The following is a 144,179-nucleotide window of genomic DNA, read 5'->3' as shown; positions in this document are numbered from 1 at the left end:
AGTCTTTGAGGCTTAAGGTAAATCCGAAGGAAACTGGAAAACAAGGCTTGAATCTGAGAAGTAAGGTCCGTGGTTTAAAACGCAAGGCAAGGCAAGACTTGAAACTTGGCAAGATCAAAGTTAAAACAAGGCAAACATGAATCAAGAACTGAGTCCATAGAAGTCCGTGGTACAAGGCTGGGCTGGAAACTTGGTCCGGGGATCTGGGAACTGTAGTACGAAGTCTACACACGATCTCACTCCTCAAGCCGACGAATTGACTCCGCAAGGATTTCTTTGCGGGCAAACACCTATATAGGATCTTGTTTTCCCGCCAAGGAACACTTTCTCTGGGGAACAAGAACCGAAACCTATACTGTGTCCAGATGCATGACTCCTTAAAGTTTCCCAAGGGAAACAGACTTAATCAGCTAATTGTCTGGCAGCTATCCTGGCGCTCCGGCAAGTCGCCTCCCGAGCGCCTCTATCTTGATTATAATAATCCCGGCGAGAAAATGGGGGAGATTTCTGCTCAAGGCTTGTTTGGCTGACTTCTGGTGGGCAAACATCTTGCAGGTGCAAGGGCTCCACTTCTGGCTGAAACGGTGGGAAACCCAAGTTTTCCTCTTCATCTGCCTCAATAGTACCAGGAACGGGACTACATGGCCCATGAGTCATCACACCATGGTTCTCACTCTTTTGTTGTATTTTATTTTTATGTATATCAATGAAAATTTAATTTTAAAAAAAAGAAAAGAAAGAAGGAAGAATGACAGAAAATGCCTTGCACTGATTTGGAACATTGAGCTTTTCAGTCAAGTATTGGGTGATGTCTCTCTCCCTTAAAGGAAGGAAAAAGCAACTCACTCTGAATAAATCCTGCCATGAAAACTGCAATAGGTTTATCTTAGGGCGTTTATAACTGGTTCCCGGGCTCGCACCACAAAACTGGTTCCCGGGCTCGCACCACAAAATCCACAGCAGCATATTGATACTGCAAACATAATACCTGAAGCAGAGCCATCAATAAAGAAATTATAAAACATTTGCCGCTTACCAGAAGAAGGGTTACCAAAACTGGGATAAAACCCGGGAGCCAGTTGTAAATGGCGTAAACAGATATATAACCAGCTACTCAGGATCTACATCAGCATTGATTCTGTCTCCTTGGCTTTACTATTGATTCTAAACCTGTGGAGTCCTGAGGAATCCTTCCAGAACTGCAGAGACTCTGAATCGGTTTGCCTTTAAGCCAATCAAATCCTTTTAGGACTGCAGAGACTTATATCATCTTGTTTGATTTATAATACTGAGTTTGATACTTTTGGGTTATATACCATAGGACTGAGCATTGATTCTGTGAATGTAATATGTATATGATGCTCTAATATACATATTGTGTACTACTTATGTTTTGAACCATTGTTGTGTTTTATATAGCTCATTACATTGTTTAGAATAGACATCTGTGTTTATCCAATCATCATTCTTATGTGCCAGGAGAGTTCCGACAGCAGTCTAATGGCAGCCAAGTAAGTTATTTTACTTTAAAGGCTTTTCTGGGAGGTGGGAGGGGGACTGTCTTTTGGGCCCCAGTATCCAAAGAAATCTGAGACAGATGTGTAGATGGGCACTGGAAGTCACACAGTACAATCACAGCTCCCATTTACACAGCCCCCCCTCCCCCCCCCCACACACACACACCTGTAAAGACATGGGTTTTTGAAAGAACCAGGTCTTTCCAGCAGACAAATTACCTCTGCACAAAGCAGGATTTTCCTCCTTTGTGCCGAATACAATCACTTTTACATGGGGTGTCATTGGGATGCTGCATATAAAGAAGTGAGAGCTCACACTTTAAGGGGCCGTCTGGATGGGCCCTTGGGATTCCTATCAGTTGGAAATGACATGAAGGCACACAACAACCACTATTATTGACATAGGCTGGCAGTGGTGCCCAGTGTAAAAATGTGGCTCCTTTGGGTTTTGAAAATCCAGTAGAGTCTCACTTATCCAACACTTGCTTATCCAACGTTCTGGATTATCCAGCACATTTTTGTAGTCAATGTTTTCAATACATCGTGATATTTTGGTGCTAAATTCATAAATACAATAATTACTACATAGCATTACTGCATATTGAACTATTTTTTCTGTCAAATTTGTTGTATAACATGTTTTGGTGCTTAATTTGTAAAATAATAACCTAATTTGATGTTTAATAGGCTTTTCCTTAATCCCTCCTTATTATCCAACATATTCGCTTATCCAACGTTCTGCTGGATATCTGTTGGATAAGTGAGACTCTACTGTATAAGAATAAAGAGAAAAAGGCCAGCCAGTGTGAGATGAGACACATCAACCACTTTCTCCAAATTATAGTGTCACAGAGTCATTTACTGTAGATATATTTCAAGGGGATGAAAAAGAAAATTGCAAACGCAATTTTCCTGTTGAGGCGCATTTTTTAGCATTGTTAAACAGAATGCTTTGCCTATGGAACATTTACTCTTCATTGCTCTGAAGCTAATAAGGAAACAAGCTTGATGTTCATGATAATAAATTGAAATCCTTATTCCCCCAGTGTGTCTTTAATAGTGTTTTGGAAACCTATCTGGTTTTTAATTAGAGTCTGAGGAATTTATAATTGCTTTGCTGTCTACGAAGCCAAGAGGCGATCACTTTCTAGAGAGAAAGAAAAGCTCCAGAGTCAAGCAGCTTAAGATCCATCCTACAAATCAAAACAAAAATATAGGAAATATCATAGCTTAACATTTCCATGGGATTGTAATTCTATAGACTTGTCAAAAATCAAGTTTATATATATATATAAACAGCAATGGTTTCAAAGCAATGAGAAGAATTATAAGATTCCTGGGCCTCATGGGCTTTCAGCATTATTACACGACTTCCATAACAGAGAGAAAGCTAAAATTTCATGGACATGTACTTTAACATAGACAAACTTTCTGTCTTGTGAATCTCACATCTAGAGTTTAAGTTGTAAAGGTTCATGTTTCAGCCATGAGTAAACCATGAAGGGATGTTGAGATTTAATTCTTCACAGTTGAATGAGCCTTATATATCCTCTGAGTGTCTTGCTTTAACAGTGACAGTTGCAATTAATTTCATGTCATCCTACTTTTCAGATGGTTTTAAAATGCCCAGATTTGTCTCTCCTGTTCTCCTTTTTGTCTTCAGCTCATTTCAATTGCTGCAAACTAATACCAAAGTACAAAAAAGTAGCTTGCAGTGAATTAAGGTCGCTTCCACGCAGCCATATAACCCAGAATAGCAAGGCAGATAATAAGGCATGGGACATAGGCTTTTTTTTTGGTAAAATGTTAAAAAAAACTGTGAGTGATCTAAAGCAGGTTGCGAAGATGCATGTTACACCCCGAAGAAGAGGGAGATTAGTCAGTATGGAGGGTGGGTCAGAGGAGAAGGTGCAGCCCAATGAGCTTCTCTAAGGAGATGAACTCCTCACATCTGAAAGTTATCCACAAGGGATGTGCGCTCCATAAAACAATGGTTCAAAAGTCATTACAAAACTGGGAGGTGCTGGGATTTCATTTCTAAAGTGTTTCTAAAGTATAGTTTGTGAAAAATGCATCACTATAACAAGAGTGGCGAAATTTCTTTATTATTTTGTTGCAGTAACTGCATGCACATAATTAAATTACTTTCCTCAATTAAAGTTCAGGGGCTCCTATCTCCCTCATTTTTAAAGCTATTGGGGTGAAGCTTGCTACAATGGTAGAGCACATTTATCACTGTTAGCTCCCCAAATTTCAGAATATTTCACTTATCCATGGATTTTGGGGGAATTTTCAAACTTTTTATAAACAGCATTATTTAAAAAAGTACAAGAGCTATCTACTTGAATTTTATATACAATGCACAAGATAAGCAGGGCATCAATCCCCAGTAGCTTCAGAAAGATTCACACATCTACAGATTTTTGAAGATTTTAAAATTTAGACAAAAACAATTTAACTTCAGCTTATTTATTATTTATTTATTTACAGTATTTATATCCCGCCCTTCTCACCCCAAAGGGGACTTAGGGTGGATCACATTACACATATAAGGCAAACATTCAATGCCTTAACATAGTACAAAGACAGAGACAAATGCAGGCTCCAAGCTGGCCTCGAACTCTTGACCTCTTGGTCAGAGTGATTTGTTGCAGCTGGCTGCAGCTGGCTGCTCACCAGCTTGCACCACAGCCCAGGCCACATATTTATACTGTTACTTACTTACTTTAGTCCTCTTTGCAGATTCAATAATTTTATTTATTATTATTAGATTGACTCTAAATGCCTGGTGCCATTGGGGTTTTCAGATGTTGAGCATTGCATTTTGGGAAATGTAGTTTAGGACAGGGCCTTGGGAGGCATTCAAATGTTATAGAGTCTTAACAATAATGATAAGTGAGTGTTTCGATTCTTAAATTCTCCCACTGCCACCTTTCCTGCATGTTTCCAATATCAATTCGTATGCACTAATTTAACAAATTTGATACAAAATACGAATTAAAAATGAAATTATGCACACCCTTATTATTCACTCATGATGTAGTGGTTAGTCCCTCCTGGCCTTACTGTTGCACCACATTTTAAAGTGCTTGATTGGATGTCATTAATGAGTGGAAAGCTCAACTTTGAGCAAAATTCCCTTACTAGGATGTTACAAACTCCTCCTCTTCTTTTTCTTGCACATACATCCCCACAAAATTTCTTCATGCATTCCCATTGATGTAGGACTTTAATGCATGAACCCACTATTTCACTATAGAGGTGTTATCATTGATAGAGGATCCATACTGCATTGATTTGAGAGGAGACAATTTTAGCTCAACTTCAACTATTCATCATCATATGGAATGATGAAATAGTCAAGGGATTCCATGCCAATTCATTTCTATTACTGCTTCACCATAATTCTTTCTCTGCATTAGCTCTTCAGTTCCCTTGATCCCCCCATTGACAGATGTGGGAATTCTCCTCTTGATATGTCTGTGTAAGAAAGTAAAGATTTTCAGAGACATCCAAGGATGGAAAAGAACCATGAGAAATGCTGCGGATTAATTATATCAAATATTTGTTCATAGAATCATAGAATCATAGAATAGTAGAGTTGGAAGAGACCTCATGGGCCATCCAGTCCAACCCCCTGCTAAGAAGCAGGAAATCGCATTCAAAGCACCCCAGACAGATGGCCATCCAGCCTCTGTTTAAAAGCCTCCAAAGAAGGAGCCTCCACCACGGCCCGGGGGAGAGAGTTCCACTGTCGAACAGCTCTCACAGTCAGGAAGTTCTTCCTGATGTTCAGGTGGAATCTCCTTTCCTGTAGTTTGAAGCCATTGTTCCGCCTCCTAGTCTGCAGGGCAGCAGAAAACAAGCTTGCTCCCTCCTCCCTATGACTTCCCTTCACATATTTGTAAATGGCTATCATGTCTCCTCTCAGCCTTCTCTTCTGCAGGCTAAACATGCCCAGCTCTTTAAGCCTCTCCTCATTTATTTATTAAAGGCTGTATGTGCTTTGAGGTTGAAACACACTGTGATCATATTTTTTTTTAAAAAAAAACAACTGCATCTCATTATCCATATTGAGTTGACTATTTTTTAGACATTAATTCTATAATATGTATTGTCGAAGGTTTTCATGGCTGGAATCACTGGGTTTCTGTGAGTTTTTCATACAGCCCAAAAGACTCACAGCAACCCAGATTCTATAACAGCTTGAGCATTGAAAAAGTGAAATCTGTAGCAATCTGTAGAATAAAATATTTCCTATTGGAAATTGGTGTTACATACTTCTTTTCTTACACTCTTATTCTAGCTTGTCTTAGAATTGTTGTGCGGATAATACATAGGTGAGACTGAAGTGTTTTATAGACATTTTCTAGCACTCCTGTAAGTCCTGTCAAAATGTCTAGTGATGGGAGTTGTAGTCCAAAACACTGAGAGAGCAACAATATCCCTACCGCAGATATACACTACCTTTAAGGGAAGTATGAGTTCAATTATGGCAAACAAACAAACAGACTGTGTTTATATGCACATTCTAACAAACATGCCATACTCTGAAGCCCAAGGTATTGACAATGTGCTTTTTTTAAAATATTCTGAAACATGATTAGTTCTTTATAAGGGGAAAAGAGTTGTTTGGCAAGAAAATGATTCTGTTTTGAAGTCAGTTTGATTGACTGCTTGGTGCTTCATATGTTTTGTAAACATATTTAATGAAAGGATGCAGAGAGGCAGAAAATGTGACTTGCTTAAATTTGATTCTAGTGCTCCCTCTTGTGACAAGGGGAATGCATGTATGAACTGTGAGTAAGATGTGTGCAAAAGCAATGAAAACCTGGAGTGATTTGCATAACTTAAAACTGGATAATGCAGGCAACAAAATAGTCAAAGATTTTCTATACCTTGGCTCAGTCATCAATCGAATGGGAGACTTTGATTAAGAAATCAGAAAAAGATGAAGACTTGCAAGGGCAGTTATGAAGGAACTAGATAAGAACCACAAGGATAAAGATACATCATCAAATATTAAAGTCAGGCTCAAGCATGCCATAGTATTTCCAATTTCTATTTGTGATTGTGAAAGCTGAAAAGTGAAGAAGCCTGAAAATAAGATAATCAACTCATATATATAATTGACGTTAGGATTTTTTTTCATGCCATTGTATTTTCCATTTCTATGTATGGTTGTGAAAGCTGGAGAGTGAAGAAAACTGACAACTGAGTCAACTCATTTGTAGTGCTGGAGGAAAGGTTTATGGATACGATGAACCACTAAAAGGATAAATGGATTCTAGCCCAAATCAAGCTTGAAATGCCAGTATGGCTAAAGTGAGGCCATCATATTTTGGTCATATCATGAAATTACATTACTCATTAGGAAATGAAAGGAAGACCACATTCCAGATGGGGAAAATAGAGCAATCTTTGAGAGGCAAAGGCTATCGGTGTTGATGAAGAATGAGTGGCACCTGGTGCCATTTTTTTATTAATAAATGTTTTCTTTTGTTTGTTTGTTTTTGTTGTTGAAGCAAATTCTAGTAGCAGATGATTACCAGGTAACATTCCAGATATACTTTAGTGCTTTGTTGCTATCTAAAAGCAGTTTGGAGATAAAATTAAATGGAACCACAGCCTTTCAGGATTTCAGTTTGCCGGGTTTATTTACCCAATTGTTCTTGAGCGCCACATTCTGCTAATTTCAGACCTAAATGCTATTGATAGGCACTATCTGGCTACACAATTGACAGATGTACCTTTCAAACATACTGCTATTCTTGTAGTGTTGTGCTGCCACTTGATCTTTAGCTCTTATTTACTGTCACAACAAATGCTACGATAATGTCCTTAGCTAGATAGCATTGAAACTTAGCGAGAAACTGATACTTTATAAGCTTTTTCTTGGCTTGTTGCTGTTAAAAAACATATAATAAGTGTGTATATGTGTCTAGAAGTCACTTGTCAGCTTAAAGGTAAAGATGTGAAAATCCCTCACTTTCTATTTTGTTGAGTTTCTCTATGTATTTTATTTTATCTTATTTATATGCTACCTTTCTCCCAGATCGCTTCCAAATACAAAATCCCATCAGCTTCTCTCCCCCCCCCCCAATTCTTGGATCTGATTAGGTCACAAAACTTTGTGATTTTATGCAAAATTATTTCATGCTTTTCAAGTGCCCTATCCTCATTTTTGCATTCATTTTGACAACTCACTTAACAAACCTATCTTGTTTTGTCGAAGGCTTTCATGGCCGGAATCACTGGGTTGTTGTGAGTTTTCCGAGCTGTATGGCCATGTTTCAGAAGCATTCTCTCCTGACATTTTGCCTACCTAAGTAGGTGAGGTTTAAGGTGAGGTGAAGTGAAGGAGAAGAGTTCTTTCTGTCACCCTGGACATTCCACAGATATATAAACCTCACTTACTTACTCTCCAACAGACCCCTCAACCTCTGTGGATGCCTGCCATAGATATGGGTGAAACGTCAGGAGAGGATGCTTCTGGAACATGGCCATACAGCCTGGAAAACCAACAACAACCCAAACTTGTCTTATTTCTGTTAACTACAACATGTTTTGCATTTTTCTCACATTTTCTCTCAATTTAAAAATATGCACATTGATTTCTGCCACCCTGAGTCCCCTTTGGGGGAGATGGAGGCGGGGTATAAATAAACATTATTATTATTGTATGACACAGCAAACAAGATAGATATGCTGAATTTCGTATCACAAAATCACAAGTCGAACACTTCCCGTGTTTAGGACTGTGTGATGTAGTTTTGGATGATGCATGGAGATCCCAGTAGGGTGGCCTTTTGCAGTTGGCAGATCGTAATTTTGTCAATGTCTATTGTTTCCAAATGCCGGCTGAGATCTTTTGGCATGGCACCCAATGTGCCGATCACATTATTATTATTATTATTATTATTATTATTATTATTATTATTATTATTATTATTCTGCACATTCTTACATCTCAGCTTATGAGCTTTGCAATGTGCAAATGCTCAAACTGTGATGTAAATTTCCCTGCTACAAACTTTTAGAAGTGCAAAAACGGGACTTTTCCTTAAGAGTTGTGTCCATGTAACATTGTTCTATCCGTAAATAAGGATTAAGCTACAGAAGTGCATACTCCTTTTAGAAGGTCATTTGCAAATACCATCGTGCCCACTGTGGTTTTGGCTTTTTGTAAATTTGATTATTCAAGAATTTGATTAAAACTGTTTTCTCTAGGAATCTTCACGTAGGAGGTCTTCCGATATTGGCCCTCCGGTACAGCTGATGGAAGGGTGTGACATCGAGCCAGAGTGAAGGCCCTCCGATTGTTGGGAAACTCTAGATTTGTTAAGTATGCCATAGGGGAGGTGAGATATCTGCTGGTTTTATTGACAGTAAAGGTTGAGGCATGGGCTAGATCCAATTGGCACTCTATATCTGAGATAGGTTGTTTGATATGTGCTTTGGCTTGATTGGGCTCCATACTGAGTAGCAGCCCTAGAGAGAAGCCCAGTGATGCGATTTTTGTTGCTACTGCTTGTTTCCATGTTGACTGGAAGTCATCCTTGATGGTTAGTGGGGCAAGACCAGGGGGATCGTGGGATATTCTGAGCCAGTAGTTGTGTATAACCACCCACACCCTTGCCTTTCATGAAGCCTGTCTCCAATCACAAAATGGCACTGGAGATGCATTTTGGTACTTGCAAGCCCAATTTCAGAAATTTTGGTTGTACAAGCTCTAGGGGAGGCAAAATTGGGGAAGGGGCCTAGCTGGGCTCCATACATGAGTTCTGCCACTGGTTTGACTTCAAATAATTTGAGGGCTCAGGTATGAAGTGGTCCCCTCTTGACTTGAAGTATTTTAGAATGGCAGTTGAGCTCCTTTGTGCAGACTCAGCCTTGCACATCATTTTCTGGCACCATGAAAACACACCAATACAAGCGAAGCTTCCCATGTTGCATAGACAAAAACCAGAGGAAGCCCAACGGCGATGCTTCCTCCCGTGGAATAAGGTGAAGGGTGGATTCACCACGATCCATGGCAAATCCCCCTGCTATCGCCCAGATCACATTGGATGCCAGAAGTAGATCAAGATGCACTGAGCTATACGTTGAAGACAGAATTGCAGCATGTTTAGACAGAACTGCTTAAATAGAACAAGTTGCTTGTAATTTGTTCCTTCTCTTTAAGTTTCTGTAAACACAGGGTTCCATTTGTTTCTTTAGAAAGTAAACTTTCTGTTTCACACACACACATAAATAGTTGGGAAGTGAGGAATTTGAAAAAATACCAACTTCATGACCATTGAGTATAAAGACTTTAGCTTTAAGGAAAACATGAACATTATTTTGAAGTCTAATAAAATAAATCTTGTCTGGTGCAGAAACGAAAATTGATCTTGGTAGCCTTTTGTTTGAGTCTTGAGGGCAATATATTTCCAGTTTGTGCTTAGAAGAATATTAGGTTTATAAAAGAAAAAAAGAAAAACTAAGTAAAGATATGAACAAAACCTCTAAGGAATATTTTATCAGTTGTGCTGCAATGTTTTAGCATTATTTAAACTTGTTGAAATGTTTCACATGTGAAGAAGCAAAACATTCATTCATATTTAACTTTGGATAGAACTTGAGTGGCAATTTTTATGGCCAAGCCTGGGATAAAATAGGAGATTTACTGACTTAGGTAGGTGCACTCAATCTCAAATGACCCAAAGAAGTGCTCAAAGAGCTGATATAGAGGCGAAGATATTCTCTAGTAAGTCTTCCTTTTGATCTGTGAAAAAAAATAGTATAGGCCAGAATTCAATTGAAGCACTATGCTAGTGTCAACACTGTTGCACAAGCAATTTCATTTTCTCAGTGGTTGTGTATGTGTGGTGCATAGTGGACATAATCCTTTTATATGCGCACACACAGAGCTTTGTTTGGACTTTATCACATCAACCGACTGTTCTGCCAGTCATATTAGTGTAGATAATGGATACATACCAAGTCGAGCAGTTTGATATCACAGCTTTCTTCATTTGTGCCAGTCTGTGGTCCCATGATTAGTCTTCTGCATTTCTTTCTGCATTATTCCCTATCCAGCACATATTGTGGTTAATTACATTATTATTATTAGTAGTAATAGTAGTATTAGTATTATTAGTATTAGTATTATTGAAATTGTGCAATACAAGTGTTTTAAAAAAAACAACTTATATCTTGGATTGCGAGTTTTCCAGGCTGTATGGCCATGTTACAGAAGCATTCTTTCCTGACGTTTCACCCAAATCTATGGCAGGCATCCTCAGAGGTTGTGAGGTGTACTGGAAACTAAGTCAGGTTTATATATCTATATATCTTATATTATAATATTATATTATAATAATAAAAGAAAAACAACCACTTTAAGAACAATAAGGGGAAAGGGGAAAAGAAGGAGAATCCTATCTCCTGATGTCATGTTACTTGTGGTATGTCTGTACAGAAGCCGAAGGGACCCATCACATTACAATAGGTAGTATAAACATAGTGGGATGGGGGGCTATTGACAGATTTTACTTATCAATAGTTAGGGAGTGGAGAATGCACATGACACCTTGTGATAGTGTGATGCTGGTTTGCTTGCCTCATGGTAAAAAACTCCAAGGTCTCACTCTCGGCTGAGTGGTTGTGGTTGGACAATTAACTGTTGTTCAAAGTATCAGTGTCCATTGAACAACGGGCTATGCAACTGTAGGTTCCAGAATGCTATTCTGACATGTTTCTGCCACACTAAAATGTTTAGGATCTTGATCATAGTGTTGATGTTCCCTTATAATAGCTCAGAATGAAAATTAAATGAATACACTTCATTTATATTCCACTCTATCTCCCCAGTGGGACTCAGAGCAGATTACAGAACACATATAAGGCAAACATTTAATGCCTTGTTACACGACGATATACAATACACAGAGGTAAAGGTCTTCCAATTTTTTTTTCATCTTCGGTGTCTGGAGGTGATGCTTAACTCCAGCTATGGGAGGTGCTCTTGTTCCATTTTTCCTATGCCAGAGAGCCTGTTATCCATAGATATCTCCGATCATGTTGCCGGCATGTTTTGCATTTCTGTATGGGGCGCCATTTTACTTTCCCGCTGAGATGATACCTATTGATCTACCCACATTGCATTCTTTTGGACTGCTAGGTTGACAGAAGCTAGGACTTATAGTTGAGAGCTCACCTTGACTTGCGGTTTTGAACTGCCAACCCTCCAGTCGACAGATTTCCTGCAGCTAGCAGTTTAACCCACTGTGCAGATATGTCTTGAGTAATAATTGTTTCGCTTCTCCTGGTTGTTCTACAATATCCCCAATCTCCATTATCTCCTTGATAGTACAAAGATAAATAGCTTTAGGAGACTTTTAAAAATTCTGTTCACAGTGGAAATATAAATGCCGATATCTCATCATAAGTATTTTCAGGTTTTGCTTTGCTCATGATTTATACAATTTGTTACATAAAAAGAGCTTCAAACCAGCAGATCTTAGAATTTAATCCTGAAATGTTAATCTCATTGTGATTTTTCTCACTCTTAACAAGGCTGATGCTGTGTGTACAAAAACACAAACATGTTAATTCTAATTTGCTGGGTTTTTTAATCACATCTCATTTCTGTGGACATAGGTCAATTTCTATAATTGGTTAATGACAAATTCTATTGGATTAGGCTTCCTAAGAAATACAAGAGACATGTTGGACAACACTATACTTGGGCATCACATTACTGTAGGTATAAATGGGTTGGCTACCTACAGAGACTCTGCATTCAAAATGAAATCATTACTTCATTAGCCAGGCTTGGAAGAACTGTTGAAAGGTTTCATTTTAAAAAAATACCTGATGGGATTAGCTGTCTTGCATGAAAAACCAAGGAACACCAATTTTGAAGTGCAGAGTTCATTTGATTAATTAAGCAATTATAACATACACTGCATTTCCTGCAGATAAATGGCCAGATGGGAAAACTGATATCTGAAATCTTTGTTTGTTTCATACTATTACATCAAGCTGGCTTCTAGACCATCCTTTGCTGGGACAATTTTTATTGCTGGAGAATCATTTTGTTTAAAACAACCAATGAAGACAAACTATTCCTTTCCACCCCCTCCCTCCAGCCTTTCGTTACAAAGGCAGTGGAGCTCTGTGGACATAACCTTCTTTCTGAAACAAAATACTCAAATCCAATCCACATCTGATGACATTTTCAAAAATAATTTTGTTGACGGTTCTGTAGAAAGCAAAACTTCAACTGAAGAAATGAATGCATGTTTCTCATGAGGGGTACTTTCAGGTTTTGTGATGTGTGTAAGTTGCAACCTGTAAAGCCCTAGAATCATAGAGTCATAGAATCGTAGAGTTGGAAGAGACCTAATGGGCCATCCAGTCCAACCTCTTGCCAAGAAGCAGGAAATCCCATTCAAAGCACCCCCGACAGATGGCCATCCAGCACCTGCTTAAAAGCCTCCAAAGAAGGAGCCTCCACCACACTCCAAGCAGAGAGTACCACATAGAACAGCTCTCACTGTTAGAAAGTTTTTCCTAACATTCAGATGGAATCTCCTTTCCTATAGTTTGAAGCTGTTGCTCCACATCCTAGTCTCCAGGGCAGGAGAAAACAAGCTTGAGCTAGATTTTGATCAGCTCAATACAATGGTCAGATACAGGAGATTTAACAGCATCCCTTATAATGAACGGATTTGTATCTGCGGAACACCTGAAATTGAGACTATAGAACACATATTATTTGATTATAAATTGTACCAGAAGGTGAGAGACTTGTACCTTGTTTCATATATCAAATCAAAATCTTTATTATGGTCATAGAACAGCATAAGTGGGGTACAGTCTCATAGAAGAATGTACATAAAATCTAAAAGGCTAAAAAAAACATAAGGTATGTTGAAGGCTAAAACACAAAACTCTTTAGAGAAGGGATTGGACAAAAAGGGCGGGAGAGGAAGGGAGATTGATGGATGAGTATGAGCATTCAGGGCACAAGTCTAGGAGACTGGGGTGAAAATAACTGATTTACATTTCAGTTAGCTGATAGTTGGATTGTTAGCTGTTGGATCCAGTCATCAATCGGTGGATTTTAAGTGCAGCTACACAAAACTTTGCAGCATCGTAGGTTATAACTGGGTTGGTATTTGATAGCAGCAGGTTGTGTAAAATTGTCCTGAATGACCTGGGTTATTCTATAGCAAAGGCAGGATGAGTCTGGATCAAATGTTCCTATAGAACAGGTACTGGAGGAGCACATGCTCAGTTGTTTCTATTTGACCTGAGTCACAGGGGCAGAGTCTCTCTGGTTAGGAGGTCTTTCGCGATCTGAGAATTAGTTCATTGCATTGTATTGTATTTTTTATCAAACCTTTTGGCTTATCAGGGCCCACAAATACTAAAGGATTTCATTTATTGAACCAACACTATCCTTGTGAAGTAACATGCCTCATACTCCTAGTTAAATGTGTTCCTCCATTTCTGTATTTTAAGAGAAATACATTGATATGTTTCTGGGATTTAACTGGGAGCTTAGTAAATTACTTCTTATTCTTCTTCGAACTATGGCTCCCGACTAGTACATTAATGGAGTGTGCTAATTAGGGTACCCAGGAAGCTGTAGTCCACAACTTAATGTGTATTACTTAAGTAGTACTTTAGAGGACTGTAGCTTTGATCTAACACCTTGTATACTAGTCTGGATTTGTACTTCTAGATTTTGACTGCTTTCTGCACTCAGAGGTTTGATTTATGCAACCCATCTATATCTCCTCCCCTGTCCCAGGAATACAGGGTAAGCATCGTTTATATGGAAATCTGAAATCCAAAATACTCCAAAATCCACAATTATCCACATGAGTGACTAAGATAGTGACCTTTTTGCCTTCTGCTAGTTCCATGTACACAACTTTTGTTTCATGTACAAAACTACCATTTATACTCAAGTATAAGCCGACCCAAATATAAGCCAAGGCACCTAATTTTACCACAGAAAACTGGGAAAACATTGACTCTAGTATAAGCCGAGATACCAACAAAATTACATTAACTTCTGTTTTATCATCTTCTTGTGTTTTAAACTGTGTATATTGTTAATGTATTTGCGCTGTTACTTTTGTAACATTGTGAGCCGCCCTGAGTCACCACAGGGAGATGGTGGCGGGGTATAAATAAATTATTATTATTATTATTATTATTATTATTATTATTATTATTATTATTATTATTATTATTATTAATTGAGCCATCAGTAGTTTAAATGTTTTTGAATCTTTACCTCAAATTTTAATTTGATATGACTGTTCAACTCTGATTAAATCATTATTTTCATCTTCTTCAATGTAAATGTGCTTATGTATCCTTTTAATAATAATAGCGTAAAATAATAAATGTAATAATAATAATAAATGCAGTAAAATAATAAATGTAATAATAGAGTAAAATAATAAATGTATAAGTAACAACAATAATAGAGTAAAATAATAAATGTAATAATAATAATTCATAGAGTAAAATAATAAATGTAACAATACCAATAATAATAGAGAAAAATAATACATATACCATATATACTTGAGTATAAGACGACCTGAATATAAGCCAACTAGGACCCTCACCCGAGTATAAGCCGAGGAGGTTTTTTTCAGTCCTAAAAAAGGGCTGAAAAACTAGGGTTATACTCGAGTATATATAGTATATAAAATATTGTGCATAAAATTACCTTCAGACTATGTGTATATCACATAAGATGTCCCATTATGTATCTCTATATGCAAATACAGGTATTCCAAAACTCTGAAATACACTTCTGGTTTCAAGCATTTTGTTTAAGGCTTACTCAACCTGTAATTACTCCCAATTTCTGGCAGAGAAATGAAACAAGGGTAAGGGTTAACTGCCTGAGCCATGATCCCAATCTACAGTCCTCCTTCCCAACTGCAGACATTTATTTAAACAGAGAACTGGCAGTTCTAAAAGCACAATTTTAAAATGCTATTAACATAATGTGTGCCTTGTCTGTGTCCTTTTTACCTAAGCTAGGAAAGTAATGTCCAGCTAAAATCCAGGACCTGCATCCAGTTTTAGTGACTTAGAACTTGTCAGGTTCAATAAATAGGTGCTCTGGATGAAATGTAGTGTGATAAGTGAGAAGCACTGTTGCAGTGAATTTGGGTGAATAGAATTAGTATGGTCCTGTTGTGGGTGGCACTTTCCTCCACTTCACTTTCCCATTCCAAATTTGGGGACCATTCAACTTCTGTTAGGCAAAAGGAGAAGACTGATGCCTGTATAGCCATAATTTCCCAGTTTTGCCCCATTTGCTTCCTTTACTAATTTCAAGTTACTACAGTTTCTCAGGTTATTCCTGGCACACATATGGATTTCCTTTGTTGCAGTAGCACTTCCTTATTGTTTGCCAGATGTCCTATTTTCTTTTTGCTAATGATCCAGCTTTTGCCATACCTTGCACTTCAAAACAAGGTTTGGCACTGATAAGTACCCACTCTTTGCAGAATACATACATGAGGCAAAAGCTGAGAACTAACTCTAAAGCAAATGCACAAATGTGTAAAGCTACAAGGTTGGATCTGTTTATTAAAGATATTGACCCAAATGGTGTCAAGTACTGTTCTTGATTTCCAAACATTTAGACCAGACAGATGTTTGCTGGGAGGAAATCAAGAGTCAGATCAATGTGTGTAGAGGCGCTTCCAGACTAGACTTAAACCCACTTTGGAATAGGTTAAAGAAACCCACTAAGTCCCCACAGGTGCCTGAAAGAAGTGGGCTTTCCTGGGGGTTGTCCCCATTCCAGCACAATATCTATAGTCAGATGGATGCCTTAAAATGAAATGTTTAAAATGATTCACCAGGAGGGCTTCTGGAGCAGCCTCAAGTTGACTCAGTAAGTTTTAATTTCGTGTTAAGACTTTTTTGGGAGGGGGGTATTGGAGTTGGGGTGGGGATGGGTGCCCTGCTTGGTTCTCCGAGCTTTTGGAAGCCTGAAGAAGCGAGGTGGGCTGTGGGGACTGACCCTATACTCCATTAGACCTGGGCCTTTCAAGAAGGCCCAGGTCTAATGGCATATCAAAGTAATTCTCTGGTAAAAGCACGACAGGTCCTGCATTTTGGGGCCTGTGTGGAAGAGCCCTATGCTTGTCTCCATAGTTTAGTGCTGGGTTCTATAATGGTTGCCTGTTCTCTTGGAGTGCCAGTTTCTTTGGATTTGTCCACATCTGTGATATTAATACAAATCTCAGAGATATGTAGCCTCTAAAAGCCATGACAAATGTGCATACATTTTTCTCCAAGCTGAAGATTAATTAAGATATTCAGCTGCTTGCATAAGAATAAAAAATCATCAGCCTGACTGTACCAATATTGGTTAGGTTACAGGCCTCTGGTGGCGCAGTGTGTTAAAGCGCTGAGCTGCTGAACTTGCAGACCAAAAGGTCCCAGGTTCAAATCCCAGGAGCGGAATGAGCGCCCACTGCTAGCCCCAGCTCCTGCCAACCGAGTGGTTCGAAAACATGCAAATGTGAGTAGATCAATAGGTACTGCTCCAGCGGGAAGGTAACGGCACTCCATGCAGTCATGCTGGCCACATGACCTTGGAGGTGTCTATGGACAACGCTGGCTCTTCAGCTTAGAAATGGGGATGAGCACCAAACCTCCAGAGTTGGTCACAACTGGACTTAACGTCAGGGGAAACCTTTACCTTTACCTTACAGAACATGGTGCCATAATGGTTTCATCAGTCACCATCGTTCCATAGCATTGAGCCATGGCAGTTAAGTGATGTAAATCTGCATTAATTCTACAGTAGATAGAATTCTAGAGTATAGATACACTCTATATCAGTGGGACAGTGAATAAACATCAAGTTTCACCCTGAATTTCAAAAGGATAATAAAGGCTGAAACTTTTGGATAGTTACTTAAAGTTGAGACTTGGGGGCAGCAAACCAGGCGGGGAGACACTTACAACCCATAGGTTGTTCACTCTTCCTTTAGCATATACCGCATATATTCAAGTATAAGCCAACTCGAATATAAGTCAAGGCACCTAATTTTACCATAAAACTGGGGAAAATATTGACTTGAGTATAAGATGAGGGTGGAAAATGCAGCAGCTACTGGTAAATTTCAAAAATAAAAATAGATATCAATAAAATTACATTAATTGAGGCTAAATGTTTTTGAATATTTACATGAAACTGTAATTTAAGATAAGTATGTTAAATGTTTTTGAATATTTACACAGAACTGTAATTTAAGATAAGACTATCCAACTCTGATTACGTATATACTCGAGTATAAGCCAACCTGAATATAAGCTTGCCAGGACCCTCACTCAAGTATAAGCCGGGCTGGGTCTGGCCGTGCCGTGCCGGGGGGTGTCAGCCCTTAAAAAGGGCTGAAAACTCATCTTATTCTCGAGTATATATGATAAAACAACTGAAGTCATTTCTTTGAGTGCAAACAACATAATATATGTGTTTTTCATTTCTTAAAGAGATGCTTTTCCTTACTTAAACATTCAGGGAAGTTACTTGGATCATTCCTCAGAAGACCAGACTAACTTCTCATATGGGTGTACTGTGGTTTTCAGGAAATTACATTCCTTTAGCTGAGCTTGTTCAACATCAGGAACACACATACATCCAAACACAGAAAGATGCAGGGACACAAAGGCACACAAAAATTCAAATTTGGCCACTTAGGGCAAGAGAACTATAGGTGCTCTATTGTGTACCCTTTCCTTAGTTTGATTTCCTCTGACATTGAGCAAAATTTGTTTGAAGACTCTTTTTGCTTTAGAACAAATTTGCAGTCATTTAGAAATGTCAACTATTGATAAGATTTGGGAGCACATCTGGCTTTTAAACCAGCTAATATGATTTTGCTTGTTTTGACACAAGAGTAGTAAGCCTTTTCTTTTCAATCAATAAATTACTCTCATTCTACTCCAATTTTCTAGATGCATGCAAACAATGTCATTACTCTAAATGAACAGGAAATGGCATCTGTGATTTCACTGAACTCATAAAAATTATAATGACACACATCTAAAGATTTATTGATTTTCCAAATGAAGAGAGATTATATATATATACATACACACACACGCACACATACATAGCCAAGGCTGAAGATGTTCAGGACGTTTAATATAATGAGTACCAACTTAGCTACAGAATGTTATATAAAAGTAAGGATTTGCTAATGCCTCCAGAGAACAGTATAGGTTGAAGATTCCTTATCAGAAATGCTTGGAAGCAGAAGTGCGTTTGATTTTGGATTTCTCCCCCCGATTTTGGAATATATACATAATGAGATATCTTGGATATGGAAATCAAATCTAATCACCAAATTCATTTGTACACATCTTATACACATGGCCTGAAAGTAATTTTATGGAATATTTCAAATAATTTTGTGCATGAAACAAAGTTTGTATACACTAAACTATCAGAAAAAATGTGTTACTATCTCAGCCACCTATGTGACAATTTTGGAATCTGAAATTTATAAAGCAAACCTATGCATCTCTATTCACGAGTAAGGCTTATTGAATGCACAGGGGATTACAATTTAAAATAACCATGTCACCTGCTCTTAGAGCTTTAAAATTGCTTTCATTCATGTGCTAAATTGGGAGGAAGATATTTAAGACCTACTTGGCTAGTTTAGTCCAGTTGAAACTCTACCATATTTGTACAACATTAGGGAAAAAGCATGTGTGTGTGTGTGTGTGTGTGTGGTTATGTGTGTTTTAGGACTATTGCAGATGTTGACATCAAAGAATTTTGACAAGAAATGGATCAGGATGCTTTCAATTTTAATACCAAATATTTTGATATTTTATGGCATTAGTGATATAAATGGTTCAATTTTTTAATTTTAATTTTTATATCTTAATGCATTTACATTATTTTAATTTGCATTGTTTTATATTAATTGCTAGCTGCCTTGAGTCCCTACATCAGGTGAAAGGTGGGATAAAAATAAAGTAAGCAAATAAATAATAATGTGAGCTCAACTCCTTCCCTCTGCTAACTAACACTTCGGCTGATGAAGTTTCTGCTACCTTTTTCATGGAAGTGAATGTGAACAATCAGGATAATTAGCTGACTTTAGGGGAATATTTATTGAAGAAGCTTTGTGACTCCAAAGGGCATTAATAATCTAGCCCACGCCATGTCAAGAGGAAAGAATTTAACACAGAGAACTTGAAAAGCAGGCTATTGCTAATAAAGGATGTGGCACAGCACCATCTTGTGGATTCTGCAGATTTGTCTTATGCAGAAAATGGAAGCAAGTAGGATTTCTCAAAGGTTTGCCATTTCCACTTTCTTATTTTATTGTTTTGCCTTGCAGCTGATCCTCATATTGAGTACTGAATATTATGCAGTGGCAGCTAATGTTTTTTTTTTGTGTGTCACTGAAGTGGTGAATCTGATCAGTTTTAATTCTAATTTGCTAGGAGCTTTTCACTAAAATAGATTCAGGACCTTGGACAGCTCCTTTAGGTTTTAGGGTGCATTTACACCAGTGGTTCTCAACCTGTGGACGCAACCTAGCAGTAGGCCACGAAAACAAAAAATCCGGTCCATGAACCTCCTTTCTCTTTATTATTTTATTTTATTTTATTTCCACTCCTTTCCACAGAGCTGACCATTGCATTGGATAGACCACATCAGCTCCAGATAATTAAATATGGTTTTCTGTGAGCGAGCAGATGACGACTACTGGATGGCATGTTCTGTATCAGAAACTAGAGCTGATGTGGCCTACTCAATGCAATTTTCTGCATCAGCATCCCAGATTACCAGACTGAATCTAAAGTTGACCAAAAACTGATTCGTGACCCTTTTGATAGTAATGTTGAAAAATGGGCCCTGGTCAAGTGGGCTCTGGTAAAAGTGGTCCCTAATCAAGTGGGCCCTGGTAAAAAAAAATTGGGAACCACTGATCTTCACTGTAGAATCAGTGCAATTTGAGAACACTTTAACTGCCATAACTCAGTACCATGGAATCACGAGAGTTGTAGTTTTATGTGGGTTTTAGTTTTCTCTGCCAAAGAATACTGGTGTCCCACAAAACACAAATACCAGAAATCCATAGCAATGATGTCAGTTAAAGTGGTGCAAAACTGAATTAATTCTACAGTGTAGATAATATAACCTCAGTTTAATGTTTGGAACAAACTCGCCAACTTACTGAAATAGAAGCTGCTTCCCTCCACTAATCAGAAGTTGAAATCAATGGGGTTTGAAAGTGTTTGACCTTGTTGAGAATATGCTTACACTTGTGAAACCAAGGGATCTGAGAATAGCATGGCTGTTGCTCAATGGCAGAAATTACTGTTTTCATACATGGATACAGTCGTTGATCCAGAGGTACTTTCTCTGTGTAGTATTCCAATGAGTGTTCTGATCTTCAGCATGCTTTCCCATTCATTGCAGTACCAGATCAAATGAAATGTGTACAATCATATGGAATTATCTTCCATAGGAGATCCATTTGGACCTCTCTCTGTTTTTTTTTCTTCCAGAAAACAAAAACCTTTTCTTTAAGTGAGGCAGATCTTTGGTGCTTAAATGGTAAGGCAGAAAGAATGTGGTGTGCCATAGCTGTTATCCTTTAACTTTTCAGTTATAGTTTTGATCTGATTTAAATTTAAAACTCCTTTTAATCATCTGTTTTTAATAGAATTTTGTTTAATTGTGTCTTTGACTTTTGTCCAAAAAGATTTTTGCTATTTTCAAAGCTATTTTCAGCCAATTTGGGTTCTATGTGTGTGTGAGTACCAGCCATCAGGTTGCTTGCTTACTTATGGCCTTGTTTTTTCCTTGACAAGGAATACTCAGACAGTTTTGTCAGTTCTTTCTTCTGAAATATAGCCTACAGCACCTAGTCATTGTTGATGGTCTCCCATCTTCCAAGATCAGAACAGATATGGTGCCTTCAAAAAACTAGATTATCAAGTCAACAAGCAAACACCATCCCATGTATGTTGCTATGTTTTAGGACAGTGGTTCCCAACCTTTTTTTTTTTAACCAGGGACTACTTGGTCAGGGACCACGTTGACCAGGGACCACTCTCCAACATTAGTACCAAAAGGGTTACGAATCAGTTTTAAGCCAACTATAGATTCGGTTTAGTTATTTGGGATGCTGATTCAGAAAATTGCATTGGATAGACACATCCGTTCTAGTTTTCTGATATAGAACATATGCCATCCAGTAAGCGCCATCTACTCACCCAAAGAAAACTATAATAATCTAGAGCTGATGTGGTCTATCCAATGCAATTTTCTGAATCAGCACCCCAAATAACCCCAGGAACAGGCCTAAAAATTAAGACACCTAGAATATTTTTGTTGGGCTGTGTTATTATCCATAGTAACGGTGAGGCTAGGGACCATATTTTAGTTCTTGCGGACCACTAGTGGTCCACGGACCACAGATTGGGAACCACTGTTCTAGGAAGTCGCTTTGTATGTGCAGGAGCCCAAACATCTAAAGAACTTTCAGTCTTGTCCTTATCACTCTTTCCATGTGATATATATATTGGGAATTTCCAGTAATGTGCTTTATTGTGGGATAGCCCTAAGGCTGTTCAACAATTTTGGCTGCTTTGAAAGGTATCAGCCTGCTTCTCAATGACACTGTGCACATAGGAAGCACATTGCCTTTTCTTCCCTAAGAGAACTATGCTGGCATTTGATTGCTCCCAGGATATTACTAAAACACTCAAAATGATGGCTGAAGCCTGAAGCAACCTGAATTGAGGATAAAAGGGATTTCCAGTTGTGGCAGCTTTGTTCAAGATTAAACTGGATTCTTAGTAGTGATGCTTGAATTCTTCAACTTCCTCTTCAGGGAAATCCACCAATTTCTTTTATAGACACATTATGCCCCTAACAATTGTATTCTTAAAGGCTTTGAGGAGGGATTTAAAAAAAAATAGAAAAAGCTTGTTCTATAAGGGGAACTAGACTGTGTTCATTTTTTTGACAATATCAAGTTCATTTGTATGGTTTATGTTGGCTGGTTGGTTATTGCTCCTGGTTTTAATTTTGCATAAAATACATCTTTACATTTCTGTTTTTCTTTATATTTTAGCATTACTATATATTTGAGTGCTGTAGACCTCATCAATTGCACAATTGGGGAAAATGGGGTAGAATTCACATTTTAAAAATATATTGAAATAGATACCCTCTCTCCCAAATACACACACACACACACATCTGAGTTATATCACTGAAAATATATTGATTAGAATACTTTCCACAAGAAATGGTCAAATCTATTCCAGCCAACTCAATCTGACTTGCTTCTTATTCATGTGCAAGTAGACATTTCAATTCATGTTTAATCTCTCCCCATTTTTGAGTTGTCATCATTCATTAATCATGAACTGTAGAAAAAACCACATTTGTGAGTTATATTAGAAAATCTGAACATGATATAAGCCAGCAGGTTAATGTATGTTGACCTGCTTGCATCCGTAAACATTGCTTTCAAGACAATTGTGATTTTCAATGAAGGCACTCATTTGCAAATGTAGTTGTCAGATTAGTGGATACCTGCAGGAATCTGTGACAAGGCTTCTTTCAGAAGGGCTTTCTCTAAGAAGTTGATGAAATAGCAATAGGATCATTACAGTTCAGAAATAAGTATTCTGAATATATTAAGAGCAGGGGGGATATCTCTTATCCAAAATGTTTGGGACCAGATGTTTTGGATTTTGTTTTCTGTTTTTAGATTTTGTAGCATCTATAGGTAGGTATATAGTCTTATTTTTTTTTCTTTGTTGGCACTATATGCATTTGCGCTTTGAGTATTTCACCTTTTAAAAACTCCCATCCATCCTTAACTCCCTTGTCTTTTAATATTGGCATCCATGGAATTCCGCTCAGTATTTCCTTCATTTTTTGGAAGTCACCTCTCTTAAAGTCCAGAATGTGTGTTTGACTTATGTTAGTTTCAGCCTGTCTTTGGATGGTGAACTGCAGGAGCACATGGTCACTTGCCCCTAAGGATCCGACCACTTTGACTGCATTGGTCTTCCACATTTGTTAAGATGAGATCAAGAGTAGCTGATCCCCTTGTTGCCTCTTCTACATTCTAGACCATAAAATTGTCTGCAAGGCAAGAGAGGAATTTGTTGGACTTTGTACTGTTGGCTGAGTTTTTTCCCCAGCAGATATCGGGATAGTTGAAATCACCCATGACTGCTATATCTCTTCTTTGTGCCTGTTTGGTCAACTGTTGACAGAAGGCTTCGTCAAGTCCTTCATCCTGGCTTGGAGGTCTGTAGTAGACACCATGACAAGATCTTTTTGAATCCCGGTTCCCTTGATTCTTATCCAGATGCTTTCAAGCTGGTTTCCCAGATTGCAGTCTTGCATTTCTTCTGCAACGTAACTGCTTTTGACATATAAAGCTACTCCCCCTCCTCTTCCCTTTGTTCTGTTTCTGTGAAAGAGGTTATAGCCCTCAATGGCTACATTCCAGTGATGGGAGTCATCCCACCAGGTTTCAGTGATGCCTATGACATCGTATGTGTGGTGCTGTGCTAAGAGTTGGAGTTCATCTTGCTTACTCCCCATGCTGTGTGTATTAGTGTGGCCCAGATGATGATTACACAAACCATAGAGCACTGATACGCATCAAGGGCTTTCTTTTCGCACACTTTAGTGGGACACTTCAGAATCAACTTTAGATGGTTTCATGCACATAAAGATAGTCTAAAACAGTGAAATTTAGGTATGATGGGAATTGTTTTCTTTTTCTACATTCTTTCTGTTTTGTGACATTTTCCTGTAGGCGATCTTTAAATGCACCCAAAGCTAAAGTTATTGCCATTACTCCAAAAACAGCAAAGTATTAATTACAGCAGAATATATTAATTATATTAAGATTTGTTTTTATTGCTTGCTGACTTCACAATACTGAAATAATGCTACTTTGCTAATATGGGGATTAAGAAGTAATGCTACTTTGCTGCATAGGAAAGGAATTGAGAACTTCTCTTAAGATGTGAAGGAAGACAAACTGGGAGGAGCTCTCCCATGTGATGGCAAAAAATGGATAATTTCTGTATAAATGGGAGAAGGAAAATTCATGTGATGGAGGTAAGTTCTCTGGATTCTTTGGAAACAAAGCGAAGAAGACAATTTACCCTGACTCCGCCCCACTCCCCATGAGATGAAGTCCTAAATGACTGTGGATAAAAGTTTCAGCCTGTGAAAGTAGTGTTTGCTGAAAGCATAGACATTGAAAGTTTCCTTTGATGCCTAACTATTGATCTGCTCACTGTGGCCTTACTAAGAGATCAGAGACTTTGCAAGCTTCATCCAGGCCTTTGTAAAGATCGGCATCATTTCTTGGTACAGAAGGCCAGCACTTCTCTATTTCAGGGCAAGTAAGCAAGAGTAGTTTTTCATTTTATTCTTTCCTTCTCAGCTTCATTGGCTGCCTGTAGCTTCAGTGGTGTAATAGAGCCAGTGATCACAGAGTCAAACCTCAGGCATCTTTGATAAAAAGAGACTTTGGATTCATCTACACCAGGCATTGGAAAACTCTTTTGCCTTGGGGCTGCATTGTGGGCCTAGCTGAAAGAGCAAGGCTGGGAGGGAGAGGAGCCGTTCATGCTGGGCTCTGCTTCATGCCTTCCTCCCCTGTCTTTTTGGCATAAGTACATGACAGACCACAATGTCCTTATGCTAAGAAGACAGGGAAAATGAGGAGGGCTTGAGGTAAGCACCCAGGAGGCCACATCTGAGCCCCAGGCCTTAGTTTGCCCATGTCTGATCTACATTGTAGAATCAATGCAGTTTAATACCACTAATTGCCATGGGGAAATGCTAAGGAATCCTAGGAATTGTAGTTTACTAGTCACCAGCACTCGCTGGCAGAAACTACAACTTATAGGATTCTATAGCATTGAGCCATGGCAGTTAAATGGTGTCAAACTTCATTAAATCTACAGTGTAGATGCTCCTCAAGAAAGGAAAATAATGGTTGGGAAGAAGAAAAAACAGCACCAGAATGAGTGTGGGGACAAATGATTTTCTAACCCAGATAATGGGTTAAATGAATTCCAGAAGAGAGAGAGAGAGAGAGAGAGAGAGAGAGAGAGAGAGAGAGAGAGAGAGAGAGAGCGAGGACCATGAAAGGGAAAGAGAGTATTCAGTCAGGATTGGTCTAATGTGTTTTAAACCAAAGGAAATTGATTGATTGATTGATTATATAGAATCGATCACTTCCATATAGGAAATGATTTATTTATCAGTTCATAGGAATATTGTAAAATGTTTTTATAGAAGTGGTTTTGTTTATCTCACTACTTGAATACAAAAGGCTTTTATTGATTTTTTTTCTTTCTTTCATAAAATTAAGATGATACAAAGGCTTTTGGTGGATTGGCCCTTAACCATGAAGGCTACAATACTATATGTAAACTTCTTTGAAATCAGTTGGATTTACATTTGACTACACATATCTTTTTTTTTTTTTTTCGTGTCAGGAGCAACCAGAGTTGTTTCTGGAGTGAGAGAATTGGCCGTCTGCAAGGACGTTGCCCAGGGGACGCCCGGATGTTTTTTGATGTTTTACCATCCTTATGGGAGGCTTCTCTCATGTCCCCACATGGAGCTGAAGCTGAAAGAGGGAGCTCATCCGCGCTCTCACCGGGTGGGATTTGAACCTGGCAGCTTTCAGGTCAGCAACCCAGCCTTCAAGTCACGAGGCTTTTATCCCCTAGGCCACCGGAGGCTCCTATATCTAAGGTCACAGTATTAGCCTCCTTATACTTACTTCGTGATTTATACTTCTTTTTTTATGGCAGCTGTGTTATTTAACAATGTCTTCCTGCCAATTATTCTGCACACAGTGAAAAATAGCCCCAGAAAAGTCATTTAGATTGGGGTGGATGGTATTAAAGAGGAGGGGGTGTTGCCAGTGACATTTAAAGTGTTTTTTGTTTTAAAATGGCAATATCTAGAGCACAAGTGAGCCACCGGCTATGATAAATGCATTTAATTATGAAAAGTACAAATTGCATTTCAGCAGAGTGTGACATGTTGAGATGAGAGGCAATGAAAATATTGCCAGCAGCCTGTTTTAAACATCTCAGACTGGATATAAACTACTCTAAGGGTCCTTTCACACAGCTCTATATCCTAGAATATCAAGGCAGAAAATTCCACAATATCTGCTTTGAACTGGGTTATTTGAGTCCACGCTCAGATAATGTGGGATTTTCTGCCTTGATATTCTGGGATATAGAGCTGTGTGGAAGGGCCCTATATTCCAGGATTTGATCCCAGATTATCTTCTTATTGTAGATTATCTGACAGTGTAGGGCCCTTCCACACAGCCATATAACCCAGAATATCAAGACAGAATAAACCACAATATCTGCTTTGAACTGGGTTATCTGAGTCCACACTGTCATATATCCCAGTACAAAGCAGATAATGTAGGATTTTATTCAGCTGTGTGGAAGGCAACTGGACTCATATATTCCAGTTCAAAGCAGATAATCTGGGATCAGATCCTGGGATTTAGGGAAATGTAGTTCCAGCCTTAGTTCAATGCCTTTTGTCTGGGAAATTGTAATACAGCTGCCGTTTTGGACATGCTTTGAGTAAGTCTCATTGCTGAACAAAGTGAGACATGTTTCCAAGGATTGGGCTGCATAACACTTCATAGCACCTATCCTCTGTTTGCATGCATGCATCGGTATGGCATGTTTCTTCTCCGGGTTAATCTTTTTGTCTTTCCCAATAAATGACCTCCAAACAATAAAAAATATAAAACTTTTATCTGTAATGAATATTAACTCATATACCCTCCTCCTACACACATGTGGTATGTGTATTTTAAATTGGTGATTTACCTTAAAGGGGGCGGGTTTAGTTAAACCTTGGATAAAAGAAGGAAACAGTGGGTGTGCCCATCATGAATGGGGATTGAAATATCACTATATAATTGATAGGGTTGTCTAGCATAGCGGTGAAAAAATTGAGCTGTGAATCGAGAAAAGCCTATTTTGAATTCTTCAGGTAGCATTTAGAAAACTACTCTTTTTCTACTTCATTCTCCTTTTCTCCCTGCAGCTTACCCACAAAACAAAAATAAGAATCCTGGACTATTTTGCTGCAACAGTATAATATTTTTTCCCTACATTTTACACATTAAGTGCTGTTGCTGTATATTTTTAATAGCAGGGATGTGATACACTCAACATGATAGTTTCATTATATTTATCATACCATAAAGAGATGTAGGTGATCATTATTCTTGTTCGCTTATACTTCCAGGAAGTTGTGAATAACAGATCCAGTGCCCACCATACTTAGCAAGTTTACTGAAAGCAATGACATTTATTATTTGACTGGATATAAGGGGAATATGTAGAATAGTTTGAGCATTAGACTATGATTCTGGAGAGCAGGATTCAAATTACACTCCACTATGGGAACCTAATTGGTGTCCCGAAGCACATCATATCTTTAGTCTCAGAGGAAGGTAGAGACAAAACTGTGTAAATCCTGTCAAGAAAACCTCATCACGGGGTTGCCTTAGGGTTACCATAATTCAGAAACAACTTGAAGGCACAACATGAGTGGAATATATTTCAGTATTACACCATTTCTTGCTGTATTTCTCAAATTGCACAGATAAATAATTATGCAGCTCATAATTTTTGTACTTCCTAAATACATTTAAGAAGATTTAACTATTGCAATTTTTTAAGTTATACAAATGTATTTGTTAGATTAATATTTCCCCTCTCCTTCAGGGAGTTCAAGCTCCTATTCATGGCTCTGCTATTCATTTTATCCTCACAGTAGTCCTATGCCAACCAGTATCCTACCTATGCTATCAACAAGCTTTATGGCTACATTGGGTTTGAATGCACACCTCCCTATCTCATGGTCATTATCCTGATGCCATCCCGTCTGACATTAACTAATTCACTACCTCTTATGAATATAGGTAGTCCCAAATTATGAACAAGATAGGTTCTGTAGGTTTGTTCTTAAGCTGAATGTGTATGTAAGTTGGAATAGGTACATTTTAAGTGTACTTCCAGCCATATATACCCTGTTTCCCCCAAAATAAGACCTACACCGAAAATAAGACCTATTATGATTTTTCAGCATTTCTGAGGATGCTCGAAATATAAGCCCTATTTCAAAAATAAGCCCTAGATATAGTTCATTTAAAAAGTCAATTTTGAAAAATAAGACTGCCCCTGAAAACAAGGTCTAAAGCATCTTTTGGGGCAAAAATTAATATAAGACCCTGTCTTATTTTGGGAGAAACAGGGTATAGACATAGATATAGATACACACACACACACACACACACACATATACATACATATACACACACACATGCTTTGGATAGCAAAGGGAAAGGTAAACACCCCTGTGGTGTTTGTTTTACTGTCTATGCCCCTGTTCAGATGATTTCATCTCACTTTCTGTCTCTGTGATAATTGGATTTTGAAAAAAAAAATGGCTTGATGTGGAAACAGGATTGGTGAGAAAGCTTTAGTGGAGACACCTTTCCCCATGATAACTCTTTAAGGAGTGAATTTCCCTTTGGAGGAGTAGATTTTTCTCACTTCCTGTTGTCTCATCCCCATTCTTAACTATGAGTCATTTGTAAGTCAGATGTTTGTAATTCGGGAGCTGTCTGTAATTGGTTTTCAGGTTCCACTATGCCTGTGGTTCTCAACCCCTGGGTCCCCAGGTGTTTTGGCCTGCGACTTCCAGAAATCCCAGCCAGTTTACCAGCTGTTAGGATTTCTGGGAGTTGAAGGCCAAAACATCTGAGAACCTCTGCACTATGCTGTCTGAAGGACTATATTGCATTACTCCTAAGCAGAAGAAGGCCATTTTCCTTGGAAGTCAGTTAATCGTGCTCTTTCAAGAGCACCATTAAACTCTGCCCATATTTTCTATTTAAAACTTTGACAATTTAATTGGTGTTTTCCTCTCAAAAAGACAGCAGAAAACAGAAAAAGTGAAATTAATCACACACACATGAAAGGAAGAAATGTGTCCATCAGAAATGCATTTTAATGTCAAAGAGCATCAGAAGATGAGAAAAAGTACATTTGGGTCCAACCAATAATTTGCACGCCAGCAAGGAAATGTTATGCAAATTTTTGCTCAACATTGATTTGGAGTTGTTTTTTAAAGTGTTCCTGTTGTGTACACGGTGTGGTCAGAAAGGATCTATGCACAAAATAATTTATTGGTTCTTTAACGCATTATTAGCAAACAGGCTTTCTAATAGAATCTATATTTTCATGCTGCATATACCATTATCCTTTAACTGGTGTGACTGAAAATTGAATTGAAATGTGCATTTTTAAATTACGTAATATTATTTTGTGCATTGCTGGAGATTTTCTGGGGGAAAGCAGTGATTCAATTAAATAAAGCATGCACAGCAGTAGCAGGGGAGGTGGATGGAATCTGAAATCACCATTGAACAAAGTGAAAGAACTGCCTGAAGCAGCTAACTGGATATGTTGCAAAGAAACAGAAAAAAAAATATTTCTCTGCATGCTTACGGCATAGTTGGCCTGTGGGATTTTTCTCTCAGTAGTTCAAAAATGACTTATAGAATCATAGAGCTGGAAGAGACCATGTGGGCCATCCAGTCCAACCCCCTGCCGAGAAGCAGGAAAATCGATTCAAAGCACTTGCTTTGGGTTTTATACACCTTGATTTGGCTAGCATGGTATGTTCATTTCTTCATAGGACTTCTACATAGCTCCATGTGATGCTTTCTTCTGCAGAACCTTCATAGCCTTGGAATGGTTTGTTGAGAAACAGAGACATCTGCTGCCTTGTAAGTTAGGCAAGTAGGTGAAAGATTGCATAAGCACTGGGCTGTAGATACAGAAAGCATAATGAGACAGAAAAAGAATGGACGTGGGGGAGAGAAATAGCAGAGGAAAAGAGAACAGGGATTGGAAACCAGGGTTTTCTAATACACATTAAGTTCTAGATCAGTATTTCCAAAATTCTGGTCTTCCAGGGTTTAGTTCTTCAGCTCCCAGAATTGCTAATCATTTGTTAAGGCAACTCTGGAAGTTGACGTCTAAAACACCTGGAGAATTAGAGTTTGGGGATCACTGTTCCAGATTGTAAAAAATAAAAAAGTGAGGAACACCACGATAGTTTGAATTTAACATCAGCTCATGGTCCTTGAGCTGAAGACTAGCTGACTTAAGAGCTGTATAAATATGAACTATCTAAATACGTTTCTGCATCCATACAATGAAGGAAGATGCCATCACCATTTTTCATTAATACTAATACCTGAAGCATGTTTCAGAGTCTTATTTCTTTTGGAGAAGTAAGCAGTCTGGAGTACTTTGAGTGGCTAGTTCAGCCCATTCCTCTTCTGGAGCATTGATTTTCAGTGGTTTTTCTTCTACTCCATTAGATAGAAAGCTGCTGGAGATTGGCTCTGGTTTGGGTGGTATGCTATTTGGCCTTTCAGTTGGGACTGGATTCTCTCCGTAAAATGGATCACGCTGTTGATCATCAGATGGAACTTCGGTGTTAGATAAATACTGCTTTAACCAGCTTCCAAAACACGGGATCCTCTTGGCCCCGAGTGCTGCATATTCTTTCCCATCATCTTCACTAACAAGAGCTTCACTTTGGATCCCATGTGGCTGTGGGAATTGTTCAGGAAGAAAGTTTAAAGTTCCTCTTCCAAAGGACTGACCTGTCCCTACAAGATGTGCAAGGGGATTGTGTCTGTCCCCTCGAATGTTGCTTCCATGGCAGGGCATGTTCCTAAATTTGAATAAACCTCTTTGGAGGTTGGCTTCTTGTTTGCTATCTTGACTTAAGTGTGAGTTAGAGCATGGCAGACTCTTTTCTGAGCCTGCATTTTCCACTCTGAATGCACCAAGTTCTTCTTGTTCTCTCCCCCCATTCTTCAGAGGATTATTAGCTTGAATACCAGCTGGGGAATGGGCATGTCGCACATAGTTTGCATGGCTGCCATCTGGATAGGTTGAGCTTTCTTTTGCTTCCCATAGAGCATGCCTGAATTGAGGAGCACTTCTTAGTGGTGCCAGTCTGTTTTCCCTTGGCATTGGAGAGTCATCTGCACAGCACAACTGGTTTGCTGTCGATTGTGAGGTTATCATTCTGCGTTCTTTTGGGTAGTCATCTGAATATCCCATTCTGTCCAGATAATGCCTTCTTCTAGGAGCATTCTCAGTGGAAATGGGTGCATTCATATGTATGATTCTCTCTCTGTCTTCAACATGTGTTGGATTTCCTCTGAAGTCTGTGGAATAGATATTATAGTAGGGTGCAGTTTCTTTCTGAGCAGATGGATCCACTCTTTGGGGGACCCATGTGTTTCTTTCAGCATATTGTGCTTCTTCTTGGAAAGTGTTCCTTTGTTGTGGAGAGCCTGACTCTACGTTCTGGAATTTCCTTTCTCCTTGTTCAAATTTACTGTTGGTACGATATGGCACGTTTTCCATTTGCCTCAAGTGTCCTGCAGTGTGAACTGGAGAATGTTCTTCTTGGGTCCACTGGTTAATTTTCCGATATGGTAAATTACTTATTTCACTAGGTGGATTTTCTGTAGTATATTTTTGATATGTCTGGTGATGAGTTGGATTGTATGGAGAATTACTGTACTGGTTGTCAGGATCATGCAAGTGTTGTTCACGGGTCCATGGATCTTGCCTGGGATATGGTTCATACTCTGGCTGTATTCTTCTGTAGTAGGTGTTCCTTTGTATCTGATCTGAAGGTGAAACTGGAGGATATGGTGGACTTTCCCTTTGGTCTGATGGACTAATTGTGGGAGAGTGTTCTCTGTCCTCCCATGCTCTAGGAGGGAAGGGATGGGTATATTGATTATAGGATTTTTTCCCTGAATATGTGGGCATTTCCCTCTGATTGAAAGAACCAGATGAATACATTGAGCTCTGTCTTGGAGGAGCTTCTTGGAACAACTGTGAAGCCTCCCGATTATTCCATGTAGGGGTCTGTGCAGATAGAAATTGTCCTCTTTTCTGATCAATATGATTAAAGGGTTGCTCTCTCCAATCATACTGATGGGTTTCTATTTCAAATGGAGTTCTTCTTGTGGCTAAATTTACTCCCTGATGAGACAATGCATTTGATTGGTGCATTCCAGAAGGCTGGAATCTTTCAGCATCCTGTCTTGCATTATAGATGTTATCAATTCTCATTGTCTTAAACTGTGGGTCCAGAGGATGGCCTTCAGGTGGAGAATTTTTTGGATCATTGTCTCTGTAGATCGGATCTTTATTCCACTGGCCCACAGGATCTGAGCTAGGGAAAGGCACTCTGTCTATTTGACTGAATTCATTCCTCTCAGGGTAATGAGGTTGTTCTTGTTGCCCATATGGAATATGTCTTGTGTTTGTTGAGGGATTGTTGACATTTGTGTTTTGGATATTACCTCTGTGATTAGAATTCCAACCATTACCCATGGGATATGTTGGGTCTTCGGATTGTATTGAGGGGTTCCCTCTAGAAATCAAATTCTGCTTTATATTTTCCATATGTTCATGTGGTTTATGGATATTATAAACTTGCATAGTGGAGTGCTGTCTACCTGAAGGAAAACTCTGAATGACATCACCATTTGGAAGCTTAGACCTATGCCTTATTTGTTCAAGGACATTCTGTGCCACTCCATTTCCTTCTGACGTCTGAGTAGTAGGCAAAGGTGTTGAGACTGCATTCCCACTAAACATATTGTTTTGAAGGCCTGGAGAATTGGCTCCAGTAGCTTTTTCACTAAGTCCAGACATGGTACCATTCCCTCCTTGGCTGGCTGGATTAGATACGGTTGAGTTTGTGTCAGTTGAATTGGTCACTGGGTCAGTTGCTGGGCTCTCTTTGGGTGCTTCTTTGTCTTCTTGTTCAAACATCTCTTCAGAATAATATGGAGGCCGACCGCCCATCCCTTGGTAGCCAGGTCCAAAATAGGGATTCTATATGTACATAACAGAAAATAAAAAAATTAAAACGATTATAACTCTATTAGCAATCAATCAAACTGTGGCGCAGGCTGTTGAGCAACCAGCTGCAACAAATCACTCTGACCAAGAGGTCATGAGTTTGAGGCCAGCTCGGAGCCCCGTGTGTGTCTTGTCTTTGTTCTATGTTAAGGCATTGAATGTTTGCCTTATATGTGTAATGTGATCCGCCCTGAGTCCCCTTCGGGGTGAGAAGGGCGGAATATAAATACTGTAAATAATAGTTTAATTGTTGTTTGAACTTGATGTAACTTTTACCGCACTCCCGAGTTTAATGAAAAATTGATACCAGAGGATAATATAAAGCAAATTTTGGGAATATTTGGCTCTCTAAATGTTGCTGGATGTCCTGTCAGTCATAGCTTACATAGCCCATTGGAAGGATTATGGGAGTTGCTGTCCTAACACCTAGAATATTCCACATACTTAGCCCTGTTATAAAGTTTTGCCCTAGGTCTCTGTAAATCAAGCAATGCTTTAAAATGTGTAAGCAAGCTGGACAATAATTGTTATCAGCCCACAACAGCCTGGCCAGTGCTGAGACATGTTGGAAGTTTTTCTCATATCTGATGGACTGCAAGTTTCCTAGTACTTGTTATATCAAGTGTGAAAAGATTTCATAAACATCTACACTGGGGTAGAATTTGTGCAGGCTTCCAATAGGGTGTGTAAAGCTTCAGAACTCCGCTCTGTAATTCAGAGATAAATACAAATTTCTGAATTAATAATTTCTGCAAAGCTGGTCTTTCCTCCCTCAGAGTCTTTATGTCTTTGTGATGTTGCACACCCTCAGTTTTTCCTTCATAGTCTAAATGAAGATGATAATGATAGCCCCAAAGTGATCATTGACTTGTCAAAGCAAAATCATGTTGGAGAATTTCAATACTTGCTCTTTATCTGTAAGATTCACCCCACATTGTCCCAAGTACATTTCTTTATATATTTACCCCTTCTTCGCTGTTAGGTGGCCGTCCAAATGGCATACGCTATGAAAATAGAAAATAGAATAAATTTGAAGACACAGGAAAAGAGAAATTATTTAGGTATTAGACAGCTACAAATGGATTGCAAACAAATGCTGCCATGTGGGCTGACCTACTGATCAGGCCTCTAACCATTATTTTTTCATTCCCCTCCAACAGTCTTTCATGCCCATTGAGTATGCTGAGTTACTACCAGTTTAGTCCCTGAGCCTACTGACACCTCTCTTTTGTAATGGATTGTACCACTTTTGTTATGTGAAACTCCTATATGGTGTTCTGCTTCCCTATTGTAGCCTGGATATGATCCTGAGCTCTGAAAAGCAAATTGGTAACTCTGGTACCTGCCATCAAATGGCTAAGGCTTTGAGTAAAAGCCCAGCAGCAAATGGCCTGTCTGAGGGCCCTTCCACACAGCCGTATATCCCAGAATATCAAGGCAGAAAATCCCAAAATATCTGATTTGAACTGGGTTATCTGGGTCTACTCAGATGTGGGATTTTCTGCCTTGATATTCTGAAATATAGGGCTGTGTAGAAGGGCTCTGAAAATCAAGGTTCAGCTCTGTTAAGCACAGACAGATTTGCTACTGCATGTGTTGCCTGTGGGATTCAGGTAATTTTATAGCTAAAAAAGTAACTGTTCTAAGCTATGAACTCAAATCCAAATCCTAGTAACAGATAGATAGATGATAACATCATAAGGCCTGTACTCTATAGTTTCCTTAAAGCATAAGAAACTAAGATATAGTAAGCTGGTCATCTCTAAAGGACATTAAAATTTGCTGAATAGCATACCATAGTCCAGAATGTACAAGTCCTTAATAATTAAATGCATTGTGTGCACACACAAAAGACTGACATATACCAAGAAGCAGCCTTTAGTTTGAGCAAGGATGAATTCACTTCAAAATGATATGGGATGTCCCTTGAACAAGTTGATTATTACTGGACATCCCAAAGAAAGCATCAAACTTCAAAGTCAACAGAGTGATGTGATGCAGCTCTTAGTAGATGCTATTACTCTAGCTAGCAAAGTCTTACATATATGAATGTGCAATAAACCAATGGTATTACATATCAAAAAGCAACTCCTTATTTAAGTGACTAGTTGAGCATTAGAGGGAGGGAATGTTATTCAGTATTATAATGGTGGTTTTATTAACATAGAGTTAACATGGCAGCCTTGCCTATCATTGTGCAATAATTTGGACCTCTTAATTTCACCCCTTTCCCCAGAGGGAAAAAATAACTTTAAATATCTTACTCCTTGATATGGGTTGAACAGTTGTGGCTGGAAGCCTCCATGACCAAAAATCTATAATACAGAAGAACAATATTATGTCATAATACAACATTTTGATTGTGCAATTGAAACATCTGCATGGCACAGTGGCTTGAATGATGAACAATGGTTGGATTTTACACAGGTCTTCAAATCTTTAGACAAGGACAAGGCATGATTCCTCAATGCCACTTCCCCTCCCTGTTGTGATGCTAAGGCACAGTTCTGAGCATGAAGGCATAAAGGAAAATCTAAAAAGTAAAGTAGACTTTGTACTGTGGTTGTACTTAAGACTGATGGGTTAGGCAGAGAGTAGTACAAACTACTCTCCAGTAATTTATATGAGAGCAAGAATAGTATAGTAGTTTGAGCATCAGACTACACTTTCATCTCCACTGTAGAATAAATGCAGTTTGATACAATTTTAACTGCCATGGTTCAATGCTATGGGATCCTAGGAGTTGTAGTTTGGTCAGGAAGCAGCACTCTTTGGCAGAAAAGGCTAAAGACCTTGTAAAGCTGCAACTCCCATGATTCCACATAACCATGGAAGTTAATGTGCTATCAAACTGCATTCATTTTACAGTGTAACAGCGTTCCATGCAATCATGCCGGCTACATGACCTTGGAGATGTCTACAGACAACGCCGGCTCTTCAGCTTAGAAATGGAGATGAGCACCAACCCTCAGAGTCAGACATGACTAGACTTAACGTCAGGGAAAACCTCTACCTTTACCTATGGATGCCATATGTTGGAAATGACCTGAGACAATAATAATATATGTGTGGAACAGGGTTGGAACACAAATATGCATTTGTTTTTGTGTTTCTTGAAAGTATCATTATGTGACCATTGTTTTTTACATACACTGTAAACTTGTAGAATTAGAAATACAGTAATGATGTAAAAAATACACATTGTTTACCGGCCAATATAGACTGTAATCAACCAAAGAGCTAGTATAAATACACATCAAGATCAGAATATATATTTTAGTGTACTTCTTAATAAACTATATATTTCATATTGATTGATTGCCTATTTCTGAAGTATGACTTGACAACTTGTGCTGTGAAAGAAACATGTCCAGGTTTAGACTTTTAGTGAAGTGATAAGACTGCATGAGCATTCCTTACGTTACATATTCTGATGGAATACATAAATGTGAACCCCAGTGTATTAACATAAAGCCTATAACAGATCATACCCTTCACATTAAAGTAAAGGTACAGGTTTCCCCTTGACATTAAATCTAGTCGTCTGACTCTGGGGGTGGTGCTCATCTCCATTTCTAAGCTGAAAAGCCAGCATTGTCTGTAGACATCTCCAAGGTCATGTGGCCGGCATGACTGCATGGAGTGCCATTACCTTCCTGCCAAAGGGGTACCAATTGATCTACTCACATTTGCATGTTGCCGAACTGCTAGGTTGGCAGAAGCTGGGGCTAACAAGGGGAGCTCATCCCCTCCTGCAGATTTTAACTGCTGACCTTCCAGTAAATAAGTTCTGCAGCTTAGTAGTTAAACCCACTGTGCCACTGTGGCCCTCACCCATTGTGAAAGGCGTTCTGTTGTTGTTGTTGTTGTGTTAAGTGACCCTATCACAGGGGTTTCAGGGGCTGAGAATGGATGGCCTGCCCCAGGTCATCCACTGGGTTTCATGACTGAGAGGGGAATCAAACTCAAGTTTCTAGAGTCATAGCTCAACACTCAAACCACAATACCACACAGGCTCTCCATTAGTGGCATACCTATGTATATATTCCCATTATGCTTGTGTGTCTCCTTTCACGGACAATCTAGTGGTTGTTACTCTCCTCCTTTTTACACAGCACCTGTGTAAAAATCTCAGAACAGTCTCAGAGACCTCCCACATGGTCAATCCATGCCTCTCAAAGAGTGGGCTAGGAGAGGACAAGCATCTGGCTATGTCTCCAAATCAAACTTTATTTATACCTCATCCCATCTCCCCTTGGGGACTTGGAGTGGCTCGGGGCAAGTCCAGATGTGGAACTACTACATAACCTAATCACGGGTATTTTTAAATTTATGTCTGTGTATACCTGCATTTCTCTATAAAGTCACCTTTCATCGGGTTTTATTAGGCAAGGAACACTCAGAGACCTCCAGCATCTGGTATTTGTTGGTGATTTCCAGTCAAAGTGCTAATAGGACTAATCCTAACTGGAAATACTATCTCACCTGTGGAAATTGCCAGGGCTGTTGAGGATGTGGAGGGAATGCCTAAAGGAGAAAAAAATAAAATACATCATTGGGATATAATACATTTAAATCCTCTCAAATGTCACTATGCAATGATTATAATAAAAAGGCAAAAATTCAACCTATGTTTGCAGTTATTAGGGTTTTGCTTAAAGTGACTCCAACATATCAGTTCTAAAATTTGCAAAGCTAAACAAAAACCAAACTAATTAATGTTGATGGTTTAGGATGGGACATGTATTTATCTTTTCCTAATGTTCAAAGCAGTGGGTAATGTTCAGAGCATAATGTTCAGTTATTGTTAAACTGCTAATCACAACATGAGCTTTCAAAAGATATTATGGAATCTACAGTGAGCAAGGTATTTGGTTGACAGTGATGATAAGAGTTTGTTATTTTGTTCCTTCAAAATATTCTCATCACTGTTGGAAGTTGTGGTCCAGCAATTTTGGGACAATCACAAGTTCCCTACCTGCCCCAGATCTCCAGTTGGTTAAAGAGACGATATATGGAAGAAATGGACAGGAGGAGATATGGCAATCTTGCTTTTCACATAGCTGACTCAAAAGGCTATGTGTGATATCTGAGTAATAAGAAGGCAAGGAGCTTTCTAAGGTCACTTCTACACTGACCACTTCAGCTTCAAAAACCTCTTCCACACAGCTGAATAAAATACCACTTTTTCTGCTTTGAACTGGGATATATGGCAGTGTGGACTCAGATAACCCAGTTCAAAGCAGATATTGTGGGTTATTCTGCCTTGATATTCTGGGCTATATGGCTGTGTGGAAGGTATTGAGGAAAGTGGTTTCTCTATGCAGATGATTATATAATAAATCCTGGAATCAGATTGAGGCCTGGATAGTGATTACACAGACCACAAAGCACTAATGCACATTAAGGGCTTTTTGCCTGCTTTCATGGGAGCTTGTTGTCTAGCTGCCAATTAATTGAAGTTGGTTTCAAACTGCATTAAATGGTCAGTATAGATGGGGCCAAAGGCTGACATGAAGCAAGACCATGTAAATTCTTAAATTAAGCCCAGAGACTGTAATGAAAAACCATTCAAAGCAACACAGCTGAGAATTGCATATGAATCAATTGGGGTAAACTGTGGAGATGATGCAGATATTTGACCTCAACGGGATCTTGTTAACAGCTTGTTTATTTTAACTTCTTGTTGTAAGTTGTATGTATGTGTTAAATGTTTTGATATGGTTGATGGGCTAATCAATAAAACGTGATTTGATTTGTAATGAAAAACCATGTTTTGACCTGGTACCAAAAGGAAACTAACACTGTTGCCAGTTGTGCTTCCAAACAGGGCATCTCCTATGTCCTCCCAAATTCACATCACCAAAATGAAACTCCAGAACAAGACAAAATAGTATGTCCTTTAAGCAACATATACATCTACAACTGGATTTTTTTTTAATTTCTTTGTTAATTAAAATCATCATTGCCTAAAATAAGGTTGCCACCACTCTTCCTCATGAAAGCTCCTGACCCCCATGTGACAAATAGAAAAATAATACAGCTCCTCTTTCTTTGGCCTGGACTGGAGAAATGCTAGTGAGTGCGTGAGAAATGTAGAGCATGTCATGTGCTGATTCTGTTTAAGAGACACTATATTTGAGCTGCAGGAGACATTGCAACTTAGCATAAGAACTTCAACCTGCTTGTTTACCTGTGGCTGTTGCGGCTTCTCCCCCTTGGGTGGCTGAATGGGTGTTTGTGGCTGAGGCTGGAAAGGATGAGTAGCAACTGGAGGCTGTTTAGCTGGTAGATGTATTTTGGGTTGCGGCTGTTGATATCTTGGTTGTTGTGGTACCAACCGTGGCTTTAGTTGTGGCCTGCTGTTAGGTTTCTTCGGCACTGGAGTTTGGTGAGCCTTCTGTTGGGGCGGCCGAGCAGACTGGTGAACTGGCATCTGTTGTGGCCAGAGATAAAACCTCTGAAGGGGAAATGTAGGCTGCTGAGGGACCATCTGCGGGAAACCTGAGCGATAGCCATACAAGGAAGCTGCCAACTGAGTCAACTGAAATGAAATTTAAAGAAAAAGAACATGGGAAGATTTAATGGCTGAATGGTACATTGTGGTAAGAGAGATATGGAGCTTCCCCTTCATTCTATGATTCTCACTTTGCTGATATCTGAAATGTTGCAAAAGGAAGTTTTTAATTTTCTTTGCAGAAAAAATGAAGTACTGAACATTTAATGTAATATATGCTTTATTCACAAAGTAAAAGAGAATGTCCTCCACAAAGCTATTGGATTAGCACTATTGGTGGTGGCGCAGTGTGTTAAAGCACTGAGCTGCTGAACTTGCAGACCAAAAGGTCCCAGGTTCAAATCCCGGGAGCGGAATGAGCACCCGCTGTTAGCCCCAGCTCCTGCCAACCTAGCAGTTCGAAAACATGTAAATGTGAGTAGATAAATAGGTACCGCTCCGGCAGGAAGGTAATGGCGCTCCATGTAGTCATGCCGGCCACATGACCTTGGAGGTGTCTACGGACAACGCCGGCTCTTCGGCTTAGAAATGGAGATGAGCACCAACCCCCAGAGTTGGTCACGACTGGACTTAACATCAGGGGAAAAACCTTTACCTTTACAACATTGTAGTAACACATGCAAGAACATTATCTCTCCCCATACACACACACACACACACACACACACACACACACACACACTATTTATGTATTATTTACCCCATTTTTACCCTGCCTTTCTCCACCCCAGAGGGGACTCAAGGCGGCACACTATGCTTATATGAACATGTGTATGTAATGTTTAAAAATTGAAAAACAATTCAGAAAACCTTAATGCCATATATGTAGGAGCTATACCACCAATTAGTAAAAAAAACAAATAATGGTCAGTGGTTGGAATGCTAGACAGGGAACTGGAAGATCTGGGTTCAAGTTTACATTCAGCTTTGAAGCCCATTGGAGAACCATAGACCACTTACACTTTTTTTTTTAACTTTGATCTACTTTATAGGAATGCTGTAAGGATAAAGTGGGCGGGGGGTATCAAATTATGCATGATGATTAAAGCTCAATAGAGAGAAGATGGAATATAAATATAACTGAAGTTAACTGATAAAACAACAAACAGCCCATTCCTTTGAAACCAGGATTAGCAATGCAGCGAGACTTTTGGACCCAGTAGGAGAAATGGCAGTTTGTCCCAGTTTCATGTCCAGTGTAATATGAACAATAGTAGAAGCTACTTAAGTGAGAGTAGGAGATTTCACCCCAATTTCTGCAATTTTAACTCAAAATTATTAAACATAGGGATGGAGAGGAAGAGAGGAAGATATAAAAGTATATGTTGCAACAGCCAAGAGAAGAATGGACTTACTTGAGGTGAGTTTAGATAGCCAAATGGACCATACTGCATCATCTGCAAGCAAATATATATCTATTAGGCTGTGTTGAATTTCATCCGAATATTCACCAGACACAAAAGGTAAGTAAGAGACAAATCCTCCCTCCAGTACTGTTTCACCAGCCTCCAGGGCAAAACAGCTTCCCACATCACATGGAGGAGGCTTCACTAAAGTGTTGCTGAAGTGAGCCTTCTCATGTTAGGAAGAAAGTGTCCTACGATGCTTTCACTCCAGTTTGGGGTGGGGTTTCAACAGGAAGTCCAGCAATGTTGTGTGCTTGGCAGTATGCCCATCCATTGCTGAACTGTCCCTTTAGCATCCTAGGATGCTAAAAAAGGTAAGTCTGATGAGGTTCCTCTTAATAAGCTCAGTATATAAATCAGAGGTCCTCAAACTTTTTAAACAGAGGGCCGGTCCACAATCCCTCAGACTGTCAAGGAGCCAAATTATCATATTTTTTTATATACGAATTCCTATGCTCACAGCACATGTCTTCTTTGTAGTGCAAAAAAGAAGAAGAAAGAAACACAACAAAAATGAAAGAACAATACAATATTTAAAAATAAGAACAATTTTAACCAACATAAATCTATCAGGATGTCAATGGGAAGTGTGGACTTGCTTTTGGCCATTGAGATAGTCAAGTTAATTAGGATTGTTGTTGTTGTGTGCCTTCAAGTCATTTCAGACTTTGGCTGAGCCTAAGTCTAAAACTGAGTGCGGGGCCCAGGTAAATGAGCTTGGAGGGCTGCATCCGGCCCACGGGCACCACTGATATAAATCTTCATTTACTGATGGTGATTCAACTACTCTTGACTTTACTAGTAATATGCAGAGTTTCTGGAACTGTTTTTAAAGTGGAGGAGCTCAACACTAGCAGGTAGGTTGTTTTTAATGTCGCTACTTGCAAGCATAATGTGTACTTAAAAGTGTCCAAGTGTGCATAATATAGATTGCAGGCAGCCTTAATTATTAATTGAAAGGCTTACCAACAATATCTGATTTAATATTTCTTGGTCACTTGGTATACTTCTATATATACTACATAGAAGTCTTGTGACCTCATCAGATGGGTCTGTTTTTGGTAGTATATGCCAGTTCCCTTGCAATTTTGCAATGGAGGCCACCAGCTACCATCGCATGATGTAGAATTGCTTCTGGCAGGGCTCCATTACAAAACTGCAGAGGAATTGGTGTATGCCATGCAAGCAGCAATACAGGAGGCTTCTCATGTTGCATTGGGATCAATGAGAAGAAGCTTCTCCTATGTGATGACGTGGGGAAAGGGAAAAGCCAGGCAATACAGGGCATGGGACAACAGGTTCCCCATGTCCCATGGCAGGCACCACGGGATTTGCCATGATCTGTGGCAAATTGGACAGCGGGTATGATGAGGTCATTGGTAGTCCAATTTTGCCAGATCATTTCTGAAAGGAAATGCTCGGCCCCCTCCCCTCCCCCCCGCCCAGCCTAGCTTTCCATTTGGGGGTTCATAGTACTATAACAGTGAGAATAAAATCTGATCCTAGTACTTCAGATATTTTAAATGCTAGATTATCTCTCAAATTCAATGCTGCACCCAGCCCTAACATTAGCTGCAGTGGGATGGTGGTCTTATACAGTAATGGTTAGTTGACAGGAAAGAATGATGAATTATTAAAGAACTATGTGTGCCTTTCAATCTGCCACCTAAACCGAGGGAACACCATCTCTGTCAGGAGATAAAACTGCCCTGCAAACTCCTGAACAGATTGAGATCTTGCAAAGCATCTCCTGATGGAAAACCTTTTGTTTCTAGCTTGTTGTTTTAGGATTCTGCTGTCCGCTGTCACTATGTTGACTTCTCCATCTCTACTTTCCCTGCTTCCAGTGGCATCTTTAAGCTAGTGAATGTTTGCCGATGGGTGCTGTCCCTTTAAAAGTGCTGAAACAAAATTCAAGTCAAGCTAATTGGCTTTTCTAGCTGAAATAGGAAGAGATACCATCTTCACCTTTGCCTTAAGCATCAACATACTTTGGGAGTTTGGGATGTCATGTACTTTGGTTAGCTAGATAATAAATTGTTGACAATCACATCACACATACAGTCAGTCTTAACCACAGATTTGTATCCACATATTTTGTATCCCCAGATTCAGCCATCCATGGTTTGAATTTACACACACACACACACACACACACACCCCTAAAGGCAAGCCTTGATTTTGCCATTTTATATGTGGGATGCCATCTTAATATGCCATTAAGGCAGTGTTTCTCAACCTGTGGTTCCCCAGGTGTTTTGGCCTAAAACTCCCAGAAATACCAGCCAGTTTACCAACTGTTAGGATTTTTGGGAGTTGAAGACCAAAACATCTAGGGACCCACAGGTTGAGAACCACTGCATTAAGAGGATGGACTTTAAAGGGGCATCTCTAGTACAATTAATAGAATCCAGTGCTTCACTTTAATCCTGGTGATGGGGGAAAACAGAAAAGGTACTTACTTCTTCACTCTTACTTCCAAATCCTGCCTTGCGGGGTTTGCGCAACTAAGATTAAAACAAAAAAATAATGAAACATTATTACGCAGTCAGGTTAAAAGGGAAAATAGGAAGGAAAGGAAAGACAGATGTATCTCCCTTAAAATGTCCCTAAAATCTTAGTTTTATCACCTTCATCGATATATCTGGTAAGGACTCAAGACAGAGCTTTCTCATTGTCTGTTTCCAGGCTATGGATCTCTCTGCTAAGGGAGACTTGTTGGCTCCCTCTCTGCTCTCCTTTCATTGAAGAGCAGAGAGAGAAATGTCTCTGTTTAAACATACCTTCCATTTTTAACTGCTTGGGTAGTGCAATGTGTGGGATTTGATGTGCTTTTAATTATCTTAAACACATTTTTCATTTTGTTTTGAGCCACACCATTTTATGTAGGGTGTGCGCTGTTTTGGATCCTCACGGGAGAAAAAGTGGGAAAGAGAGAGAGAGAGAGAGAGAGAGAGAGTAGATAGATGAATGGCTAGATAATTTAGCAAACTGGCTGAACCTGAAATACTTACCCGCACAGCCCAAGATGTGCCTATCAGGCAGAGATATAGGAGGAGTTGCTTCATTCTTTGCATTTTTCAGTTCCTGAATAAACATACACACAAGAATCAGGAACATGGTTGTATTTGATTAGATGATTGTGTTGCATCATACACATATTCCATAAAAATTGTCAGAAACTGAAATGAAATCCGTCACACCTAATGATAATGCTTCTTGTAGAAGAAAGCATACAAAACTTATGACTCAGATTTGGTTATAGTCAGAGGATTTTTAAGGACTCACTTCATATTGAAAACCATATATAAGAATGGAGGGATGGTATAAGTTCTTGTTGGTATCTAAATTTCTACGGCCATGGAACATATTTGACAATAATACATTGAAGCGTATGATCCCCCATCTGCATCGTATGAACTCCTTAGTTACATCCAGATTGGATTACTCTAATGCACTCTGTGTTGGGTTGCCTTTGAAGATGGACCGGAAATTGCAACTGGTACAAAGATCGGCAGCCAGACTTCTAACTGGAGCTAATTATAGAGAGCATACAATGCCCCTATTAAAGCAGCTCCACTGGCTGCCAATAAGTTTCCAGTCCCAATTCAAAGTGCAGGTTATGACCTATACAGCCTTAAACGGTTTGGGTCCTGCTTATTCTCGAGACCACATCTCCCCCTATAAATCAGCGCAGGCTCTAAGATCTGCCAAGGAGGCCCTCCTCTCACTCTCACCTCCATCACAAGCGTAGTTGGTGGGGATGAGAGAGAGGGCCTTCTCGGTGGTAGCTCCCTGGCTTTGGAACTCTCTCCCACTCCCCATCGTTTCCCACCTTTCATAGGGACCTGAAAATTTGGTTGTTTCAGCTTGCTTGTGACAACACCTAGTCTCTAGTCACAAATGTCCAGTCCCTAGATTTGACAAGAATATGCTGCTGTCTTCACTTTATCCAATACCTGGCCCTATTTATGCTGCTTGCACTCTCCCATGCCTGGCCCTTGTATGTCCTGATCATGCCCATTGTACTACGGCAACTGGTTTCACTGAGTATTGTTTACGCAGCTGGTTTATATTTTTATGTTTTTTTAATTTGTGTTTTTAACTGTTTTGTTATTTTTAACTATGTTTTTATTTTAATCTATGTTTTTACTTTGATTGATTATTTGTTATTTGTGTCTATGAGATTTTGTCACATATGTACTGTAAGCCGCCTGAGTCCCTTTTGGGAGATTGTGTCAGGGTATAAGAATAAAGTTGTTGTTGTTGTTTTATTATGACACAGCAAACAAGATAGATATGCTGGATTTTGTATCACAAAATCACAAGTTGAACACTTCCCAAGTGTCTAGGACTGTGTGGTGTATTTTCGGATGATGCTTTCAAATCCCAGTAGGGTGGCCTTTTGCAGTTGGTAGATCATGATTTTGTCAATGTCTATTGTTTCCAAATGCCGGCTGAGATCTTTTGGCACGGCACCCAGTGTGCCGATCACCACTGGGACCACCTGCACTGGTTTCTGCCAGAGTCTTTGAAGTTCAATCTTGAGGTCCTGATAGTGGCTGAGTTTTTCCTGTTGTTTTTCGTCATTAGTATTATTATTATTATTATTATTATTATTTTTATTATTATTAAGTGGGAGTAGCTGAACAAAACCTTCTGCCCATGATCTGCTGTTTGTAGAGACAGGTTCTTCTGACACATAAAACCCAAGGTCATATATCTCTTCAGTGCAGAGTTAACACTTGCCAGAAAAGTTACATTGTGCAATTCTTATACTTGATGCCCATTTAGCCCAATGGATATTGATAGTGGTCAGTGACTGACTGTTATGCAATTGCAATACACCGTGCACAAAGGAAACACACAGAGGCAATGCACATTCACATGCTACTCTGTGTACTTTAATTAGCAAATGAACAACTTCACTTACACTGTCATCAACTGGATATGAATGCTGAACATTGTTTATTAAAATCACTCTGGATATGTAATGTAACATATGCCTACAGGGATGCTAGTCAGTTATTGGAAATAAAGTTCAGATTGCTACATACCTCAGGAAACAAATACAGGCATTCCTGATAGTGGTGACCGTGCACTGCAAAAGTAGTCTTCGCCACCATGGAGCCTTCAGCATCACACTGTACAAGAAGGCATTGCACTACAATCCAGTTGCACCTGCGAGACAAAAGAGTGGCATACAAGTTGACATTATTTAAAGGTGGAAACAGTGTTTTAAAACAATCAACATAACAAACTAAAAACATTTCACACAATTTAACAAGTTGCTTGTGAAGTCCTGCCTGAGTTATGGTGGCCCTAAAGTGAACTGATTGACAAGGCATACTATCTCTTAAGTCTCAACTTTATCCAATAGGTTTCCATATCCAAGCAGGAATTTGAACCCTGGTCTTCAGAGTTATGGTCCAATACTTAAACATCTATCTGTCTGTCTGTCTATCTATCTATCTATCTATCTATCTATCTATCTATCTATCTATCTATCATCTATCTATCTGTGGAGGAAGTATAGGAAATCAATGTGGTCATAGAGGCTGTAGTAAAAAGCCCTATATTAACTTGTCACTGAAATGAAACCGAGAATGATTACTGCATTTGTGTGTGTGCTGTATAGTTACTACAGACAAGAGAATTGAGGATGCTCAAGTAATTTTGCATCCTTGCATGCAAGAACGAATATTATATGTGAAGGTGTTTCATTTCTACAATACCCCATTGGCATTACATTTGCAGAGCACAGAAAATTATTTTTTGAATATAATTCATTCCCATTTGGAAAGTAATTCATTTGTTATTCTGTGTGTCTGTGTACTTGTTAGTTATCCATTACTTCCGAGGCTCAACCCTTATAATCAAATGGCATTCATTCAAAAAATGTGTCTAAAAATCCACCTATAAAGCTGGCTTTGAAGTATCTACAAAGATAACTACCAAGTTTCACTTCATATGCCCACTACATTATATGAATTATGAAAGATAATATTGTTATGTCCTTGATTCCAAGAATAGTAGTTCACTAGGTAAAGGTAAAGGTTTCCCCTGACGTTAAGTCCAGTCGTGACCGACTCTGGGGGGTTGGTGCTCATCTCCATTTCTAAGCCGAAGAGCCGGCGTTGTCCATAGACATCTCCAAGGTCATGTGGCCGGCATGACTGCATGGAGTGCCGTTACCTTCCCGCTGGAGCGGTACCTATTGATCTACTCACATTTGCATGTTTTCGAACTGCTAGGTTGGCAGGAGCTGGGGCCAACAGCGGGCACTCATTCCGTTCCTGAGATTTGAACCTGGGACCTTCTGGTCCGCAAGTTCAGCAGCTCAGCACTTTAACACACTTCACCACCAGATCACTACAGATAACTAAAATACATGTTACTCATAAGATTCAAGCTCATCTGTTTTGTTATTATAGTGCAATCCCTTATCCATGGGTAATACTTTCAAAAAAAAACCCTCTGAAATCATTGATAATAGTAAACCCTTGATTTTGAGTATACTTGTGTCAGTAGCACACCACAGAATCCCACTGGAGGATTTAGAGAGGTTCAGAAATGCTTCCTTGTGTGTGTGATTGTGTGATTTTTTTGGAGCTTGAACAAGTGAAACCGTCAATATAAAATCTGTGGATAAAAGGGCCATAATACACTTTCATAGGAGGAGGACTTTGAGGGTGGTTTTCCAGAGTCTCATTGCTATAGACATTTCTGTTTCTGGGTGCAGTGAACTGGGAAGGTCAACTGATACTCTTTCAGAAGGTTGAATTTCATGGCTTCCGAGTTTTAGTTCCTTAGTTCAGCATTTTTAAAATAATTTCTCAATTTACCATATCTGAAATTGCATTTACAGCCAACAGGCTGCTCCTTCAGGGATTTTCCTAATAACCCAGGTCTAAAATGTATTATGCAAATGTGTCATTTGAGAAATGAGATTTCATTGATTTCATTCTATTAATTTTTCCGGAAGAAACATCTAAGTAAATGTGCTTAGGGTTGTCGCCAAGATATAATTTAAGTTAGCATAATCTTTTTTAAATGTATATGCACAAGAGGAATAGGACGACGTGAACAGTGTCCTCTTTTCCTTCCAAAGTATGAAGTATTCCCATACCTGCAGTAACTAAAGACTCTTAGATCAGAAGCTGCAACAGATTATAGAAAAGCAGAGCACTACAAAATCCACAGATTGTGCCAAAGAGATGAGTATGAGCGTCAGAAGATTTATTGACTGTTTTCCCAAAAGGAACTTCTGAGAAAGATTAACTGTTATGGAGAAGTGAAACTAGGATGACAAACCGACCCATTTGTTTGCTTGTTTCTACAAACCCAAACAACTGTAGCACGAGTGTTAACTGGAGCAGGTTACAGAGACTGTACTATGCCTCTGTTGAAAGAGCTCCATGGGCTGCCAGTTTGTTAATGCCAATTATGACCTATAAATCCCTACATGCCTCAGGTCCAGGCTATATGGCACATTGCATCTCTCTGAGCCTCCGATGGCTCAGTGTGTTAAAGCACTGAGCTGCTGAACTTGCAGCCCAAAAGGTTCCAGGTTCAAATCCGGGGAGCGGAGTGAGCTCCTGCTGTTAGCCCCAGCTTCTGCCAACCTAGCAGTTCGAAAACATGCAAATGTGAGTAGATCAATAGGTACCTCTCCGGCGGGAAGGTAACGGTGCTCCATGCGGTCATGCTGGCCACATGACCTTGGAGGTGTCTACGGACAATGCCGGCTCTTCGGCTTAGAAATAGAGATGAGCACCAATCCCCAGAGTCGGACATGACTGGACTTAACATCAGGGGAAACCTTTACCTTTACTATCTCTCTCTCTGTGAACCAGTCCATGCTCAGAGATGATCAGGAGAGATCCTTCCCTCAATTCTAAGAAATGTGTTCCTCCACTCACTTGGCTTGGGGGAGAGGGAAGGCAGGATGCTGGCAATGGTCACAGAGGACAAGTGGTATTCAGGTCTATGGATAGCTGCCTCTGCCTGCCCTGTAGACCTCCACACTATTTGCCCATCTTTCTCACATTCGCCCAACCAATCCCCTTCTGTTTGAGTATGCAAGGGAACAAACATGTCACACTCCATCCCATCCCATGCCGCCCCCTCCAAGTGAGTGAGCAAGTGAGTACATGAGCAAACACACATACACATATTTCCTCTTCCAACTCTGCATCTCACCCACTGTCCCTGCTTGCTCAAGGGAGTGAGCACATGAGGAAACATACTCACATGCCCACTCTCCCTCCTCATGCTCCCGCATCCCATCCTCACCCCTCTGTGCACACTAGTGAGTGCAAAAGGGAATGTGCACCATTCCTAATGCATAGAACCAAGTGGCATAAGCCGACAGCAAATAATCCAGAAATCATAAAATCCGCAAAAGTTAAACTGCAAGTGTGGAGAGACAGCTGTATTATTCTTTCAAATTATGGCCCCTTTTAGTCTCAATATTTTTGGGGAAAGAGGAATGATAATAAAAATAGTAGTAGTAGTAGTAGTAGTATCATAGAATCATAGCTGAAAGAGACTCCATGGGCCATCCAGTCCAAACCCCTGCCAAGAAGCAGGAAATCGCATTCAAAGCACCCCCAACAGATGGCCAGCCAGCCTCTGTTTAAAAGCCTCCAAAGAAGGAGACTCCACCAGGCCTGTAGCCGGGGGGGGGGGGGGGGGGGTTAAGGGGTTCAACCCCCCCCCCATTTTTCAGGTTAAAAAAAACCCCTGGTTTACTCATGAATTTTCACTGGTTAACCAAATCCCCATGATAAGTCTATGAGACGCAAAAAATTAAGAGTCCCTCCAGGCACTATCTCAAGCAAATATTAACTGGTCTGTAGACGGGGGGGGGGGGGGGGGGTGTTAGGGGTTCAACCCCCCTCCCAAATTTTCAAAACCCTCCCCGAATTTTTTTTTCTGGCTAAGGCCCTGGCCTCCACCATACTCTGGGGCAGAGAGTTCAACTGCTGAACAGCTCTTACAGTCAGGAAGTTCTTCCTAATGTTTGAATAATAATAATAATAATAATAATAATAATAATAATAATAATAATAATATGCAAAGATACTGTGGGACTTCCGAATCCAGACTGACAAAGTTCTGGAACACAACACACCAGACATCACAGTTGTGGAAAAGAAAAAGGTTTGGATCATTGATGTTGCCATCCCAGGTGACAGTCGCATTGACAAAAAACAACAGTAAAAACTCAGCCACTATCAGGACCTCAAGACTGAACTTCAAAGACTCTGGCAGAAACCAGTGCAGGTGGTCCCGGTGGTGATCGGCACATTGGGGGCCGTGCCAAAAGATCTCAGCCGGCATTTGGAAACAATAGACATTGACAAAATCGCGATCTGCCAACTGGGATCTGGGCACATCATCCGAAAATACATCACACAGTCCTAAACACTTGGGAAGTGTTCGACTTGTGATTTTGTGAAATGAAATTCAGCATATCTATCTTGTTTGCTGTGTCATAAAATAAAATAATAATAATAGATGTAATACAACTCCAGTAGTGAGAACCCTTTAAAGCACAAATTGACATCCTCCAATATTCGAATCTGTAGAAATTCATATTAATTTTAATTCATTTTTCCTAATGTATCCTTTTAGTGTATGTATTTGGCATGCATTTTATCTATGCCCAAATGATGCACAGAAATTCATACAAAAATGTATACTTTGGGAGAACTGTGTAATACTTTTGTATGTATTTCCCTCAAATTATGCAATTTTGCCAAAATGTGATTTTTGTATACATCTTTGACTGGAGAATCCTATGACAATATCTACATAACAGAATAAATAGAAGAATGATTATGTTCTAGCCTGTGCTTCAAATCTGGGAAATTGGGATAATATGTGCTACAGCACCAATGAAGGACATTGGGAAAGTCATAAAGATTACATAAAGATTGAGTCTCCTTATGGAGACTAAAAGTGGGATATAAATAAACATCATCATCATCATCATCATCCATCTATCCATACATACATTTTTTCAATATGGTCTGTAAGGATACAATCAGTGTTCTATTTATCATACTTTTAAAATTAATACGATCTAAAAACTGAAAGTTTTTGAATAAAATAACCTCAAAAATCTCAAAACACAGGAACATATAAAAAATTTTTCTCATACACTGGAAATATTAAGTATAAATTATATATTTCCATGAAATATCATGATCTTTGCTCTATAATAATAAGTATAATATTACTATAGCAATAGCTGGCCTTTATTTAGGTGATAAAAGCAGTATGCAAAATTGGAGTTGAATGTATCATTTCAAAATGCGCCATTGTCTTACCAATTTAAGCACCATAATATATCAGTTCATATCTCTCCTCTAGGAACCAATGGGATTTAAAAGATTACAATTCTGGTTGAATTGTGCTGTTAATACATTAACCTGTATTCTGTCTGTCACACTGTATTTCTAACGTCATGCAATATAAAGGGAAGGGTGTTGTTTAATATATAAAACAGGGGTATAGCTGGGTTGGACAAAATGTGGATATTATCCAACAGATAAGAATTCTTCATTTTCAAATGAAATTTTCTCATTAGTTCTCAAATTTCTAGCATTTCAATGGTTAAAAACATAAGAGTTCTGAGTGTGAATGACTTTTAATATCTCATTTTCAATTTTTGAGGGGAAAGAGGAATGATAATAAAAATAGTAGTATTAATTAAAATAATAGTATTTTCAATATCTCTGCGAGAAATGCTAGAACTCTGGTGCTTAAGTGAAAAATTCATTAAGGAATCAGAAGTCTTATTTGATAGGGGCAATGTCCTAATTTTGCCCCCCTGCTCCATTCCTATACCCCTCCATTGTTTGGCAGTGATCGTTTTAAAAAAATAAATACAATTACATTTAAGTTTCAAAAATCAAAAAAGATTGATAACAAAGACTGAGTTATAATTACCTCTTCAATGTGAAAATGTGTTCTTGGGGTCCTGTGATGGCTTAAGGAAAAAAGAACTAAGATAGGAAATCCAAGCAATTTGCTCTTCTTTCTCAAGCCATTGGCAGACCAACATTTAAATGTTATTTTTTTAAAGCTTAGAGCCAATCAATGCACTCTAGACACTTGACGTCATTCTAGGCTACAGCCCGACAGCTGATCTAGTATGTAAGGTTTGGGATATGTTATTATAGGAGCCGACAGATCTCAAAGACTCTTATTATGTTTAATAACAATTCACAAGGAAAGAAAGCTTACAGCACATTCATCTTCCTGTCTCCATATAAGTAAGTTTTAATAAATTCAGTGGGGCTTCCTTAAAGTTTGGTGGATGTAGGATTGCAGCCTTGGAGCAGTACCATTCACTTACCTAAATAATAGTAAAATATGAATCATTGGCTGGACTGAAAACATCGACTTGGGGAGGGAGTTATTTATGAGCTAGGATCAGATGCTGACTATGCTAACTATGTCTGCTGGGAGTTGCAATCCAACAATATCTAGGAGGCTTGTGCGTGGATTTGGAGTGGTCAGTTCCCTTTGGCCAATCTGGTTTGTTTGGCTTGGCCAGATGGCCATAACAGTAAGGATTCAGCCATCACATTTTTTCGTCTATTACAAGACCATGTGGCAGCCAATCATGGCTTCTTCTCCCCTATTCAGGCTGCCACATGCATCTTGCATAGGGTTTCCCTGTGAGTCCTGCCTGTTTGGCCAATCGGAATAGAAGAACGTTGTGATGTGTCTTACGCACGTTGTGTCTAAGGAAAGGGTCCCAGGAAGGATGCTTCCTTTACCCCGAACTTCAATCCTAGACTCCCTTGAAAGGAAGATAGGAAAGGATCCCAGGAACAGATAGGGAAGCTTTGAAAGTTCCCCATTCCCACCAATGGGCCAGATCTTCCCCGATCTTTCAACTGTGAACCAGAAATGACTATTCAGCAACCTGCCCATTTTTGGGAGCTGTGTGAAAAAGGGTCCGCAGGTATCCCAGAATTTGGCCAGCAGAAATGGATCACGGTTCAGCCGAAATGCACAAGGCTAATATCTAGAGGGCTGCAAAATTGTCCTGCTGATATATAGTTGACCCTCCACATTCGCAAGTTTCATACCCACAGTTTTGATTGTTCATGAGCTTGTACCACTGTTTCTGCATCCAGAAGTTGGGGCTGTTATGTGACCATTCACATGCCAGCTTTATCTTCAGGAGGTGGGAAGGGGAAGGGATTAATTAAAAATCTGATGGTTTTTCATTCAACAGTTAACAAAAACACATTTCACTTGATATGATAGACTTCCTTCACAATCTCATATATTTTTGTGTATCTGGCTTCACAGAATCATAGAATCATAGAATAATAGAGTTGGAAGAGACCTCATGGGCCATCTAGTCCAACCCCACGCTAAGAAGCAGGAAATCTTATTCAAAGCACCCCCGACAGATGGCCATCCAGCCTCTGCTTAAAAGCCTCCAAAGAAGGAGCCTCCACCACAGTCCGGGGCAGAGAGTTCAAGTTGAGCTATGGTGACTCCATTAATGTTGAAGGGTTTTCTTAGCCATGGAATAGAGATCATTTTGCCAGGTTCTTCCTTTGAAATGTAGTCTGCAGCACCTGAGATTCATTGGCAGTCTTCCCCAAGTACTAATCAGGGCTGACCACGCTTAGTTTCTGAGATGAGATAGGATCTGGTACCTTTTGGGTATTTAGGCATAACTTTAAAGGCTACTACATAGTAACAATTCGTCTAAAATATGATGACATTCTCCCTCTCAAATCCTTTTATGTGTAATTGCATCTGTTGTTGGAAAATAAAGTATTTGGAAAATAACTATTTGTAACTAATTGTCTCCAAACTTTCTGTGTATTACTGGATGATTGAGCTTTTACAGCAATTAATCATTCTTATTCTTGATAGCCAGCTCAGAGTTTGGGAAATTACGATCAAGAAGAGTGACTATAATGAGATGTTGAAGTCATCTATAATAGAAAAGTGGCAGGTGATTCTCTGGGACCCATTACTCAATTATAGGATGGCTTGAGCATGGCATTGGAGTAATTTTTCTTAAAAGTACTGCACAAAGTTCTGCCAGGGACTTGGGAAAATCTCAAAGGTAAAAAAATGTAGTATATTCAAAATGTGTGAAGGATCTCTGTGATCAATCTGTCAGTAGTAGCACTATATCCAGCTAGCTTTCCACAATTCTGTCAGAAGATACTGAGTAAATGATTACAGGAGAATCCCCAGAGTTACAGTGGAGTGGTTTAGTAGAGATTAGTGTTTCCAGTCTACATGCTTATCTGAAATACTAAACTGAGAGGGATAAATTATTCCAGTGTGAGAGAGAATTATTAGGCATGCAGTTCTATTCCCAGTGCAGAATGTCTGCTTCTGAAATACATCTTTTCTTTGCATTTAAGTTAGCTGCAACTTTTTAATTTTTGTTGGATAATATGCTGAAAATTTCTTGGCCTGCAAAGATAATAAATGGAAATCTGGGCAGAAGGCAAGGGGCAGAAATAGGATGAGTATTGGACGAGCATATGCTGAAGCCTCCTCTTGGATGCCTATCCTGATTTTCTTTCTCTTGGCTGTCTTCTTCAGCTGACAGCTTACTTTTAAAAAACAGAAAATGGGATGCTCACATGTCTAGAGATTATCCTGTTTGATAGTAAGAGATGCCGGTGCCTTTCACATGGACCAAAAAAACAAAAACAAACTAGAACTACCTGCCTCATCTCCACTTGATGTCTGGGGTGAAGACGACAGAAGACAGAGAACTTACTACAAGCTAAACTATGCTTGTAAATTCCACAAGCATTTCTCATAGAATCATAGAATCGTAGAGTTGGAAGAGACCTCATGGGCCATCCAGTCCAACCCCCTGCCAAGAAGCAGGAAAATATCATTCAAAGCACCCCCGACAGATGGCCATACAGCCTCTGCTTGAAAGCCTCCAAAGAAGGTGCCTCCCACTGTCCGGGGGAGAGAGTTCCACTGCCGAACTGCTCCTATAGTGAGGAAGTTCTTACTGGTGTTCAGGTGGAATCTCCTTTCCTGTAGTTTGAAGCCATTGTTCCGCCTCCTAGTCTGCAGGGCAGCAGAAAACAAGCTTGCTACCTCCTCCCTATGACTTCCCTTCACGTATTTGTAAATGGCTATCATGTCTCCTCTCAGCCTTCTCTTCTGCAGGCTAAACATACTCAGCTCTTTAATCCTCATAGGGCTTGTTCTCCAGACCCTTGATCATTTTAGTTGCCCTCTGGACGCTTTCCAGCTTGTCAACATCTCCCTTCATCTGTGGTGCCCAGAATTGGACACAGTATTCCAGGTGTGGTCTGACCAAGGCAGAATAGAGGGGGAGCATGACTTCCCTGGATCTAGACGCTTTACCCCTATTTATGCAAGCCAAAATCCCATTGGCTTTTTTCACTGCCACATCACATTTTTGGCTCTTGTTTAACTTGTTGTCCACGAGGACTCCAAGGTCTTTTTCACACATACTGCTGTCGAGCCAGGCGTCCCCCATTCTGTATCTTTAAATTTCATTTTTTCTGCTGAAGTGAAATATCTTGCATTTGTCCCTGTTGAACTTCATTTTGTTAGTTTCGGCCCATCTCTCTAATCAGTCAAAATCATTTTGAATTCTGCTCCTGTCTTCTGGACTGTTGGCTATCCCTCCCAGTTTGATGTCATCTCCAAACTTGATGATCGTGCCTTCTAACCCTTCATCTAAGTCGTTAATAAAGATGTTGAACAGAACCGGGCCCAGAACGGAGCCTTGCGGCACTCCACTCGTGAATTCTTTCCAAGATGAAGAAGATGTATTGGTGAGCACCCTTTGGGTTCGTTTGCTTAGCCAATTACAGATCCACCCAACTGTAGTTTTGCCTAGCCCACATTTGACTAACTTGTTTGTGTTGGTCAATGCAATATAATAATAACCAACTCTAGACCAAGCCATTTCATGTTCTTTCATAATACCAATAACTGCTGCCTGAGATAGCTACTTCCACGTGCTTAATTTCTAAGCAAGAACCCAACTGGACTTATTTTTTATAGAGGCATATGCAGGACTGTGTTGTTTGGGTCAAACAGTAGCACCCCAGGCACTTGTGTAATATAAACATGACTTGGACCATGCTACCTTTCCAGTTCAAGACCACAACTCACTGTGTAGTATGTATTGCTAGGAAAATTAAGGAAAGAAGGATCCTCTGGGTGATTTTAGGAGAACTACAGAAATTGCCTACTTTGTAGTGAGTAGAAACTGCGTTTTCACAAGGAATGGTTGTTGACTCCATGGCTTGCATGGGGTATCAAACATTTATTTATTATTTATTTACAGTATATAAACCCTGAAGGGGACTCAGAGCAGCTTACAGAACCCACATAAGGAAAACATTCAATGCCTCAATGAACAAGGACAGGCAACACAAACAGAAGTAAAACCATTTTTCCCATTTTATTTCTGGCACCTTGGAAACTGTGCTCAACTCTGACCGGGGGGAAGGGGGGGGGGTCCTGTCACTTCATCTTCCATGCCGAGGAGCTTTCCTCCTGATCGATGTCCTTAAGGGTTATTACTTCCCCTCTAAAAGCAGTACCTATTTGCCTACTTGAATACGATTTTCCTGCTTCTTGGCAGGGAGGTAGAATGAGGTCTCTTTGAACTCTATGATTCTATACTGACATTTCTGCTTTCAACCTGGTAGGTGGGCACGTGAGCTGGGACTTACAATGGGTGGTCACCCTGACCCGGGCTCAAACTGCCAACCTTTCAATAGGCAGGATTTTGCTGCAGCACAGCGGTTTAGCCCACTGTGCTAAGCCGGGCCCCACATAGAATTGGCAGATAAAATATAGCACAATTTTCCTGTTTTTCTAATATATATATATAAAGGGAAATTGCACTAGATGTTGCTTGCATGCTGGACATGTGGACATATATGTTGTGATTACTAGGGTATGAACAGGAATAGCATGAAAATGCCTACAATGGACAGCCCATTTGGCATTACTGGTTGTTTTCTACTGTACAGAGACTCATAAATTCTTAGTAAATAATGGTTTCTGTTCATAATGAGTCAAGATATGGTTGAATTATTTGATTATTTTGTTAGATGAAGAGATTAAAAGATTTCATTCAACTGGAAAGTTTCCCTGATGGACTAACATTTTATATAATTGTTATTATTAATCTAAATCTCCACAGTTTATTTTTAAAAAACATGGAGATAGCAAGCATCATATTAAGGAGAGAATTTCATCTTCTTTTTCACCCAGGATGGAAAACCAATTCTGTGCCTTCTGTGAATGTTTCATGTAAAAAAAAAAAGAAAAAAAAGAGGAAGTGTGATTTTCCTCCTGTTATTTTTATTTGTGAGAGGTTTCATGCCAATTGGATGGCGCAACTAAAAGTCATGAATGTTTGACCAGTTGAAAGCTATCATAGTGTGGTGGAGCAGTACTCTATGTGAAAAAAAAGTGTTTACTTGCTATATAGCTCCTAGAATCCTGCTGGTCTTTTAAACATGTGTAACAGCGCTCCATGCAGTCATGCCGGCCACATGACCTTGGAGGCGTCTATGGACAATACCGGCTCTTCGGCTTAGAAATGGAGATGAGCACCAACCCCCAGAGTCAGACATGACTGGACTTAATGTCAGGGGAAACCTTTACCTTTTTAACTTCTCCTTGGGAAGTGTTTGAACAATTTTTATGTGTTTTTGCAATATCTACCTTCTCTTCAAAGTGAAGGAAAAAGTGTGACATGTGGCACTATTACACATCCAGATGTAAATTCTCAGCTGATGCATAGCCATATGCCCTGCTGAAACTGGTGGTAGCACTTGGATAGTTGCACATAGTTGCAAGAAATTCTGTTGCAAATAGTCAATATAAAGTTTCCATAACACATTTAGTATGGAATGCTGTATTTGGGATGCGTGCTATGAGTCTCCAATATAGGATTTTGGCTCTTAATATTGACAAGAGGTCCTCGACAAGCAAGAGAATTTGGAGGTAATTGAAAGCTATTTTTTTAGTGTCAGGAGCAACCAGAGTTGCTTCTGGAGTGAGAGAATTGGCCGTCTGCAAGGACGTTGCCCAGGGGATGCCCGGATGTTTTGATGTTTTACCATCCTTGTGGGAGTCTTCTCTCATGTCCCCGCACGGAGCTGGAGCTGATAGAGGGAGCTCATCCGCACTCTCCCCGGGTGGGATTCGAACCTGGCAGCCTTCAGGTTAGCAACCCAACCTTCAAGTCACGAGGCTTTTATCCCCTTGGCCACTGGAGGTTCCTGAAAGATATAATGATTCACAGTTACAGCATTGGGGTGTCGCGTGGTTTCCGGGCCGTATGACTGTGTTCTAGCAGCATTTTCTCCTGATGTTTCGACTTCATACTCTGAAGATGCCAGCCACAGATACAGGTGAAACATCAGGAGAAAATGCTGCTAGAACACATCCATACAGCCAAGAAACCACACAACACTACATTGATTCTGGCCATGAAAACCTTCGACAATATATTACAGCATTCTTTAATCAGATTCCTTCCTGATCTGCTGTACCATAATTCAAGCATTTGCAACCAGGATTTAGCCAATATATAAAGTGAGTACACTTTAGTATGAATCATCACTCAGTAACCCTTCCAAGTGGCAAAGACTTACAGATTTATTGTGGGGATGCTTCTTTTGAAACAGTCCTAAAAGGGGTTGAGATCTGCATAACCTTCCAGGTACTTGGATTTACAGTTCCACCATCCCAACACAGTCTGTTTAAATGTACTGGAATTATGACAACTGCATTCCAAGGTTCAAAATCACCCATATTGTTTGTGTGAGAATTTATGCTAGAATAGAACTTTTCATTTTTAAAGGCATTTTTACAGTTTTTGTAGTGGTAGACTAATATGGCTCCTGGCAGCGAAAATGATGAAATGTAAAATGCCACTGCAAGTTAATTTTTAAAATCAGCTGTCAATTGTTACTCATCAAATGTAATAAAAAGGAGATGGCCAGAAAATAAGCAGAGAAGTTGTTATTAACTGCTTTCAAGTCAAATTTTATTTACGATGATCCCTTGAATGAAAGACTTCCAAGTTACCTTCTACTCAACAGCCCTGCCCAGGTCTACCAGACTCAGGGATAGAACTTCCTTGATTACACCCATCTGGAATGTAGTTTTCCACTTTTTGACTGCTTTCTACCTCATCAAGCATTATAAGAAACCATGATGGTACAATGTGCCACCTTGTGCTGCTGAGTTGCTGACTTGGCAGTTCGAATCCTTGAGATGGGGTGAGCTCCCGTCTGTCAGCTCTAGTGCCTGCCAACCAAGTAGTTCAAAACATGCAAATGCGAGTAGAGGAAATAGGTACTACTTTGGTGGGAAAAGGCAAAAAGATGCTCCAAGCAATCTTGCTGGCCACACAACCAGGAGGTGACAATGCAGGCTCTTCGGTTTGAAAATGGGGAAAGCACCTCCCCAGAACCAGAGATGAGCAATGCCTCAGAAGCCGGAAATGAAAAGAGAAGCCTCTACCTTTGTTTGCGTTTGTGTGTCTTCATTGTATATGACTGTAAAGGCATTGAATTTTTGCCTATGTATGTAAAATGCTGTAATCTGCTCTGAATCCTTTAGGGGAGAAGGGCCGAATATAAATAAAGTGTATTATTATTATTATTATTATTATTATTATTATTATTATTATTATTGTCTTTTCTAGTGGGTAATGTATTCTCATGATATGGCTAAAGTATGTTAGTCTCTGATGAGTCTTTTTTGTTTTTAGGAAGAGTTAGACTTGACTGGAGCTCCTGGTGGCATAGTGGGTTAAATGCTGAGCTGCTGAACTTGCTGAACAAAAGGTTGGCAAATTCAAAGAGTGGAGTGAGCTCCCGCTGTTAGCCCCAGCTTCTGCCAACCTAGCAGTTCGAAAACATGCATATGTGAGTAGATCAATAGGTTACGGCACTCCATGAAGTCAAGCTGACCACATGAACTTGGAGGTGTCTACGGACAAGACCGGCTCTTCAGCTTAGAAATGGAGATGAGCACCAACCCCCAGAGTCAGACACAACTAGACTTACATCAAGGGAAAACTTTTATCTAAGACTTGATTTGCTCAACAGCCCATTTTTTTATTGTTTTAGCAGTCAATGATATCTGAAGAACTCTTCTCTAGCATCACATTTCAAATTAGTTAATTTTCTTCCAGACATTTTTTTCACTGTCCTGCTTTCACAGCCAAATATAGACTAGAGAATATGGTGACATGGTTCATCCTAACCTTAATACTTTACATTTGAAGCAGAGAATGCCAGGAGAATATTTCCCTATACAAGCTCCCAAAATATAATCATGAAGGATTGGAGAGTGAGGTGGGGAGCAAATTTTTTTTCAGTTCTGTTACCAATGAAACTTAAGATCAAGTGGTTTGGCATGATGCCCATCACTTGCACTTGCATGAGGTTTTCTTCTGCTGAACGTACATAAGAAGAGATATGAATTAAATGTGATGATTATAGCAGCATCCATAGGCAGAGACCATACTACCCTATCATTTGCCTTTAAGAGTAAGCAACCGAAAAGCAAAATTAAACTGAATCTTACATAAACAACAAACACTCTGCCAACTTTGAGGGTGTCTGGAACTCTTTGCATAAAATGCATTTCCTGGCAGAATTTTTTTTCAGCACTTAATGCCTGGGTATGAAATTATCTGTCTAAAAGCAAAGCAAAGTTGAAAGATGCTGAAGTGTGATGAAAGATGAAAGGTGAATACAGAAACCATCAGCACAAGTGTAAACATCACATTGCATAATTATTCGTTTTACATGCTGAGGGTTTGGCAGTGCTTTCATACTGTCTGAATTTGTCTCTTTTTTGTTTCAGTTTTCACAACCTGCATTTAGTACAAACATCAGTTTTTAAATAAACTATTGCATTTCACTGACAATCGTCTGGATGGAAAATCTGAACCACCCATATCATGTGATGTCTAGGGATTAATGGAAGGGTCCAGTAATTTATTAGAGAATGTTAGAGGAAACCATTCTCAGTAAAATGTACACAGGGTGCCCTGCTTTGTTGAATACACGTTGTTTTTGCATCTATTTCAGGAAAAGGACAGATATCTTCTGTAATCAGTTTCTAATTCATAGCCCCACACCCAACTCAGATTACGGGATCTCATCAGATGCAGAGTCTCTTCCATTTCTATACACTTTAAAGATGAGTCCTATAGAGCCCATCAAATGACTCAAGAATTGTTTCATAAGTTGCCCATGGTACTTCACCTTTAAAGTAGATAGAAACAGGATGATTGTAAAGTTAGGGAGGAATTTACCCCACTGCTCTTCTTGTGCATAGAAACAGCCAAAACCAGGAATTTTAAGATGGGGTGGGAATTGTTGTTAAACTCTCAATTTCCTTTGAAAACAGAACACCACACTAAGAAGATGATTCTTCCCACGTTCCTCCCCTTGTGGGATGAGGATCCATGTTTCAAAGCCAGATGAAGACCCTTTTCTTCACACAGCTCTTTAGATTGCTGCTTCTCTGTTCCAACTCCTGTACTTTATTCAACAAAATTAAGGTATTTCTGGACATTATTTCTTTAACTGAAAATTTGGTACCAGAATTTTCAGTTTTCAACAATTTTCAGCAAACATTTTGTACAACTATATCATAATATGCTTGTGTGAAATGGAATAACTATTTGAGTCTCTTAAAGACTTCCAAAATCAATCCAGGATTTTTTTTTTCCCTTTTAGGAGAGGGCGAAGGTCTGGGCCAGAGGCCTCAAATAGGCCTCAAGAGAAAAGCAAAGCTTAATATATACAGTAGAGTCTCACTTATCCAAGCCTCGCTTATCCAAGTTTCTGGGTTATCCAAGCCATTTTTGTAGTCAATGTTTTCAATATATTGTGATATTTTGGTGCTAAATTCGTAAATACAGTAATTACAACATAACATTACTGCGTATTGAACTGCTTTTTCTGTCAAATTTGTTGTAAAACATGATGTTTTGGTGCTTAATTTGTAAAATCATAACCTAATTTGATGTTTAATAGGCTTTTCCTTAATCCCTCCTTATTATCCAAGATATTTGCTTATCCAAGCTTCTGCTGGCCCGTTTAGCTTGGATAAGTGAGACTCTACTGTATATATAGGGGGCCGGGCTGTGGCGCAGGCTGTTGAGCAGCTGCAATAAATCACTCTGACCATGAGGTCATGAATTCGAGGCCAGCCCGTGGCGGGGTGAGCACCCGTCAATTAAAAATTAAAAATAGCCCCTGCTCGTTGCTGACCTAGCAACCCGAAAGATAGTTGCATCTATCAAGTAGGAAATAAGGTACCACTTATAAAAAAAAAAGTGGGGAGGCAAGTTTAACTAATTTACTACCTGGAATGAGGAAGTGCCATCAGAGTGGATGATGAAGCAGCTGCTCCCCCCTGTGGCCAGAATCGAACATCCCCTCAGAAGAAGTTAAATTGCCTCTGCATCTGTCTGTCTCGGTCTCTGTTTGATGTGTTTATGGGCATTGAATGTTTGCCCTATGTGTGTATAATGTGATCCGCCCTGAGTCCCCTTCGGGGTGAGAAGGACGGAATATAAATACTGTAAATATATATAGATATAGATATATATAATACATGCTGTGCACATAATGTGCGTATGAATGTAAATGAATTTCCATATTTTGTGTCCCATCTCCAAAATATATAAGTAAAGGTAAAGGTTTTCCCCTGACATTCAGTCGTGACTGACTCTGGGGGTTGGTGCTCATCTCCATTTCTAAACTGAAGAGCCGGCATTGTCCGTAGACACCTCCAAGGTCATGTGGCCGGCATGACTGCATGGAGTGCCGTTACCTTCCCGCCATACCTATTGATCTACTCACATTTGCATGTTTTTGAACTGCTAGGTTGGCAGGAGCTGGGGCTAACAGCAGGTGCTCATTCCACTCCCAGGATTTGAACCTGGGACGTTTCGGTCTGCAAGTTCAGCAGCTCAGTACTTTAACACACTGCGCCACCACCAGGGGCCCATATATATATATGGCCACATAAGGCCACAGCAACCCTCCCAATGTAGCCGGGAAGCAGGAAGTGCTCTAGCAAAGGCCGGGGATGGGAGGAAGCCCACTAATGGAAAGGGGGGGCCCATGCAAGGCTTGGGAAGGCCCAAGCCAGGAGGAGGGAGAATAGGCCCCGAAGTGGCCTAAAGAAAGAAAAAGGAAAAAAAGCCTGAGCAAGGCCCTGGAAGGCCAAAACACCTTCCCGGAGCAACAGAAATACCACACTGGAGCTGCTGCCGCTTGGTCCGCCGCTGCTTGAGTCCGCCACTGCTGCTGTCCCAACAATGAAAAGCAGGCCCGATGCTTGCTCTGGCCTCTGGGAAGCCATAAACAGGGCTGCCTGGGCTGGCCTGCCACTGATTGGCTAGGCGGCAGGAAATTTCCCACCATACAGGGGGCTTCTGGGAAGAAGAAGTAAGTAAGTAAGTAAGTAAGTAAGTAAGTAAAAGTTTATTTGTATACCGCCCTCTCTCCCGAAAGGGACTCAGGGCGGTTTCCAATATAAAATCAGCATAAAACATTGTACAATAAAACACTGAAAACACTATAAAACGCTATAAGAATTAGAAACAAAAACAAAACATAACAATTGACTATAACAATCACATAAGCAGAAGGAATATAATCACTCAAATAACATGAATCTGCAAAGAAAGAGGGAAAAAAAGACCACTGGGATGGAGGAGAGGATGGCCTGGAGGGACCACTAGAACTAAAATGCAATGTGATATTCTAAGATGCTTTGGGGCAGAGGAATAAAGTGCAGTGTTTCAAGTCAAAGAGGTGGCCTGTGTAACTACTATAGCTATGGGCTCGGTTATCCAAAGGCGCAGCGGCAGAGCCAGGTTTTAAGCAGCTTTTTGAAGGAAGCCAGGGTGGGTGCTTGCCGGATCTCCTCCAGAAGGGAATTCCAGATCCGGGGAGCAACAATAGAAAAGGCCTGCTCCCTCGTCCCCGCCAACCGAGCCTGGGATGGTGGCGGGAGCGAAAGAAGTGCCCTACCGGATGAACGAAGAGGACGAGTGGGTTCATAGCGGGAGATGCGGTCACAAAGGTAGGCGGGTCCCAAACCGTTTAGGGTTTTATAGGTAAGAACCTGCACCTTGAATTGGGACCGGAAAATAATCGGTAGCCAGTGGAGCTCCTTAAACAGGGGAGTAGATCTCTCCCTGTAGTTTGCTCCAGTTAACAGCCTGGTAGCCGCACATTGGACTAACTGAAGTTTCCGGGCTGTCTTCAGGGGCAACCCCACGTAGAGTGCATTGCAATAATCCAGTCTAGAGGTGACTAAGGCGTGGACCACCGTGGCCAAGTCAGACTTCACGAGGTATGGTCGCAGCTGGCGCACAAGCTTTAATTGTGCAAAGGCCCTCCCGGCCACCGCCGACACCTGAGCCTCAAGTGTCAGTGATGAGTCCAGGAGGACCCCCAAGCTGCGGACCTGCGCCTTCAGGGGGAGTGTGACCCCATCAAGCACAGGTTGCCACCCAATACCCCGATCAGACTTGCGACTGACCTCGAGGACCTCTGTCTTGTCAGGATTGAGCTTCAGCTTGTTCGCCCTCATCCAGGCCATTACAGCGACCAGGCACTGGTTCAGTATCTGAGGAGCTTCCTTGGAATTAGGTGGAAATGAGTAGTAGAGTTGAGTGTCATCTGCGTAGAGATGGCACCCAACTCCAAAACTCCGGATGACCTCGCCCAGCGGTTTCATGTAGATGTTAAAGAGCATGGGGGATAAAATGGAACCTTGCGGGACCCCACAGGTCAAAGGCCAGGGGTCCGAGCAGGTATCACCCAGCTTCACCAACTGGGAACGGCCCTCCAGGAAGGACTGGAGCCACTGGAGCGCAGTACCCCCAAGGCCCATCCCAGAGAGCCGTCCCAGAAGGATACCATGGTCGATGGTATCGAAAGCCGCTGAGATGTCCAGGAGAACCAGAAGGGACACACTCCCCCTGTCTAACTCTCTGCGGAGGTCATCCACCAAGGCGACCAAAGCCATCTCAGTACTGTGACCAGGCCTGAAGCCGGACTGTGAATGGTCCAGAAAATCAGTGTCATCTAAGAATCCCTGGAGCTGAGAAGCAACCACCCTCTCCAGTACCTTGCCCAAGAAAGGGAGATTGGAAATTGTTCTATAGTTGTTAAGAGTAGACGGATCCAGGGATGCCTTTTTTAGAAAAGGCCTAATTACTGCCTGTTTTAGGCTAGACAGAAAAATCCCTTGTTCCAGAGATGAGCTGATAATTTTCTCAAGCCAAATTAACAAATCTCCCCTGGTCAGTTTGATTAACCAGGAGGGGCAAGGATCTAGGGAACAAGTGGTCGCTCTCGTAGCTCCAAGGAACTTGTCCACGTCATCAGGGCGAACAAGCCAAAACGAATCCATCAAGATCGGACAGACAGATGCCTCAGGCACCTCACCTGGCATTGCACTAACCCCAGTGTCTAACTCAGAGCGTATCCGAGCGACTTTATCTGCAAAAAAGTGTGCAAAATCGCTGCACTGGGTTGCTGGGTTGTCAGGGGTCTCCTCCCCCTGGGGAGGATGGAGGAGCTCCCCAACAACCCGAAACAACTCCGTTGGTCTATTGATTGCAGATGCTATGCGGGCAGCTGAGAAACCTTTCTGGCTGCCCGCAAGGCCGCAGAATAGGCCCTAAGCTCCCTGAAGCACCATGATGAGTCTCAATGACCCTTGCCCGGTAAGTCGGACAATGCATATTATTAAGACCCATTGGTACACTTCAGCTGTAATGGGAAAGCAGCAGCCCTCTGTCAGCACAAATGGAAAATGAAAGCACACATGATAGTTGTGGCTTTCATTTTTGTGTCATTTCCTTGTTTCCTACAAAAATGTCACCATTCGTTTAGTGTAGATGAACGGCTGAAACAAAACAATAGCACGAAGGAAACAAAGGGGAAAAATTGCGCACATCTCTACTGAACAACTGTTACAGTCAGGAAGTTCTTCCTAATGTTCAGGTGGAATCTCCTTTCATGTAATTTGAACCCATTGGTCTGAGTCCTAATCTCTAGGGCAGCAGAAGCCTTTGTAAAAATGACAAAAAAAACCAATGAAAATGAAGAGGATGTCTTCTTTGGGAGAAGAAATAAATTATCATGTTTGGAAATTTTTGCCCCTCAGGCCTGCTTTGGCAGCCTACGGCTCGGGGCCTCGCTTCCCCAGGCCATCTATTGCCCCGCTTTCCCTTGGCTTGGACCGAAATGACCTCTGTGCCAATTTTCACCCCTCTAACACAAAAACTGAGCGGGGGAGGGGGGAGTGAGCCTCAGAAGCCCTCCCATTGCAGCCAATGGTCCGAATTTTTTGTATTAGCCAGATGAAAATTCATGTTAATGGGACACGAATATGATATGAGATGACACGAATGAAACTATACAAAATGAACAGCAATACCACACGAATGCACAACTTTACTGTTCAACAGTGGAACTCTCTGTCTCAGAATGTGGTGCAAGCTCCTTCCTTGGAGGCTTTTAAACAGGCTGGTGGACCTGTAAAAAAGCTAAGGCCTATTGGACAAAGATACATAATAAAATACAAAAGATGTTACAAATTAATATAAAGCTGGACCCCAAATATTATTTATTAGGTCTGCTAGATATAGAGGAGGACAAAAACAAAGAAACACTTTTTTTCTATTTAGCAACGGCCGCAAGAATGGTGTATGCTAAGTTTTGGAAAGAAAAAGAAATCCCGGATAATGAGTTGGTATAACAAAATTCTTGAAATTATGAATATGGACAGATTAACATATTTATTAGCAAATAATTATGGCAGACCAAAAAGACAAACAAATTGGGAGCAAATTAAGATGTACTTGAACAATGCTAATGTTAATATAATGATTTAATTGACCTGATACTCATGCCAAATAGAGGGAGAAGATGAGTCCGGTCTATTATTATAAGATGATCAATTAGGGAAGGTACAACTATAAAGACATCAGACATTTGATGGAAGTCATGTTTTTATTTTTATGTTTACACAACTGGTCTGAAGTTTGGATTTTGTTTTTGTCAATGATGCAACATATATGTGTGCGTATGTGTATATATATGCATAGATGCATTAATATATATGTGTGTATGTTTATATATACATGCATATCTGTGAGGGAGAATAATGTTATAGGAAATTTGATACTATCTTATTTTATGTATATCCCTTTCCATTTCCCCCCTTTTTTAATTTTTATTTTATTTTTATTTTGTTTTGCTCCCCTCTTCTCCCTCTTCTATCTTTTCTTCTCTTCTCCCCCTTCTATTTCTTTCACTGGGGGACTCACAGGGGTGTTTCTCTGTTGTTGGGGTTTTTTGTGTTGTTTGTTTGTTTTTTCTTTTGTAAAGTCTTACTGTGTGTCTATATTGTTTTTGTGTATCATAATCTTCTTGGATAGCACTAATAAAATATTTTTTTAAAAAACAGGCTGGATGGCCATCTGTCAGGGGTTCTTGGATTGTGCTTTTGCTGCATGTCAGAGGGTTGAACTGGATGGTCCATGTGGTCTCTTCCAACTCCATTATTTCATGTTTCACAATGGAAGATATCTTTTTGGGTGGAGGGAGAACCAAATTCCTAGAATTTTCAGGCAGGTTCTTAAGGACTATTTATTCCTTCTTTTTTCCCCTCAGCAAAAGAAGAAAGGAAGGTTAAAAAGATAGCCAATTTTCCAAAATTCCTTTTGAATATTAATTCATTCTGTTGTAGATGGATTTTAACCCTAATACTAGAGGGAAGGGAATGGGTTGAATTATGTGGTTCAGACCTAAAACAAAGGAATTCAAGACAAGAGGCAGGGAAGTCATAGTTACAGCAAGACAACAGCAACTTTGGCTGTAACTTATCACTTTGATGTAGCTCCTCTCCCAGTGCTCTTCTGGTACAAAACAGCATGAAAAGTTTCTTTTACAAACACAGTTAATATGTTAATAGCTACCTTTTGTAAAAGAAACACCTTCTAACTGTCTTCCTCCTTCTTTGTGGCAGAACAACCAAAGAGGGTGATTTAATGTGAAAAGTTCTGCTGCTTTATTGTTGTAATTGTGTTTTGCCTGTTTTTGTGATGAACTCAATTTTCTCCAATTGTAAGATCAATATGATTTTTTTCTCTAATGGTGGTAAATTGATCCAGCAGCGGCAGATCATTATTTAATCCAGTTCTGGGTCTCAGTGATTAACGGAGCTCTATTAAAGCATATTGGTGAAAAAATGTACAGCTTAGGTGCACAAGTGATTATTTGCTTTTTTTTCGTGTCAGGAGCAACCGGAGTTGCTTCTGGAGTGAGAGATTTGGCTATCTGCAAGGACGTTGCCCAGGGGACGCCCAGATGTTTTGATGTTTTACCATCCTTGTGGGAGGCTTCTCTCATATCCTCCGCATGGAGCTGGAGCTGATAGAGGGAGCTCATCCGCACTCTCCCCGGATGGGATTCGAACCTGGCAGCTTTCAGGTCAGCAACCCAACCTTCAAGTCACAAGGCTTTTATCCCCTAGGCCATCGGAGGCTCCGATATTATTTGCTGATAGAGGGCAACAGGGGTAGAGTCAGCTAATTGGGATCTCCTGAGCAATCCCTTCTCGTATTCTTTACTCTGTTGCTTCCTTCTCTCATAAATCAAAACAGAAATTTGATGGCTGAAATATTGTATGCGACCTTCTAAGTATTTCCGCACTAGAGACCTCAGAGGAAACTCTGACAAAAATTGCCTCTAAATCGAATCATAGAATCATAGAATTGGAAGAGACCTTGTGTGCCATCCAGTACAACCCCCTGCCAAGAAGGATGAAAATCACATTCAAAGCATCCCTGACAGACGTCCCTCTTGCCTCTGTTTAAAAGCCTCCAAAGAAGGAGCCTCCACCACACTTCAGGGCAGACAGTTCCACTGCTGAAGTTCTTCCTAATGTTTAGGTGGAATCTCCTTTCCTGTAGTTTCAAGCCATTGTTCTGCGTCCTAGTCTTCAGGGCAGCAGAAAACAAGCCTGCTCCCTCATTCCTATGACTTCCTCTCACATATTTATACATAGCTATCATGTCTCCTCTCAGCCTTCTCTTCTGCAGGATAAACATGCCCAGCGCTTTAAACCACTCCTCATAGGACTCCAGACCCTTAATCGTTTTAGTTGCCCTCCTCTGGACACATTCCATTTTGTCAACATCTCCCTTAAATTGCGGTGCCCAGAATTGGACACAATATGATTCGGTGGAATAGAGGGGTAGCATGACTTTCCTGGATCTAGACACTAGACTCCTATTTATGCAAGCCAAAATCCCATTGGCTTTTTTAGCTGCTGCATGACATTGTTGGCTCATCTTTAACTTGTTCCATGAGGACTCCAAGATCTTTTTCACATGTATTGCTATCGAACCAGGCATCCCCCATTCTGTATCTTTGCATTTCTTTTTTCTAAATGAAGTATCTTGCATTTGTCCCCGTTGAACTTCATTTTGTTAGTTTTGGCCCATCTTTCTAATCTGTTAGGATCATTTTGGATTCTGCTCCTGTCTTCTGGAATCTTAGCTATCCCTCCAAATTTGGTGTTGTGCAAACTTGATGATCATGCCTTCTAACCCTTCAGCTAAGTAATTAATAAAGTTGTTGAATAGAATCAGGCCCAGGAGAGAACCCTGCTGCACTCGACTCGTCACTTATTTCCAGGATGAAAAAAAGCACTGGTGAGCACCCTTTGGGTTTGTTCGCTTAACCAATTACATATCCACTCATCTGTAGTTTTGCCTAGCCCACATTTGACTAGTTTGTTTGCCAGAAGGTCATGGAGGACCTTGTCAAAAATCTTACTGAAATCCAGATACGCTACATCCATGGTTTTCCTTGCATCTACCCAGCTTGTAACTCTATCGAAAATAGAAATCAGATTAGTCTGGCATGACTTGTTTTTTGATAAATCCATGTTGACTATTAAAGATGACCGCATTCATTTTTAATAGGTGATCATGTCAATGGGATAGTTGTCCAATTTATTGCTCTTTGACAGGGCAGCACAGCTTTAATTTCAAATTTTTAAAAATATAAAAATGTTTCCAATTATGTTCAGTTTGATAATTACAAATGGATGTAGCCCAAAAGGTAGTTGGTTAGAAAATGTACACTTCTGTCCCTCTGCAATTGCCCCTTTAATCACATATTGGTATCCTCCAGTCTGACTTCATCTCTTTCCACACATGGTGGAGGCTCCTTCTTTGGAGGCTTTTAAGCAGAGGCTGGATGGCCATCTGTCGGGGGTGCTTTGAATGAGATTTCCTGCTTCTTAGTGGGGGGTTGGACTAGATGGCCCATGAGGTCTCTTCCAACTCTACTATTCTATGATTCTATGATTCTACATGCTCCCCTGTCTCTTAGCCATGTGTCATGGGCTAGAACAGGGGTCCCCAAACTAAGGCCCGGGGGCCACATGCGGCCCATCGAAGCCATTTATCCGGCCCCCATGGCACAAAGGCAGAAGGGGGTTGGGCTAAATGACCCAAGGGTTCTCCTCTTTATTATTATTATTATTATTATTATTATTATTATTATTATTATTATTATTATTAACATTGAGGCTGGGAGGCCATCTGTCAGGGGTGCTTTGCTTGTGCTTTTGATGCACAAAGGCAGAAGGGGGTTGGACTAAATGGCCCAAGGGGTCTCTTCCAAACCTCTTTATTGTTGTTGTTGTTGTTGTTGTTGTTGTTGTTGTTGTTAACATTGAGGCTGGGAGGCCATCTGTCAGAGGTGCTTTGCTTGTGCTTTTGGTGCACAAAGGCAGAAGGGGGTTGGATTCAATGGCCCAAAGGGTCTCTTCCAACCCTCTTTATTATTGTTGTTGTTGTTGTTGTTATTGCTTGGTGGCCAACTATAGTTCGGCCCTCCAATGGTCCGAAGGATCGTGAACTGGCCCCCTGTTTAAAAAGTTTGGGGACCCCTGGGCTAGAAGATACCCTTCCTCTTGTCTTCTACCCCACCAGCATGCATTTTGTTTTAATATACAGTGATAATGATAATGCCAAATACCAGCCTCCATATGTGCTAACAGGTTCCTTTTGTTCAGAGCTTAGAATCATGGAAGATAACCTAAGATGTAGTAGTTCACAAATAATGACTGTTTGGGATTGCAATGTCTTTTCTTCTTTATTGATTTGTGGAAGACTGGAGTCGATCTTTCACTTTATGCTGAGATATTTCAGGTTTTCAATGGCAGCAAATATCACTTTTGACTTTTTTGAACACTTTCAAGGCATGGCATTGCACTATTTTCAAAGGCACAGAAATAGAGGGAAAGGTGTCTGGTGTCTTCAAATCCTGGTTCAAACTGATAAGTGACTTCTGCCCTGTATCCCAGGAATAAAACATAGTCCCTTTTATTTTTAAAAAAGAGCTCCTTCAGGAAGCTCGTACAGCAGTGAGAGACATGAACTTTTCTTGCTATTTTACTTCACTATCCAGTGGTCACAAAATATGAACAGAGGTAGTTATTGCTTTTCTTTACTCTTTGATTGAGATTAGCATTTCTGCATGTTTTTTCTTCCATTGTGTGCTGGCCAAGGTGCTGATCATAAGACTTTCATTGAATATTCTGTTCTATAGAAACCTTCCTACGTTCCATCTATCTGCCTATGTTCCAAGACCTATATCCTATCCATTGCTGGAACAAGAGATACTTCATGTTCTCATACTAGTAAAATACAATCCTGAAAAAGAAAATCCATGGGTATTAATTTGTGAATAAGTTTGGTGATTCTGTATGCCCAATAAGTGGTTTCACAAAGAGTATCAAATCATATAGTCTGTGTGATTGCATCATGATGCTAGGCACACTTAAAGAACAGCACACACAATAGGGCTTTTGTCATTTATCCATTGCCATCTATATATATAAAAGAGTGATGGCATCACAGCAGCAGACAAAACAACAAAAGTAAACACCCCACAACCTCGAAAATTGACATCACAACCCCTCATCCATGCCTCTAGGTTGATACAACAAAAAGAAAAGAAAAATAAATTCCTAATTAGAGGGAGAGGAATAATTGTTTTTATCCAATTGCTGCCAGTTAGAAGGCTAAGCTCCGCCCACTTGGTCTCCTAGCAACCCACTCAGCCCAGTGTTAATAAAATAATGATAAAAAATAAATACAAATAATACAATAAAAAATTATAAAAAACACTAACATAATTAATACAATAAAATACTATAACAAAATGACTAAAAATAATACAACAAAATAATAAAATATAATAAATAAAAAAGATAAGTGACAATAAAATTCATTTAAAAAAATACAAATAACGTCAAATAAAAATTCCACAACAAGTTTTAACCGATACCACCACCACTTTGCCATAGCAACGCATGGCCGGGCACAGCTAGTATCACATAAAGGACTTCACATGTTCAGTGACAAGCCTTGAGCCAGATTCTAACTAAATTTGAAGAAATATGTGTTATACTCCTACACAGGATCACAGGAAGGGGTGCGAGACTAGGATTCAAGGAATGGGTTGACACATGCCACTCTCTTTGTATTTTCTTTACAGATACGTTACTTTGGATGTTGATTCATTTTGGTTTTTATGTCGACTTTTTGTATGTACTTAACTGTTAAATGTGTAAGTTGCCTTGAGTGAACTGGATGTAGTTGATTGTGGGTTGATGTCTGCAATCCCAGTGACACCAAATTTTGAGAGAAGTTTTCTTCATCTATTTCTTGTTTCCTTCCCTACTCATGACTGTTGTATACTGAAAGCAGGGGATGTTAGCAAGAAAGTGCCATATGACGTGTGTTGTTTGTTATGTGACTTGGTCTTGCATGCATTTGTTGCTATTAAAAGATAAAGGGGTGGGAGGCTGCATTTAAGAATGCAATATGGCAGGTACAAGGTAAAGGTTTCCCATTGGCATTAAGTCTTGTTGAGTCCGACTCAGGGGGTGGTGCCCATCTCCATTTCTAAGCCAAAGAGCTGGCATGTCCGTAGATGCATCCAAAGTCATATGACGGGCATGACTGAATGGAGCACCGTAGCCTTCCCGCCAGAGCGGTACCTATTTATCTACTGACATTTGCATGTTTTCGAACTGCTAGGTTGGCAGAAGCTGGGGCTAACAATGGGAACTCACTCTGCTTCCCAGCTCAGCATTTGAACCCACTGTGCCACCGGGGGCTCTTACACAATATGGCAGGTGTGTCTTTATTCCCTTATCCACTGCAGTCTCAATGACAATGTTACTATCCACATGCATGCTTTAATTTGCGACAGGAACAAAGCGCTAAAACAGAGTTGGCAAAGTCTGGCCCTTGATATAATGCTTTACTGTAGCTCCCATAATTGATCACCACTGGTTCTGCTGCTTGGGCTGCTGGGATTTGCAGACCAACATCTTATGGAGGGCAGAACTTTGTTCACTTACGTTTGACATCTTCATATTCTAAATCTCTTCCACACTGTGCTATATTGTACTAAATCAACCTGTTAGTTGAGGCTGTATAATGCCATGAAAGAGGGTTTTTTGTAGGAAACAAAAATACCTCTCTACCTTCTCTCCTGAAACATCCCTCTATTTTCCAGAGGAGGGAATCTTTTTTAATCTCGTGCCCTCCCGCTTCCATCCCCACCTGTGAGTGAAAAACTATTCATGTTTGTAAAAATAGTTTTTGCCTAACACTCTCCCCTTTAATCAGTCTTTGAAAAGCAAGACACATGACACAGTATTAGGGTTAAATAAATTTTTATTACATGCTGCCTAAATAAATCAATGCAATAGGGTGAGCTGCCTAATCAGCACTGGAGCCACAAACCTGACCGTAAATTCTAGATCAACGTAACAGCTTATAAATCTTGAGTGCCTTTCTGGTTTCTAAAGCCAAAGGTTTTATCAATAAAGATCATTATTTAGGATGCCTAGCAGGCAAGGCCCTAAAACATATGAAAGCAAAAGTGACACAAACAAAAGAAAAAGAGAGCTTCAGCCAACTGCGAGCGGGGAGAACTGAGTTTTACTTTTAGCCGTTAATCACCAGCACCTCCAATGCTTTCCCAGACGTGAAATGTAAAACATGAAACAAAGGTTAGGCCATCATTGCCAGAAGCTGCGTACACTGATTAGCATCTTTAATGCATTGGCTCTCATTGTGTGGAAGATTAATAGCCCTCCTAAGCCAAGACATCAAGCACAGGAAATACCTGAAGAGTACACAAGTGACATGTAGTGTGCTTAAGGGCACTCAGGGCTCTTGGAAATGCCATGCATCCTGACCCACCTGGGCCAGACCAGCCTCATTTCCCACATTGCTTGTGTATAAGTCAGGGAACATAGTGGCATCCAAAGGCATAGAAGGATCAGCAGCATCCAAAGGAAGGAAAGGGCCCTGAGTGGCATGGGGGGCCGCAGTAGCCTGGGCTAACCCTGAGAGTCCTTGGCTCTGGCCAGCAGGGCTGAACAGGTGGCTGTTGGCATTTGGCAAAGCACCGCCTTGGGTACCATCTAAAAGGATGGCATTGTTCCCCTTGCCAGAAGGATTGGCCCCGGCATTAGCCCCTCCTTTTACATCAGGCTGTTCTGTTATTCCCAGCGTATCATCTTCAACAGTGTAATCTCCAGGCTGGTTGAGTGGCGAATTTCCAAATCTAGTATCCATGGCAAACAGATCAGGGCCTGGTGCCCGGTAGGCTGGCGCACCAAATCCACCACCCTAAAAACACACACATATATTTTAAAACATGACAAATTAATAAAACTGATTTAGTAAAAAAAAATAGTATTTTCTCCCAAAGTTGGACTCTAAATTACCAGTTCTTACATTTGGACTCTGAGAAATTATTGGACTATATCTCCCAGCCATAGTATGCAGATCTTCTAAGATCTGCAGTCCAACAATAATTGAGGATCCAATTTGGGGAATCAATTTTTATATAGATATTTGTGTTAGTAATTCTGTTCACACCAATGGTACAACACCAGAATAATAATAGTATTCAGGGATAGGAATATTTGCTTAAAATGTAAGTACTAGAGCTGTGTAATGTTTCAAAACTCATTACAAAATTAGGGGGTGTTGACGTTTCATTTCTAAAGTGTTCCTAAAATATCATTAGTGCAAATTTTGTTACAATAACGAGAGTAAAGAAACTTCATTACTGTTTTGTTAGAGTAATTGTGCAAGTGGGGAAACTTCAGAAACTACTTTCACCCTGATTTTTACAGCTATTGGGGTGAAATTTGCTACAATGGTAGAAAACATTTACCACTATTAGCTCATCAAGTTTCAGAATGTTTCACTTACCCACTGATTTTTTTTAGAAATTTTCAAAGTTTTTATAAACAACTTTATTAAAAAGAGCTATCTCCTTGAATTTTCTATACAATGATACAAGATAGCAGGGGATCATTCCCCCAACTTTCAGAAATATTCATATATCCACTGATTTTAGGGAATTTTAATTTTTTTGACCAAAAAACCCACATTTTTTTAAAAGCCACAACAGCTATCTCATTGAATGTCTCTCATATTAACCAATAGAACTTCCATTTAGGGATTTCTTCCCAGCCCAGCATAGAGATTTACTTACTAGAAGTATCAGTCAATCTCTTCTTTGCAGATTCAACCATTTATTGAAACTCTGGCTGGCTGCTGCTACGGAGGCACAAATCTCTCCCCTGTTCTGATTGGGGCTTTCTGATGCTGAGCAGAATTCTGTGAAATGTAGTTTAGGGCAGGGCCTTTTGGATTCTCTGTAATAGGGCCCCTCACCTTCCCAAACTACATTTCCTAGAATTCTGTGCTTTCTCATTCTTTTCCCCAGTGAACTCTACTTTACCCCTATTGCTTTCCTCTCCTAATGGCGAGAAGCCATTAATTTAAAGAGGAATGGCAGTCTTTTTGGCTTTGTTTTGTTTGCTTGCACTGAAATGAACCTGACTTTGAGAGGCTTCCGAAGTTTACAAAATTCAAAAGGAAAAGTATTGGGTATGCTGTACTGGAACTCCCAACATACAGTCTCAACATATTTATGTCAGTGTGATGGTAGGAAGGATGGAAGGCTTCAATGTGGAACCTAAGGTTCCACACTGAAGCCTTGAATCGATTTTATGCAACTTAATCATGGTAACAAAACTCCATGTGTCTGAATCCTGTTGGTTTGTCTGGACTAGAATAGTTTGAGCAAATCAGTTGAATGGTGTATCAACACCAGGGCCAGCGGGAGATAATTTAAAATATAAAGCGGGTGGGGAAAATTGCACCCCCCCCCCGCCAGCGCCATGGGAGGCATGGCCATGTGCCGCGGGAGGCACATGGCCATGCCTCCCACAGCGCCGGCGGGCCCCGCCTCCCGTGCCCTGGCCCCGCCTCCCATGCTACTTGCCCTGACCCCGCCTCTCACGCAGCATGGGAGGCGGGGTCAGGGCGAGCAGCGCGGGAGGCAGGGTCAGTGTTGGCCCCGCCTCCCGCGCTGCTCGCCCTCGCCCGTCTGGCCTTTTCCAGCTGGCCAGACTGCAGCGGAGGTCCCTCCAGGCCGCGATCCAACCCTGGCCCCGCCTCCCGCGCTGCTCGCCCTGACCCCGCCTCTCACACAGCGTGCGAGGCGGGGCCAGGGCGCACTGGGCGGGAGGCGGGGCACCGCCCTGACGGTGCCCCACCTCCCGCCCAGTTCGCCCTGGCCTGGCTGGCCTTGCCCAGCCAGTCATGCTGTAGTGGGGGAGAGCTCACTCGTCGCCGAACAGGCCTTTCTGTTCGCCGGTGAGCGAGCCCATGGTCCCCGCTGGGGGGGGGGAAGCCTGACGGCGCCCCCCGGGGACCTGCGGCCGAGGCAGCCGCCTCACGTGGCCTCCATGTTGGGCTGGCCCTGATCAACACATAAGTAAATTCCACTGTTGAAACTCATCTACTGTAACTAACAACAAGAATTAGACTCATATATTTCCCCATCCCATATGTGCTTTGTCATCTCTTACTAATGGAAGCTGTGTCTTCAGTGTTATGACATCAAGGCACATGGATAAGTTCATTCTAGATGCTATAAAATGGGGGAAAGGATTTAGAAGTGGCTGCCATTTTCTCTGATAGCTGCATATTATGTAGTAGTCAGTTCTGCCCTATGAAGCAGAACAGGTAGGAAATGAATTTCCTTTCATTTGGGTGAAATTTTATATCCATTTATGTGGAGATAAGTGCAGCTGAATCCAATGATGTTCACTTTTAGAATAGAGAAATTTATAGACTAGGCATCCTCAAACTGCAGCCATCCAGCTGGTTAGGACTCCAACTCCCAGAATTCCTGACCATTGAATAAATTGGTGAGGGCTTCTGGGAGTTGGAGGCTCAAACAGCCGGAGGGGCACAGTTTGAGGATGCCTGGCATATACTATCAAGCATAAAATCAATTTTGGAAAAAAATGATGTTTTGCTTATCACATGTTCTTCATATATATATATTTAAGACTAAACCTTAAGTAGTGAAGTCCTAGGTTCTTTATAAAGTGTGACTCCTGTATCCATAGGGGATATGTTCCTGAACTTATTGTGGAAACAAGAAACAATGAATAATACTGAATCCGACTGAAATTAATTATTTAAACAAACTTTACCACGGAGTCATCTTATATGAAAATAAGGAGAGAATGCTTCTGGAACATGGCCACACAGCCCGAAAGACAAGGAGAGAATGCTTCTGGAACATGGCCACACAGCCCGAAAGACATACAACAACCCTGTGATCCCGGCCATGAAAGCCTTCGACAATATATGAAAATTCTTTGAGAGGACATATCTTGTCAGATATGGGTAGGTGAAAGCATGGATACTGGTCCCATATATATGGAAGTCATGTTTTATTTTTAAAAAATATCACTTCATCATACTCGCTCACAGCACACAGAGTAGTGGCTAGGGTTTAATTTGGTTTGTAGCTTGGCATTCCTATCTGGGCTTGGGACTATGGGTTTGGTATTGTGTGTGTGTGTGTGGGGGGGGGGTTCTCCATGCTGCTAAAGAAGAGCCTTGTGCTATTAAAGGAAAGGGGAATGTGGAGGAGAGGGTATTGTGATCCTGTCTCCCTCCAAGGACAAGTATATATGACATTTGGGGGGAGGGCCCTCAGAGAAATCATATATTCTTGTCCTGGGAGGGAAACAGATGAGCCTACTATGTTTATGTTTAATTCTGAGCCTAGAGCATTTTTTAAAAATAAAACAAGAGCAGCACTAGGGGGCACTGGAAGAAGAGCATTTGATAACTAGAAAGTAGCAAGAAGCAACTGGAAATGAAGAAGGATAGTTTTGTTAGTCAGTTTGGCCCACCCATGATCTAATAAGTGGGCAAATGGCCAGACCGTATTGATGTTACAAGCCTAGAATTTGCATAATTCGGGTTGAGTTTTCCTTATAGCGGAAAGGGAAGAGTGAGGAAAGAATGACGTTGAGTTGACATCTGCTTTTACAGGGGGCTTGTGTAAGTGGAGTCCTGCCCCTCTTCTCCCTCTTATGATGCCATTAGGGCAGTGGTTTTCAATCTGGGATCCCCAGATGTTTTTGGCCTTCACCTCCCAGAAATCCTAACAGCTGGTAAACTGGCTGAGATTTCTGGGAGTTATAAGCCAAAAACATCTGGGGACCCCAGGTTGAGAACCACTGCATTAGGGCTTCAGTAGGCACTGGGTGTAGGACTAGCCCCCTTTTTTCCACTCCTCATTCATTATATATATGCAAATACAGATATTCCAAAATCTGAAAAATGAAAAACTTCTGGTCCCAAGCATTTTGAATAAGGTAGGTCCAACCTGTTTCAATGGAAGTACAGTAGAATCTCACTTATCCAACACTCATTTATCCAACGTTCTGGATTATCCAACACATTTTTGTAGTCAATGTTTTCAATACATCATGATATTTTGGTGCTAAATTCGTAAATACAGTATTTACTACATAGCATTACTGCATATTGAATTACTTTTTCTGTCAAATTTGTTGTATAACATGATGTTTTGGTGCTTAATTTGTAAAATCACAACTTAATTTGATGTTTAATAGGCTTTTCCTTAATCCCTCCTTATTATCCAACATATTCGCTTATCCAACATTCTGCCGGCCTGTTTATGTTGGATAAGTGAGACTCTACTGTAATGTTGAAACCTGGATCTCTCCTTTCTGTACATTTTCATTCTCAGTACAAGACCTAAGGCACCTTGCACAGAAACCAATAAAAATAGCTAACTGGTTTGCATTTATGGAAGGAATAGGGAACTAAAGCTCAACCAGATGCTGTTGGTGTACAAGTCATCAGCCATATTGGCTGGGGCTGATGAGATTCAAAGGACAACATTTGTACATATCCTCTGGCTGAAAGTGCCTTTGGAGAGAAAATTTTATACGTTATCACACTGTAAATAAGTATTTATGTTCACAACCCACCTGCATTTCTTCTGAGCTTACTATTCCTTGTCTGGCAGGAGCAGCCTAAGGGAACATTTGAACAAACTGAATTATTCGAGACCAACATATCACATACATTGAACACCCCTTTCATTTTGTAACATTACAGACCCCTTGTTTCACTGAATGTAATATAGAATTTCTATACACTTTATCAGAAAGAAATATAAACATTTTAAGAATTATTTAGAGACTCTTACTCACAAAGAAGGCACAGTTGCCATACTAAAAACTCAAGATGGTTCTTTAATGTTTGTGTAGAAGAGGGAATTTTAGCAGGTTTGATTTGTTTGCATGTGAAGCAGCAAAACCTGCTGAAATTCCTTCTTCTACACAACCATTAAAAGTACAATACCTGTCTCTGTTCTTCAAACTGACAACCATAAGAATGGGTAAAGTTATATAGGTAAATAATGACAATTGTTTACTAATGAACACAAAATTATTTCTAAGGCTAAAACTGAAACAGAACAATTGCAAAAAGGTGTAATTGTCATGGTGATGAACTTATTTTAAATCATTTTGTAACTTAATTTAATCAAATTTTGCCAAATGTATTATTTTATCACATTTTAAGTGACTAACTATATTTTAGTCTATTAGGATAGGGATTTGTGTTTAATGTGTCTTTGTATACTTGTCTTTTACTGTTGATAATTTAAATGATTTAACCTGGCATCTATATACATAGCTTTGCCTGTGTGTGTGTGTGTCCATTAGTCATGGGCTCAGATACTGTTTCATCTGTTTATTCTGTGTTTTTGTATGGTTCTGTCCATTTGGATGGCAAGGAACGGGACAACCCCCTCCAGAATAGAAACAGCAGTGAAACAAAACAAAAAAAAAAGAGGAACAGTAGCAATTTTTTCAGCTGATTTTCAGTGTGCCGGCTGTAAGCCCTGCTTGTCAGGGCCTACAGCCGAGCACCAAGCACTCAATGCTCATAAGCCCGGCTGGCAGGGCCTACAGCCGAGCACTTGACGCTCGTAGACCTGGCTGTCAGGGCCTGGCAAAGTCTTTGTTTTTTCAGACCTTTGGCAGAAAAGCTCATTTGTATAGGTGCCTGTTTTCAGAAGCGGCGGACCGAGATGGAAACAGGGCCGTATGAATAAGACAAATAGAAACGGATAGTGATTCCATACAAATGCATGAGACTAATATCCATACACTTGTACTCTCCCCCCCCCCTCTATATACATACTTATAGTTGCTCAATAACCAAAGGCAATCTTTTTTTTTATTAAGTGCTAGATCTAAGAGACATTTTAATTCTTTCTCTGTGTGTAGAAAATAAGGAGATTTCCACTTTTAAAGAAGAATGTGCTTGTCTCAGCTGTTGCGCTGAGGGCTCGAAGTTTCTGGCTTCTCTCCAGAATCAGTTCTGGGGAGAGGTGTAAAGCTAAAAAGGCAAATGTAACCTCCAACACAGAATGAATCATTTGAAATATTTCACTGTGAAAGGATCAGGAGCATAACACACATTTTGGTCTTGTATTTCTGAGTGGATCTTTCCAGCATCCAAAACTCATTATTCCAGCTTCATGTAACCTGTCAAGAACCCAGGATGCTCTCAGTATAATTTTATGCTGAGTCCACTGCATGGATAAACCTAGTGGTGTCTGTTTAATCATTTAGAGCATATCTTTCCACATCTGTTCCAGTACACCAGAGTTTTTCAAATTGTATTCCTCCTGATGTTTTGGACTTCGGCTACTATAATTCCTAAAAACTGGTAAGGTGACTGGGATTTTTAGAAGCTGAAGTCCAAAACACCTGGAAGAGCACAGTTTGAGAAACACTACTGTAGAGTATACTTTAGATGCATACTCATCTCTATGGTTGTCACTGATGGTTTATCCACGTTGCATTACTTCATAACACTTTGAGGACCCTGTCTCCATCCCATGGAATGCTGGGATTTGTAGTTTGCTTGAGGTATGTAGAATCCTCTGATAGACTCAGTGGATCATATTACTGGATTTCTTAAATTCTAAAATGCACTTTTTTCCTATGTAAACATCTTCAAAAATAAGTTGTGTCTTAGAATCACAGGTGTATTTTATGCATTTTTGGTGGTGGCGGTACTGAAAATACAGTTGATGATGGCAACTTACAATTGAAGAAATATGGTAGTTCTCTAGCAGCAAAGTCTGCATATCTCATTCTACATATCAAATGACAAATCTTAGCATTCCATAGGATGAGGCTATGATAGCTAGAGTGTTATGATGATGCAGTGTGGATATATACAATGAGTCTTCTGACCTAAGCAGTGATCAGAAAAACTGACTGGCAAGAGTCATGGGAGCATTGGGAGTGACCTGAGAGAAGGGCAGGATTTGCCCATTTGTGATCTGAAAGAAGAAAGTAAAGTATTCTATTTAGGAAAGGTCTGCATAACCTATGGTGCCTTCCAAGTGTTTTGGACTTCAGCTTCCATAATTCCTGACCATTGGACCAGCTGTCCAGGACTTCTGGGCATTGCAGGCCCAAATGCATGGAGGGCCACGGGCTATGCAGGCCTCCTTTAGGGGCACTTTTGGAGCAGAGACCATGTAGAAGCGGTACATTGAGTAAGACAGCTTGTAAATGGGGAATGGGGATCAGAGGGAGGTCTGGTTCCTGTTTTAGTTTTGGTTCCCCTATTGTATTATACAGACTGCATAAATTGAGATTTAGCTCTTCCCTCCACCAGCACAAAAAAGATTTCACCAATTGTAAAATGTATGTAAGAAACTTACTCCTTGGTTTGCTACGTAAGGCATGTAATACAAACTTGGATATATCTACACAAAAGAAAGGAATAATTAACAAAGGGAGGATTAAAAAAGCAACATTTTGTTTCTGTTTAATGTAAAACAATAAAGATCATAGTATGGAATTCAAAATTGTTTTGATCAGAGTAATGTCCCATCTCAGTTCACATCCTATCCTTGACAGTATCTAAGGCAAGAGTGACCAACTTGTGAGACTCCAGATGTTGGATTGCAGGTGTGCTTATTCCCAGCCATGCTTTAGCCCCATAATCCTTCACATTCAGTGGTGAAGAATAATGGGGCTTAGAGTCCAAAGATATCTGGAGGGCCAAAGTTGTCCACTTTTGCTGTAACAGCTATCTACTCTAGTACAGACCTTAAGTGTTTAAAGCTATTGTCTCTTTGCAGACATTTTGAATAATTGGCACAGTTAGAGATATGCCAGACTCTCTGAATTTGTGATATCAAAGTTTGCCTACCAAGATCCCCAGAATATCTTCTCCTTCTTTAGGTGTTTAAGACTGTTAAAGCTGCTTTATAGGGCCTGTCCTTGTGTATACTAGTACACCTGTAGTTTCAGAAAAATATAACTACCTGACAAGAATTCCTAGATCTACTTCTGAATCTGTTGCATATATGGACTCAGCCTGTTGCATAATGTGCTACAATGAAATCAAAATGACATTTCCGTCACTTCCAGTCCCTTCTCGTGGGATTTTTGGCTATCTCCGGCCCCTTCTACACTGCCATATAAAATCCAGATTATCTGCTTTGAGCAGAATTATATGGCAGTGTAGACTCATATAATCCAGTTCAAAGCAGATAATGTGGATTATCTGCTTTGATGATCTGGATTATATGGCAGTGTAGAAAGGGGCTCAGTTGTAGGCTGAGACTGAAATATCAACCCTAAAGAATCCTAAGTGGGACACAAAGCTAGAATGAGCCCTGAAACGTAGGCCCTGAAGCTAGATTGAACTGCATTACATGGAAGTGCAGCTCAATGCAGTTAAACTGCATTATATGGCAGTGTAGATGTGACCTGAGCAAGAAGGCAAACAGACAACAAGCAATCACTTTGGCCAAAGGACCTTTCATACCTAGTCGTGCTTTCAGTTTAACCTGCTCACAGCATTGGTTGAGATAGAATTTATTTCAAGTATCAATATTTTATAGAACTTCACAGTAATGCAGACAAAGAGCACATGAGTAATATCTAATGCATATATGGGAATTCTTATCTAATATGTATGTGACCAGCATAGAATGTAACCAGAGATGGTTAACTGTTTGTGAGGATGTTCTCAGGATCTGGCACTGTAGCCATAACATCTGATGGAGTTTTGTTAAATACTAGTTCCATAGGGTGTGCTGTCGGCAGCCATGGGTGGGGGGTTCATGGGTGGGAAGAGGCTGGTGGTGGGATTGGGGAAATAATGTATGTATTTTGATTGATGAAATCTGGAAAAACGTATGATTTTATTTTCTTCATATAACGCAATAAAAATATCATATTAAAACTGAGTTAATAAATCAGCTCAATACAACAGACCAGCTGCACCTTTAATGCCTATTTTTTTTTGCAAAGATCAGCACAGGGCTCCTCTAAACTATGTTTTAGCCCAAATTTCAGCAGAAGTATTTGATTTGACTCATGGGGGGCCTAGTTCCTGAAGGTTGCTTTCTGAGGACAGAAATTTTGGTTAAAAGCTCATCTGCAATAGATCAGTCTGCATGTCATAACAGTTCATTGGGCAGGATGGGAGGAAGATCAGTATGTCGGCAATAATTTTAAGAATGAACTTACAGATTGTTGCTGCAGTTGTTGAGATGGGTCTTGTTGGGTTCCATGCAGAGCTGGATAGATCTTTTAAAAAGATGTAGCAGAGTTACATCTAATGACATGCAAGGGGATACATACACAACGAAACATCAAAGAACTTTGGATGTTCTATATGTTCAAGAATGCAATGATAATAAATTATTTTTACACTAAAACTTTAACACTAGCATCAAACTTATTAGTTATTTAACACTAATTAGTGTTCATATCAGTAATCCTTTAAAACATTTTGGAATCATCATTCACTCCCACTCTGGTTGGTTTACTTACTCCCCTGAGTACAGACATATGTTGCAGCTGAATTAAAAAATGGCTAGTGCCATTTTACTTTCCCCATAGCTTTTGAATGCAATGAAGGTTTGGGGCACAGTGTGGTTTCACCTACCACATACTATATCTGATGGACAGATAAAGTGGGCCAGTAAATCGGCCTGCCTGTTCAAGTTTGGTGTGTTAATATAAGAGTTTGGTGTACATCTTAGCACTTGTTTGATGAAGGGTGGTACTTTGGAACAGCCTCTTTAGATCCAGTCGCTTGGAGGGTTGTGAAATAGAGATTTTCTTCTCTCTTATGAAGTTTGGACACTTGGGAGAGATGACCTTACATTTACCACCCAGAAAAAGGTTGTCTGGGTTGAGCAACCTGTAACATTAGATTGCCCCTTAGGGCCAGGCATTTTCCCCAAGGGAAGCTGAGAAGGTGGTCACAGGCAGGCACCTGGCCTCAATCAGACCTATAGTAGGTTGCTTGCTCCCCACCGCTTTTCGTTCAGGCATAACTTACAGTTAATAGATATTTGGGTCAAATAAATGGCCCTTGTTGATTTGTTATGTCATGGTTGGTCAACAGAATGGGAGATATCTGAGGGCCCTTCCAGACAGGGCCAAAACATGGAACCTTTCTTGGTTTTACCTGAGACATCCAAATGTCACCTCAGGTAAAACCAAACTGATCCGGAGAAAACTAGGAGTTCCCAATTTGCTCTGGATTAATTAAACACCTAGAAATATCTGGACCTTAAGATAACATCAAGGTCTTTGCAGGTGAAGGCCCTGTAGAGATTGGCTCCTGGGTCAATTCCCACAGCAATCTTGGTTCTTCAGGAAATCCCTCCTCCCCACTCCCACCTCCTGACACAGCATTTTCGAGCACCAAGAGAGATCTCCAGGGGGTCTGCACTGCTGACAGGCCTCTCAGATAAGTTTATTTGGGGGAAAATTGGGGGCTTGGGGGTGGTTGGATGCCATCCAGGGTCAACCTCTGGCTGACTCAGGAGGGCATGTATTCACCCCCAAGGGAAAGCCCAGTGTTGTGGGAGAGTGTATGGCCTTAATCTCAGGAGGAAGTGGGTTTAAATAAACCAGTTCCTCCCAAGATCAATGCCTGTCAGGAAGGGCCCTGAGCTGCTTCTAGTGTAAACCAGTTGCTCTGGAACAAGGTAAGGAAATGCATGAAAGGACAACATAGGTACATGGCAATGTGGATCATAAGACCCGATATTAATTCTTCACTGTAGAATTAATGCAGTTTGACACAACTTTAACTGACATGGCTCAATGCTATGGAATTATGGGGGCTGGAGATTTACAAGGTCTTTAATCTTCTCTGCCAAAAAGTACTGGTTTCTCAATAAGAATTTATTTATTCATTTATTTAAAACATTTATATTCTGCCCTTCTCACCCCAAAGGGGACTCAGGGTGGGGCAAACACTCCATGCTGGGACATAAAATAATTATAAATATACACTAACATTGAAATCAGTTATATCTACTTTAAAGTCAGCTATTTAAACCAACTCAGGACACCAAGCTGAATTCCAAAGCATTGAGCCAAGGCAGCTAAAGTGGTTTCAAACTACATTAATTCTACAGTGTAGATGCACCAGAGGGATTGTTTTCTTTATATGCAATTAATGGCCAGTGGTAACCAGTGGCTCTGATGTCACCAGGGTAGAGAATCCATCCCATACTTTCACCAGCATTAAAGTAGTTATTAGGCATGTGCGATCCATGAAAAAAATGGTTCAATGCTCGCTCCAAAAGTAGGGAGCGGTGGCGCTTCATTTCTAAAGTCATTTCCGATTTTCGAACCAAAAAAATTGAAACTTTACGAAAATTCGTAATATTGGTAATTAATTTGTTAATGGCGGACACACATGCGCAATCACAAAAAACAGTACTGGGGAGGGGGACTTTACAGGACTCTCCCGTCCACATTTTTTCAGCTATCCTGATAAAATTTGGTAAACAAACACACAAACCGCAAAAAAGATTTGTTTTTTGAACCCAGGCAGAGAATGTAACTTGGAGCTCACTCCTGGCTTTACAGTGGGCCACCGATGACTGGGATTCTGGAGCGATGATGGGTCTTCTAGGACTACACAACCCCACGCAAGCAAACACCCAGGCAGAGAAGGTAACTTGGCAGACTTTTTGCTTTACCCAGACCCACTCAAACACATGCAAAACAAGGAGGGCACACTTGGCGTTTGAGTGCCCCAGCCCCTGCCTATGGCTATAGCCTATGCTATTGAATTTTAAAAAATGTGTCACACTCTTCTCCCTCCCGGTCCCAACCCACATCTTTCTTATCAAAAATGAAATTTTTCTTTAGTTAACTTCTCCTAATTATTTATTTTTAAAATTTTAAAAGAAAAGAAAAAAGGACCCCCTTGCCACTTTCCCATTCCACCACCCCCTCTTTTTCAATGGCAGGCACTCAGGCAGCAGTGGTGCTGCACTGCAAGGCACTGCAATGCTATGTCGCAGCAGAAATAGCCAACTGCCAACTGCCACACCCACACAGCACAGCCAGCCAGCCGGGCCCAAGCTCCCTCTCCCACGCCCCAATGCGAATGCAGCCTCGTGGTGCTCCACAGGCACTTTTCAAGGAGGCATGTATGGAGGGACGAGGAGGACGTACAACCCCCCCCCCCCCTTACATGAACGTGCACTGCAATTGGTCAGGGTCCAGGAGGCAAGCTCAAACTAGGCTGTGCTCCCCTCCAAAACAAGTTTGGTTGCATTTTTAAAAAATGGCTTTATTTATTACTGATAAAATTACGGAAAAAATTACAAAAATTGTCTATAACGGTTCTAAATCATGGGTTAGATCCGCCGCGATAATCCGTGTCGGAACCACGTTCACAAATATGAATTATCCAAATATAATCTGATTAACGATGGATCCGAGAATTTCGCCCAACCCTAGTAGTTATCCTTAAAACCTGGAAAGAATTCACTGTCCCACTAATAAGAAAGTCACCAGCTGCCACTGCTAGTACCTTCATGTCTAAAATAATATTAGGTAAATCTTTGTAGCTCACAGTTCACATTCTAATGCACCAGCCCTGTCCTGGTATTTTTTTTGTGAAAAGTAACAAATGTTTTAAGTAAAACTTTTGTGCATAAGTCCTAATGTGAGTTATTCTTAAGTATATGAAAGAAAAACATACATAACTTTGCCCAAATGTCCCCAAGCATTCTTGTACTGTGGATAATTGCACATTTTAAACCACTAGATTAGTAGACAAGCAGTCGATAGTTTAGGCCTAAATCCTAATATGCCCCTTGGGCTGGATTGCTTTGAAGGGCAGGGATGTGTGAGAAATTCCATCTGTGCATCCCACCCAGATCAAACACAGAAACAGACACAGTTGCTGCCAAAACCCCATTTGATTCCAATCTTGCAGTGCATTCTGTGTATAAGAGAAAATGGGTTTGAAAACATACATACATTTTTAAAATGTGTAAAAACACTGCATACATTTGTGCATTTACATTTCTGCAATGTGCACAAACAAGCATTGTTCCATGGGAGCACGCCATTGTCCTTTAGGAAATTACACACAAAAACATAGACATGTTTTCTGTTTACAGAACAAGTATAAAATGGGCCATGGATTAACAACTAGGTTTTGGATCAGTCATGTCAACCACTCTAAAACTGACCTGATGAGTTTGTCTCTCTGCTGGCAGCGGCTGCTGTTGTGGGTCAACAGGTGGATGGGCTTCTACCTGTTGAAACGTCTGCTGTATTGATGGCTGAATGGCATACCGTGGAATCTGGACTTGCCTTGTAGGAATTAGATTCGTGATTTGAAAGAAAGGTTGTTCTGGTAGTCTAGGCTCTGCAAACTGAATGGGCGTTTGCAGAGACGGCAGTGGAGGTGGGTGAACTGGCATGGCATATTCATACTGTGGAGTGAGGAAAGGACAAACAGGCAGAAAACAAAGGATGAAGTCATAACAAATGACTGTGATGGGTAGGATATTGAAGATGGTATATCCATTTAAGAACACACAGATTAATTATGTTCATGCTTAGAAAACCTCATGTTACAATACAATCATTACTCTCCATGGTGCCATTTAATTTTAATTTGGAAGTGAGAACATAATTCAGCAAAGTTAGTGATGACTGAATTATTCTGAAATCAATGAGGCCTTAGTTAATGAGATGAGTTATAACTTCATGAGCTTCTGTTGCTTCCATTGGGGCCTATGATTCATTTCATTCCAGACTGAGTCCTTTGCCCCTTTGTGACCAGTGACTAATCCTGGCACTCTTCTCAAATGTATTTGCAAAAGTTGTTTAAATCACACTGAAATATAAAGTGACCTGCAAAAGGTCATTTCAATATAGGAAGCTAAACTATTTAAGAAAAGTAAACAGTTGGAAGCCTTTCATCATCAAAAATATTTGATATACGCAGTCCTCAGCTTACAAACATCCGACTTACAAATGACTCATAGTTTAAGAATGATATGTTTTTATGTTGTTTTATGCTGTTTTATGTTGTTTTATACTATATTGTTATATTGTTTTTAATTTCATGGATTGTTTTAACTTATGTCAATGTTGGGCTCATGCCCATGTGAGCCGCCCTGAGTCCCTTCGGGGATATGGAGGCGGGATACAAAAATAAAGTTATTATTTATTATTATAAGTGTTCTGACTAACAAACAAATGCAACTTAAGAACAAACCTACAGAACCTATTTTATTCATAACTTGGGGGCTACATGTAAACATAAATATATTTTATGTGAAATATGTAGCATTCATATTTCACATCAAGTACATTTCTTATATGGTTTGGTGCTGGCTTGTTTTAATTAACTAATCTTGGTTAGAACAAACAGATGTTTTCTGCATTTCGATGCAACACAAATCTCTGTTCATTCTGAAGTGCAAGCAGAAGATTTCCATCAGTCATACTGGCTATGTCTGATGGCCATTGTAGGAAAACACATTTAGCTAGAACCAGTTTGGAGAAAGCAAATTCAGGGTTTATTCAGAGTTGGGCAATATAGCTGTCTCCATAAATGTTCCTTAACAATTCCTACCATGAAGCCAGCATGGTCAATGATAAGATGGTTGTTTTATTTTGATATAGGCTTTTCCAAACAAGATGTTAGGCTAATTTAAATTGTGCCCCTGGAACTCACAACAATGTCTTGCAATCTGTTTCTGTAATAATAATAATAATAATAATAATAATAATAATAATAATAATAATAATAATAATGATAATAATAATAACAACAACAACAACAACAAAAATAACAACAACAACTACAACAAAAACAACACAACAACAACTTCATTCTTATATCCCACCAACATCTCCCCTAAGGGACTCAGGGCGCTTACAGATGGCACAAACTGCCTAAAAACAACATAAAATTGAACGCAGCATAAAGTACAATAAAATAAAACACATGTAACATATAAAACATCAATTCAGCTGTGATCCTCTAACACGGCGGTTGATTGTCGGGCTGTAAACACTGGAATAAAATAAGTGCCAGCTGCAGTAATGGAGAAAGGGCATGGGATCAAGTGAAGGATGTGTGATTACTATGTAGGACAACTAGGGGCTAAATATTCTCAAAGGCTTGATTTGGGGAGGGATGGTGAATACTGAACTTTCAATCAATATTTAACTGTCTAGGGGGCCCTGAGGAGAATCCTTTCACTGTGAAATAAAGAATGGTTGGTTGCATCATCCATAAAGCAAGGACAGCATGACAACACATCAACCAACAGTGAGTAGCAAAGTTGTGTGGGCTCAATGTTTCAAAGAGATACATTCTGTTATTTCCATTCATTAATCCAAACTACTATATATTTGTGGAGATGAGTACTTTCATAGAAATTGAATCAAGGGTGGGAATCATGCAGGCTTTTAGATAGTGTTGAACTACAAATCTCATCATTCACCATCATTTCCTATGTTGGCTATGGCTGCTGGGAATTGTAGTTCAAGAACATTTGAAGTGCCACACAATCCTCACTTCAGATTATGCTGACACACACACCGGTTTTACTTTGACACATGGTGAATATTCCCAAATATGCACAAAAATTAGCTTAAAACTGACATTGTTTTTGAAACGTTCCAGAAACCAATAAAACAACTATTCCTTCTTGATAAACATTAGTTAGGACTGCTTGTTACTCTGTACCAGTGATTCTCAACTTGTGGGTCCCCAGATGTTTTGGGGCTTCAACTCACAGTAATCCTAACAGCTGGTAAACTGGCTGGGATTTTTGGGAGTTGTAGGCCAAAACACCTGGGGACCCACAGGTTGGGAACCACTGCTCTATACATTTTATGGAAGTACAAGAACTCGGATTACCATACCTGCTGAGTGTCCTGTCGTTGGGGTCCTCCTTGCGTCATCCACAAAAATGTATGTGATGGGAGAAAACTTCTGCCCCACATGGAATGGAATGGATCAGCATAGCTATAAGGCAAAGCCTTGGGGAAATAGACACATTTATCTTGCAGTTGTAGATCGCATTTTAAAAGTTCAGATGCTCAAAAGATCAAAGAAAAATCCAGGGTGCATTTTCAGACAGTGTTTAGCAGCTCAGTGTTACACAGTTTAATAAATAATATATTTTTAACAATGGAATTTCCAACTAATTTTGTTATGTTTACTCAATTGTTTTTTCTACTCTTACACAGGGCCAATCCACACAGGCCCAAAATGTGGGACCTGTCTGGGTTTTTACTGGGGGCATCCAAACAGAACCACTGGTAAAAATGAATTAGTTTGGAATAACCTTGGTTATTTTGTACTTTTGGACTCCAAAGGTTTGGGATAGTGCTGAAATCTCTCCCCCAGCCCTCAAAGTACCCAAAAAATAAAAATAAAAACTCCCCCTCCCCAGTCTCCTGGCACATCATTTTCTCATGCCAGAAGGGTGTGAGGAGGACTATAATGGTGGCTGGGTAAGTTTTTTTGTTTTTGTTTTTTTTACCTTTAGGGGTTCTTTTGCGAGTCTTGGGTAGCTGTATGTCATCACAGTAGTAACCGGGATGGCATGTAACCACCCTTCCTGGGAAATCCTGGGTTTTGGGGGACTTCTGAAGACTTAAACCCATGTCGAAGCAGGTTTTTTTAAAACCAGCTTCAGCACAGGTTTAAGTTATTTCTAGGTGTGCCCATAGAGACAGAAGACAAAGCTCATTAACGTTTACTGATTATTTTGCTTGTTTTTTACCCACTAAATGACCAGGGTGGATGACATAAGGAAACTAATAAAATCAACCTAAAGCTACATTGGTAAGCAGAGCTTAAGATAAGTATAATAGACTTACTACACAACCACTGTAGGATATTGTCACTCCAGATGGAAGCAGTAACGATTTCCATTTTCGTGCCTAGTGGGCACTACAAGCAAATGTTCGAGTGGGCCAAGATAGATGCCATCCCCTGTGCCCAGGTTGCTTGAGCCTGGGGAACACAGGATGGCATGTAATCAACCGGGAAGTGGCACGGTTGTTTAATTACAGAATCATAGAGTTGGAAGAGACCTCATGGGCCATCCAGTCCAAACCCTTGCCAAGAAACATGAAAATCGCATTCCAAGCACCACACTCCGGGATGGAGAGTTCCACTGCCGAACAGCTCTCACAGTAAGGAAGTTCTTCCTAATGTTCAGGTGGAATCTCCTTTCCTGTCGTTTGAAGCCATTTAGATGTGCCCAAAATAACTGGTTGCTTTAAAGTTTGGGGAAATCTGCAGGGTATCTAGGAAGGAACTTCTGTTAACACAGTTCAAGTCTGTGCTAAGCAGTGTTGACTCGTGTTATGCCAAATCAGCTCCATGCATAGTGTAATAGCTACAGAGATGATTTACACTCCCTCCTGCCAGGGAAGTTGCACCCTAAGATATCCAAATGCTTTCTGTGTGTATTTAAAAATAAATACAACCATGATCACAGTTTGACTGCATCCATGTGCATATTTGTTTGAGAGTCCAGTTGCACTTAACATTGAATAATTTGGATTTTATTTGAGCGGCAAATCCTGTCCTTGGCATATAAGCAAGGCACATTAACTCAATGAGGGCGAGGTCACATGTTTGTATCATCCAGTCATACTAGGCCCATTGGACTCTCCATGAATAGCACTGCAGCCCTTTCATTTTGGTCTCCGATAGTCATGGAAATCATCAGGCTCTCCGGATGCTAGATTGCAACTGCAGCATTGGTTGTACTGGCTAAAGCTGATGCAGATTGTAGTTCAACCACATTAGGGGGTTATATAATTCCCACCCAAATTTTTGAAAAAAATTGGGCTGGGCTTTAGCACAGCTGATAAATCACCAGCAGTAATAACATCTACCAATCGAAAGGTGGCCAGTTTGAAGCCTGGTCGGTGTGAGCACCCGACTGTCAAGTCCAGCTCACTGTTAACCTAAGCAGTTCGAAAACAGCTTAGAGCTGTAAGTAGAGAAATTAGGTACGACTAATTAAGTGGGGGAGGTATTTTACAACACCATCGATAATATCGTCATAGATAATGGAGCAACAGCACCTCCCTGTGGCTGAATCCGAGCACAACCTCCAAGGTATGAAGCTGGACCTTGACACAACATACTTCCTTTCTGTCTGTTCTGTCTGTCCAAATGGCATTGAATGCTTGCCATGTATGTGTACTGTGATCTACCCTGAGTCACCTTAAGGAGATAGGGTGGAATATAAATAAAGTGTTGTTATTATTATTATGACCACAATACATTTTTTTATAAATCATGGCACAGCTAAGTCAGAATGTGCCCCAAAAACACAAGCTAGGGATGGGGAAAATATGGGCCACTAGGAATAGGTGACCAACTCCAGCTTTTGTAATTGCTGACAATGCAGACTGAACTGATGGGAACTGGAGTCACAACAATAAGGTTTCTCTACCTGGTATCCCCGACTAAAGAGTAACCAATATTGTCAGCAATATCTTCAAGACCTAACGTCTGCAGTCCTGAGGAAAGCATTTACAGCCCTGCGCTTCCAAACAATGCCTTCCAACTGGCTGGAGGGAAGATACAGAGGGATCCCCCATGTCCAACGACTTTGCATTTGTGGCACAGGGGAAAAAGAAGATCTAACACACTATCTTCTACACTGCCCTTTGTATAATGATCCTAGGAAAAATCTCCTGGGAACACTCTTGGAAGAAAGGGCAGCATGGCAACAATCTGCTGTGATCTGTGACTTGCTAGCAGATTATTCCAAAAATATAACACTAAAGGTTGCCACATTTGCAATTGCAGCCCAAAAGATCAGAGCTAAGGTAGCAAAATCCATACTTGAGGACAGAAATGGAAATGGTGATGGTTTGGGATGATACAAATCAGACACTGTCATTGTTATGTTGCTGCTATCATAATTTTAAAGAGCTAGTTTTAATTTTTGAATAAGTTTTAATGTTTTTATTGGAAAGTGTTTATAAAGGTTGTATATTACTGATGTCATGGCCTATGGCTAGTACAATAAACAATTCATTCATTCATTCATTCAAGTGAGACTTCCGTTCCCACCTCTGGAATAAGCATATTATAGATTTATAATTCTTGTTCTGTCTCTTCCTGTTCTGCCCCCGCAAGCTGGTCACATGGAGGTGTCCTAATCTTACTGGGAACAGGATTAATATGTTCAGAGGAACAGTTGATAAAGACTTTAATAAAATAATAGCAAGGTTCAAATCCCAATTCCTCCTGATGTAACTGGCAAAAGTTTCTTAAAAGGTTAGGGATTTGCTCTAAAAGTGATCTTTGCCTACTTTGCCCACTTTTCTTCTTTGTTCTCTGTGTCTTCAGCAAAGCCACTTTACTTACAGAACCAACTATTCAACTGTTTAATTGTTTAACTTCAATTAATCAACCATTGCCTATCACACTTAACATGGAATATTTTTAGCATCTTTATTCCTCTGACACCTCCTGGTCCAATGGCTGACTTCCAGAGATGCAGTTGAGTCTAGCTAAGGGGCTTTGCCCCTTGGGAAGATTCTGAAAGGGATATTTTAAAGGAAAGGAGTTCCTTCCATAATGGCTATTGATGCAGGCTAACCTCTCTTTACTAAGGAGACAAACAGAGGAGGTTTCCGTAGAGCACAACACTTCCAATTTAACTTAAATATGTTTGATGTTTATTGAGCCTTACTATTTCTAAAAGAGCAAAAGAAAATAATTATTTTTGGAATTTCTATGATAGCGATGTCTCTTTCATGCAGAATACGATCCTAGAATGCCAACACAAATTAAATCTTCTCAGTACATTCATGTAGAAACAAGCTTTTTTAAAAGGAATATTTGGAGTTAATTGTGTTTACCTGTGGGACAGCAGGAGGTATGTTTAAACCACCAAGTTGTCTTGTCCTCTGGAAAACATTTTTTTTAAAAAATGATTCACAATGTAACCTAAACATAAATCACATTTTCTTTATGATATCCATCTCCTTATATTTAAATAAGTCCAATTTTAATATTTCCTTTTAAAAAGCAGAACTTGGGCCAAACCTGAGCATTCTTTTGAATTGAATTGACTTTTAGAATTGAAAGGGAACTATGAGCATATGAGTCCAGCATCTGCTCAGTGCAGGATCTCCATCTAAAGCAGAGGTTCTCAACCTGTGGGTCCCCAGATGTTTTGGCCTTCAATTCCTAGAAATCTTAACCGCTGGTAAACCAGCTGGGATTTCTGGGAGTTGTCAGCCACAACACCTGGGGACCCATAGGTTGAGAACCACCGATCTGAAGCATCTCTAAAGAATGAGACCTAGACAATTGGTTCCATTGCCAAACTGCTCTCACTGTCAAGGAGTTCCTCCTAATGTTCAATTGAAATCTACTCTCCTTAAAGCCATTAGATCTAGTGCTACCCTCTGGATAAACATGCACCTTCTTCTTTGTGGCAACCCTTGAGATAGTTAGTGCCCAATCATATCACCACACAGTTGTCTCTTCACCAATCTGAACATATCCAGTTCTTCATATTTTGTTCTTCATATCTCTGATCACCTTCGTTGTCTTTCTCTGAATTTACTCCAGTGTGTCCATTGCCTCTTAAAATAATGCACACAAAACTGAATGCATTATTCCAGAAGACCTGACCATTGCAGAATATAGCATGAGTATTACTTCCTTCAACTTAGAAACTATACTATTAAAGCTTCTTCAAATAGCATTTATCTTCTTTGCTACAGCATAACACTGCTGGTTCATGTTCGGCTCACATTCTACAATTATTCCAAAGTCTTTTTACAGGCAAAACCAATGATCCCCCATCCTATTCCTGTACATTTGGTTAATGTGGCCTACATTTTGCATTTCTCTCTGCTGCATTTCATTTTATTAATTTCAGATCTTTTTTCAAGATCCTTTGTAATGTTATTTCTGTCTTCCAATGTATTAGCCACCCCTCCCAGTTTGGTGTAATCTATATACTTGATAAGGATTCCCTTCAACTTGTCATCTAAGTCATTGATGGAAATGTGAAGAGTAATGGTCCTATGATAGAACTCTATGGCACTCCACGTGAGAGCTTCTTCCAGGCTGAAACACAACCACTGATGACAGTTCTTTGAACACGGTTTTCCAACCAATTAAGAATCCATCTGATGGTGTTTCCATGAATTACATAGCTGCATTGCCTGAGGTGTCCTGGGAATTTTAATCCAGAAATGTAAACATGGACTATGATCTGACTATAGAATACTCATACTGTTAATCAGTATATGCAATGTACTATCTCTGTTTTGAGAACATCACTTCTTATGAATTATACATGGGAGAAAAATATCTGTTTCAGAATAACTTAAGACAATCCCTCCTGGGTGAGAGCAACAACTCCTGTAGCCCATTGTATGGTTTCCAAAGCATCAAAATATTAGCGCTCTCCTACTGTTTCTTCTCAACTACTGGTATTTAGATATGAACAGGAAATTTGCTCTATCAAGATTTCATTTTATTCTACATCTCCTTGATAATCTGAAATGGGATGTAATTTGTGGTCAGAGAGCTAAATATTTCTACGTGAGACATTCAATGAAGGTAGTACAGTAGCCTTACAAATAAAATTGCATTTGGAAAATGTACAGTAAAGTCTTTTACACCATAAGGGTGTGTAAAATGGCAGAAATGCATTCTGATTTCATTCTCTTTTTATTTCAAATTTTGGGTGCCCCTCCTACACCTCATTCTGTTTTCAGGAAGATTCTTTTCAAAACGGAAACAGAACTCCGGAACCCGATTTACAATTGTAATTGGCCCCCTCCTAATCTCCTGGAATCATCCCAAAAACAGAATGAGGAAGTCCCTGATATTTGAAACAAAAACAGAATGAGAACAGAACATTTTTTTGTCATTTCCCACACCCCTAATTTACATATAGATGGAAACCGTTCACATGGAACTAGGATGGGTTTGTAGCGAGGGGCCTTTAAACTGTTCAGCCAGACAGGTTCTTGGCCTTACTAAACTACAAACCCCAGAATTCTGCAGGAGGCATCAATCGGATTTAAAGTGGATCCATGATCTAATGCAGTGGTTCTCAACCTGGGTCCCCAGATCATTTTGGGCTTCAACTCCCAGAAATCCTAACAGCTGATAGACTGGCTGAGATTTCTGGGAGTTGTAGGCCAAAAACATCTGGGGACCCCAGGTGGAGAACCACTGCTCTAATGTGATGAGGCACTTAGAAATGCAGTAAGATTTCCTATAACCCATATCCACAGTTTCACTTATCTGCACCCAGGGAGAAATAGTTTCTCTAGCAATTTGCTAGCTCCTCCATAGCAGGTTTCCCCTGGAAGTTACCTCTTCCATTGGAGGACCTAGTAAATTCCAAAATGATACCTCTCTAGGAATCTCCAGGCCCTCCAATGCAACTCTATGTATGCCAGTAGGAAGTAAGCTAATTAGAAGACATTTAGTTATATCTGCAGTTTCAAGTAATTGCAATCCATTTGCAAATGTATCTCCCATGGATGCAGGGGTCTTGTACTGTATTGCTCACAGTATTTGCTGATTTATTTTCGGATTGGTTTGATTTTTTAAACCATCAAAATAATCTGGTGTTCATGAATAGCATATATAAATATAGGGGGTTTTTTTTAATAAAAAAATAGAAAAATATATCTATACCTCAAGACTAATACTACCCATTCCAGGTATCCCGGCATGCTGAGGGAATAGCTGTAAACAAAAGAAAATGAAAATGAAAACAGAATAAAATAACATTTGACATTTGTTCAAACGTAGGTCCTCCATGTATTTTGGACCTCAAGCCCCAGCCAATTTCACCAACAGTCAGAGGTTGTGGGAGCTGAAGTCTGAAACACCTGGAGGACCAAAATGTGGGAAGCATTGCTGTAAAGGTTAAGGGGGAAAAGAATTAGCATTGTATCAGGATTCCCAGATTCACTTCAGTGCAACCTCTCATTGTTAGCACAAAAGTGGGGGGCCCACGACCAACTGAGTAAAACCTGAGAACAATCCGAAATGGTTGATTAAATGGTTAAAAATTAACCTGATGAGCATACTTTGTTATTCAAAATAATGATGTTGAAGGTCATTATTTCATGGCTGATAATTTATTACTTTTACAGATAATTTACAGGATTGGGGAAATTTAATCATTTTAATGAAGCCCGGTGGCGAAGTGTGTTAAAGCACTGAGCTGCTGAACTTGCACACCGAAAGGTCCCAGGATCAAATCCCAGGAGCAGAGTGAGCGCCTGCTGTTGCTCCAGCTTCTGCCAACCTAGCAGTTCGGAAACATGCCAATGTGAGTAGATCAATAGGTACCGCTCCGGCGGGAAGGTAACGGCACTCCATGCAGTCATGCCAGCCACATGACCTTAGAGGTGTGTACGGACAACGCTGGCTCCTCAGCTTAGAAATGAAGATGAACACCAACCCCTAGAGTCAGACATGACTTAACGTCAGGGGAAACCTTTACCTTTACTAATCATTTTAATATTTTTAGTTGATAATTCTAATTTGACCATTTAAATAATTTAACTGATTTTAAATTTAAACATAGTGTGTCATAAATGCCTTTTTTGAAATTAATGTGTAATTTAGTATTCTCTAAAATGAATTAATTTTGACAAATTGTTTTTTGAATTAACATTAGGACATTTACTTTAACCCTTCTGAAATTTGCAGTCTTAAAAAATGAGATTTCATTTTGTTCCATTAATTTCGATGGACCTAAATCTTGAATAACATTAGCTGGCAGGATTGAAAACCAAGAAACTTTCAATGACCCTCCATTAGACTCAGGTTTTCCCTGAATCAATCCAATGTTTTCAGTTAAAGGATTTATGTATTTGGTGACAGATGTGGAAAAAAGATAATGAAAACAATTGGTGATTTCATCTATAATGTTTTATAATGAATAGTCTAGTAAAACATCTTGCTTAATATCAATGTTTTTAAAATGTTAGTACCCAAAAGACTTGAAATAATCGCTTGTCACTGTGGTCAACCAGATATTTTGGACTATAGCTCACATAATCCTTAATCATTGGCTATACTGGCTGGACTGGAGTTTTAGGCCAAAATAGACAGTTTTACAGTTATCCATTCCTGAGATAGGAAGTGAGGTTGAGAGAGAGAAATAGAATCATAGAATCATAGAATCATAGAATAGTAGAGTTGGAAGAGACCTCATGGGCCATCCAGTCCAACCCCCTGCTAAGAAGCAGGAAATCGCATTCAAAGCACCCCCGACAGATGGCCATCCAGCCTCTGCTTAAAGCCTCCAAAGAAGGAGCCTCCACCACAGCCCGGGGGAGAGAGTTCCACTGTCGAACAGCCCTCACAGTGAGGAAGTTCTTCCTGATGTTCAGGTGGAATCTCCTTTCCTGTAGTTTGAAGCCATTGTTCCGTGTCCTAGTCTGCAGGGCAGCAGAAAACAAGCTTGCTCCCTCCTCCCTATGACTTCCCTTCACGTATTTGTACATGGCTATCATGTCTCCTCTCAGCCTTCTCTTCTGCAGGCTAAACATGCCCAGCTCTTTAAGCCGCTCCTCATAGGGCTTGTTCTCCAGACCCTTAATCATTTTAGTCGCCCTCCTCTGGACGCTTTCCAGCTTGTCAACATCTCCCTTCAACTGTGGTGCCCAAAATTGGACACAGTATTCCAGGTGTGGTCTGACCAAGGCAGAATAGAGGGGGAGCATAACTTCCCTGGATCTAGACGCTATTCCCCTATTGATGCAGGCCAGAATCCCATTGGCTTTTTTAGCAGCCGCATCACATTGTTGGCTCATGCTTAACTTGTTGTCCACAAGGACTCCAAGGTCTTTTTCGCACACACTGCTGTCAAGCCAGGCATCCCCCATTCTGTATCTTTGATTTCCATTTTTTCTGCCGAAGTGAAGTATCTTGCATTTGTCCCTGTTGAACTTCATTTTGTTAGTTTTGGCCCATCTCTCTAGTCTGTCAAATAGTGAGCTCATAGCCTGTTCCCAATCCCATACACATGGTTAAAAAGATACGTCTTCAGCTCAACCAATAGGCTAAAAGATAAGAAGAGGAAAGGAGGCTCAAATAATTTCCAAGTTATCTGGTTTCAATTTTTTTCATATATTAATTGAATTGTAAGGCAAGTAGACCTTCACACACACAGTGGTTCTCAACCTGGGGTCCCCAGATGTTTTTGGCCTACAATTCCCAGAAATCCAGCTGTTAGGATTTCTGGGAGTTGAAGGCCAAAAACATCAAGGGACCCCAGGTTGAGAACCACTGCTGTAGAAGGATGTTCTCAGTGGATGATATGTAAAAACTATACTGTTGCATTATCTGGGTGGAGGCCAAAATGGGGCACTAGAAAGACAAAGAAAGCATCATGTGCAGTGAACCATCATTATAAAAATTTAGTGCACTTCTATATCTCGGAAACACTCTTTGAGGCTCACAATAACTACTAGAATCCTCCAGGGCGATTATTATTATGTCGTAACATAATTTAGAGTTACTTGTGAGTGTTTTGCATTCACAAGCCCTATGTAGCTCCTTGTTTTGAGCTATTTAGGGACCACAAATTTCCTCCAGTCTCCACTTACTGGGAAACAGTAATTAGTGGAATGGGGATTTGTTTTCCAGTCAATCAAAAAGCAATCGGTTGATATTCCTACCCTTCTAATAGTAGTAATTCCCCGTGCAAAGGTGGGGGGATTGTGATAGTCATCCTGCTTCTGCTTGCCATGCCATAGATTACCCATAAAAGGTTTTCCCCTGATGTTAAGTCCAGTCATGTCTGACTCTGGGGGTTGGTGCTCATCTCCATTTCTAAGCCAAAGAGACGGCGTTTTCCGTAGACACCTCCAAGGTCATGTGGCCGGCATGACTGCATGGAGCGCCGTTACCTTTCCGCCGGAACGGTACCTATTGATCTACTCACATTGGCATGTTTCCGAACTGCTAGGTTGGCAGGAGCTGGGGCTAATAGCGGGCGCTCATTCCGCTTCCAGGATTTGAACCTGGGACCTTTCGGTCTTCAAGTTCAGCAGCTCAGCGCTTTAACACACTGTGCCACCACCAGGGGGGATGACTGTAGCAGCTACATCCTAATGAGTATGGATTGGAAAGAAGAAGGGAGGTCTAGGATTCACTGCATAGCACTGCAACTATAATTCTTACACATACATACATAAATTCAATGCAAGATTGTGACACTGAGGAAGAACTAAAAGACAATTTACTGTCATCTACCTGCCTCAATGTATCTCCCAATGAGATGTTATAGTTACTAATAAAAAAGTCAAAAATATTCTCTCTAACATTCATATATTGTGACCAATATGAAGTAAAATTGTTATGATTACCGGCAGAGCAGAACATATTCCTAAGAGGCTGGAGACAAGCATCCATTGTTTCATATCTGTAATGCAGCCGAGCAGACGAGAAGTGCCTAGAAATAATTTGAGAGAATGTCAAGTTCCTGGAAATGTAATATAATGAACAGTGAAACAGTGACATAGTCAATACAAACAATACAGTACATTTAAACAAACAATTCCACTGGCATATTTTGTGGCTTGCCCAATTCCTACTGTACTGTAGCCTACCATTTTGCAATACTAATCATCGAGCAGAATCTTGACAATTTTTAACGTCCTTCCACAAAAATAGAAAGAGCTTTTTTTAAAAAAAAAAAAATTAAATGTCACTCCAATAAATCCAGAGCTATGGGTGTCAGGGATATTGATGTAAGGCATTTGCCATATTGCACTTCTGTTTTTCTAACTACAGTTCCATTATTTCTCAGAGGTAGATTGTCAAAGAGAAATGCTACTGGCATTGCACAATGCTTAGCAATTGAAGAGTGTACAAAATGTTTCACATGTGCTATCTAGTTGTAGCCCTTTTCACAACCATCCTGTAAGGCACAGCTTTCAAAATTGTATGTTGCACCACATTAGTATTTCTGCTGCAATGTATAAGTGTGTCACAGAAATGCAACAAGAATCCTCTGAGTCTATGTGAAATAAGCAATACAATTTACATACCGGTATATTTTATGCAGCAAATATGACAATTAGTATGATGCCTTTCTGCCATATTCATGTATGCACCCTGTGATCAGGGGATCATACACGTACAGGGCCGACCCCACCATGGAGGCCACGTGATGCCGCCGCCTCAGGCGCAGGTCCCGGGGGGCGCCGTCAGGCTGGGCGGGAGGCGGGGCACCGCTCTGACGGTGCCCCGCCGCCCGACCAGTGCGCCCTGGCCTTGTGGCCTGGCTGGCCTTGCCCAGGCTCCCTCTTTCGCCGCCCGGGAAGGGGAGGAGGGATCCCATCCTCCCCTCCCCGGGCAGTGAAGGCTCTCTCTTTCCAACCCTGGCCCTGCCTCCCACGCTGCGTGGGAGGCGGGGCCAGGGCGAATAGCATGGGAGGCGGGGCCAACCCTGGCCCCGCCTCCCACCCAGCGTACCCTGGCCCCGCCTCCCACGCAGCGTGGGAGGCGGGGCCAGGGCATGCTGGGCGGGAGGCGAGGCCAGGGCGCAGGAGGCGGGGCCGGCGGGGGGCGCTTTTCAGCACCCCCGCTTAATATTTAAATTTATCTCCGGCCGGCCCTGTACACGTACTACACAACATGCATAATCAAGTTTTAAAAAACTGATTACATATCACTTCATGTAAAACTGAATTACTGTGTCATGAAATGATGCATGTCTAAACAGTGTGTCATCAACCTGAAGTGTTTGAAAATCTCTGCTGTAAGATAAATCACAATTAATATTCTCTAAACTTTATTGCCTCCATAGCCACAGATTTTGTATCAACAGATTCAGTTATCCAAGGCTTGAAAATATTGCTCTGAAAATAAAAAATCTCCAAAGCAAAATTTGATTTTGCTATTTTATATAGGTAAAAAGGTAAAGGTTTTCCCCTGACGTTGTCCAGTCATGTCTGACTCTGGGGGTTGGTGCTCATCTCCATTTCTAAGCCGAAGAGCCGGCGTTGTCCGTAGACACCTCCAAGGTCATGTGGCTGGTATGACTGCATAGAGTGCCATTACCTTCCCACCGGAGCGGTACCTATTGATCTACTCACATTGGCATGTTTTTGAACTGCTAGGTTGGCAGAAGCTGGAGCTAACAGCGGCCGCTCCCGCCGCTCCCGGGGTTTGAACCTGGGACCTTTTGGTCCGCAAGTTCAGCAGCAAAGTGCTTTAACACACTTCGCCACCGGGCCATTTTATATAGGTGGCACCATATTATCACACTATTGTATGCAATAGACTTTGAGTATCCATCTATGGATGTTGGAATCCATGGGATTCCTGAAATCAGTCCCAGAAGATACTGTACTATTAATGCATAGCAACTTCTACACAGGAAGCAACAGTATGGACTCAAAACCTCACATAAAAAAGAATGTGGGACACGGGTAGGATTTCAAAAAGCACATTAAAGTGAGACTGGCCGTTTTCACATCTCTATACAACAAAGCTGGCTTTCCACTATTTGAAACAAATATCCATCTTCAACTATTGCTGGTTTCTCCCATGTCAGAGGGGCAAGGCATCTAGTCAAGTTTATAATGTGAACTTAAAGGAACTACCCTAGCTGCTTAACCAGTTTTGGAAATAAAGTTTATCACTGTGGACAGCTCATTTAAAGTTCAAACTAAAACCCAACTTGGATTCACCACCAGACTGACACCACTGTCAAAAGTGGAGACATCCTGACCAGCAAAGTCACCTTCTTAGCTCTTGCTGATCCTGCTGCTTTCAAATATTGTGGGGTAAAACTCATCAGCAGTAAGAAAAACCCCAAACTTTAAAAATATAGTGATTCTGTTACCTCCAGGATAATAGGGCTTGTAACAAGAACATCATTGGACTAGATGATAACACATTTTCTAAAAAACATTTGGAGACAGCTTTATCTACCAATGGAAATTGATGTTTTATATATCTCAGGTTTGTTGGCACTAATTAACCTCTTTTTAAGAAAATTAAATATAGAGTCTTTTAAAATTCAGCAAGAGAAAAGGACAGTTCCACCTCCTCATGTCACCAGCATGACATTACCAAAACATCCAGACCTCATCATATTAAATAAAAAGTCCAGGAGCTGTGAGACAATCAGGGGCCACTGACAGCTCTTCATGTCAATAGCCTTCATTTCAGGGAGGTGGTGGAACGGTGACTGATATTTCCTAATGTTATGCAATAGGAACCATCACAAAATGTGTTTGCCACCCCATATGATAAAGTTCATAGAGATGTCAAGAACTTAACCTGGACCTTTATTTGTTCAAAAGATGACCCCTGAGCTGTAGTCCTTCTTAAAACCTAGCTTCTTGACAAGGAGCTCACCTATAACAAATTTATAGACTTAACAGAAAATGTCTTAACAGCAATCAGTAGTAGTAGTAGTAGTAGTAGTAGTACTCACTGTAATATGTCAATCACAACTTTAAAGAATAATAATAACATTAGAGTTCACCCAGGGCAAATTCCCCAATGCTGAGTGGCATTATTCCAATACTGATTGACATTATTGATTAAATTGATTTTTCTGTAGTTTACCTGCAATGGAATTGTAGGAAATATGGTAGTTCCTATTCGAGCAGAATATCTGAAGAAGTCTGAGAGATGCTAAAAGTACCGTGTTTCCCCGAAAATAAGACAGTGTCTTATATTAATTTTTGCTCCCAAAGATGTGCTAGGTCTTATTTTCAGGGGATGTCTTATTTTTCCATGAAGAAGAATTCACATTTATTGTTGAACAAAAAATGAACATTTATTATGTACTGTACAGTAGTTGTCACCACAAACCAGCATAACCAGACAAACTGTGAAACCTATCAAGAATTTCTTGTTACTACCACTATTTCCATGTACAACAATCTATGGTACGTATATTTACCAATCCTGCATGCTCTGTTGTTCTGTTTGGCAGGCACTGGGCATGCTTCCAAACAAAAACTTTGCTAGGTCTTACTTTCAGGGGAGGCCTTATATTTAGCAATTCAGCAAAACTCCTACTAGGTCTTATTTTTCGGGGATGTCTTATTTTCGGAAAAACAGGGTATTGCTCAAGGATCAAACCAGATTCATCAAGGATCAAGACCCAATGGTCAGCATGGTCAGTGGCCATGTTGACTGGAAGGGTGTTCTGTGAATTGTAGTCCAAAAAAGTACCTTTTCCACAGTCGTACATTGGGAGATGTAATTTTGCCACCTTAGTAGAAGCACATTAATTACAGAAGACCAAAAGGACACTTACCTTCACACAATTGAATGTTGCTTCCCCAAACTTGTCAGGAGAACTCAAAAAGTCTTCACAGAGGAAATGTTTCACATCAATGGCTCAAGAACCTCTCTCCCTCTAGTTCTCTTACTCACTTTTTCTCTAGAATATAAACCTTATTTAAATGGCTGCCTAACCAATCAATATTAAGCAAGAGGGCTGAGAAATTATAGCCTTTCTGCTTGATCCCACCTATCCCCTCTTTCACCCAAAACTCAAAGTCATAACAGCTCGTTATTTATAATTGCATCTTCAGGTCTGTATTTATAACAATCACTTTTCTACCCCCTAGAAAATGAGCACAAAACTGGATGTGAAACAAAACAACAACAAAATAAAGCTGATTTGTGATCCCAGACACAAGCATGTTCACCTCTGCCTCACCTCCCATCCACCCCCAGCATAGACTTAGGGTGCATCTACACTACAGAAGTAATGCAGTCTGATACCATTTTAACTGCTGTGGCTCAATGCTATGGAATTCTTGGAGCTGCAATTTTACAAAATCTTTCTTACTCACCAAACCACAGCTCTCATAATTCCATAGCACTGAGCTATGGCAGTTAAAGTGGCATCAAACTGCCTAAGTTCCACAGTGTAGATGCATCACAAGTCTGGATATAGGCAATATGTTTGTTTTGGTTTCTAGTGACATGTAAGTTCTGCCCATAGTAATAGTTGTAATAGTAGTAGTAGTAGTAGTAGTAGTAGTAATAGTAATAATACACTTTATTTATATTCTGCTTTATTTTTTGACTCGTGGCTTCAAAGTGCTAACCCTCCAGTCAGCAGATTTCCTGCAGCTAGCTGTTTTAACCACTGCATGACCACGACCCCTGGTATATTTTGCTCATACTTTCATGTCATCACTTTTCTCTACAACAAACATGTTTTGAACATCTCTATGTGAACAGGTCTCATTATTTAAATTTTTATCCCCAAATCCTACATTTTATTCGGATCCCACTCAATCATTTTAACTGTTGAAAACCCATAAAATGGAACCAATAGCATACAGATTTTTACTGAAACTACAACCCCATCTTTTCCTTAGTGCAGATATGGTTGTATTGTATCCATTTTGATGAAAGCTCACTGGAACATATCTAAAACTAAGATGACTGTGATATAAGGGTGGATTGAAGTCATCTCTATATTCGGAATAGATCATTATATGCAAATGAGCATTGGCTAAATTTCTTTTCAAAAAACAAATGAAACTAAAGGAGAACTAATAAATTTCTTGGAAATATAATTGGAAAATATGTACCTCACACATTCTGAATTCCTATTTCGAGGAAAGCTATTTAGAGCTTTATATTCTTTTCAAGCATACCCTTGTGTTGTCAATGAAATTACAACAATAAAGCTGTCTTTGTTTCTTACTATGGAACTATTTTTTCTTTTACTGAGCTTTTTCCTTGAACTTGAAGGAGAGGACAAAACTAGCAGTCAGGCATTTGACTTCCACTGTGATGTGATTTGCTTTGCTTTCATATGTTAAATTGTCAGCTCGAGGCAAAATTACTTTGTCGCATAGCCAGATTCTCTGGGGAAAAAATTTAAAGTGCCTAAAGATTTTGAGAATTGAATTCCCGAGAAGGTCAATGGAAATGGTATTATTTAAGTACTCGAGGTCTGTTTGAATGTAGCAACAAAAAAAAAATCACAGTAAGCTCAGCTTCATCTCTCTCCACCAACTATGGTTGCCAGGTCAACATCATTGCAGTCCCTGATATTTCAGAGTTGAAATTTTGGACAGGGGACAAGTCCTTGTGATGTCATGGGGTGAACCCTTCCAATGTCAAAATAATGGTCAGGGTGGTGAATGAGCTAGAACTGCTTCTGGGCCAGGGAAGAGAACCAACATGGTGATTTGAGCATTAGACTAAACATACGAACTCAATAATCCACTAGAGCTGCATTATTGTTTATAGTAAATAGTTATACATTGAGGGCCTTCAATATCATATATCTCTTCATAAGTGCAATTGCAATGATTAATCACTTTCTGGTCCCACAATCATACTTCTACACACCTGTCTTCCCACACAACTGCTCCTTGATTTTAATTTTAATTTTTAGCACAATTGTGCAATTTTAGCATTTAAAAATAAAAAGGCAAATATAAATAAATCTATATATACAAGCAGTCCCCAAGTTATGAACAAGATAGATTCTGAAAAGGTGTTCTTAAATTGAATTTGTATTTAAGTTGAAACAGGCACATTTTTAAGTGTAACTCCAGCAATATATACAGTAGAGTCTCACTTATCCAAGCCTCGCTTATCCAAGCTTCTGGATTATCCAAGCCATTTTTGTAGTCAATGTTTTCAATATATCGTGATATTTTGGTGCCAAATTTGTAAATACAGTAATTACAACATAACATTACTGCGCATTGAACTACTTTTTCTGTCAAATTTGTTGTATAACATGATGTTTTGGTGCTTAATTTGTAAAATCATAACCTAATTTGATGTTTAATAGGCTTTTCCTTAATCCCTCCTTATTATCCAAGATATTCACTTATCCAAGCTTCTGCCGGCCCTTTTAGCTTGGATAAGTGAGACTCTACTGTACATAGTTTTGGATAGAAAGGGGAAGGATTAACACCCATGTGGTATTTGTTTTGCTGTCTGCGCACCTCTTCAAAATATTTCCCCTCACTTTCTGTCCCCGTGATCATTGGATTTTGAAAAATTTGGCTTGCTGTGGAAAGAAGGGATGGGTGATAAAGCTTCAGTGGGGACACCTTTTCCCCATGATAACTCTTACAGGAGTGAATTTCCTTTCCTAGGCGTAGATTTCTCCCACTTCCTGTTGTTTCACCCCTGTTCTGAACTATGAGGTGTTTGCAAGTTTGATGTTTGTAGCTTGGGGACTGCCTGTATAATAAAAGTGAAAATATGTTTATATCTATGTATGTATGTTTATATGTGGGGCCCCTGGTGGCACAGTGCGTTAAAGCGCTGAGCTGCTGAACTTGCGGACCAAAAGGTGCCAGGTTCAAATCCCGGGAGCGGAATGAGCGCCCGCTGTTAACCCCAGCTCCTGCCAACCTAGCAGTTCGAAAACATGCAAATGTGAGTAGATCAATAGGTACCGCTCCGGTGGGAAGGTAACGGCGCTCCATGCAGTCATGCTGGCCACATGACCTTGGAGGTGTCTACGGACAATGCCGTCTCTTCGGCTTAGAAATGGAGATGAGCACCAACCTCCAGAGTCGGTCACGACTGGACTTAACGTCAGGGGAAAACCTTTACCTTTACCTATGTTTGTGTGCAATTTCTGAGATGGCTTCCACTTCCAGAGAGCACTGTAACTCCCACTGATGGCAAATACAGACCAAACATGGCACACAGACCACCCGTGGCCAATATAAAATACTGGTCACAGATTTATTTATTTATTTTTGGGGGAGGAGGAGTTGACCCTGGACTTTAGGACTTATAGTTCACACCACATCCAGAGAGCCCTGTGACTCCAACCAGCAACATATCTTGACCAAACTTGGCACACAGATGCAACATGATCAAGTACTGGCAGGCTTTGGAGGAAATTGGCCTTGAAGGTTGGGAGTTATAGTTTGCCCACATCAAGAGAGCACTGTGAATTCAACTGATGATGAATCTGGACCCAACATCAACAACTGAATACTGACTCACACTCAACATGACCAACTTTGAATACTGGTGGGGTTTGGGTAGAATTGAGCCACAATGTTGGAAGTTGAAGTTCACCCACATCCTTATGCATTTTCTGATGAGACCATTCTTAAATTCCAAAACCAAGCAATGAATAATTTTCATGATTGCCCTTACAAAAGACATAGCCTGGATCTTCCAGTGCTTTCATGTTAATTTGGCGACCTGGTGTTGCAGATCTGGCTGGTAAAGGAGTTACTTCCCATGCCAACCTGATCCCATCTTTGAAATTACTGTATACAAGTCACTACACCCCTGGCTCTAATTGTGTGGTTGCGTAGGTGGGAGGACAATGGCTTTCTGGCACTAGTGTGGTAGCAGCCATATTGCAGCAATTCCCCCTCTGATGGTGGTGAAAGATATATACTGTTCTGGAAGCAAAATGTACATGGATTGATTTTAGTTGGTCTTGAACATAAGGTCAACTATATATAAAGACCTATCCAGAACCATTTGCTTAGGGATCTCACAAGTTAATGAGAGTACTAGAGAGTGCTAAGGCAAGGGGAAAAGGGGGGCATACAGCAGCATTAATGGAAGAAGATAGTCATGGATGACTGTGGGTGACTGTGACTCAGTTTGTCTAATGCATACATGTCTTCCCTTTTGATTAAGGAATATGGTGAAATTGCTGAAAGCAATAGTTTCTGGATAGAACAGAATGTCTATTTACTTTGACCCTCCAACAATTTTAGGAGGCTGCATTGTACCTCCAGTGAAGTAGTGTCTCAGTTCAGAATCATGAGGTAGGATTTTATGACGTATTTGCATTACATTATCAAACAAACTGTAATTATCATAGGAACAGACAGAGCATAAGGTGAAATTGCAGGTAACGATGGTGCATAACTTGCTGATCCAAACAAGGATGATCTGAGGCGGTTAGAAAAATATCAGTTTGTCTCTAGTCTGGCAAGTCAGGCAACGATCTAGCTAGACAATGTAAAAGTCTTAATTCCCTGTGGTATTTGTGGCTGTCTGGTTTCATGGGCAAAATTCCTAAAAAAAAAAAAAACCCTAAGTGGATGTGATGGACATTATGAACCCAGCAGCCTGTGGTATCTGTGACTGTCTGGTTTCGTGGGCAGAATTCCTTAAAAAAAACCTAAGTGGAAGTGGTGGACATGATGAACCCAGCAGCCAATAATAATCCAGTAGTCATTGGGGCAACTGGTGATGGGACAAGCCCCACTGGTCACTGGTTTTTTTGGGGGGGAGGAGTTGACCATGGATTTTGGGAGTTATTGTAAACACCACAACCAGAGTGCCCTGTGACTCCAACCAACAATGTATCTTGACCAAACTTGGTACACAGACCCAAAATGATCAAGTACTAGCAGGCTTTGGAGGAAACTGACCCTGAAGGTTGGGAGTTATAATTCACCCACATCAAGAGAGCACTATAAACTCAACTGATGATGGATATGGACCCAACATGACCAACTTTGAATACTGGCCCAGCTTGCCCTTGTTTAATTTATTTATTTTATTATTTATTACAACATTTATATCCCGCCCTTCTCAGCTGAGGGGGAACTCAGGGCGGCTTACAATAAACACACATATAAAAATTATACAATACACTATAAATCAGACTAAAAATATTAACTTACATCAACATTCATAAAAACATTCTAAAAGTTTAACCCTTGTTCTGCCTCTTAATTATGTTTTACTATATTCATCCTTGTTTTTCACTATTTTATTATGTCACTGTGGATAATTGTGTATTATTTTGTCTGTTTCGTATGATGTATTTATTTTATCCTGTTTTGGTGTGATTCCCTGGGCGTGGCTCCATGTTATCTGCCTCGAGTCCCTTTGGGGAGATGGAGGCGGGGTATAAAAATAAAGTTGTTGTTGTTGATGTTGTTGTTGTTGTTGTTAGTTGCAACAGATATTCTGTGGTGTTTGAGCTCAGCTTGTAATGGGATCAGACAGTAAACCATTGAGTTCATCTACATTTACATCTATCATCCCCTTCTCCCCCCCCCCCCAAACACATAGTGGCATCTGGTGATCCCCCCAAAAAAGTTCCACACTTTTGATACCTCAACCCGTTTCGGAAAGGAGATGAAACAGTAAAATGTCATTAGTTGTGATAGAGAGTGCATATGTACAGCAGTTACAAAGTATGATTGAAGATCATCGACACCAATGGCTGTGGGAAATAGACTAAACTTTTATTTTAGGAACTCCATTAGAGATAGGTGAGCTTTCTAAAAGTGCTAGATCAAGCTAATGTAGAATAGAAGGAGGATTAACTTTTACTTTTGGGGTAATGCAAGATCAAAAAGGAGGTGGCAAGAAAAGGTGAGGTGATCCCTAAGAACAACAGTCTAAACAAGTTACGATAGGTGGATAATACACAGGAGGTTTTAGCTCATTGAAACATTAACCCTATCACTGCTGTGCTCTCTTACACACACACAAAATCCTGTTTCGCTTACACTTGAAAATTTCCTTGGGCCGGCCCTGCCTTTGGTATAAATCATCTCTAGAAGCTTCACCCATTGAAATAGTTATCACCCACAAGTATCCATTGTGTACACTGAACTCACTCTATTGTGCTTACCAGAACTAATCCATTAAGCCCATCACAGATTCTTTCACATATTGCCACACTGCCTTCCTTTCTTGGAGGCAGACCATTAAATGGACTGATACTTCAAAAGCTCCAATGACATTTTATTGAATTTCCTGCCACCACCAAGAGCCAGTCTGTGAAGACACTCAATAGAATCCTCAGCCAACCAGATCATGGATCCTAGCTGGTCTGTCCAATCAGGGGCTGGCTCAGACTTCTTGAATAGCTGTTGGATTAAATAAAAATGATCTGTATTACAATTGTGGTATGTCAGTCTTTGGGAATGCAAATTCCACTGATATCCTTTCTGGGCAGGAAGAATAAATACCTCTGATTTTGCCTTCTAACCCATCCATGTTTGATTTGGCCTTCTGGAGTAGCTAAGGCACTATTTGGTGGTAGCTGAAATCACTTGACAATGGGATTCAAGGCTTATCGTCATTTTCCTTGGTGGAAAGATGACATAAAAATAAGAAAAGAAACAGGAATAATTACTTAAATTAACAACTTGCCAAGTATTTTTTGCAGGAAAAGGACTGAAAAACTACTGTTGTGTTTTTAAGGCAACCAAGGCATTACTATAACAATTGCCTCTGGGCACTCCACTCCTGCCATCTTTTTCTCCCTGTGGCCCACCTTCACTATTAAGGTAGTTTCCCCAGAACACTATTTTCATCCAGAATAAGAGGCAGCAGATTTCTAAGAAAGAGAATTGTGACATCTGGAGTCAGTAGATCTGCTGTACATGGGACTAATAACTGATCCATAAGAAAATTCTATGAAATTTATGGTGTTGCCATAAGTCAATAGATGACATGAAGGCCCATATGCACATATGTACAAGTCCTCCATTCTCTGTTTCACAAGGATAACTCAAGGATTTTGCTGTAATGCAGCAAATGGCTTTTCCTCATAATAACCCAAAACTGGAAAAATTGTTCTGGTTACCAGAGGCAAAAAAGCAAACATTGTTTTTTCTTGACAGTAAAAATGAAATTATAACATTTTAAATAATTAACTTTTTGGCTACACCTTCACATAACCCAAAACCTGAAGCAGCCACCTTACATGACATATGGACGATAAAATCCTGCCCCCACATTTTAGTAGAAAACAGAATTTCATCTTTAATACAGAACCAAAGTTCTCCTTGCAAAGGCAAGCAATAAGAATGATAATTGCCATACCATGAAAAATTTCTCTTTCACAGATTTTCTCTGTCCATGCAAGACCTGGGGGGGGGAAATGTTCCTTGAGGCTTTTGAAATGAAAATATATTCAATTCCATTCCATGTCCCACAACATAGTTCATTTGCATATCTCCCTTTGAGTCACAGTGCATTAGCAAATTCCTGAGGAAGAGCAATTTATTTTAAAATAAATAAATATCACACAAGATTATGAGGTTCTTTGATCTTAGCAATCAATATCAATGAGCCAGGGGAAATGTTGAGCAAATATTAATTATAAAAGGCAAGATGCTAAAAACAGGGAGCTGCCATTAGCAATCTAGAATATTAGCAATTATTTCAGAGATGTTTCAAGGGTGCTAAATGCATGTAAGTAGCTCTCAGAGAATCCAGGCAGGAATGTCTGGAAAAACTGAAAAGTAAATCTTGCTTTACAAAGTACTTAGAGGAATTGATTCTATCCAAGTCTCAGGAACTATTTTAAATGCATGCAGTTCATGAATCACGATAATGAACAACCACTTCACAGAGCTGTAACAAAGGAATTAAATGATAAAAGGAAGAATCTAAAATGGAAATAGGCATGCTTTCGGGGGGAGGGGAGAGAAGGAAAATGAAGGCTAGTAAAGGGACAGGCACCGTTGTCTTTCTAAAAGCACCTTAAAAGAAAGATCAAAGAAGTGAGTTGAACAGCTCAGAAGAACAACTGATAAGCCTAGCATTGCATAGCCTATTGGTAAATAGCTGCACCCAGTCTCTGGGTACATATCCTTTTGACAGATGTGAATCTCCATGAATATGTGGAGACCACCTTTGGAAAACCACTAGTCAAAAAAAGCATGACCTTGTTTGAAGTCAACTCTTTGAACAAGTGATATTCACAAGCATTCATGGCATTCAAGTTACACAGGTAACTTGGCTGTTAAACTGAAGAACTATGTCTTTAAACTGCCAAGGATAAAAACATGCCACTACAACAGTGGTTCTCAACCTGTGGGTCCCCAGATGTTTTGGCCTTCAACTCCCAGAAATTCTAACAGCTGGTAAACTGGTTGGGATTTTTGGGAGTTGTAGGCCAAAACACCTGGGGACCCACAGGTTGAGAACCACTGCACTACAAAAATATAATTGGTCAGCAGAGTTTAAAAGATGTTTCTTTGCAGGTGCAGTTGACCAAAAGATATACACTCCCTTAAAATGTCTTAGTTTAAAATATGCACTCAGAAATAAAAACAAAATCTTCTTTGAAAAATAACACATCTTGTTTACTAATAAACATCTTGTATTAATTACCATACAGCCACATTTCTCATTGAAGTTCAGTTATAGATAAGGTATAGCTTCTCTCTGTGTCGAGAACACAGGTTATCATTCTTAATCAATAGTCCATAGTCTTTGAATATAGTTGTACTCACTGAAGTCCATAATCATACTGTATCCATTGAAGTCCTAAAGCATACTTCTCTATTGAAGTCCAAACAGCAACCTGCTTTCATTGAAGATCAAACACGTACATGCATCCACTTCCACTGAGGTCTGATGCAAGACTGAATACAAAATGGAGTCCTGAGTCTGCACATGCTAAGTTCAATCACATGTCTATAGCCCCTCACACACCAAAGAGGTACAAACTGGCAAATCAACATACACATAGAATATAGGTTAGCAGATATATATTAACAAATAAATAGTGAGAGGCTTGGGAGGTTGCTATTTCCAACACCTGGATTATGAAAAAGCTAACCTTTTGGACTAAGACCTCTCAAAATCATGTATTTAACATGATCAGTGGGCAATGGCACACTAATTCAATGATTCTGGGAATTATAGTTTTAAAAGTATTGTTTCCGAATACTGCTAGTGTTGTGTGCTATTTAGTTGTTCCTGACTTATAGTGACCCTAAGGCCCTTCAATACTGGTCCTGTATACCAGGATCTGAACCCAGATTATTTGTTTATCCCAGATTATCTGGCAATGGAGACTCGTATAATCCAGTTCAAAGCAGATAACCTGGAATCAGATCCTGGGATATAGGGCAGTGTAGAAGGGGCCTAACATGAACCTATCATAGATTTTCTTGGCAGAAATTGTTTGGGGGGTGGGGGCAGGAGAGAGGTTGCCTCTGCTTTCCTCTGAAGATGAGAGAGCACGACTTGCCCCAGGTTATCCATTGAGTTTAATTCAATCATTTACGAAACCTAAAAGCCCAGGAGAAATAGAAGGGAAATATTCCCAAGACAATGAAATAATCCTCTGCCCTTCACCCAGTCTCAGTGTCAACACAATTAAAGTAAGTGACCTTTAGGGTTTTCCCTCATATATGGATTCAGAGTTATGTTATTAGAGATAAATATACAAAGTAGGACTTATGAATGTATTAAATACACTGGACTAGACAGTATTATTGTGATCTGTTGGGCTGTGAAAAAACTTAAAATATCTGTTCTTAAATGTAAGGGCCTATAAAACCGAAAAACTGGTTTGGCAAGGAAATCCTTCAGGCAGATAAAACAAACAAGAAAAGATATTTTCTTAAGATGCAATTAAAATCAGACCCCAGAAGGCATCCAAGTGTGTTATAAGATATCGAATGTGAACTGTGCCTCAATAGGATTGTATCGCTCTGTATATTTCCCATTCAGTTGTCTGCATTTTGTTTCAGTGTCTAACTCCTTTTATGGACTGTCATAATCTAAGATTAAGTCACAGACTGGGCAGTACTTTGAGTAGCTCCAGTTTCAAAATAGCAAATGAAAACTCTCAATTTTCCCACCACAAGGGAAACTTCATTAATTCTTGGCATCACAAGGAGTCCCCAGCCAATGACTGCTCGGATCCTAGTTTGGCCATTCCTGAGTCAATCAGGGGAGGGAATGGGTCTTTTGGATGCCCGTCAAAGTGGATAAAATGTCTTGTACTGTACTGATCCCTTTCAATTGGAGACTCTGCATCAGACATCCTTTCAGGCCCAAAAGTATATTAAACTTCTGTTATTGCCTTCAAGCCTGGTTTACATCTATCCTATCTGTCAAGATAGCATGTCAGGCGATGGATCCACTCTCCTCCGTAAGTGGCTAGCTAATTTTGGCAACAGTATGAGGGGAGTCCATTTAAACACAGATAATGTTGAAGTAGATGAACAATTTGAATGAGAGCTTGGAGAGAGAAAGATGTGTTGAACTACAGTGCTCACTAGAGGATTCTTGGAGTTATAAATGAAAACCTTAAGTGCCTTTTCAGGAGTCAAAGCATTTATTTGAATAAATTCAGTTTAAAAAAACTGCCTTTTAATCAAACCAGTCTTCATTTTTCTCCCAAATGGGCTAATACCCTGAGAAAATAGTTCTAATACAACGCATTCAACTCCAATATATTTCAGGAGGTTTTTTTTATCTCCTGAAATATATTGGAATCCCTATGGGGTCACAAAATAACCCCAGAAATCATTCTCTTCAAGCGTCTTTTTAAAATCCATGTGGATGGTTATTATTTTTTAAAATACCCTATAGGTTTGGGGAAATGAGGTGGAGTAAAAATGAATGAAAGAAGAAGGTGTTATTTAAAGAAATTTGCATCCAATTTTTGGAAGTCTTTGTACTGATGCACCATTTCACTTCTATTATTAACAAAGAAATATTTTAAAACACTCATGCAGCACAGTGAGATTACTCAAAAGAAAAGCAAACATTGGCAGCATGCTGTCCACACAGTTACATCCAACCAGGGGAAATAATGAATATAGTTTAACTGAAAATGTCTTGTAATTTGATATCATCAGTGGAACTCATTCATTTCACAAGTAATTATAATACTCTTTATGTGTAAGATATTGGAATCTTTATTCTCGATTACAGTGCCATGAGAAAAACTCATTTAAACTGAGATAGCTAAAGTGAATTCATATCAATACATATCAAGTGGAGGTTTAGATCAACCTCATGCCTGTGACCATGTCAAATCCTTTATTCTCCAATACTGTTATAAACAGAGCCAGCATGGTATAATGACTTGAAGCTGAAATAAAACTCTTGGAAACAGGGTTCAAATCCCTGCTCAGCAATGGAATCCACTGGGTGATCTTGGGCAAGTAACAATCTCTTAATCTCAGATGAAAGCAAAGGCAAGCTCTCTCTGAACCAATCTTACCAAGCAACACCATGATAGGGTTGCCATAAGTCTAAAACAACTTAAAGGCAGGTGCACACAGTGTCAGAGACGGTCAAGATGAGAGCCATTGGTCTAACAATAAAGTGATGCTGAAATGAAGGGAACATTGAGAATGTGGTTGTAGACAACCATTTGGAAATTCTAAGTCAAGGATTCTTGAACTTTTTCAGCCATGGGCCCCTTATTGAAGCAAAAGTTTATTGTAGAGCCTCAAGAATTGTGTGCGACTATCATGAGACCAATCATAAAATACTGAAACTGTGTGTCTAAAAAGGGAGTGCAACTATTACATGCTGGCAACTATTAGGTGATGCAATACAGTATACAATGGTATGTGATCATAAGTGCATGGTATTAGTACACCAGGGGTTCTCAAACTTTTTCAGCTGAGGAGCCCTTTTTGAATTACTGCCTTTGTAATAATAATAATAATAATAATAATAATAATAATAATAATAATAATAATAATAATAATAAAAAACCCAGAGTCGATCCAGGCCAATACTCTTCTGCCATGCAAGAAAAACACAATCATAGCACTCTCTGAGTGGCAGGAGGGAAATAGGGTTTTGGAAGCAAAGAAAGTGGGAAGAAGGTCTGTGTGGTGAGAAAAAGTGTATGGGCAGTGAGGGAGGTAGGGGAGAAGGGGTTTGTGCCCTGGGAGGACACTGCTGCTGCTGTTTCCAGCAGCTCAAAACTTTAATTTCCCTGCATTTCTCAGGAGGAGGAAAGTGGAAGAGGCAAGAAGTAGCATGGCGCCACGGAGCCCTCAATATCACCCATGAAGCCCCGAGGGCTCCACGGAGCACAGTTTGAGAACCCCTGTTCTAAGCTAAGATCTGACACTAGAAATGAATCTAGAATAAGTGAAGTATTTTGGAGTTGGAGAAAGCCTTGGAATACAAAGAGGGTGCAGTGTTCCCAATAGAAGGTAGGCAAAGGAAACCTGTAAACTAATCCTTGCCACAAAGTTGTGGATTTAGCTTGTTGGTATATGTTAAGCATCCCTTATCCAGAAATCTGAAAGGCTCCCAAATTCAAAATTGTCTACATAGAAGGCTGAGATAGAATTATTTCAAATATTGTGAATAAAATTACATTTGGTGTATATTAGGGCTGCACAAAATTATTGTTAGTCTTCATAGGTTGGATCAAATTCTTTAAATTTGTACTTACGATACAATATTCAACACATAAGCATGGCCTACGCCAAAAGCTTAAGAATCGAAACTTACTCATTACTTTTGTTTGAATTTTGTAAACCACAAAAGCCTCCCAAAGTCAGTTCCATTGTCAGCACAAGCAAGCAAAGAAAAGCCAAAAAGGCTGCCATTCTTCATTAAATTAATGACTTCTCACTATTAGGAAAGGAAAGCAGTCTCTTTTCCTGCAGACTTCGCTGAGAAAGAGACTGAGAAAGCACAGAATTCTGGGAGATGTAGTTTGGGAAGGCAAGGAGCCCTATGCCAGAGAATTCAAAAGGCCCTGCCCTAAATTACATTTCCTAGAATTCTGCTCTGCATCAGAAAGCCCCAATGAAGATAGGGGAGAGATTTGTCACTCCCTAGAAGCAGCCAGTCAGAGTTCCAATGAATGGTTGAATCTGCAAAGAAGAAGACCAATTGATACTTCTAGTAAGTAAATATCTGTGTTGGCCTGGTAAGAAATACCTAAATGGAAGTTCTGTTGGTTCATATGAGAGACATTCAGTTAAATAGCTGTTGTGACTTTTAAAAAGGCTATGTCAAAACTTTAAAAAAAATCCCTAAAATTAGTAGATGTATGAATATTTCAGCAAATTGGGAAATGATCCCATTATCTTGTGTCATTGTATAGAAAATTGAAAGAGAGAGCTCTTGTAGTTTTTTAATGTTGCTTATAAAATTTTTGGAAAGTTCCCAAAAATCCATGGATAAGTGAAACGTTCTGAAACTTGATGGGCCAACACTGATAAATGTATTCTACTGTAGCAAGTTTCACCCCAATAGCTGTAAAATGAGGGAGAAAGCCCCTGAACTTTCCCCACTTAAGCAATTACTACAACGAAAAAGTAATGAAATTCCATTACTCTCGTTATAGTAACAAAATTTTCACTAATTATACTTTAGAAACACTTTAGAAATGAAATGCTGGCACCCCCTAATTTTGTAATGAGCTTTGAAACATTTTTTCATCAATCACACAGTCCTGGTATATATGAAGCATGAATGATTTTTCATGTTTAGACTTGGGTCCTATCTCCAAGATATTTCATTATATACATACAGGTACAGTAGAGTCTCACTTATCCAACACTCGCTTATCCAACGTTCTGGATTATCCAACGCATTTTTGTAGTCAAAGTTTTCAATACATCATGATATTTTGGTACTAAATTCGTAAATACAGTAATTACTACATAGCATTACTGGGTATTGAACTACTTTTTCTGTCAAATTTGTTGTATAGCATGATGTTTTGGTGCTTAATTTGTAAAATCATAATGTAATTTGATGTTTAATAGGCTTTTCCTTAATCTCACCTTATTATCCAACATATTCGCTTATCCAACATTCTGCCGGCCCGTTTATGTTGGATAAGTGGGACTCTACTGTATATGCAAAAATAGGTATTCCGAATTGTGAAAAAAATCCAAAATACATCTGATAATTTCAGATAAGGGATTTTCAGACTGTATTACTACAGTAGAAAAAAAATCCAGCTAGCTGACCTTCAGTAATGTAGGAATTTTAATTCATCAATGCTCTGTGATTTGTAAAGGTATAGAGGATATATTTCAGAGGAAGGAATTGGCAAAATCACCTCTGAATATTTTATGCTTAAGAAAACCCAACCTGAAGGCTCTCTGATCAACTTTGAAAGGAAAAGGAAGGCTTGCTTTAATCTTCAGTTAATAATTAACCAAATGATGTAAAGTCTGAAGAATTGGTCCAACTCCAATATTAGATCTATTTCACAGGAACAGTTTAAATAATATTTATTAAAATCATCAAAGTAGAACAAGGAAGACATTTACTATGAACTGATACATTAGAGTTCAGAGCAACCATGTCTTATATTATAGCAGGCTAACAGCAAAATAATGCCTGTATGAAGGAAATGCATGAAGATCTGATCACAAAGAAGTGTGAAGCTAAAAGAGAGTTTAATTGTGAAAAGCCTTTTCTAAAAACTGTATTTTCTAGCACAATTCAATCACAATCAGATTGTTGGTTTCAACCTATTAATGTTTTTTTTAATAAACCTAACTTTCCTACCACCCTAACTCAAAAAAACCAAAACAGGTATTACACATTAAAATCAGTATTTGAAAGTCAAATTGAAGCATTTTGTTGCAGTGACACACATCATTGGTTTATGGTGCCTTTAAGGGCTTACTAGCTGTGGTAGTCATTGGCATGTAACTATCTCCTCTCACAGGTGATTGAGACAAGTTTTGAAGCTTCTGATTATTGCCTTTATCAAGTCCAACAAGAGAGGTAGGTGGTTCCCGAAGTTCACTTGGCTCCATATGTATGCCACCAGTTGGTTCTACAAACACTTCATTTGTCACTACACCTGGTTGTCTGAAACCAGAGGGGGTTGGGTAGAAGGCACCTGGGGCTACATTCAGGCCATCTTCAGTTGCTGGGGACCCTTTTTGGATGCCTGCTGCTGTACTCTCTGGAAATGGAAGGTTGCCCTGATTGGTTCCCACTTGACCTGCTGGAAGCAGTTCATCTTGATCTTCAGGGAGGGCCCCAGACTGGCCTGAAGGGAACAAACCACCTGGTAGTCCAGGGAGGAGAAACGCTGCCATGACCTGGGAGGTCGGCTGAAAAATAGAGAAGAAAGCAATATAATATCTGTGAGGATGTATAATGATCCAAGAAATAATGTAGACCAGGCCTGCACAACCTGTGGCCCTCCATGTGTTTTAGACTTTAGCTTTGAGAATCCCTGATCATCAAACAAGCTTCTGGGAATCTGAGTCCCAAACACCTGGATGACCATGGGTTGTGCAAGTCTGATGTAGACCATGCTCCAGGTTTCTCACTTTTCCATAATACCACAAATGCAGTGTATATTTTCCCTATCTTCACAATGAAATTGGAGAGGGCAAATTCTTAACCCAGGCATCCCCACACCCCAGGTTTCTAGGAGTTTGGGCCTCTAACTCCCAGAATTTCTGACCATTGAACATGCTGGCTAGAGCTTCTGGGAGTTGGAGACCCAAACAGCTAGAAGGAATATCTGTCTTAGCTAAAACGAAGCTGAATTCTGAGACTTATACCCTGTATTGCATATAGGACAGCCATGTGCCATACTTTGTAAAATTACTTAAAATGGGTTGTCAAAGGACATGTTTGGGGACACCTTGGCTGAATTCATTATTATTTGGAGACAAAAGGTGGGTTGTGACAGCTTATGTTCATTATTCAAATGATCAAAAAGAGATATGCCTTCCTCTTTTTTCTTTTTTTTTTTTACGTGTCAGGAGCAACCAGAGTTGCTTCTGGAGTGAGAGAATTGGCCGTCTGCAAAGACATTGCCCAGGGGACGCTCGGATGTTTTGATGTTTTACCATCCTTGTGGGAGGCTTCTCTCATGTCCCCGCATGGAGCTGGAGCTGATAGAGGGAGCTCATCCGCGCTCTCCCCGGGTGGGATTTGAACCTGGCAGCCTTCAGGTCAGCAACCCAACCTTCGAGTCACAAGGCTTTTATCCCCTAGGCCACCGGAGGAGGAGTTTCAAATCTTCTATTTGAAGGGCTGTGTAGACCAAGTACAATTTAAAGATCATCAGTTTGGATTTTCTGTCCTTCTGCAACTCATATCTGGATAGCCAAATGAGCAGACAAATGAGCAAATGGGTGAGATTGTCACCATCTTCTCATGATGGTGTAGGGATGTAATTATTTACTAGTTTCATCCTTACAAGAAACAACAGACAATATTACTTATTCTGTAAACTTAACATCTGGTGTTTTGGGGAGGAGGGCATTTTCTGTACAGGAAATGGTTTTCTGTGCAGAAAAATATTTTCTGTACAGAAAATACTGTCTTCTGTAAAGAAAAGATTGTAGTTTGTGATTTATACTGTGCAAAACTTTCATGTGGTATTTTTGCACAGCTAACATCATTCATTCAATAGAAATTTAAATTTCTCTGTGGAAATATATTTTCTGCACAGAACACATTGCCTTCAACACTGAAAATTCTGCTTTTTGCTTTAAAAAATGGCCCTGTTTGCATTTTCACAAAGTAAAACTCAAACTGTGGAGATTGTTGTAATTCCAGGTGTCTTCTCATCAGCAGTGTCTAAAAATTTCAAATATTTTTACAAATATTTTTCCATTCCTAATTTGTCAGCATGGGGTAGTGTTTTGAGTGTTGAACTATAAATCTGGAGACCAAGGTTTTGAATCCTCACTTGGCCATGAAAACACACTGGGTGATTCTAGGCAGGTTGTACACAACCACAACAACGTCAATATGAAAATAGAGTTAACTATTTACCATTTCTTCAGAACTGAGGACTGTGCCCTAGTGTCCAAGAAAATGGGGTAGGGGAAACAAAGAGCATGGAATTAATGAAAATTTTAATAGCAATTCCTAAAAAGTACTGGTGTTAACCATGCTAATATAAATAATAGTGTAATGAAAATAATATCAATAATGATGATTACATGACAGGTGGTAGCATTCTAATAAATATAGTATCATAATGATAATGATAATGATAAAAAGGCCACCCTACTGGGATCTGCGCACATCATCCGAAAATACATCACACAGCCCTAAACATTTGGGAAGTGTTCGACTTGTGATTTTGTGATATGAAATCCAGCATATCTATCTTGTTTGCTGTGTCATATAACACCGTTGTGTCAATAATAATAATAATACAATAAAAGCTACTACTATCATATCAATACTGATTTTAAGTACTCAAAGCATTTTAAATAATCATCAATATTATCCTTACAACAAGGTTGGGGTGGTGTTATGTTCCTTTCCTGGGTGAGAGTGATGCCTTTGCCGTGGCTAGTTAAAATACTTTATGGCAAAGACAAGAATTAATAGACTTTCAACCTCTGAGCTCAGTTCCTAGATAATAAGCACATGACTGTCCCAATTGGTAGCTAGGACAGGGAGAAAGATGTACTGACAGATCAGAGGGTGGAGAATTTTTTCCTATGAATTGCATCTCCATAAGCATTTTTTTCCAGAATGGGAATCATAGGGCAGAGGAACAACTATCTTGTACCAGATCAGACTATTGGTCCATCTAGTTCACTACTGTTTATTCTGACTGGCAGATACTTGATGGGGTTTCTGATGAAGACTTTCTTTGTCTTGCTTGGAGATGTCACGGACTGATTCAAGGACCTTCTGCATGCAAAAGAAAAGCTCTGCTCCTGAATTATGAAAAGATCCGACCTTTACTCCCATGAGGTTTCTGTTATGGGTCTGAATGGTCACCTAACAATACAGCAGGAGTATAGGTTTTTTTCTATATTAGCAGAATGTGAAACTAGGGGTGCTCCAGAATTAATGCAACTTGACACCCCTTTAGCTGTCATAGATCAATGCTATGGAATAATGGAAGTTGTTGTTTAGCCTTTTCTTCCCAAAGTGTTGATGCCTCACCAAACTATAAATCCCAGAATGCCATGGCACTGAGCCATGGCATTTAAAGTGATGTTAAACCGCACTCATTATATAGTGTAGCTGGATCTTCATGGTGCCTTCTGACTTTTTATCTTTCCTAAATGGAGTGAATAACTCCTGGAGGCTCAAGGAGAAATGTTTGCCCTTTCCCAGACCTTAAAGACTTTAAGCCAGTGTTTCTCAACCTGGGGTCCCCAGATGTTTTTGGGCTACAACTCCCAGAAATCCCAGCCAGTTTACCAGCTGTTAGGATTTCTGGGAGTTGAAGGCCAAAAACATCTGGGGGCACCAGGTTGAGAACCACTGCTCTAAGCTCTTCCCTTGTTATGGAAATGGCAATTCCTCACAAACAAGGAACTATTTCCCCACCAAAACAGGTCTCTCTGTGTTGGGAGTCTCCATGTTAATCCTCCAAGCACTTCACTATACAAGCATTCCTTTTGTCTCACTTTTTACCTGAGGTCCCATTTGTGTAAATATAATTGGAAACATCTGCAAGTAAAAATAATTATATTTAGCACTTTGCAATAAGTTTTGGTTAATTATAGATAAGACAGGTGAGGAAATTGGCTTTGTGTTAAATCAAGGGCACAGTTAAGGCTTTTAAATAGGTTTTTTAAATCATCTTGCAAATTATTAAGATTAATGAATATGCACACATTTAGTAAAACATATTGGCAATTTGCTGAACAGTCTATCAAAGCTAAAATTTTCATTAACATGTTTAACTTAGTATGAAGGTTTTATAGCGGACATGAGATAGTAATGCTTGGCATTGCCTGCCAGAAACAGTTGCATAAGTTGCCCTCTCTTATTAAATTTAAATTCCTACTCAAAATTCACCTTTTTGGTGAAATCTTTGGAACAATATACAAGGGCCCATTTCAACCTATGTGTTCCTTCAACCTGGTGCTCCTAGACCAGAGGTGGACAGCTGTGGGGAGGATCATGAGCTGTTTCTCCCCAATGTTCCTACTTGAGCTCTATGAACTTTGGGAGAAGATGTTCTCATGGGCCGCTTCCACACCGCTAAATAAAATCCCACATTTTCTGCTTTGAACTGGAATATATGGCAGTGTGGACTCAGATAACCCAGTTCAAAGCAGATATTGTGGGATTTTCTGCCTTGATATTCTAGATTATATGGCTGTATGGAAGGGTCCACAGTCTCACTCACCTGGTGAGGACACAGGAGAGATGCTTCTTAGTGGCTGCTCTAGACTATTTCAATTTCCTTTCAAGGAAGTCTCAGTTGGTATAGACAAGTGTTTCTCAACCTGTGGGTCCCCAGATGTTTTGGCCTTTAACTCCCAGAAATCCTGACAGTTGTTAAACTTTCTGAGATTTCAGGAGTGGCCAGAATGATTTTGAAAAATAAGTATATTTCCTGTGTGTGAATACTGTGATTCTACTACCTTAAACAGCCTCTGTCACCTCTTTTCTTTCATGCCATAGCTTAGATTTTAGAGAAATGCCAGCTATGCAGATAGATGGAGGTTCTGAGATCAAACGTTATTGTCCAATGGTAGACTTCTCTCTCCTTTCTCCAAGAAGATGGAGAATCTCAAATCCCCTGGAAGAGTGTCTACAGGACCAGAGGATTTTAGCCTTAGAAATGTTAGGAAATACTTACTGATTGTGGTGGTGGCAGCAGCTGCTGTGGTATATTCAACCCACCACCTGGTAGAGGTTGTGTTTGTGTTGTGGATAATGCTCCTAATAGCAGAGCAAGCTACACAAAAAAGAAGAGAAGTGTTTGAAAACATGGACAACACATAGAGAAAGAAGTGGAGGAACACCATATATTTGCATCATTTAATTTTGATTCAAATTCCTAACCCTATTATATTTTAATCCCAATGTCAGACAGGTTTACCTGCTTTGTCTCAAATTAATTCACTTTTTCCTAAGGCATAGTTTGGATGCCTCAAGTAAAGGCCTGACAGGCCCCGTATTTTGGGGCCTGTCTAGATGGGCCCTTCATCAGATGGAGCAGGGGAAAGTGGAGGGAACTGTCTTTTCCCATCTTGAGGGATGGTTAGCTATCCCACATCCTTACTTGCCTTTCCCCCATTTTCTTCCTACTAAAGGCTGTATGGAGTGCTGAAGATGGGTGTGGGTCACTGTTTCTGTGCACTGCAGAAATGAAGTGCCATGGAGTCCCACCAAAAGTGCTTTTACATCATGTTATGGCCTCTGTGGGGCTCCCATGGGGCTCCATTTACAAGCACATGGAAATGAAATCCTACACATATCTGATGAAGTCCTAAAACAATTATTATGGTGGAGTATGCATGCCTTCAGCAGTACAGAAGGTATTAGTCTTGAGCATTTGTATAGAATTGCTATCTGTTTTGATTTGTTTCATTCGTTAGTTTTTGAGCACCTCTCCCAAAAATAGGTGCCTTCACAAATGAGCTTTTCTGTCCAAGGTCCGAATAAAAAACAAAGTTTTTTGGCCCATTGGTGGCAAAGCACCAAGTGTGCCAAGGCTTACATCCAAGCGCTCTGAGTCCCTGGTGCCTGGTTCTTGGCTGTTGGCCCTGCCAGCCAGGGCCAACATCTGAGCGAGCCTAGTGCTTGGAGGTAGGCTGTAGGCCCTGTTAGGGACTGTAGGCCCTGCCAAGGCCTACATCCAGAACCGGCCTGAGGTAATTCCAAGTAGCAGGCGAACCAACTACTTGGTGCCCCCCCCCCTCCATTTTGGTGCCCAACCCCCACCCCCACACAAACCAGAGGCCGCCGCCACGGCCTCTGAGTGCCGGGTTCTGCCGGGGAAAAAGAGGTGGCAGTGGGTGACGGCGGGGCCACGGCGTCAGCGGCACCACGTTTTAATGGGGGCACCTTGCCTCACCGTTGGACTGCCTCTGCCTACATCTGAGTGTGCTGAGCGTTAAGAGGCACTAGGCACACTGAAAATCAGCCAAATAAGCAGCTTTCATTCATCCTTTTTTTTTTTGATTCACTGATATTTCCATTCTAATGGTACGAAAACACGAAATAAACAGATGAAATGGTAATTGGACCCATGACTACAAGGTATATTCAAACTGAATTCATAGAGGTGAAATTCTTTATGCATGGAAGATGAAACTGAAGGAGCATCTTGATGTTCTCTATGGGACACAAGGACTGAAACTCTTCCATACTTCTGGACAAGTTTGAAACAAAAATCAGACATGTATTGAGTGAGAGACTGTTGTCTGGCTCTAAATTTGGTGACTATGCTGCCTGCAACAATACATAAGATGGCACTATACTCATATGTAACTCTACCTTCAACTATGAATATGATCATTATAAATTGGCCAAAAGTGTCCACCTCATTGTGCAAAAGAATGCCCAAATGTTGTTTCTTGCACCGAAAATGTTCTATGTTGTTCCACAACCCCACTAAAAATATGCATTTTATGAAAACAATATTTTGCACAAACATTTTAATCAAATTACGGTAAATATAGAAAAGATATATAAAGTTATATAAAGAAAAATGCAAAGGAAAAAACTTACATAATTGATATCTATTGGAACCATTTGGGTTAATGGTAGTACATTGAAGCCAGGAAAGTTCTGTAACACAAAGAATGGTGAAGGATTGTTGAACTGACTACTGCAAAAGTATTAGGGCATGGGTGGGCATCATACAGTTCTCCTGATGTTGTCATATTGTAGTTTAGCATAGTTCGTGGTAAGGAGGGCCTGAGCATGCAGCCCAACAAATATAAGCAGCCTGCATGATTCTAACCCTGATTCTAACCCCCTGCATCAGTGATACATGTCTCCCTGGTTATAGGACTCACCAAATTCAAGAATCAAAATATTTGCTGGATACAATGTTAGAGAAACACTTGTTTTTATCCTCCAGTTAATTCAAACAGGGCAGGGCTGGGGAATGTGCAGCCATCGTGATAGTAGACTATACTCCAATTATCCTTGCCCACTGGCCATATTTTTGCAATTGGTGAGAATTGTTGCTCAAATATACAGCTGCAAGTTGTTGACACCAATGAAGCATGTGATCAGCATGAGCTCTTTCCAGTTCAGGACACCAAGGGCTTGTCTACACTAGCCTTATATCCCAAAGTGGACTAGCAGTTGCTCCTGGATATCCAACAACATCAAGAACTTTCAGTCCTTAACACAGGGCAAACAGGGTTAAACTGATTTAACCCCATATTAAGCAAAGTTGTGGAATGCTTCAGAGTTTTGCTAAAACTCCAAAGCAGCCCCATACTTTGGGTAGAGTATGGACAGCATGACCAATGTTGCCATTGCTATGCTGATAAGGGAATAGATCAGGCCCATGACACACACACACACATAAACACACACACGTGTGTAGATGGCCACAGAGTGCTGGAGAGCATCTTTCCTTACATCAGTGAAAGCATCAGCATGACCAAAGAGAAGAAGGGAAGATCGCCAAGGTGTCTGACAGTGACAAGAAGCTGTCTCAGAGCTTTGTTGCAATCATGCAGCCCCAATGGGAAAAGGTAAGGGGGTAGTCAAGTTGGTTTTGTGCCAGTTGGACTGTTTGTAGGATAAACATGGAGCATATGGCCACCTCTGGGTCCAGTCTGGAGTTGCAATATTCCAGACTGGCTCTGGATTTAGTGGTGCATGCAGATGAGATGAGCCCCAGGTTTACAATTAAAATCTCCTTCTGGTTGCATTTGCAACGATGTTGAGCATAGCAGCAATTCTGTATAGTTTTAAATGTTTACTTTAGCCATGGTGAGCATATAATTTGCACTTAGTTTTGAAACTTATTACTGAATGTCCTCATGATGCACATTTCACATCAGCTAAGAATACATTATATTTATTTACACACAGTTTTACCAACTCACAAATTAACTCCTGGTTTGAAAAAAACCTGAATTGCTTTTCAGTTGGACAATTTCTTGAAATAACATAATGCTAAATTGCCAACACAAACTTGTAGAGGCATAGTATAAGTGAATTTCCAAAGCAACTCTTTACTGTCATTTAGAACATTTTCTTACCTGTAGGGTAGGACTTCCCAGCTCCTGTGGGTTCTGTGCAGTTAAAATGGGGTAATTTGCAAAAGGCCGTTCAAATGCAGGAATCTGCAAACATTGACAAAGAATAACATTGATGAAAATAATAGATGTAAACATGAGACATATTATATCAAGGTGGGTAGCTCTGAAGGCAATGGTAGCCATTTATCTCCAAGCTCCATTGACATTCCCATTGGAACCGGAAATGTTGCCATAACACTTCCTTTTGATTTTAGCTTATTATTTCTCCTAATTTGTGGGGAAGTTAAGTTGGAATCATTAGGAATGTTAGGATGGTTACTACATTTTGTAGTTTTCTTTAAATTTTTTGGTCTGTTTAGGGACAAGAAAAACCCCTGCTGGCAAATTGAACTGGGGAGTTTTAAATTGAGGATCTCTTCAGGGACATCACCTTGAAAACATCTGATGCTGCCCAACTCCCAATGACGGAAGGTGGAGAGAAGCTGGATGGAAGCAGGGGAAAAAACATTGGGTAGTACAACGGGTGGCAGCCAGATTAATAACTGGGACGGCATACAGGGATCATACTACTTCCCTGTTAAACCAGCTCCACTAGCTGCTGATATGCTACCGGGCCCAATTCAAAGTGCTGGTCTTGACCTACAAAGCCCTAAACGGTTCCAGTCCAACTTACCTGTCTGAACGTATCTCCTCCTACGAGCCCGTGAGAACTTTAAGATCATCTGGAGAGGCCCTGCTCTCGGTCCCATCTGCCTCACAAGTGCAGCTGGTGGGGACGAGAGACAGGGCCTTCTCAGTGGTGGCTCCTCGGCTGTGGAACTCCCTCCCCAGTGATATCCGGCAGGCTCCATCCCTTCTGAGTTTTAGGAAAAAAGTAAAGACTTGGCTTTGTGAGCAGGCGTTTGATGAGTGAATTCTGTTGGCTCGACTCGGTCCGGATTAAGGTTTATGTATAAGGTATTGTGGACGGATGGCTCAAGTATTTTATAATGTATGGTTTTAAATCTATTTCTTGTATTTTGTTAAATTACCTAATGGTTTTAATTGCTTATGTTTTATCTTTTTGTACTGTATATTGGCATTGAATTTTGCCAGATTGTGAGCCGCCTTGAGTCCCTTCAGTTGAGAAGGGTGAGATAGAAATGATGAAAATAAATAAATAAATAAATAGCTGCCATCTCTAAAAATGGAAAGGCATGGTAGGGAATGAAAGAAGACAGTTCCCTCCACTTTTCCCCCACTTTCATATGATGAGGTCCTAAAACAGAGTGGATTCACTATTCTCACTGATATGGAAGCCACCAGCCAACCCTTGTGATTATATGCAGCCCTTCCACTTGTAACACATGTAGAAGGGGCAAATACGAAATAAATCTTATTTTCATTTGTTTAATCAATCTCACCCCCAACTGTCAGCCAATTAAGCAACACAAAGAGAATAATTATTTTCTCAGTTCCCTTGTCTTGAACCTGACAGCAGATGCAAATGCAGTCAGACATAAGGGTGAAACAAGCTTCATTTGCAAGGCATCCTAGCACTAGCACTCCTCTATAACTTGCGACCTCATCATATGTGTCAAATTTTGACAGCAACTCCACGTGTGCTGCAGCTTTGCCACGGAGTCTGTTGGCTCCCACTACACTTGGGAGAAATACTTCCGGGGTGGCTCCGGGTCAAAACTGTGGCAGAACTGGAGTCACTTCTGAAAAAAAACTACAGCCATGGGAGGCTTCCTGTGTTGCATTGCCCTGAATGGGGCAAGTCAGCTAGCAGATGCTTCCTTCCATGTGATGAGAGAGGGAAGAAGCCAGAACAGTGTGAGGTGTGCGGCGATAGGTCCCCATGCCTTTTGGGCGGGCACTGCTGAGATTGCCGCAATATGCAGCAATCCATGGCTATTCTAGCAGCACGTGTGACAAGGTAGTTGGAACTGTTATACTTGAAGTGCCAGCTTGCAATGTCTCTCATTTCTACAGTCACCCCTTAAGTTGAATTCCTAGCTTCCAACTTACATTCAGAATGCTATTTGATGGACCCAGGCAAACAAGTTTTGCCAGGCTATTCTTTCACAATCAAGAAGCTGGAAACTGATGCCAGCCAGTTGGCACTGAAGAACAATTTTTGAAATACTGATACCAAATCTCATGGCGATATGCTACAAAGCAATGACACATAAAATGATTTCTTCCTATCTTACCTCACTGGGGATATGGTTTGCTAATGGATGCTGATCTGGAACCAGCTTTGCTGGAGGCAGTCCAATCCCAGGATTTGACCTTTGCTACCATGAAGAAAGGAACACAAATTAATAATGTGAGATTTATTTTTTCAAGTCGAAATTCTGCTCGTTCTTCTGCTAAGAGAAAAGTGCTTCTGGTTGAAAAATGAAAAGCAAGAGTCTCAATATTTTCTAATGTTAATCATTGTCTGCATTGTGTTATAGTGATGAATCCCTGAACACCAGTTTGTGAAATAGATAACATGGAATAGTGTTCATGAATATTTCAGCTATTTAAAATGCAATTGTTGGTATGTTCATTAGAAGCTGGGGTAACACTTTTAATATTCAATGAAGCTTGCTGTCTTCCAAGTGTTGTTAGCACTGCACTTTTTAGGAAGAATGTTTATAGTCCACATTCTCTGAAAAAAAGGTGAAGTTATCGACCTGGTAGTGTGCACTGAAACCAATTTTTCCTAGAGCAGGTTAAGGATTAGGAAGAAATCATAGAAAGTATCAATATTTACCTGAAGCAAGAATTAGGGCTCAAGAGATCCTTGCTTAGATTTTCATTATGAATAGGTGAACACACACAGGTTGGTCTTAAATGTTACTTGGATTTTGCAAGCACATTGAGTATCCCTTATCTGAAATGTTTAGAACTGGAAATTGTTTGGATTTCAGATACTTTTTTTTTTCAAATTTGGAATACCTGCATTGGCATATATGTGACAAATAAGATATCTTGGAGATGGGAGTCTAAAATTGAAATTTGGTTATGTTTCATATATATACATTGTATGTATAAAGCCTGAAGGTAGCTTTATACAATGTTCTGAATAATTTTATGCATGAAGCGAAGTTTATATAGTACACTGAATTATCAGAACCATCTTAGACACCCATGTAGGCAATTTCGGAATATTTTAGATTTTGGAATGCTAAATAAGGGATGTTCAATTCAAAATAACTTGCAGGGAATGCTCACTAAATGATATTCCCTATATCTGCTTACTTCCTATTTGATTCTTTGCCTTCCTTCGCAAGCAGAATATTGTTGGGCTTTTGCCTGACTGCACAAATACAGTAGAGTCTCACTTATCCAACATTCTGGATTATCCAATGCATTTTTGTAGTCAATGTTATCAATACATAGTGATATTTTGGTGCTAAATTCGTAAATACAGTAATTACTACATAGTATTGAACTACTTTTTCTGTCAAATGTGTTGTGTAACATGATGTTTTGGTGCTTAATTTGTAAAATCATAACCTAATTTGATGTGTAATAGGCTTTTCCTTAATCCCTCCTTATTATCCAACATATTTGCTTATCCAACGTTCTGCCGGCCCGTTTATGTTGGATAAGTGAGACTCTACTGTATGTCAGGAAATGCACATTGTGGACCTCTCCCCTGCAGCTGGCATTCCCAAAATTGGTACTCCAGCTATAAGCAGTAGAAATGGAGTACAAGTCTCAGTTTGCTGAGGCCCCTTCCACACAGATAATAAAATCCCACATTTTCTGGTTTGAACTAGGATATACAGCAGTTTGGATTCAGATAACTAAGTTCAAAGCAGATATTGTGGGATTTTCTGCCTTGATATTATGGGTTATATGGCTCTGTGGAAAGGCCCTATGAAGAACCACCATAGTTACAAGCAAGGAGTTTACAGATGAAACACATTCTTCTGAAATTATTATTCCATCTCTTACTACCTTTTGTATTAGATATTTCTTCTAAAGCCCTCCTATTATTAGTGATATTTCAATGAAAACAATCTTCAGAAAAGTTAATTGTCTGGCCTTCTACTCTCTGTACTGTCTAGTCAGCAGAGCCACGAGCCACATTGGATTGGGATTCCAATTGTTGAAGTCCAAGCTCTGGATGTCGGATAGTGTCACTCAAAGAGTCATGATCCAAGAACTGACACTGATCTGTGAGCCATTGGTTGCCAGAAATAAAGTGTGGTATAAACAAATATAATAATAATAATAATAATAATAATAATAATAATAATAATAATAATAATAATAATACCTGGAACATTGGAGGAAAGTAATAGCTGGTCCTGCATGTTAGATAGTTTGGAAAACATTATTGTAATATAATATAATCATATAATCCATATAATCAATGGAAAATTTAATTATGATAAGGGCAGCACATACTAACCCAAAACAGAATTGATTTTTTTGTGTAACAGGTTTCTTTGCTTGCTTAATTTATTTATTAGAGACATTGCATTGGAAGTACAGCACAGTACAGCAACTGTGAGCTACATTCCAATGATTTTTTTTATTTTCAAGATTACCTGTGTTTGCTGCGGAACGTTTCCTTGGGCTTTGTACCTTTGCATCAGCCGTAATATCTGGTAATTGAATCAAAGCAGTGTCACACAATAAATAACATCATTTTAATTCTATATCATAACTGAAGGGATGCCAGGCATTCATAAAACATATAATATCTAATTTTTCACACAGTTTTCCTGATACTTTGCAAATACTGTTGTCCTATTATGCATATGGAGCCCGCAGTGGTGTAGCCTGTTAAACCGCTGAGCTGCTGAACTTGCTGACCTAAAGGTCCATGGTTTGAATCTGGGGAGCAGGGTGAGCTCCCACTATTAGCCCCAGCTTCTGCCAATCTAGCAGTTCAAAAACATATAAATGTGAGTAAATCAATAGATACCGCTCTAGTGGGAAGGTAACGGTGCTCCATTCTGGCCACATGATCTGTGAGGTGTCTATGGACAATGCCGGCTCTCCATCTACCTATTATTCCTATATACTAAAGTTTTCAGGACAGTTCATTCGATCTGAAAATTACCTAAAATATCTACAGATTAGAATTAAAGGGGGGAAATTTGACTAAGGCTCCTTCCACACAGCTGTATAAAATCCACATTGAACTGGAATACCTGGCAGTGTGGACTCAGATATTCCAGTTCAAAGCAGATATTGTAGATTATCTACCTTGATATTCTGGATTATATGGAAGGGCCCTAAGTCTTTTAGGAAAGGCTCTGGTAAATTTACCAGCAAGGAAAAAACATAAATGGAACAAAAATAATAAGAGCTCCTGAAATGTATTATTTAGACTACAACATCATGTGTGGCCAACATTTCCTAGATCTGAAAACGTTCTTTTATTCACGCACACCTTGATTAGCATTTGTGATCATAAAGAATCTTCAGCCCCATTGATCATACATCAAAGAAGGTAAATATTTTTCTGGAAACTCGAAAGATCCTTACTCTTTGAGCATGTTTCCAATTGTTTATTTTGGTTGCAATTCTGAACACAGGACACATAAATCTCAGGATAGCAATGGGATTAGAAAATAATACCTAATAATATTTTCTAGGCCTTTTCCACACAGCTTTATAAAATCCCACATTATCTGCTTTGAACAGTGTGGACTCAGGTAACCCAGTTCAAAACAGATATTGTGGGATTTTCAGACTTGATATTCTGGGTTATATGGCTGTGGGGAACGGTCCTCAGTGAGTAAGCTTTTTGGAGCATGGTGGAATATACATTTGAGAATGTGACATAGAATTGTTCTGTAAAGCTGCTAAACCGCCTTGTGAAACATTCACTAAACTGATGACTTCCAGCTGTATTAGGCAACAAATTTCATCACCCACCATCAAACTGGTGGTTGATGGAACCTGTAAAGATTGTGAGACTTGCTGTCCAACATACCTGGAGGGCATTACGTTGGAGAAAGTTGATGCATAATATTGTAGCTTCAACTGTATTTTTCTTTTCCTAATATACAGAATCTTCCAGTGGTCTGATAATCCACCTTTGTCAATTTGTGGGGAAAGAGAAGGAGCCATTTGGATTATCTTCCCAGAACAACAAAATAATTTAGGATTGCTTTGACCTTCCTGTTTCAGATTCATAAGTCTTTGAATTTCTCAGTGCCAGTCTTGGCTCAAAATATATATCAAAATAAATTTTAAAATGAATACTGTACATTTAATCTCAAATGGCAAGACACATGTCAGAATTGGGGAAAGGAGTTTTTTGTACTGAATTCCAGAAATCCCTAACCAACCATCATGGCCACTAGTAATTCTAATCTCTAGAAGTAATGTTTCCATTTATCTTGAGAATTAAACAACTCAGAAAACATCATCAAGGTATACATGTACACTTCCTTTTGAAAAGAAAAAAAATTCTTACTTCTCTGCTGTTGCTTGTAGCAAAGCGTCTACCAAATTGATTGACCTAAGGAGAAAAAAAATCCAGATCATGGTATCACAGTTTTGTTTTGCTGACTCTCAAATAATTCTTCAAATAGTATTTCTGTGCAGAAGCAACTTCTTCTGCACAAAAATAATTCTCCTTTCTATGTAACCATCTGAATTTTGTGCAGAACATCCCCAGATTGAACACTCCCAAGCTGTGTGCCTAATGTACTTCTAGAGACTGGTCAGATCTCTGTTGAATCTCAGATCTGGATGTATAAGCTAATTTTTGGTTAAAACATGTTTATGCCTAACACTTTGGCCCCACTGACCCTTGGTGATCTATACCAATCAAGGTGGAAAAGGCTAGTTGATGAGAAAATCCTAAACCTTGGTCTCTCACTAATTACCATCCTAACTATGGGCTACACAAACATCAAAGAAAACATATCTGGGACACTGAGCTGCAAAACTATCTAAACTCAGCCTCTATTATTCCAGTCTTCAAAGACAATGGGAGGGCACTTCTTCCCGCAGAGTACTTAAGCAATTTAATTATCCCAAACATAGGAAGGTGTTCTCTTTGGCTAAATTCAATGTATTCCCTTCTGCTGTACTTGAGGGAAGATATAACAAAGTACCATATGATGGTACCCCTGTGAGGCTGAGGCTGTGGAGACTGTGAGTCACATTTTGTTGTACTGCTCTTTTTACCGAAACCTTCGTAAACATTTTATAAATCCAATTTTAGAAAGGGAGATCAGTAAGGTTTTATGTTGATTATCTTTTAGCTGATCAACACCCCAAGATTACTGCCAAAATGGCTAGCTTTTGTGCAGCAGCAATAGCTTGTGGGTGCAAGATGCTGTCACAGTCTTAGAAAGTTTTAATATTTATTTCAATATTTACCATTGTCATATTAGCATATCAATGTTTAATACTGTTCTAACTATCATATTCAACACGAGGTTTTAACTTTGCTTTTGACAGTGTTTCTTAATACCTAAATGTATATGTTCCTATTCTGACGTTGGTTCATTTTTTTGGTGCTGGTCATCGACCATGATAAATAGATAGATAGATAGATAGATAGATAGATAGATAGATAGATAGATAGGTAGGTAGGTAGATGATAGATAGATAAATTGAAAATTGTTATTCTTGCAGTAAGAAAAAAGATTTCTGGAATTACTTGTAGCTTCCTTTATGAATTATATCAGCATTTCTGTCCTGAACCACAACCTCTTGCTGTACAGGGCTGAAACAACGTCATATATTTACTAAGCCTACAAAGATTGTTCACCTTCCATTTTTAAATATCTTAAGCTGGCATTCAAAGACAGGAATACAAATAAAGATGGTCTTATCAGGGCTGCCCCGAAGACATTTTACTAATGGAGCGGAGGAAAAGATGACTCCCTAGTCCCATAGTTGTTTAGTGATTAGCTGGACTAGCAAATTAAAATTATGTTAGTGACCATAGAATAAAGTCTCTTCTACCATACCTGAGGTGGCTATTTAATTTTGGAGCCCAAAAACAGATTTTTTGACATTGCACTTTCTTTCCCAGCACAGTGATACAGCCAGGGAATTTAAGAGAAACACCAAGGGATGGAGAAAAACAAAGAGGGTATTCTTAGGTTTTTCTAAGCCTCACACAATCATAAACTAAGTTGTGCTTAGTTCCCCTTGAGGTTGAAGCATGTCCGCGCTTTCATTTCATGGTTTGAAAAGCACAGGCATGTCAACATGTTGTCACTGCCAATGTAATGGATGCTTTCTGAATTCAACACAAACAAAACAAAACAGACTTCACCTCTCTTTGTTTTCTCCTCTTTTTCCTATGCATTAATATGTCCGTGAGCTTACGCATTCATCACTGGGTGTACCACAAACAAGAGAATGGCGCTGAAAGTTTACTGCACAAAGTTTGAAGACTATTTGACTTTAGCATAGAGTATTTTTGCCTTAGTCATCCATCAAGCAAATGAGGCATACCATCCAACATTTCTCAGAAGAAAACTGGGGTATATGTGCCAAGCAACATCAGAATGTGTTCAAGATGGAAAAAGTTATAAATGAGGAAGAACACACAAATTAGGAAATGATGCAACACACAAACTAGGAAATGTTTTCTTTTACCTAGGTCTACAGGGAAAAGAGAGATCCCTATTCCTTGTAACTCATATAGATCTGTTATATACTTCCTGGCCACCCAGTAACATAAAATGTGGCACATGTATTGCTAATGAGAGTGAATTTCCAGGGAAAAAAGGTCTAAATGGATGTTGTATGCAGATCTGTCCCATCCATCACTAAGAAAATGTCTTTATAGAGGGACATTAATTTCAAAGAAAATAGATGCAATGTCATTGACAAAGTTAGTAACTGCAGGAAGAGCTACAGTAGAGTCTCACTTATCCAACATAAACGGGCCGGCAGAACGTTGGATAAGCAAAAATGTTGGATAATAAGGAGGGATTAGGAAAAAGTATATTAAACGTCAAATTACGTTACGATTTTACAAATTAAGCACCAAAACATCATGTTTTACAACAAATCAACAGAAAAAGCAGTTAAATACATGATAATGTTATGTAGTAATTTCTGTATTTACGAATTTAGCACCAAAACATCTAAATGTATTGAAAACATTGACTATAAAAACATTGACTACTAAAAGGCAGACTGTGTTGGATAATACAGAATGTTGGATAAGCGAGACTCTATTGTATTTACAAATAAATTCCAAGTATGGGAGACTGAAATCTATAAGGAATTTTGGAATAGGACTTAAAGAAGCGATACCTTTGTGACTCTTTTGGTGGTCAAAATCATGCAATTTGCCATTTTCATTAAACTATGCAAAAAGCTGAGTTTGGAACACATAAATTCCAGTTACTTGGAACCCACAAAATCAAAATATTAAGTCCTTTTCTAGGAAGGGTGAATAATAAATACAGCTAAATCATCCAAAAAGATTAAAATTTGTTATGCACTGACTATTAGAAAAATCTGGATGTAGCTTTTTTTCACACCAAACTATAAACACTTATCTACAAGGAAGTTTACAGAGCAAAGTGAGCTACCTCAGGGGTGTGGAAGTTACTTTGCTTGCTCTGGGGCCCTTCAGTATCAATTGAACACCCAAAGCAATGCCATACGATATAATATACTCAGTGTAGTTTGCTTTATCTCATTAGGAGCATGCAGTATGAAAACAAGTCAGCTGAGTAGATTAAAAGTGACTTACGGGTAAACAGAATGTCAGTCCCAGGAGAGAAAGAAGCAGAATTACAATCTTCATGTTCCAAATTGGTATCTGCATGAAGGAATCAGAAATCCATTTTTCCCTTGTTGCTGTTTAGGAATAGTGAGTCAGAATGTAAACATCTACCTTCGTATTAGCAGCTGCTCTTACCTTGCTGTTGTCTTATAAAGTCGAAAGAAATTATAAGTTTGGTCCCTACTGTTTTTGGCGAAGCTCTTCTCTCAGCCTTTTTTTGGAGATGCAGCTGTCTTTCTGCCTGAATTTAAACGCTTCACTAAGGGGATAGTCATCAGAGCAGAACCCACACATAGTCATTTGAGTTTCACGCAGTGCCCAACATCTTATTAGCAGCAAGTAGCATTATGTCACAGAATATCTGTGGTATTGGGGTAAATCTTTTCTCACCCACAAAGCATATGGCATGGGATATACAAAATGAGCCCTTCTTTTTCAGAGACCAAATCACATAATTGCGTTAATGAAATTAACCATAAAAATGAACATTGAAGGTATCAGCCTCCTGTCTGGATGAGAAAGCAATCGTGTAGCTCTTTACTTATGGCTGGAATGCAGGTCCCAACACCCCTCAGTATTGGGCATGAAATCTAGGCAACTGGTACATGCAATCCATCATCCTCTCATTCTGCCAGCTGATGAATTTGTTTTCATTCAAGGAAGACTTTGAGTTTTAATGATGAAACAGTAGTATATCTCTATATAAGGGTATGTGGTGCAGCTGGCTAGTAACTACTGACCGAGAGGTCATGAGTTCGAAGCCCGGGTCGGGTTAAGCCTCCGACCATTAGTAGCCCCGGCTTGCTGTTGACCTATGCAGCCCCAAAAGACAGTTGCATCTGTCAATTAGGGAAATTTAGGGACGCTTTATGCGGGAGGCTAATTTACAACACCATAAAACTGCCAGCAAAACACGAGGAAAGGAATGAGGAAGTACAGCCACTACTGGACGGTGAAGCAACAGCTCCCCCTGTGGCCGGAATCGTGAAGCTGTAAAAATGTTAAAAATGCCTCTGAGTCTGTCTAATGTGTGTTGTTTGTCTGTTGGCATTGAATGTTTGCCATATATGTGTTCATTGTAATCCGCCCTGAGTCCCCTTCGGGGTGAGAAGGGCGGAATATAAATACTGTAAATAAATAAATAAATAAAATAGTTTAACTTTTAAAATCAGTTTTTAATGTATTTTAACACTAGAAGAAGGCTGGGCTGTGGCGCAGGCTGGTTAGCAGCCAGCTGCAACAAATCACTCTGACCAAGAGGTCATGAGTTCGAGGCCAGGCCAGTCCGTGCCTGCATTTGTCTCTGTCTCTGTTCTATGTTATGGCATTGAACCTATATGTGTAATGTGATCCGCCCTGAGTCCCCTTCAGTGTGAGAAGGGCGGAATATAAATACTGTAAATAAATAACTAAATAAAAACAGTATTGAAGATCTGTCACATTTTGGAGATAGTCTCTATCACACCACCCCATGTGTAGCCTAGTTGATCTACCTCCTCCCTGTGATAAATCAGTCCCTTACAATTGGGAAAACCCATCAATAGCTGCAGATCAACTTCATCCCTGTCACTTACCAGTGCAGTCAGACCATGCGACTTCTATGCCAGTACTGAAGTGACATCAAGAGGTGGGATTCTCCTCGCTCCCACCTTAGCAGAAATTTCTTATTAATAATTATTTTTTAAAACTATGGATTAGCAGAAGTTCAAGGTTATGATATTATGTAGAAGTATAACCATAGGATTATAAATTAGCAAACTGGTGCAGTTACACAAATAAAGAGAGATGTGATAGCAAAGGTGTTCCTCCCAGTCCATTACTACTATTGGTGATCACACAACTACCATGGAATAGTAGCTTCATACAATAGAATTCCATTGTTACTTTATTCTTGTTTAACCTTTGCAAACTAATGCTTTAGTTTAACTTTTAAAAATTATTGTAAGCCACATTGAATGCCATTACAGGAGAAAGTCAGGAAATAAATTCAATCAACAAAAAAAGAAATAAAGATTGATTTCAACATTGATTGAATACATTCTTACAACAGTTTGGTACCACTCTAATGGCTCCATCCAACAGAATCCTGGGCTCCTGGTTGAAAGAAATACTGAGAACTGTCTGGTTCAAAGCTAATGTTTAGAAGGGATAAACTAGATTTCTTGAGCAGAGAATGACAAATACTGTGCCCAAATACAAATCCCTGGATTCTGTAGAGTGAAGCCATGCAGTTAAAGTGATTGTCCAACTGTAGTTGCCAACTGATAGTGACCATCTCTTAGGTTTTCCTTGTTTAAAGAAAGTTGGCTATTGCTTCCTTCCAAGCCAAGAGAGGGCAACCCAGTGGATTTCCAAGGCAGGGTATTGAATCCTGGTCTCCTGGCATCCCAGTCCAACACCCAAACCACTACACCCTACTCTTTACTGTGGGATTGGAAAGGGGGAATAAATAAGTTAAAGAGGTGAAACATACATTAAACTGGACAATTGCTAAATAGGCACAAAAACTACAACAATTAACGCTATACATAGTTAGTTACCCTCCCCTATCCATTTATTCTAGATTTAATAATAATAATAATAATAATAATAATAATAATAATAATAATAATAATAATACTTTATTTATACCCCGCCACCATCTCCCCAACGGGGACTCGGGGCGGCTTACATGGGGCCATGCCCAGAACAGTACAATATAGCAAAATATAAAACAACATATCATAATACAATTAAACAATACAATAAATAATCATGTACAATGCAACACTATATATATATATATATATATATATATATATATATATATATATATATATAACAGGGCGGGCCGCATGAGACACTTAGTTAAAACTTGGGGTGAGAAAAGGATAAGAATACAACCACGGAGAACAAGGGACATAAGATAAAAAACAATCTAGAGGATAGATGTTGCGGGGAGATTTAAGCATTCATGGATTTTGGTATCCATGGTCCTGGAGCCAAACCCCAGGGCCTACTGTAATGTATGATTAAAATAAATTGAGTTCCATGGGTTTAATGAAAACTCGTATCTAGAGATGGTGTTGGAAAGAAACCAACAGTATCAGTCAAACAATTGAACCATTAGCGATGAGAAGATCTTCTCTCATGTATCAGTGCCGGCCCAATGACAGCGGCAAATGTAAGCGCCCGCTTGTGGTGCATTTCCCTTGGGGCGGCGGCGAGGCATTTCGCCACAGGTATGTGCAGGGCCTTGGGTGGGGGGGGGGGGCACAGCCACTAGGTTCGCCTACAAGGCAAAACTACCTAGGACCGCTTCTGGGCTGTATGGCCATGTTCCAGAAGTATTCTCTCCTGACATTTCACCCACATCTATGGCAGGCATCCTCAGAGGTTGTGAGGTAATGTCTCTCATGTCCTCTCAAAATACAGGGTATTGCAAATAGATGGACCTGATTTGAAATCAAACTGCTTTGAAATTGGGTCCATTTGTTTAAAAATCTCTATATTTCCCCCACTGGTGGGATGAGGGCCTCAATCCTAAAGCAGGTACAGTAGAGTCTCACTTATCCAACATAAACGGGCCGGCAGAACGTTGGATAAGCGAATATTTTGGATAATGAGGAATTAAGGACAACCCTATTAAACATCAAATTAAGTTATGATTTTACAAATTAAGCACCAAATTAAGCACCATGTTACACAACAAATGTGACAGAAAAAGTAGTTCAATACACAGTAATGCTATGTAGTAATTATTGTATTTACAAATTTAGCACCAAAATATCACAATGTATTGAAAACATTGACTACAAAAATGCGTTGGATAATCCAGAACGTTGGATAAGCGAGTGTTGGATAAATGAGACTCTACTGTATATATAGGGAGAGGCACTACTTCAAATAGCATGAGTTAACTCTATGAATGCAGTTGCATCTAGTTTGGCCCTCATAAGAAAGATAGAGTGCCACCATCTAGAAAAGATAATTCCGCAATCCCTTCTTGGTTTCACTTGTTCTGCAAATGAAATTCCAGCCCTGTGAAGGAACACAGCTACTGAGAAGTGTGGTCGTTATGCAAACTTATATTCCAAGCTGAATGAAGGGCATTTTCTTCTACAGTTGTGGCTCTTGCTCCAATCTAGTTTGTGGGCCTGCATACATACAGCCCACTGTCTGATAAACATTTGAATATGTACTATACAGGTAGTCCCCAAGTTACAAACAAGATGTGTTCTGTAGGTTTGTTCTTAAGTTGAATTTGTGTATACATCAGAACAGGTGCATTTTAAGTGTAACTCCAGCCCATATATAACTTTGGTTAGCATGGGGAATGGTTAACACCTCTGTGATGTTTGTTTTGCTCTCTGTGTCCCTGTTCAGAAGATTTCACCTCACTTTCTGTTCCTGTGTAATTGGATTTTGAAAAATTTGGCTTGTTGTGGAAACAAGGATTGGTGATTAAGCTTCCGTTGGAGACCCATTTCCCCCATGATAATGCTTCCAGGAGTGAATTTCCCTTCCTAGGGGTAGATTTCTCTCATTTCCTGTTGTCCTACCCCTGTTCTTAACTATAGAGTCATGTGTAAGTCAAGTGTTTGTAATTTAGGAACTTCCTGTATCCTGTTTTCATTCAAGTATTTCCAAATTCCAAACAAGGTTGATGTCAGTAGGATGGACCACTACAAAAGGGGAGCTGCAGCAACATGGTATTTTAACTCCACATCTCTCTTACAATGTTATCTGAAGACGTAAATTCAACAACGTACGATGATCCTGCTTCACTTGCACCACGGAGCCCACTGGCTCCCATCCCACAATGTCAAAGTACTTCTGGTGGGGCTCCAGGGTAAAAGTGAAGAGAGGCTTCCCATATTGCACTGGAAACAATGGGGGTAAGCCAGGCAGCAGACACTTCTCCTTTGAGATAGGGTGAGGGGTATGTTGGGCGATGCGGGGCATGGAGAAATAGGTTCCCCATGTCCCTCAACGGGCCCTGATGGATTTGTCACAATCCATGGTGAATCTGGCGGCTAATGTGATTAGGTCTTGTTCTTGCTACCACTGCATTGCTAACTGTGGAACCTGTGGCAAATCTGGGAGAAAATCAAGTCAAGACTACTAGTTTTCAGAAGATGGAACTGAAGATTTTCAAAATAACCTGCCACATCAGTTCTCTCCTCATAAACGGGTATGTTTGCCAACTCTTTGGCTATGCACAAAACAATAACAATTGCTAGAAACAATGTAATGGATCTTAATTATATACTAGCTTTCATGCTAAAGGCAGGGGGAAATCCAGTCCTAAAAGTACCTATTCTCCCTTTATGCCATATAATTACTATCTAGCAATATTCCTACTACAGATCTAAGATACTTCACATGAGGCCTTACAAAGTGCTAAGGACTGGAAACAGATTTAT

The 144,179-nt window shown here is 39.9% G+C and overlaps 3 protein-coding genes across 4 annotated transcripts; all 3 read right to left on the bottom strand.

Annotated features, from left to right (window-relative positions):
- Positions 1-29,631: 29,631 nt before the first annotated feature.
- On the bottom strand, positions 29,632-52,581 carry enam (enamelin). 2 transcript variants are annotated; one of them, NM_001291401.1, is given in 11 exon segments: positions 29,632-30,748; positions 30,795-33,584; positions 34,577-34,615; positions 35,876-35,926; positions 38,097-38,138; positions 39,805-40,155; positions 41,484-41,525; positions 43,997-44,041; positions 44,549-44,621; positions 46,592-46,715; positions 52,494-52,581. In NM_001291401.1, coding segments are annotated over 8 exon segments (3,294 nt in total). In that variant the 5' UTR covers positions 44,612-44,621; positions 46,592-46,715; positions 52,494-52,581; the 3' UTR covers positions 29,632-30,748; positions 30,795-30,923.
- Positions 52,582-74,366: 21,785 nt separating this feature from the next.
- On the bottom strand, positions 74,367-105,847 carry ambn (ameloblastin). The gene is given in 10 exon segments (NM_001328227.1): positions 74,367-75,345; positions 80,061-80,105; positions 82,823-82,867; positions 84,645-84,704; positions 88,634-88,879; positions 91,332-91,448; positions 95,310-95,357; positions 98,122-98,172; positions 101,814-101,899; positions 105,731-105,847. Coding segments are annotated over 9 exon segments (1,134 nt in total). The 5' UTR covers positions 101,868-101,899; positions 105,731-105,847; the 3' UTR covers positions 74,367-74,877.
- A 14,519-nt stretch (positions 105,848-120,366) lies between these two features.
- On the bottom strand, positions 120,367-138,919 carry amtn (amelotin). The gene is given in 11 exon segments (NM_001328228.1): positions 120,367-121,220; positions 122,905-122,931; positions 124,516-124,551; positions 125,693-125,791; positions 127,570-127,629; positions 129,066-129,149; positions 131,264-131,347; positions 133,601-133,657; positions 135,484-135,528; positions 138,742-138,810; positions 138,910-138,919. Coding segments are annotated over 10 exon segments (1,005 nt in total). The 5' UTR covers positions 138,796-138,810; positions 138,910-138,919; the 3' UTR covers positions 120,367-120,761.
- Positions 138,920-144,179: the final 5,260 nt, after the last annotated feature.

The sequence above is a fragment of the Anolis carolinensis genome, chromosome 2 (assembly GCF_035594765.1).
Source record: "Anolis carolinensis isolate JA03-04 chromosome 2, rAnoCar3.1.pri, whole genome shotgun sequence".
NCBI classification, from domain to species: domain Eukaryota; kingdom Metazoa; phylum Chordata; class Lepidosauria; order Squamata; family Dactyloidae; genus Anolis; species Anolis carolinensis.
The sequence above is the reverse complement of the archived record's forward strand: the minus strand, read 5'-3'. Positions and strand labels throughout refer to the sequence as shown.

Bases quoted from the DNA above. Each gene is read 5' to 3' on its own strand.
- enam (XM_062969248.1), bottom strand. From the start codon at position 44,611: ATGCAAAGAATGAAGCAACTCCTCCTATATCTCTGCCTGATAGGCACA. The intron at 44,042-44,548 runs GTAAGTATTTCA...TTTTAATCTTAG, and splicing joins GCACATCTTGGGCTGTGCGG to TTGCGCAAACCCCGCAAGGC. The intron at 33,585-34,576 runs GTAAATATATAA...ATGTACATATAG, and splicing joins CACCTAACAGCGAAGAAGGG to AATCCCTATTTTGGACCTGG.